Source organism: Python bivittatus, unplaced genomic scaffold (assembly GCF_059951505.1).
Source record: "Python bivittatus isolate LINGU-HERP-01145 unplaced genomic scaffold, Pbiv_v1 ctg000180_np1212, whole genome shotgun sequence".
NCBI classification, from domain to species: Eukaryota; Metazoa; Chordata; class Lepidosauria; order Squamata; family Pythonidae; genus Python; species Python bivittatus.
The window spans coordinates 635,236-737,195 of NW_028277047.1; the positions used below are offsets into that span (position 1 = coordinate 635,236).

At 56.5% G+C, this 101,960-nt stretch overlaps 5 protein-coding genes across 14 annotated transcripts in view; all 5 read left to right on the forward strand.

The window, feature by feature from the left end:
- Positions 1–3,561: 3,561 nt before the first annotated feature.
- On the forward strand, positions 3,562–22,859 carry RPRD2 (regulation of nuclear pre-mRNA domain containing 2). 2 transcript variants are annotated; one of them, XM_088137103.1, is made up of 12 exons: positions 3,562–3,857; positions 9,680–9,809; positions 11,699–11,799; positions 13,124–13,201; positions 14,307–14,359; positions 14,814–14,940; positions 15,157–15,332; positions 16,115–16,400; positions 16,893–17,192; positions 17,623–17,826; positions 18,201–20,904; positions 21,462–22,859. In XM_088137103.1, exons 1-12 carry the CDS (start codon positions 3,611–3,613, stop codon positions 21,520–21,522), a joined length of 4,467 nt encoding a protein of 1,488 aa, XP_087993229.1. In that variant the 5' UTR covers positions 3,562–3,610; the 3' UTR covers positions 21,523–22,859. The 2 variants fall into 2 exon arrangements, with proteins under 2 accessions (XP_087993229.1, XP_087993230.1); XM_088137104.1 differs by having other exon boundaries at positions 18,201–22,859.
- A 4,990-nt stretch (positions 22,860–27,849) lies between these two features.
- LOC103063286 (threonyl-tRNA synthetase 2, mitochondrial) lies at positions 27,850–45,261 on the forward strand. Its single transcript, XM_007437421.3, has 19 exons — positions 27,850–27,989; positions 28,492–28,673; positions 29,401–29,591; positions 30,312–30,435; positions 30,768–30,892; positions 31,584–31,701; positions 33,489–33,553; positions 34,138–34,216; positions 34,739–34,885; positions 35,411–35,509; positions 36,203–36,369; positions 36,741–36,903; positions 37,084–37,221; positions 37,593–37,670; positions 38,680–38,780; positions 40,099–40,203; positions 40,497–40,569; positions 40,963–41,077; positions 41,479–45,261. The coding sequence occupies exons 2-19, from the start codon at positions 28,608–28,610 to the stop codon at positions 41,625–41,627; spliced, it is 2,103 nt and encodes a 700-aa protein (XP_007437483.1). The 5' UTR covers positions 27,850–27,989; positions 28,492–28,607; the 3' UTR covers positions 41,628–45,261.
- A 4,387-nt stretch (positions 45,262–49,648) lies between these two features.
- ECM1 (extracellular matrix protein 1) lies at positions 49,649–55,668 on the forward strand. Its single transcript, XM_088137106.1, has 6 exons — positions 49,649–49,807; positions 51,383–51,499; positions 52,035–52,366; positions 53,378–53,598; positions 54,281–54,368; positions 54,605–55,668. The coding sequence occupies exons 1-6, from the start codon at positions 49,723–49,725 to the stop codon at positions 54,782–54,784; spliced, it is 1,023 nt and encodes a 340-aa protein (XP_087993232.1). The 5' UTR covers positions 49,649–49,722; the 3' UTR covers positions 54,785–55,668.
- A 9,060-nt stretch (positions 55,669–64,728) lies between these two features.
- Positions 64,729–88,418, forward strand: ADAMTSL4 (ADAMTS like 4). Of its 3 annotated transcripts, XM_088137107.1 has the most exons (19): positions 64,729–64,873; positions 65,450–65,525; positions 74,366–74,519; positions 75,684–75,747; positions 79,038–79,690; positions 79,933–80,959; positions 81,902–82,004; positions 82,688–82,824; positions 83,051–83,255; positions 83,439–83,599; positions 83,739–83,838; positions 84,259–84,561; positions 85,154–85,283; positions 85,838–86,042; positions 86,569–86,742; positions 86,957–87,130; positions 87,268–87,447; positions 87,680–87,824; positions 88,058–88,418. In XM_088137107.1, exons 3-19 carry the CDS (start codon positions 74,488–74,490, stop codon positions 88,195–88,197), a joined length of 3,933 nt encoding a protein of 1,310 aa, XP_087993233.1. In that variant the 5' UTR covers positions 64,729–64,873; positions 65,450–65,525; positions 74,366–74,487; the 3' UTR covers positions 88,198–88,418. The 3 variants fall into 3 exon arrangements, with proteins under 3 accessions (XP_087993233.1, XP_087993235.1, XP_087993234.1); XM_088137109.1 differs by lacking the exons at positions 64,729–64,873; positions 65,450–65,525 and adding an exon at positions 66,498–66,518; XM_088137108.1 differs by lacking the exons at positions 64,729–64,873; positions 65,450–65,525 and adding an exon at positions 71,877–72,030.
- A 2,363-nt stretch (positions 88,419–90,781) lies between these two features.
- The window catches only part of PI4KB (phosphatidylinositol 4-kinase beta), a 19,182-nt gene continuing 8,003 nt past the window's right edge, over positions 90,782–101,960 (forward strand). The window contains exons 1-5 of one of the 7 annotated variants that reach the window (XM_088137112.1): positions 90,782–91,022; positions 92,581–92,706; positions 94,796–94,935; positions 96,452–97,410; positions 101,478–101,522. In XM_088137112.1, coding sequence (XP_087993238.1) covers positions 96,481–97,410; positions 101,478–101,522 — 975 coding nt within the window. In that variant the 5' untranslated portion in view covers positions 90,782–91,022; positions 92,581–92,706; positions 94,796–94,935; positions 96,452–96,480. Of the gene's footprint in view, positions 91,023–92,577; positions 92,707–94,795; positions 94,936–96,451; positions 97,411–101,477; positions 101,523–101,960 lie in introns of those variants that run through there. The other 6 variants (XM_088137111.1, XM_088137110.1, XM_088137114.1 and 3 more) reach the window with 6 other exon arrangements.

Here is a 101,960-nt window from a genome sequence, read left to right on the forward strand (position 1 = left end):
TGAACTAGCCACCCCGGGGAAGGACGTGCCCGGCGGGAGGCAGGAAGGGCGCAGAAGAGGGCTTGGCACGCTCTAAAATGGGAGGCTGGGCCCAGAGGGCAGGGAACCGCCTGTTTCCCCTCTCGGATTAGCAAGCACTTCTGGGCGGCGTTGACCGTCCTTTGCGCCCGTTCCCTCGCCCCAATGGATTCAACGCTCCGCGTTCAAATGACGAACCGATTAAAACACCCACAACGCTGACATGCATTTTACTACGTGCGGCAGAGGCACAGCCTCATCTGGGTAAGGGGCCACCTCCTTCCTCCCACTAATACAGGGGCCCACCACATTCCTGGACCGGGGGCCCTTGTGGTTATCCACCCACGGGCAGAGGGGACTATCGAGCCACGGACGCACGGGTTTTTGACTTGCCAAGCCAGGGGAGCGATGCTTCACACTTCATGCCGCCCCCCCCCCCGAAGGAGGAGCTGCGAGGCTTCATTTCCCTGGTTTGTGTTCCGCCCCAAGGCTAAATTGCCCTCTTCAGAACAGCGCCCCTGACCGCGCGCAGAGGGCACCGTAAAGAAAGGCAGGTGCCCCCAGAGGGAGAATCAGTGGAGAGCTGTGGGTCTCAGCTCTTGCTTGCTTCAGCTCAAGACCAGCGGGTCTCCCTGGCATCGTTGCTCTCTAGCGGCCCCGCACCATTTGCGCGGCTCTTTCCCCGCAGCCTTTGAGCAGAGGGCAGGCGGGGCTCCCTCCTCGCAGGTGCAGCAGGTTCCCCGAGGAGGCTTCGCGAGGACCTCCTGAAGAGACGCGGCCGCTGCTGCTTTTCCACGGGCAGCGGGAGGTCCTGGTGCCAGGGGGCGGGGCTGCGAAGGAGGCAGCGTTTCACCACTGCCTCTGCTCCGGTGGGAAGGCGCGCGCCTGAAGGTCTCGGAGGGAATAATTGCGGCTGGCTATTTTGAAGCAGATGGCTCTGAAAGCCCTTTCAGCAAGTGCTTCACTTTCATTACAGCAAAAGGGAGGCAAATTTAGAAGCCATACAAGGAAGTGCATTTGCGGCCCTTTGCATAATGGCTCCTTGGTTCGAGCAGGGGCTACCTGCGGGCTTTGCAGGGGGGTGACACGAAGGGGAAGAAAGGGGGCCCTTTGCTTTAGGAGAAGCCCCAACCGGGCTGCCCCAGCACGGCCCCTGGACCTGAGAGGGACTTCAGTCTCGAAAGGCCCCGGAGAACCGCCAGTGTTCTTAGCATGAAGGCTAATCTCGGTTTTTCTCGGATCAGAACCGCAGCTTTTCTGGCAGGAGGGGCCCACACCCTCCCCCACTATACCCTGCCTTGTCTAACTGTTTTGAGCTGAGGACAAGGGACGCAGCGCTGCTCCAACGGCCCCAAACGTTCACAGGTGGCCTGGTGAAGCAGCCTCAAAAGGCCTCTTTCTTGTGGCTTCGCTTGGCTACTGTCCAGAGGACAAAATCCAAAATCCTAGATTCCCACGCCCTTTCCTACCATGTCCATCTCTGCTCCGCTCTGGCCCCTCCATTACCCGATCCAGCGTGCAGATCCACCCCATAATGCCCTGATTGTTGGGACAAGCAGAAAAGGTTTCCTGATTGCATTGACACGGTGGGAATACAGTCAGCACATTGGATTCATCCACCATTGGAAGGTGATCTGGGAGCAGTTTGTTTCTCTTACCTGCCCGGGGGGGGGGGGGTGGCGGCAGAAAAAGATCCGTTGCCAGATCCTGAGGACCCGTGTTGGGGCTTAGCGATTCCAGCTTGGATAGGCTGAGCTGGGAGCTTTGGGCTTCACCATAAATCTTGCCTTCTCCTGTAGCAGGGATATTTTGACAGACTTAAAGGAGACCCCCCTCCCTCCCCCGTTGCATCTGGGTGCGGTGCAGAAAAACCAAGTTAGCAACAGCACTTTGAGGGCATTAATTGACTTGATGGCAAATGCTTCGGGGATTTATAACGCCGACCGTTGTGGAATGTTTGCCGAAGCGAGGAGCAGCCGCCGAGGAGAAGAACCACGTTTATTGCAAGGGTCCCTGGGTGCCTGCTTTCCAAGAAAGAGGGGCCCCGAGCAATAGAAGGGCAGAGATTCGTACACACTTTGGGGCTGAGAGGCGGGAAGCCTGAGGGATCCGATTCGTGGGCACGTTTTGGATAGGTATTAAACAGAGGAAAGGTGTTTTCCTATGGGGAAACAAAACCGCGCAGCCGACTCAAGGGTCCCGCTGCCAGAAGGAACGGAATTCCCGCAGTTTCTCACTTCCTTAACAAAGGTTTCCTCGCCGAGGCTGCCCCCTCGACAAACCTTGAAGCAGGCGGGTGATGGTCCTCTCCTTCTTCGGCGTGATAGCGTTAAGAGGGCTATTTCGGCCGCGGAAGCGCGGTCCTTGGTGGGTCATGCCCGGGGCTGATCCTATTTTACAGATGGCAGAGGGGAAGGGGGGAAAGAGTTCTGCCACAGGGGAGGGGCCAGAAAGAGAGGCGGGGGGGGAGAGTTTGCAGCGTTATTTTATTATTTTTCCATCACCCCAACAAACGCCCTTCCTCATCCAACTAATCACTGCGAAAGGAGAACGCCGGCGAGGCAAGAGCTGTCCAGCGGAACAGGATCTGGGCTTTTCTGAAGAACCCCGAGTCAGAGGGAGTTTTTGCTGGAAAGCTGGGAATCTTATTCCGCGCTTATGCCAACTGAAACCCGCAACAAAACCTTGAAGGGTCAAAGGGATGAATCGCAAGGGGAAACATGAAACAACAGCTACTTCGCGGGCTTTCTGAGATATTTAGCAAAAAGCCTAACGGTTCGATTCTTGGGGTCAACGACGTTTAAAGCTCATTTTTAGCACTTATCGGCGTTGCTTCCTCGGGGGCCGGGGGCGACTGTCCTTGCTAAGTCAGCCACGCGGCAACCCTTCGCAGGGACCACGAGGGCGCCCCGCCTGGCACGGAGCCCGCGGCCGCGGCCACTTCCAAGGAAAGGGTCCCGGGGCGAAACTGGCCGGCAGCGAAGTCGCGTTTCCCCCTTTTCCTCCCAGCCCGCCCCCGAGTGGAGCGGGGCCCTCCGGGGAGGCTCCCAGGCTGCGTTTTCGTTACGGGCGGCGCGACTCGCGGGTAACCGCTCGGACGCCGCTCTCCGGCGGAGGCTGCCGGGCCGGCAGGGGAGAGGCTCGAGCAGCCGCTTCGGGGCGCAGGCGGGCGCGGCTCCTTCCAGAGGACCCGCCCTTTATCGATCAAGGTGCGGCGTCTGCCGCCCCGGCGGGCGGATGCACGCGCGGGTTTATCAGCACAGGCGTTTGCGCCGATGGACTGAGGGATTATTCCTTTATGCGCTCCGCCGGCGCACGCTTCGCTCGCCCTCGGGTGCAAAGGCCGGCTGCCATCGCCGCCAAGCCGCCGCGACTCCTGCCCGGGCGGCCCGTGGCTTTCCGGGTGGCCTCCCGTCCAAGCAGCGCTGCCCGGGCGCCGCCGCCGCCGCCCGCCCCTCGCGCGGGAAGGCCGGCTCTGCGCGTGCGCCCGCGCCTGCGCCCGCGTGGCGGGCGGCGGGAGGCGGGGCGGAGGCGCGTGCGCAGTGGCGCCCGCCCTGAGCGGCGTTGCTGGTGCGACCGAAGGGGAGGGAAGATGGCGGCCGGCGGCAAGGCCTCCTCCGCCTCCTCCTCCTCCGCCTCGGCCTCGTCGTCGTCGTCGGGCAGCGCGGCCTTCTCGGCGGCGTCGCCGTCCTCGTCGGGGCTGGAGGCGTCGCTGGACAGGAAGCTCCAGGCGGTGACCAACACCATGGAGTCCATCCAGGGCCTCTCCTCCTGGTGCCTGGAGAACAAGCGCCACCACGCCGCCATCGCCCGCCGCTGGATCCACTGGATGCGCCGCTGTGAGTCCCCGCCCGGCCGCCCCCCGCGGGCGCGGTGGCGCTGGCGATCGGCCGGGGTGGCGTCTAAGCGGGGCGGGGGGCGCGGGAGGGCCCGTTAGGAGGGGCGCGGCACGCCAGCCCTGCCAGGTGGGGCCCGGCCGGGGGCGGGGCTGGCCTCGGGGGCGCGCCTCGCCGCTCGGGGGCGCCCCGCAGGGCCCGGGGGGGCGTCGGCCCGCTGGGGCGAGCGTGGCCGGAGGGGCGGGCGGGGGGCTGCCCGGGCCGCGCCGACCTTGGGGGCGTCGGGCCGCTTGGCTGCGGGGCGCTTCGAGAGGGTGCAGAGGACGCCCCTCGGTTCGGCAGCGGGGGGTGGGCTGCAAAGGGGCGGGGCGGGGAGAGGCTCGGGGGGCGGGAGAGGCATCGGCCCCCTTCCCGGCCCTCTTTCCCCGGGAGCGAACTCGGGCCGAGGCGGGCAGGGCCCCTCGGCCAGGACGGGGGGCGCTGATGCGTCGGCGTGGCCCCCGCTGGGCGCGCCTGCCGTGCGGTGCCCTCTGCGCAGGCTGCGCGCAGCGGGCACCGGGGCCTGGCGTTGTGTTGGCGAAGGAGCGGGTTCGCCGCCGTCTGCGCGTCCGACCAGGGCGGCCGTAAGCCCGGCCGGTGCGTAGTCGTTGAAGAGCAGGGCTGAGATTGAGGTCCGCCCGAGGGGCGATCTGCGGCTCGGGTTGGGATCGCACCGGGATGCCGGAAAGTTTCTCAGAGATAAGAAGAGGAATTGTGCGCAGGTTCCAGAGGAGCAGGCCGATGGCCGTGGTCCCTGTTTCTCTTGGCGGCTGTTTTTCCAGACAAAAAGCATCGGGGGCAAAGCACTGTTGCCAGCGAGCCCATAAAAATCGCTAGACTGCTAACAGGCGTGCAGGCTATTTTCCTTGAGACAAGCTATTCCCTCCACAGGCTACTGGGCAAGTGGCACTTCCAGGTTTATAGGAAACGTTTAGACGATGAACAGTCTTATTTCCACTTTGTTGGGTGCGTCGCTTGTCTTTTAGAAATCCTTGGCACACATGAGATTTTTCGGAAAAATTGCCGTGTTTTTGTAAACGTTACTGGGAACGTGCCGTTTGTTAAACCTCTAAAGTCTGCCTGTCGAGTCAGTCTGGTTTTCTGAATAATCGATACCAACCGGCCATCCTTTATCCTTGCTGGGGCTGTGACTCCCCAGATCTGTCTGGGGATGATGACAGGAGGAGAAACACGTCTGGAGGGCAGCAGGTTGGGGAAGGCAGACTGAGATGGGCATATTGTTTCAGTCTTTGGAGATGGAATGAAAAGCAGGCAAGGCATTTTACTGGAGGAGCTTTAGAGGTATGCAGACCTGAGTTGTGAGTGGGATAATGCTGCTGGTGTCGCCAGTTCTGTGGCGGTTGCGCCTTTTTTGCATGGATTGGCTTCTGATCGGGGTGTTTGTCCTTTTTCTTTTTTCCTTTGATTTCTCTCATGAGTTGGAGAGTGACAGATGTCTTGTGAAAGGGAACGAAGGTTGCCTTGTCAGATTCCTGCAGGCTGCCAATCGCTTCTCTGGAAAAAAATGTGCACTTATTGAGTGAAAAGGGTTCTGGTGCTCACAGTAAGTGAGGGGACGTTGGCAGGTCTTCCTCACCTTGGTGCTCCAAGTGTTCTGCAGCACCCGGAAGCCCCAGCCAGCAGGAGGGTGCTTGCTTAGAAAGAAGAACCCACCGGCCTAGAGACTTTGCTGTGCCAGCCTCCAGGCTCGATCATGTTGTTTGAGAGATGGTTTACTTATGTTTTCTAAACTTTCCTGTGAACCCAAGAGTCTTGTTTACATGCGTATGCTTTCTCTGAATTTCTGAACGTTAGGAGTTGCCCTATTTCTAAGATTTTCAGAACTTATTGGCATGAAATTGTATATATGAACTGAATATTTGCGTGAAATAGCACATAATGTTAAGATCTTGAAGGACTGTAAAATGTTTGCCTTAGCTACATCCCCGAGGGAACATCACCATTTGCAGCACAGTTTCACTCATTAAATTAATCTCATTAATTTCACTTGAATTTCCGTCTGAGGCTTAGAATCAAGATTATAAAAATTATCCTAGTTTTCTGAAAATGGCAAATTGTTACCAGAAGTTACAAGTTTCTGTATGCCCATAGTGTTATTGATCACCATAAGGAGACCAGCGCAAAGCTGGTTTAGAAACCTGGTGATGTGGTTGAAAAAGGCCATGCTAATAGTCTTATACACGTGGGTGGGAGCGACATGCAGTCTGTCTGTAGGAACAAATAATTTACTATTTCACCGTTTTAATCAGATGTCTGCTGTGCTCCAGGGTAAGACAGTTCTCACTGGGCTCATGGAGGGATGCATCATGGAGTCAAAGGCACAGAGCGAGGGGCCTCTGTAAGGTGGAAGACAGGGGCACATCGAATAGCGCATTGGCTAGTCTGGCAGTTCAGGACTAGTGTGAAAGCCGCCTTTGGCCTTGTTTTCTATGGGTGCAGAATGGGGCTGTGGTGTCCTTGGCAATTCTGTGGGGAAAGATAGCTCTCTCCTACACTGGCTGTGGGGTGTCCCAAAGTTTTGGGTCTGCCTCCATCGGCTCCTGAAAAGAATTTCCATTCTCAAGAGCAGAGTTGGTTCGAAACGCAGATCTGGCTGGGCACTTAAGGGTGCTGTCTGTTGAATTTCAGCCCATCAGGAAATTCCCAAACGCAGGTGTTGGGTCTGACTTCTGGCTGATGGTCAGTTGCTGACTCTTGAATGGACAGAAATGCTCTGGTTGTGTATTTTGGTCCCACCTTTCTTGTATGTTTTTATATTAGTATAACAAGAGAGAGAAAAGAGCGCTGGGTTAGGCCTTCCAGTATTGTTTTTCAGAACATCCTTGCAGGTTGGAGAGAGCGAATGAGATTGGAGCAGTCTGGTGTAGCACAAGCGTTAAGGCTTTGGAGCAGGTTTGCCTGGTGCTGAATGAGGCTTGCTCTCAGATGAAAAATCAGAGCGCGTGGGGTGGCAGGAATGGGTCTCCAGATAAGTGTCCTTGCAGCTTGAACCCCCTAACTGGTATGAAGAGTTTTTTGGAGGGAGGGGTCTTGCACCAAAACTCTCACCGTGTCCCTCTTGCACCAATTTGTCCTTGCACGATTACGGTAAGGATTTTTAAGACAATCTGCAAACTGCACTTTGAAATTGCAGGATGTAAATGGCTATAAACATCTCTCCAAGGGGCATATCAGCACTTTGGTGTTTTCCCATGTTGTTGATGCGCTGGTTGTGTCATTGTTTATTTAAAGATTTATCCAGCTCTTCAACAAAAAATGCTCCTGGAGTAGCTTGCAAAACAGTGATTAGATAGTTCCTGCCCTCAAAGACACAACGCGCAAAGAAAAGGAATGGTGAGAGTGGTGGCAGTTGGTTCTCTTGTCCAGTTGAATAAGAGTGTGCAATGTACTCAGATTTTGCACTGAGCCCCTTCTCTGCTTGAGCTGCCTATCCTTGCATAAACAGGAGCGTAGTAGGGTTACTGATCCCTTGTAAATGATTTGCTTGGATCCCCATTCCTCCAAACAAGGCAGACATTGGTCTCCTCTCTACAAAAATATCCTTGTCTGTTTGTCGGAGAAAGTCTTAATCACAAGAGAATCAGCAAATATTATTTACTGGGTTTCAAACTTGACTTTCAACCTAAAGAACCCCCAAGCTATTTTGACCGAGAAAGAGATTGCTCCATGTTAGATTTCTCCAGACTGATCCTGTGTGCAGGATGAATATAGAAAAATTAAAATAATAATTAATTAAATTTATATGCCGCCCAACTCCCAGTGACTCTGGGTGGTTTACGATTTCAAACATGGCAATAAAAACGAGAAGAATAAAGAAGGGTAGAAATGTCAGAATAACAAATGGAGTGGAAACAAAGGAAAAGAACCTAAATTAAAAGGAGGCTTCAGTCATCCCCACCAAAGGCCTGGCTAAAGAGCGAGGTTTCCAGGCCCCTTCAAAACACCAGCAGGGTGGGGGCCGTTAGGATCTCGGGGGAGAACCTCATAACTGCTGTAGAAAGCAAGTAGTCCAGGAATAGCAACAGCCACAAAATCTGTTCAGCCAAAAGGGAGCTACCTACCCAAAGACCATTTTGCTTTCAGGGCCATGTTCTCCCAAACGTTTTGATGAACAGACAAGTCTTCGCTTTGTGCTGAAAACCTGTGGACTCTGTGGGAGCCACGTCCCTTTCCTGGGAGGCCTGACTGGCATTCCATGTACAGGTGACAGGCTGTGCAAGACATCGGTGGTCAGCTTGGACTGTGCTGGCAGGAAGAAGTGCATGTAAAAGGCTGTCTGGGGTTGTGCGCAAACCTCAACATGAAATGCAGAAGGCTCTGAGCTGTTTCTGGGTCCGTTTGGAACTGGACCTGGGGGGAAAAGTGAGATACCCTGGCATCTTTGCGGAAGGGAGCAGCCTTAATTTGCCAGGTGTGGGTGTGTTTGCGCACACATGTGTCCATCTGAGTAGAGAAGGGAGAATTTGGAGGCTATTTCTGAGTGTCCTAAATATCCTAATGGGGAATGGGGGGATAGGATGGTGCAATAAGTTGAACCTGGAAGATCCACCCACTTCAGCCTTCCCCGCCCCGTGGCTGAACTTCCTACCCTGAAGGTTTGTGTGTTTTCTTCATCAAGAGGCGGCGGTGTAACCCGAGGGCTCCACTGGCCACCTCTGCCTGTGGAACAGATTAAGCAGGCAGGGAGAACTTTTTCTGTCCCATTTTTCTTTTTTTTTTAAACTGGCCTTTGGACTTTTACAAGCGGAATTGTGCCTCTGCTTTGCTTTTGAAAGCCTGCTAATGCTAGATAAGACCATAGTGAGCTGAGTGGAGCCTTTTTCTCTCACGCACATGCATGCTCTAGTGCACGAGACAGACTTTTCCAAACGCTTGTCTCTGCTCCTCGTGCTGGCTGGGAACAATGGGAGTTGTTGTCCCACAAATCTGGAAGGTGGAAGAGAGCTGACATGTAGGCCAGGAAGAAAGCCTTGCCTTATGGGTCTTGGGGCGATGTGTCACCTGACTTCTCTAATTGGTCCTAATAATTGTGTTCCTCCTAGTTGGAGGATAGGTGTGGGGTTACCCAGCTGCGGTGGAGGATTTCCCAGACAGTAGCATCAGTACCTAAGTAATCTCCGGAGTACTGATGCTACTGTCTGACAAATCCCCCAGTGCAATTGGCAACCCCTCAGCCCAGTGTGGTTTGGAAAGAGAAGAGGGGTCCCTTGGGGCCCCTTGTCAGGTTAGGATCATGGATGATCGAAAGGTTCACCGCCACTCCTGGGGTGGGAGGGAACTGGGCGGGTAAAATGTCCAACCCACGCCTCACCCTTGCTTCCAGAGAGTGCAGAGCTGGGAGAAAAGCAGAGGAGGTTTGGGGTGTAAGGTCTTAAAGGTCCAGGGTGGCGTTTCCTGATGCCGGCAGTCAACTGAGCTTTGCAAGGTAGCATCGCAAGGCCTGGCAAAGAAAATCTTCTCTCTGCCTGGGAATCAGATTTGTGGGGCTGCAGCTGAAGGGGTCGTTTGAAAGAGAAGCAGAAGCCCTTCCTTGCGAACTGCAGCTTTGTTTCTGAAAGGAGGCCAACTTTTAAGTTAGTTCTCCATGCAAAAATTGCAGCTGGGAGGAACCGTTGCAGGGGTAATAAAAAGGGGGTTGGTAAATAGCACGGTTGAAGAGGGGGATTAAAAACGATCAGCAGAAGATAAGTTAAGCTGACCTTGTCAGGCAGCTTGTCAGGACCACATGCATTGATGATCACCCTCTGCTTCTCTTCTGCTTTTAGCTGCCTTTCCTCATCGGCTGAACCTCTTTTACTTGGCCAACGATGTCATACAGAACTGCAAGAGAAAAAACGCCATTGTGTTTCGCGACACATTTGCCGAAGTGCTCCCTGAAGCCGCCGCTTTGGTGAAGTAAGTGAAGGCCTTTCTGCAGCCACGTTTCTTTTCTCTGCTCCTTCTGGTCCCCAGAGACGTATTTGCGGGTTTGCTTGTGAATGACCTTGAAAGGGCAAGGCACTGACCAGAGGACTGCTTGATGAGATGCCAAAGGGGCAGGTTTTGCTGTTTGAAAGAAGTATTTGGACTCCGAGCATCCTGCATCTTAAGAAGGTGTTGTCTCTCTCAGAAAGCTACAAAGCTTTGGTTTAACGAAGTTTATTTGTCAACAATGCAATAAACACTTGTTTCTTCTTCTGAAGAAACACTGTTTCTTCTCTTGTTTTATTGCAAATGGTTACAACTCTGTTTCACCATTCTTGGCCTTGTGTGATCTTCTCCAAACTCACATACTAACTGGAGGTTTGACTAAAGCAAGGTGGGAAATACCTTGCTCAGGAGCCATCCAGCTAATTCAGGGATACGCCTCTTAGTTTTAAAACTAGCCTCAGAGGCTCTTAACTTGGAAGTATGATGAGGATGCTCGGGGAAGGTGATTCTCTTTCCCTGGCTGGTGGAAGTAAATTGCAGGTGGCAGGTGGGTAGTGTCCTCCTGCTATCCTGCCTGAAGACTGTGTTCAGCTGGATCTCCTGGGGGTGGCAGGGTTGATCATAGGATCCTCTGTTTGATGTCTGTGGCCGATGAACTCTTCCTGGCTCTTGAGCCTGATCTGGATCTAGTTCTTAGCTCAGAGATGGTTCCTAAGAAGAGAGTGTTGTGTTTTTAAACAACTTGCTAATTTTCTTTTCCTTGGTTACTTCTGGGGCTTTCTCCTTGGTGGGGCTTGTGATGATGGGTGTCAGCAGGCTGCGCGTTTTCCCCAGCCTAATTAGAGCTCCTTTGAAGTCCTAATTCCTTGCCACTGACTTACTTTGTGTCCTGCTGCCTGTACTTTCTGCCTATTTGAGTAGTTATTTGTGTGAACGCTGATTTCTTGCAGAAATATCCTAGGGCAATGTTTGCTTTTCTCAGGAAAGATTCCTGTACTTTGTGGAGATTTACCTCCCGTTGACCCACACATTATTTCTTGTGGTCCAATGCTTTTAGTGACTCTGGAAACCTCTGGTGTTTATTTCTTTTGGAGTGGCAGCTGTGCTGACCAAATCTGGGGCAGCCTTCGCAGCCTGGTTTTAAGGCCTCATTTCCTTGCATCGTGGGACAAGGTTCCAGTCTCCTGGTGAATTAGTTGAGGTGCATGGCAAGATTAATATGAGGATAAAGCTAGTGGGCATTTAGGGTTCCTGGGGAGGATATTTTTGAGAAAGTACTTTTCTTCCACTCCTTACCACCCATTGAGGTTTGAAACTGCAATTGAGTTGATTGCTTGAATTGGGCATGAGGAACAAGACTTGTTTGATCCTGTGGGTGGAATTTCATGGAAATTCCCTGTCCATGCGCCTGTGCTAATAGATCTGCAGTGATTGTGGCCCTGTAAGACAGATTCTATTTGGTTGTGAAATTCTCTGTGGTTGGAGAAATCTCAGTTTGCCTGTTTTCCAGAGGCAGCCAAAGATAAGTCTCTCCAGTCAGGTGATATGAGCTACTGTGAAATTGAAATATTTATAGGAAGGTACCTTTTTCTGTTTGTTTTCTCACTTTGAGATTTAGAGAAAGTCATCAGACCAGCTCCTCAGATCAGAGGCTCTGTGTCAGGCAATTCTTTTCCTTCTTTATGTTACTGATCAGATCCCCCTGTTCCAATTTGAGCCCTTGCCAGAATCTCAGGGTGGGTTGATTTCAGTCCTAAGGTGGAATAGCTGTTGAAAAAGGAACTCGTCATCTCTTTGGGTTCTGATAGTAATTGATTAAATAAAGGGAAGATAGGTGTACAAACCCAAACCAGCTTTCTCTCTGTTGTTTGTAGAGATCCATCTGTCTCCAAATCTATAGAAAGGATTTTTAAAATCTGGGAAGACAGAAATGTGTATCCAGAGGAAACCATTGCAGTTCTAAAAGAAGCTTTAAGTAAGTTCCCCTACATTTTTCTTCTTCTTTTTTCTGTACCTATTGCAGTTTTGTTCATGTGTACACAGGCCAGACAAAATGAGTAAAGGATGCTGGGCATCATGGTCCAAGGCAACTGGACAGAGAGGAGGAAGAAGGCTGCAAAATTCTGATCTCTGCAGTGTTTGCTGCAGCTCTGCCTTGTCCATAATATTTATCCTCTTGAGTAGCTCCTTGTTCTAAAATAGTTGAAAGTGGTGCATTGAATTTCACCTTTATCCTGGTTCTCCCCCTGGCCCTTTTCTAACTTGTGCTTAGGAGGAAAAACAGTGGGAATTTCCAACATTTTCTTTCCTGTAGTTTTACTTTTGTACTCAGTACATGTTAATTTGGGGAGCAGCTCATCAAGTTAAACTAGAACAGACTTTCTGGAGCTGGTGGTATGTGTAACAGTTGAATGCGTTTTTTTGACAACAGTTAATGCACCAGTATTGAAAAGCAGCTCAGAATTGTGGCTTCGACGGCCAACTTCCTTCATCCTCTTTCCCTCCAAGTGTTTTAGGGCTGAGTTGGCTTGGGCATATGGCATGGTTGACTCCTGCTGGCCATCATTCCAACAGAGGGTAACAGCCATTGCCAGAGATGGTTAGTCCGCTTTGTAGCAAGGCTGCATTCCAGCCATTCCAGTTGGAATAGAAGCCCATTACTTATAAACGTGTGGAGCCATAAGGATATTTTGCTTCTGCCATAGAGGTCGGATTCCCCCTTGTCCCAAACCCATCCTGTTGGCCCACTGGCCAACAGAAGGCTCACCACTGTGGCATTGTAGCGAACTGGGTGGAATCCTGCTTTCAGGATAGGGGAACGCTTTGTACATGGACATGAATCTCTTCCTCTCGTAATGCCAAAAGTGGATGAGTATCTAAGTCTCATGCAACTATAGGCTGCTTATGTGTCAATGTTTCCACATAACAACTTGGCTGAAGAAGCAAGCGATGAGAATTATTCTACTATTGACCCACCTTTGAGTGGGCCAGAAGCTGCCTTTAAGCCACCCAGTTAACAGGGACATAAGGCTTCCTGTCTGCTCTCTTAAGCCAAACGAAAAGGGCTTTAAGCTCAGTCAGTAGTTAACTCTGTTCCTGAGATTGCCAACTTTCTCATTTCCACATAAAACCTGTGCAGAATGTGAAAGCTGGGGGCTCTCATAAGCCCCTCAGATGATCAGTTCAGTTTAATTTAGGTCTCCCCACCCCAAGTGCACGTTCAAGCTGGTTTCCATTGGTCTCGTTTACTATGAGACATCCCAGAGCACAGAACGCAAACACGAAACCATGTTTTCCAGGTTCCACTTTCAAAACTCAGAAGCAGCAGAAAGAAACTCAGAGCAAACAACCGACTAAGTCTTGGAAGAAATCTCAAAGTAAGAAATACTTTGAACACATGAACTGTCTGAATGTGGTAGCCAGAAGCCTCCTTGCAGAGGGGCCTAAAATGGCCACTCTGGAAGAACTCATCACGTAGACGCTTCGCTTGGGGGCCGTGTGAAAAGAGCTGCTACCAAAATGTAGGCAGAGCTTGAGCAACCGTGACGCCCAAGTAGAGGTTCATGAGAGGCGTGAGGCAGCATTAGGCGATGGAGGGAGAGCAGGAGTGCCCCGTGACTGGAGACGGGCTGGGGATCAGCCTGGTGCTGTGTCCAGAAGCGGAGGCCTGGAATCTGTCCGCAGCAAATAGCAACTCAGCAGCACACCCTAAAGTTTGGGGAGGGGGCAGAGAGGCTTCCAGGGGATGACCTGTCTTTGGCATTCTCGGGAGAACAGCTCATCTGATCGGCCTTTGCCGGCTGCAAGTTGCTCGCACAGCAGTGCTGCTTAAAGTCCGGCTCTGACTGGCTAAGAGAAGATGATAGCAAAATGTCAGACAGGGAAGGCTTCTGTTCCTCCACCAGAGATGGAGTTGGGGGCTGTTGGGGAAACTGCTTAACTCGGGCTCCTCAGCAGGTGCTCTGAATCTCCTCCACCTCCATTCTGAAGCCTCCGACGCGAGTCGAGTTGGATGGCCCTCATTAACCCCACCTTCCCAAAAGGAATTCTGGGTGGCGAGTCATTCATGGTCCCGACCCGGCACTTGCGGGAGCCTTCAGGGGAGATGACCCCTCACATCTCTGCATGAAGCGCTGTAGCTCACACTGAGATCAGGCAGGGCAGGGAGTGCCTCCCCAAACCCCCACGGAGCCTTTGGTGGGGAACAGCTGGATCCCTCCCACATATGTGAAGCACCCTGATTAAAATGGAGTGGGAGAAAACTCAGCGACATCCTGGGGGATTACGGTAGAGCTGGCTGCAAATCTTACTACAGAAACCCTGCAGAGTCAGCGATCCCATACCTTCCCTGAGGGAGATCAGAGTCAGATTCCAGCATGAAGAGGAGGGGTGGGCTGAGGTGCTTTGTTGGGAAGTGCTGGGGCCAATTTGGGTTTTCCCAGGGGATCCTTTTCTAAATGAGGTGCTTCTTCCTTTCTGCAGCCTCTACTAATCCTAAAGCGGCTTTGAAATCCAAGATCGTGGCAGAATTTCGCGTAAGTCCAGCAGTGGGGCGATTTGCCAGCCTTGGTTTTAGTACCACACGGTGGTTGGTTGGGAGGTCCTTGGATTATGGAGGGATGACCAAAGCTGTAGCTGAGCCCCAGGATGGGGAAGACTCTTCCAAGGCAGGATGAGCCCGTCCCCCAGCTTTTTGTTTGGGGTCCCAGCAGTGAATCCTGAATGGGTTGCCCTGCCCTTTTAGTAGACCATTAAAGTGAAAATAGCCATGTTGTCAGTCTTCTGGACTTTTCCCTGGCTCCCTGATAATTCTGGAGAAAAATCTCATCGTCCCTGTGGCTCCTAAACAAGGCGGGATGTTAGAGGAGGGGCTGACCCTGTTCTGAACGTTAGAAGCACACCCTGCTGCTACTCTCCCCAGCACGGCGGGCTTGAGGGAAGGGGCTGCTGCCCTGGCTGTGTTCACTGGGCCTTGTTTCCCTCGTGCAGCCACAGTCTCTGGTGGATGAGCTCCTCTCCCACAAGCGCTCGGAAGACCAGATTGAGCTGAAGGAGAAGCAGCTGTCCACCATGCGGGTGGATGTTTGCAGCACCGAGACCCTGAAATGCTTGAAAGGTAAGGGTGGATGGCGCACCTGGGAGAGTTTGGCCGGAAGGGGAGAAACGGGAGTCAGACCGTCCAACCTAGTCTGGCGTCCCCATGTTAGGGAGGAGCTTTTCTGGAGGCTCGATTTTTATTTTCTTTCCTGTGGTTTAATTAAATGGTTAAACTGTAGGCGCTGCCCTGTCCTCTGTGTTTCCATTTCCTCAAAATGCTCTCGTGGCCTTTCAGACAAAACAGGAGGGAAGAAATTCTCCAAGGAGTTTGAGGAAGCAAGTGCGAAGCTGGAAGAGTTTGTCAACAGCCTGGACAAGCAGGTGAAGAACGGCCCGTCCCTGACAGAAGTGCTGGAGAACGCGGGCATCTTCTACGAAGCCCAGTACAAGGAGGTCAAGGTCGTGGCCAATGTGAGTCTACAGAGCCACCCCACCCCCGGCATCAGTACGCTTCTCCCGGTGTGGCTCGGTCTCTGCGGTGGGGCCATGTGGGGAGGTGTCCATCGGGGATCCCTCTTCCTCTGCCAGACTAGGAACGAAAGCGTTTGGTTCCTGAGCCCCGTAACGGCCGGTCTTCCTTTGCAGCTTGAGTGGTTCTGTGTGCCTGCTTTGAGCAACTGTAGGTGGACATTTTAGGGGCACCAGATATCTGGCCTCCCTTCCTTCCTGTTTACAGGCAGATCTTGAGTCCTGCTGGTTCAGATTGGTTTTTTTCCTGCTTAGCGCTGAATTTGCTTTAACTGAAATGCCTACAGATAGTCCTCAACTTACGATCACATTTGGGACCAGAACTTCCATCGCTAAGCAATGCAGTCGTTGAGTGAGTTGCACCAGATTGTACAACCTTTTTGCCATGATCATTAAGCAAATCTGGCTTCTCCCATTGATTTTGCTCGTCAGACACCCCCTGGGAAGGTTGCCAAATGGCAATCATGTGACCCTGGGATGCTGCAACCGTTGTAAACACATGCCAGTTGCCAGTCACCCAAATTTTGATAACATGATCATGGGGATGCTGTGACAGTCGTAAGCGTGAGGACCAGTTGTAATTCAGCATCATTGTAACTTTGAATGGTCATTAAACAAATGGTTGTAAGTCAAGGACTACCTGTATTTCTTTGTCTACCCATTGCAAGAAGACAGCTACTTCTTATCTTGCGTGCTGCTCACTCTCCTCTGCTTTCCTCTCTCAGGCTTACAAAACCTTTGCCAACAGAGTGAACAATCTCAAGAAGAAACTGGATCAGTTGAAGGCGACCCTTCCTGACCCGGAGGAGTCACCTGTCCCCTCACCAAGCATGGATGCTCCATCCCCAACGGGCTCTGAGTCCCCTTTCCCAGGAATGGGGGAAGAAGATACCTCCCCTTCGCCAGAGGTGGCACGGAAAAAATCTCCATCTCCAGAGCTTGCCACAGACAATCGGGACGTGGAGGACATGGAGCTCTCCGACGTGGATGATGATGCCCCCAAAATTATCGGTACAGCTCCTGGAGGGAGGGAATTCTGTGGGAAATGGTGGTGCTTCTCCTGGGCTACCTGATGGCCAGTTGAGGGGGTAGCACACCAAAAATGCACGATGTGAAGGGTTGCCAAGCTGCTGTGGACGGAGGGGGGGATTGATGCTCTCCCAGATCTGGTCTTTCCAGTTGTGAAATACCTCTCTCTGCGTGCTGCTCCTGTTACAGAGAGCCGCCAGGGTGTTTCTGCAGCACTAATGCTGACCTACCCAATCAGCTCTGCCCACCAGGAAGAGAGGGGGCCATTTTGTCTCTGGAAAGGGAAGGCTTCATAGATCAGTGGCAGCTGTCCCCAACCCTGGACCCTTGCGATGCACTGACCTTTGAGGCCCATGGTCTGAACTGACCCAGTAGCCCCGCTGCTGCGACCACTGAGGTCTGCTTTGCAGGCTGCCCAGTGAGACTCTTGTGTCCCTGGAGTCTAATGGTGGCCTCTCTTGCCTTCTGAATTAGTGGAAGAGAGAAAGGAGAAACCAGCTGCTTCAGCCCCAGCCCCTGCCAAGATGACTGACAGCACCCCCAAAGCCACCCCGTTGACAGCGGCCACGACAGCGGTAGCTGCAGCTTCCGTAGCCACGCCGGCAGTTGCACCCGTGCTGGCACCAACCCCCATCACTCCTCCAGCCTCCAAGCCGGTGAGCCAAGCCCCTCTTCCTCCGTCGCCAGCTCTCACCTTGCCGAACCTGGCTAATGTGGATTTGGCCAAGATCAGCTCTATTCTCAGCAGCCTGACTTCCGTTATGAAGAACACAGGTGAGCATTAGCAACGGGGGGAGGCTGGGGACCCCTCCCCAGACACTTGGCCAAATGGAGAAGAGCTGCTTTGGATAGGAAGAGCCCGCCCACAAGGGGGGGCACCTTCCCACAGGGTGAGATTGGCCCACATTATATTCCAGTGAATTTGCCCATTGATTTGTTTTCCCAGGAAAGAATGATCACTTGTGAACGGTTAGTAGATCAGAGGACAGCCCAATCTGGGAGGGAAGGGGAAGAGCCGTGGAAATACACACTTGGTCTGTGGTCATATTCACTGCCTTCCCTGGCAGCTTCTGCCAGCCCTCTTGCCTCACTGTTCCCTGTGTTTGCGTGTTGCTTGATGCTTGGTTGAAAGCCTTCCGCTGCATGCCAGAGACTGGCTTTTGGCTTAAAAAGGGCTCATCTTTGCACTGCTCTCTCACTCCAGGGGTCAGTCCTGCCTCGAGACCTTCCCCCGGCACCCCAGCGAGCCCCACGACACTCATGGGCGGCTTGAAGACTCCAGTTACGGGACCTCTGGTAACTCCGCCCAACCCCTTGGCAAACATCCTCTCCAAAGTGGAGATCACCCCAGAGAGCATCCTCTCCGCCCTCTCAAAGACACAGGCTCAAGCTGCCCCGGGCTTGCAAGGTAAAGAGTGGGGCCGCCCCCCAAGAACTGACCCGTGGAGCTGTGCTGAGTTCCAGGCTAGAAGTTCTAAATCCGGAGGGGGCTCAGGGTCCTTCCATGGCAAGGAATCCGGTTGAGTTTCTTCTCCAGGGAGCCCCACTTGCATTCTATGGGTCTCTTTGTGCGCAGCGAAAGAGCCGCACTAGGCAGGTTCACGTAACAGCTTCTGGTGTGGCATTCAGGGAGTTAGGAGACCCGTTGCTCGGGCGGGTTCGCGTTCCCAAAGGAGAGAGGGAACGCCTCTCTGCCGCGTTGATCGCTGAAGGGTTGATGGCTTTTGGAAACACTACTTTGCCCCTTAGGTATCTGATTAACAAGCTCTTCTTCTGCCTCAGGTTTGTCCTCATTTCTTCAGAGCGTTGCTGGAAATTCAGGCCAGCCCAGCGAGACGGCACCCCAGAGCACATCTCCGGCACCTGCAAACACAACCGCTGGTTCTGGGAAAGGAAGGAATGTTTTGTCTAACACCCAGTCCTTTGTGCCCCAAAGTCTTGGTTATTCGCCAAATTCATCCTCCTCAGCGGAGGTTTCTTCCACCTCTGTCAACAAGATGCCCTCTGGACATGGTCCGGGGCTCTCAGGGGCCAATTTCAAGCCTCCAACCAATTCCCTGGGGTTTGCCAGCTCACAGGCCCCCAGCCCTTCCCTTCGGCCCATCGAGAACCCAACACCTCAGTCTTCTGAGATCTCCGAAACGAAGATGGAGTCGGAGCCCACTTCGCCTAGTCTGGAGATGAAGATACACAACTTCCTGAAGGGAAATCCGGGGTTCAGCGGCTTAAATCTGAACATCCCCATTTTGAGTAGCTTGGGCTCTTCCAGCCTCCCGCCTGAAAGCCATTCCTCATCCCCAGATTTCAACCGTGGGCCCACCAGCACTTCAATGGACAGCATAGATGGGACTCCGGTCCGTGACGAACGGAGTGGGACGCCTACGCAGGACGAGATGATGGACAAGCCGTCCTCCAGCAACGTGGACACCATGTCTCTGCTGTCAAAGATTATCAGCCCTGGCTCTTCCACTCCAAGTAGTACAAGGTCGCCTCTTCAGAGCCGGGATGACAGCTACCCCCAGGAATTGTCTAATTCGGCGTACAGGTCTTTTGGTCTGAGCCGGGATTCTCCTGCCGGTATGTATAAGCAGTCCTCAGATGGCATCGAGCTACCTTCCTCGTTGATGGACTCCCCGCAGGAGAAGTTCTACCCTGATACCTCCTTCCAGGAAGATGAAGATTACCGCGACTTCGACTACCCGGGTCCTCCGCCGTCTGCCTTGGTGAACCTGGAGAAGCAGCCGGCCAAATCCATCCTTAAATCGGGTAAGCTTTCTGACCCCTCGGAATACCAAACGGTTATGTCGAGCTACCGTCAGAGGCCCTCGGGGTTTGGCCTGAAAGCGTCTTTCCCCCAGTCCGTAAGATCTCTCCACGACCAGAGCGATAACTGCGAGCCTCTGCCCTCTCCGGGAATGTATGGGAGCTACGGTTTGCGGGGAAACGACTCCAGCTCGGACGCTTCCCCGACGCCGAGTAAGAACGACGTCTTCTTCCCGCCGGATTCCAATCACAGTAGCTTGCCCAAATCCGTACAGCACTCAGGCCTGCTGCAGAAGCAGTATCCCGACTCCCCCCACTTGGTTTCCCAACGGTCCCTCTTCTCTTCTCAAAACACGCTCGTGACCCCCGCCAGCCGACTCCCGACATCCAATGCTGATAAATCCGCCATGTCTTCCATCTCGGCCACCTCGACCATCGAGTTCAAGAACATGCTTAAAAACGCGTCCCGGAAGCCCTGTGAGGAAGGCAAGCATTTTGGCCAGGTCCCCAAAGGCGGCGCCAGCGATGGCCCCGGGCTTTCTCCGGGAGGGGAGCAGCAGAAGCAGCAAGAGGAGCACTACCGGATCGAGACCAGGGTGTCCTCATCCTGCTTGGACTTGCCCGACAGCACTGAGGAGAAGGGGGCACCCATTGAGACGCTGGGGTACCACAACGCCTCCAGCAGGGGAATGTCGGGAGAGCCCATTCAGACGGTGGAGTCCATCCGAGTCCTTGGGAAGGGGAGCAGAGGGCACGGGAGAGAAGCCTCCAGAACAGGCTGGTTTGAGATGAGCGGTGCAGGGAGTACTTTCGATCACGGGCCTTCGGGCACAACAGAGATGGCCGCCCTGGGGACCGGCGGTGGTGGTGGCGGCGGCGTGTCGAGCTTCCAGAGCCAGTACAAGGACCGCCTGGCGTCGTTTCAGGAGAATGTCAGCAACTTCCGAGCTGCTGGCTTCGGTGCCCCCTTTGACCGCCACGTGCCACCGCCTCCCCTCGAGCATGGGGCTTCCTTCCCAAGGGACCAGATTGGGCCACCCCCCTCGGGCCCTCAGCCTCTTCCGCCCAAGGATCTCAGCACCCTGTTCTCGAGAGATCACTCGGTCCCCCCACCACGGATGCCAGCAGTGGATCACGGCAGCCCCTTCTCGAAGGAGGCGTCCTCCCCGCTGACGTTGCCTCACGGGGTGCCTCCTCCCCCGCCCCCGTCTCTCGAACGCAGCGGGGTGCCGTTCCCCCCCCAGCCGCCCCCTCCTCTCCCAGTGGAACACGGCGGCGTCCCCCCGTTCTCCAGCCCTCCGCCCCCTCCCGGAGATCTCGGCCTTCCGTTTCCGGCTCCTCCCCTCGCTTCCGAGCACGGGGCCGTCCATCAAGGAACGATGAAAGAGCATTTTAGTCTGCCGCCAGGAGCCCCCCGAGAGCCAGGAGCCCAGCCTCAGTGCGACCACAGCGGTCAGCCCCTTGGCCGGGCTCGAGAAAGCTTGGGCTTAGCAGCCCTCTCCCGAGATCCGCTGGGCTCGGCCCTCTCCGTGGGGTCCTCAGTCCCCGCTCAGCGAAACGGCACAAACCGAGGCGGGCTGGGGGTCAGGAACCAGCGGCCGGATTTTAGACCCCGGGAGTTCTTCTTAAACCGAGATCCCTTTAACAGCCTGAAAAGGCCCCGGCCCCCGTTCGCCCGGGGCCCCCCCTTCTTCGTACCAAAACGTCCCTTCTTCCCTCCCAGGTACTGAGCGAAGGCGTGTCCGAACTTTCTGAAGCAGCGCTAGCGGCACTTTCCCTCCCCTTTCATTTCGATTCCCGCCCCCCCCCGAAAAGCCCTGCAACTTTTTGTCTTGTCCCCGAAGGGAGGTTCCCCGCTGCGATTTAATTTTTTGTTCTGTTTGTTTCTCGGCTTTCTTTTCCTCAGTGGCCGGTCTCAATAGAAGGGAGGGGAAGCGCGCGTTTTTGTTTTTCTTCCAGCAAAGTAATTTTAAAGTTAATCTTAAAGTGGTTGTTGAAATAAAAGCTTTCCAAAGTGACTAAATTAGATTAAAATGGGATTTCTTTTTAAAATTGGAGCTCCCGCAGGAGGGAGGTGGGATTTAAGCAAGAGTCCTGCCCTGTAAGTGTTCAGGAAGGTGAACAGTCCCCCGTTTCCATCCTTTTGGTTTCTGCCTCCGTTTTCCTCTCTTCCCTTTACTTGTTGGCTCTGCTGCTGCTGTCCTCTCTCTTGCACCTCCAAGACGGAGGCTCTGCCCATCTCTGTCTTACCAGCTAATCTTTCTTGTTCCTTTTTTGCAGTCTTTTAGGTTTTAACGGTTCTCACGCACGTCTCAGATTGCTGAGGACAAGAAATCTGTGATGGACTCATTTGGTTTTGCCTGGGTCTGGAGGCAGGAGTTCTGTGCGGAAGATGGGCAGGTAGCGAGACCCTTCTCGGCCTTTTTGGGGGTGGCGCTTGTCGCTTCAGGGGGCTGAAGCCTTGCCTGAGGGAGGGAGGGCAGGGCAGGGCCTGTGGGGCAAACCCACCTTGCCCTCCTCCCGAATCCAGGTTGGAGGCATCGGGCTCTGTTCCTCCTTCACCTCCTGAAAGAAAAGGTTAGGAGGAGGAGGGGCTTTCGGTGGGCTGGCTTCACTCACGAGGTTTGAAGTTGCTGACTGGGAATGAAACCAGATCCCCAAGTAATCTCTCTCTCTCTTTATCACCGTGGGACCAAGAGGCGTCTTCTCTGAAACTGGTGTATGCAGATAGCAAGTCTTGTTGTCTTCAAAAGGAAGGGTGTGTGTGTGTGCGCGCGTGTTTGTGTGGAAGGAAGGAACTTCCACCCACCATCCCCTTCCAAGGCATGCAGATAAATTTGCATCAGCTTCCCACTGAAGCATTCCCTGTTTTGACTCTGCTGCTTTGTTTTTTAAAAGAGCTTCTCTCCCCTCCCTTTGGTTTTCTTCCCTAAGTCTTTTTCCGAAAAACAAACCTGGAATTCCCTTAATAGCTCCCCCCACCCTTTTAATCAACAGGAACCTGGCATTTTTTAAAAAAACAGTTCATTTCGGCCAGAGTGTAAGTGTGTTCATCACTTGTGTGCACCATAAGATGTACAGTTTTGATATACTGAGTGGATTTCAGAATCCCTGGATTTATGAAGACTACCCCCCTCTTTTTTTTTAATTTTAAAACCTGGGCAATTCTTACGTTGCTGACTTAAAAAAAAAAAAAAAAGCTATTTTCTCTTTGTTTCTCCTTGTGTGCACTCAGCTTCCCCTAGCCAACATTTTGGTTTTGGTTTTGGTTTTGCTGAGTCAAGCATCTGGACTTGAGCCCATTAACAGACTGGTTTTCCATAGCAGTGGGGGATCTGTTATTTATATGTGAACGTTTTTGGGTTTGTAGTATGAAGCAGTTTGATTTTTGAGTTCTGTCCCAAGCTAATTTTACCTGTGTATTGTTTGCTGAACGAGTGCATAATATCCATCCCGCAGATCCATCAGTCTGGAGGTCCTGGGGTAGGGGCCTTGATAACTGGCTTAATTTATGTCTGCCCCTTAGTTTTGCCTCGTCTTCAGATACCCAGGATTCTTGTCCCAGAAAGACACCTGTTTTCTCATGCAGCGCAAGAAACCCAGCGGCGTGGCTTGTCTGTACAGCTCTCCTTTACTGCATGACTTCTACACTCCTGATACAAGCTTTGTCTTTAGCTCTCGGGGGGTGGGGGGGTGGGGAGGGGGAGAGAAACTCACTTATGCTGTATATAACTCATCAGGGCTACCTTAAGAGGACTCTCGTGCGCGTCCCTTCAGGAGACCCTTGGAGCGGATCACGCCCTAAACGGCCCCCTCTCTTTCCATGGTTCTGCAGCTCTGCTTCGGGATGAGCCAAAGTGCCCCCTTTCCTTGGGGTGTCCCGTATCGCTGCTGCTCCTGCCCTCCTCCCTTTCTCACGGCAGTTCTGTGGATCTTTTAACAAACGGCCTGGAGGGAACAGAATGATCCAAAGAGCTACCGATTCTCCAAACTGCCACCTAAAATAGAGGGCCCTTTGGGCGACTGGCAGGAACAGAACGGGAAAAGTTGATAACTGATAAAAAGGCAAAATACTTTTAACGGTAAAGCTGTGCGTCTTTTCCCCCCCCCCCTTGTCTCTTTTGTTTGGCCCCCGATTTTGTGCTTTCACTTTAAAACGTTCGCAGTTAACGGATGGCAGCAAGTGTATATATGCGTGTAGAGTAGCAAAACAAACAAAAAACTGCTTTGGGGGGGAAGGCACTTCCTGGCCTGGTTTGTTTTCCCTTTGCTTTGCTGTTCCTTTTGTATTTCACTTGATGGGGTGGGGTGGGGGGGACGACAAAACAAAGAAACAATCCCCTATTTTTACAGAGAACCACCAATGTCTCTGGGAAGGATGGATTTCCCGTCTCCCGGAAAGTGGAGAGGCAGGGGATCGGGCCGGCAGCAGCTTTTGTGCCTGTCGGGGACAAAGGAGCTTTCAGGGAGCTTTTGTGGAGGTGGGGAAAACTTCCCTCTGCCAAAGCAGTTCTCTTTGGAGGTAACCTTTTGGTGGGGGGAGGCGTTGGGCGTCAGCATAGCAGAGAGACCCCCTCACCCGGGGCAGCAGCTCTGCCTGCAGAGTAGATGCTTTGCCCGGAGAAGAGGGTTTAAGGCGGGGGGGTTCAGAGAGAGAGCAAACCCGGACTTTGCTGCCCTTCGGAAAACACTGTAAATACCATTGCTGTGCTTTTTAGTTTTCTGCGTGTTTAAAGAGCTGGGTATTGTGTTGGCTTGACTTATTTTCAAGTGTTTTCTTGTGTGGGGGAGAGCGGGGTGGGAGACTTCGAGAAGCTTTGTGGAAAACAGCAGTCTCTGAATTGTACACAAAAACATTTAATAAAATAACTAGTTTGAATGTTTTGATACTCTTATTGTACATAAGCCCTCCCACAGGTGTCCGGCAGGTGCGCGAGGTTAAGCACGCGGCCGAAGAGCAGACTCTTCCTCCCTTGCTTGGCGGTCCGGAAGTCGAGCCGGGCCGTCCCGTCCCTCGCCTTCGCCCGGCCGAGCAGACGCGGAGGCGCAAAGCGGCTGCGATGCGGTGGGGGGGCGGGGGGAGAGCCGCTGCAGAGGAAGACGCGTGGCCGGGCCCGCCGCCAAAAGATCCACAGCCACGCTTCCCTGGAAGTTTAGACTCTTGCTCTGAATTACGCATCTTGTCTATATTTTGGAAGGAGGCTTAAAACGGTGCCCTTTTCAGAGCGAAGCGATGCGTCTTCGAGGCATCGTCCTGGCTGGATCGCCTTCCTTCCCTTATTTTTGTACTGTATGCTAATAAAGTGTTCTTGACCTGGTGTGGCCTCCATTTATAGGACATAAGGAATGGCTTCCCTTCGCCCATGATTGCCGGGGTTGATTATAAGGGTGTTCAGTCATTGATCCTACGTATGGCAGCTGTGCTTTGTGGTTTGATGTTGCAATAACTGAACCATTTTCCTTCCAGGCCGGGTGGCATCCGAGGATTCTGAATTTATCTTTATGTCCAAATGCAGGCAAGCGCATTTGCCTCTCGGTCTCACCTTCCCCAGCCTTTTCTGTTTCAACTATGTCGCTGTTTTTATTTATTGGTTTGTTGGTTTGTTTTTAAAAACAAGCGGTCACTTTATCTTTACAAACAAAACCTTATGGGGTAGAAGGGGCCCGCTGCCCGGGTCTTCCTTGGAGCGAAAGGAAAGACCAGCAAAAAACATGGTTATAACACACTGAGCGAGTGAGAAAAATGTAGATTGCAAGCTGTCACTACACCCATCTGCTCCCAAGTGCCATGAATAAGGTGTGGGTGTGAGAAGTGTGTTGTATGTGGCATTGCAGTTCTGTGTGTCATAGCGTCTGGCTTGTTCTGGTGTGTTTATTTTGGCCTTAATTGAGGGCCTGTCTGGTGCCAGCTGTGCAGTCATTTTAAGGGAACTCAAACTTCAGACAGAAAAATAGGCATTTTATTTAAAATAGTTGGGGCTGGAGCAAGAACTTGAATCATTATTTACTTGAATCTGGATTTACAACACAACAGCTCCATGTTTCCAGTTCCAGGCCAAAGACACCCTCAAGATAGTCGTTTGTTGTAATCTTCCACCAGTCCTTTTGTGTCAGGAATCATGTTCTGTGACTCTGCAGATCCCATCCAAACTGTTTGCTTGGACCTTTCCCCATGCAAACGTGCAGCCCTGTGCTTGGATGGTTTGGGGGGAATTCCTTTTAGGAGGATGGGAGCGCTGGATTCTTTCCCAAGCTCCCCCATTCAGGGTGTTCAAATATGGACAGCCAGCGTACCCGTTGAGCGAGAGATGAAACCCGCCCATTCAATCCTGGTCCTGCTCATGGTAGTCAAAGCATTGTAGGTCAAGTTGAGCCATTGCAAAAAATACTCTTATTGGAGAACATTTGAGGACAGGCAAAGAAGCGGAGCTGTCTCCACCACATTTCCTTGAGCCGCAGCTGGGCGAAATGCTTTTCTGCAGCCAAGGGTGTTCCCTCTTCCCTGCTTCATCTGGGTTCCAAAAGCATGGGGCCTGCTTTTGTGAATCTCATGGAAAGGCTGCAGGATTTGGCCTGTTTTGCCTTGGGGGGCAGGGGGCGGCCACTGGTGACACCCTCAAAATGCCTGGTGGCTCCAGGCTGTAGGACAGAATCACCTTCCTAACACAGCGTTGGACGGCAGCACCAGTGGCCCACAGTGGTGAAAGGGCCATTGAAGGCATTTAATTTGGGGTGAGGACTTGGACAGGATGGCTAAGCATGAAAAATGGGTCCCAGGATTGGAGCTATGGGTAATACATAACCGGGGTACAGGATAAGCTCTTGGGGGGCTGAGCTCTGTTTCTTGGCCCCCGTTTTCCATTCCCGCATGCGCAAAGCCAGGAGACTGAGGACTCTTAAATGTGTTTTGGCCCTGCCGTCAGCTTCCCTGAGGACAGGCTGTAGAAAGCTGGCCAGAGGCAATGGGCCAGTATTGAAGATGCCATCTGACTTGTAAACTGGCTGAGCACATTTAAGTTCGAGCCCCCTGTTTTTAGGCTTTGTTAAGCTGTATTGCTGGGGCTGCCTCCATCTTGATTGGCCAAAGAGAGATTCCCTGGGGGAGCCCAAAATAATTCTGCCGCTTCCAGAGAATTGCTCCCAAGCTATAATGTGCAAAATGTCCGGTGAGCGAAGCAAATGGGTCTCCCAGTTGGTGCCATTAGCTGCTGCCGACTGTCCTGAATTTAACCTACCAGCAATTTTAAAATAGCCATTGCACGTAGACATAACCAGGCCAGTTAGCCTTAATGCTAACCTGGGTTAGTTTTAAGGAGTTGGATGTTTTTCTGGCTTAATGTAGGAACACAGCCTGTGTTCACATTAGCTTAAGGTGGAACCTATTATGTGAAGCCAGAGAATGTAATGAAGGAGGAAATGGGGGGGGGGAGTTGCTGAAGGCCATTAAAGTTGCAATTTTGAACCCAGTTTGGGAGTATTTTCTATGGTCTTGCGGGGGATCTGCTTTAGAAACAGCAAGAGTGATGAAAAATGCAGGTGGGAACTTTGGGCTTGGAGGAGAACCAAGGAAAAAGCCGTCTGGAAGGTGGGAGGAATCCCAGGGCAATGTTAAGTTTGCTTGGAGGGAGCAGGCTGTGGCTCGGCACTCCCGTAGCAAGGCTGAAGTTAGTGAATGAGTGCCAGAGGCCTTGAGCTCTGACGGCCTTATCTCCTCTCTGCAGATTTTGGGGCTTGTTGATGAGAAAAAGCAAATGGCTTCTACTTAGAGATTTAGTTACAAATGGAGTCCAACGCAGGGACTGTTACTGGGAGTTGTGGGGGGAAGTCACTGAGCGGTTTCCTTTTGTCTATGTTGCCGGGAAATGGGGGAGGGGGGCAGAAATGCCTTGAGATGCTCCATTGGGATTTGTGATGGAGGCGCCATCGTTTGTGGGAGTTGCTTGGCTGTGACTTGGTGTGCAGAGTTTTTGTGGCGGCTGCCACTCCAGGCTATGTACATGCAACACCCGGGGCCATAGTCTGATCGGTTTGATTTTGCGTAGATAGAATGCGACTCGGACCGAGTCAGTTGTGGCTTATTCAGCAAACCTTTGGGATGGCCTGCTTGGAACCAGGGCTCACACCAGTTAATCCCTGGCGCACCTGAGGTGTGATGCTGGGCAAGTGGGGAAATCTGAAAGGGGCTCCTGCCAGCCTGCGCATCTGCTTAAGGAAGTGACCGTGTTTGCCTCGGGTCGCCTTTTTCCTCTTCGCTGTCTCCTTGGATTGTGCAAACGGTCTCATATTGTCAGCAGGCCCTCTGATCCGTGTAAAGGCCATCGCTCCTGGGCCTGCTTGTGCAGGTTCCCTCCGTGTGGTTTCTTCTGCTTTCTTCCAGTTTGCCAACTGGTCCCCCACCCCCGTACTACAGGCATCTGATGATTGCTTTTATTATTTTTCGTATCCGTTCCTCTTCTGCCGTTTGTGCTTACTGGTTTGCGGTGAATAAGGAAAGGTAGATGCTGTTCTGATGGTTTCTAGCTGTATCTGTCCCCGTGGCCCGCTGGAGGAGCTGCATGCTTTGTGACAGACCAGAAGTGAACCGGTGGGGCAACAGATGGGCGATTCGCCCCACTGATTCTGTTCTCTCCCCTTATTTATTGATCTAGAGAGCCGCTTTGGCGTCTAAGGCCTGGGTCCCGAGGCTGCAATTTTACAGCAGGGGAAAAGCCCTGTTGAGCTCAGTGGGATCTGCTCCCAAGCAGGCGTGAGATCGGGCGGACGCTGCCTTTGTCCGGCACTTGGGGATCCCTAGAACAGCCCTGGAAGGTAGGCGACTCTGGCGCGTGTCGGCTTTGCTAGGGTAGCAAGGAAGGAAGCAGGACGGAGAGAAGCCAGCCTCGCCCTCCGTGGGGACTCGGGGCTCAAACTGGCTACGGGGTCGGGCGGCGGGGGGTGGAAGGCCTGACTTTCATCCCCCTCCCCAAAAGGGAAGCAGCCCAGGGGCGCGCAGGGTCCAATGCAGCCTTTTCCAGCAATTTGGCAAGACCCCGTTCCTGCCAGCGGAAGAGGCTTCAGCGCTCGCGATAAATGGCCGAGCCGAAGCACGTTTGAGGCTGCGTAAATTGCCCGAAAAGCGCCTTTCTGCGGGGAAGGGGGGCAGCCGGGGCGCGCGGCCGCCCCCGCTCCCAGTAAGGCCGGAACGGTGTTTCCCCGGGTCTTTGTTGCAGGAGGGGGGAGGAAAGCGGCGCCCCTCCTTCCGGGGCTGTCGCGGGAGAGCGCCTATTGGCGGGCTGCGCGACCAATCCGCGTTCTCTTCCTCTTTGCACAGGCACGGCCACGCCCACTCGCCGTCGCGCGTCCGCCCCGCCCCGGGAAGAGGGTTGCAGCCGGGACCCGCAGCCTCTGCACGTGGGAACGCAGGACCTGAAGCGGGTTTCCCGGGAGATGCGGTTCCTTCGGCTCTGGAGGAGGACCTGGGCGAGGAGGAGCGGCCTCCGCAGAGAGTACACGGTCTGCTGCCTTTCACGGTTGCTTTTCTCTTCTTTTGGGTGATGGCTTCGGTGGGGGCAGGGCGGCCTTCTGCGCCTCTCCCCGCGACAGCGCGGCTCTCGGGTCGCTGCTGCCCCCCACCTGCTCTTTGTAGGGGGCGGCAGGCAGGCAGGCGTCCAACCGGCGAGGCTTGACCTCTGGGCTGGCTGGACGCTCAAGCGCTGCTCCCCGCGGGGCCTTCCAGCCGCCCGCGCTGGCTTCGGAGGCTGGAAGGAGGCGGCGGCGCGCCTGCCTGGTCTTGCTCTGGGGTCTCCCCGAGCGCGTGGCGGGGGTCCCGGCGGGGGGGGCAGGTTGCCACAAGCCCCGTCCCGGGCGACGCGATCAGACGCTGCAGCGGGCAGCCCTGCGGCCCGGGACGAGGGTGCTTCCCGAGGCGCCTCCCCCCTCCCCCCTTCTTGGAGTTTTTCAGTGGGGTTCTTTGGGGGTGGGGGCTCTCTGTTCAAAACGCATTGGGTGATTCAGTTGGCTGCAGCGGATCCGATTGCCAGAAGGGGGCCCTCCAGCGTTTGGGGCGAGGGCAGCACGATCCCCAAACGCCCCTCGGCCGAAGACCCTCCTGTCCGGTCCTCTGTAAGGGATATTCCCGGGGTGTGGGTGGGAGGCGGGGGGCTCGCTTCTCGTTTCAGCCTGCGCCTCTTCCCCTTCCTCTTCCTCTTCCTCTTCCTCTCCTCCCCGGTGCCCTCCTCAGACGGGAGCTCTGCCCTCCGAAGTCGCCGAGCGCCTCGCCTTTTACGAGAGGCTCAAAGCCGCCGCGGACGAGCGCCAAGCCAAGCGGGCCCGCCGGGAGAAGCGCCCGATCTTGGTTTCCCTGCCGGACGGCCGACGCGTCGAGGGCGAATCCTGGACTAGCACCCCTTATCGGCTGGCCCTGCAGATCAGGTGACCCCGAAACGTCCCTCTCCCTGCAGCCTTTCTGGGTGCCTGGAGGAGGCCGGCTGGGGCCGCGGTGGAGATCAGAGGCTGACCCCTCCACCGGGCAGTGAAGTCTTCTTGCGGGGAGGAGCTCTGGAGACGGACAGAAGGAGCCAAACTGGAGGATGGCGCTTTCTGACCACAAATAGGGGACTCACCAGCATCACACTGGCTTCCCAGTGAATGTGAGCGGTGCTTGGAAGTGGGGTGGCAATAAGCCATCTCCTGGTGGTCTCTCATCCCTCTCAGCCAAATTATAGCTTCAGTGGAGCGACTAGGAAACCTGCCCCAGTAAATGCAGAGGCCTTCGTTTCTTTATAAACACGGTTGGGAAGTTGCCCGTGTGCTTTTTGCTGTTAGTTGAATTATGCGCACGAGCATTCGTGTTGAGCTGTTCATCAACAACTGAGAAATAACTTCTTAAAAAAGTATGGAAATGGAAGTATTTCTCCTGCTTTCTGTTTTGGAGTTTCCTTATTCTGTGTGTTTGAAAATCATTAATCCTGCTTAAAAAAAAATCTCAGTAAAATGTATAATAAAAACGGGTCCGCAAAACGTATCTCTATGTGTGCACATCAGATGTTATATTACTTTTCATCACGGAGTAGCATTTATTTATTCCAGGCCAACGCTTTTCTTGAATCGGCCAATTCCCGCACGTCTCCTAAACTCTCCTTTGTCTTCCAGCCAGAGTTTGGCCAAGACCGTGGTAACAGCGCGGGTGAACGGAAGCCTGTATGACTTGGACCGTCCTCTGGAGGGTGACGCCACCATGGAATTTGTGGGTTTTGATTCGCAGGCTGGGCAAGAGGTGAGGCGCAAGGAAACGGCGCGTTTATTTGGGAAAGAGAAAAGGGGGCGGGCTGGGGTGGCAGTCTCGGTCTCAGCGTGCAGAGCTTTGGTCTGTCCAAATGCACCTTTTCCCTCTAAGAAAATTGGCATCCTTTTCTAGCTGAGTGCAGAAGGACAGTTCCAAGAAAAGTCTGGCGGAAGGAGGCAGAATTGCTCCCAAACCCAGTTTTCTCCTGTCCGTCCATCCATCCATCTCTCTTGGCAAGAATAACGCAGCAGGCTGACTCTGCCCAATGCCCCCAGGGGGGTCTGGTGCTCAACCCTCTCTCTCTCTCCACATTTCTCCCCCAGCTCTTCTGGCATTCCAGTGCCCACCTCCTGGGGGAGGCTGCTGAGCGCTTCTATGGCGCCCTCCTGTGCCACGGGCCCAGCACCGAACAGGGCTTCTTCTATGACGTCTACTTGGACAAGGAACGGTAGGTGGGAAGTGGAAGGGTTGGATGGGGCACCAAGGACCCCGAGAGGAGCTGGGTCTGCTTTGCCGGAGGCGTCTGAGGAGATGCTGGTCTGTTCTTCTCCGGGAGGCTTTCACTGGCATTTCTGCCCCGAGCAGGGGTTGGTCTGGATGGCCTCAAGGGCATCCGCATTTCATTACAAGGGTCCAGCCCTCCCTTCAGGATGAAGGTGGCCAGGATGTGGGGAGAAAGGACACTTTGCCATCTCGGTGCCACCACTGAGCCGGCTGGCTCTCGGACCGCTCCTCTGCCCCTGCGCGATGGCACGAGGACCGGGCAAAATCACTGGGGGAGCCTGTCATGCTTGTAATGCCCACCAGGTGTCCTCGCAGGCTGAGCTGTGAATTGGGTGCGCTCTCGCCCTGCCTCTAGATTGGCTGGTGATCCTGGGCTGTCCCAGCAGGGGGCAGCCTTAGCTGAGCATGAACAGCTGAGCGGGGGCAGACTTGAATGGGAGACCACCTGGAGATCCCCAAGTTATAGACTCGGCGAGGAAGCCAAACAAATACCATAGCAAAGATGAGGAGGAGCTGATTCCGTATCGGTACCCAGAAAACTGCCCCCCTCTTTCCTGGCTGCTACCCTTACCGGCTCCATTTCCTCCAAGGCCCCCAGTTTTATTCCCCCCCCCCCCCGTATCTTCCCATCTCAGGAAGGTGTCCAGTAAAGACCTGCCCGCGCTGGAAGAGATCTGCAAGGCCACCGTGGCAGCCGAGGCCCCTTTTGAGCGGCTGGAAGTTTCCCGAGAGGATCTGATGGAGCTGTTCAAGGTAGGTTCCCTTCAAGCCGGGTCCCCTGATGGGAGTTGTAGTCCATCCCTCTCGGAGGCACCAGGGGGAGAAAGACAGCCTTCAGCCAAGTCCTCAGGTCTTGTGAGACGGACTTTGGGCCGGAGGACAGATTCTGAGTTGGTTGTTTTTCTGCACCAAGGCTGAGGTTCTTAAGCTGGGCCTAACTGCCAGGCAAGGGAATTCTGCCTATTTTGGGAGTTCAAGAATTTGGCATCCCCCCCCCAAATTGGAGCTATTCTCTATTTGACACAAAGGCCAGCTTGGCAGAACTGCTTCCTAAGCCTTTGAAGGCATATCGCCAACGGTCGCTGCTTCTGCGCTGGAATTTCCTGGCCCATATTTTAATCTCCTAAATTAAGATACCCGGGGAGAGGAACAGGTTGCTCCAGGTTCTGATGGCTGACACAGTTTTTGAAACGGGAACAACGGTCCTCCGCCGCCACAGGATGTGGGAAGGACCTGAGGTCTAGAAGAGCAGCTTCCTCAGAGACTCTTAGTCACCGTGGCCCAATGGAGCCTCTGTTGCCAGGAGCAGTATACCTCAAGGGCCAGTTGCTGCGGGGATGGTTCGGCTGTTTGGGAAACAGGAAGTTGAGCTAAGGAGGCCGATGATCTGAGCTAGCAGGATTGTTTGTCACAAAAACAGCTCTGCTGCCAAGGGTGACAGATGGCCTGCAGATGAACAAACATGTTCCGTGGGTTGATTCAGAGAACTGCATTGCAGTTTCATGTGTTTGTATTTTCAAATTATCCCCGGCGCGTCCATCCAAAACGCTGCTTATGACAACCAGCAGTCATAAAAACAGGACCTGAATTGCCATTAAGTGAAGATAAACCTGTAATTAAGGTGCAACTAAAAATAACACAGCAGTTAATTAGAACCCTCTTTGGCAGCCGAAATGGCCTAGTTTCAAAAGCTTGCTTGAATGGGAATGTCTTTACCTGTGGAAGAGCCACGGAGAGGGATCGAGACTAACCTCTAGCGGCAGGGAGTCCCAAGGCCTGCGGAGCAGCTGCGGAGAACTTTAGGAAGTTTTTCGCGGGAGTTTGAAGCGGAGCCTCCATGTCTAAGAGCAGCATGCTACCTCTGTAGCTTCCTTGGGAGTCTCCTGGGTAGTTTAGAGGCGGAGATCTTGCCCAGGGGTCCAGTCCGGCAGGGCTGGTCTCAGATAACGTGCCCAAGAGCGCTGCTTTCCGACAACCCCGACACAGCCGAGGTCCAGCTGTGATTTATTTCAAGGTCCGTGTTTATTCCAAAGCGTCCATTTCCCTAAACGCTGCAGGGCCCGTACCGCTTTCCAGCTGTTCTCCCACCGGCAACGGAGACACTTTAGAGAAGCCCCAGAATGAGTCATCCCTCTTTATGTAAACAAACACTTGAAATTGCAGAGGATTTGTTATTTACTTCAGCCACATTTACTAAAGCAACTGGCAGATATCGGTGGGGCGTGGTATCTGCTGCTTTGTTTTCAGCCCCTCAGAGGTACATCGTGCGAGGAAAAAGGAGCAGGTGTGGAGGAGGAACACACCGGCAGCTCTCCTGAAAATCACAGCTCTGGGCATGGGATGGGAAAGGGGAACATGGAACGACGCAAATGAGCAGGGCTCCATCTGGCTCGTTGCCTTTGAGGCGGTGGAAAGGATGTTTCTGAATTTTCAACTAGTTATAAAATAAATTAAGGAGGGTGGGGGGTAAATGTTCTCCCCAAATTTCCGGGCCCTTCAGCAGCCCAGTTTACAACAGATTTCTCTTGCTGCCGTTCCAGCATAACCGATTCAAGCTGGAGATCATCAAGCAGCGGGTGAAGTCTCCGACCGCCACGGTGTACAGGTGAGCCAGGCCCTGCCTTAACCTGTGGCACGTGGGGAGGAGGGGGGTGCGGTGCCCAGTGGCCCAAACCCGGATCTGCAGCTCCAGAGGATCTCCCCAAGTCGCTTTAGCACCCTCTCTGGATTGGCTCGCTTGTTGGAGTTACCTACAGGCCTGTTGCTTTTGCCCGCGCCGGGCAGGGCTCAGCTTCTGCTGTAAAAGAGTGGGGCTTCTTTTCAGCCCAAGATTACCCCCAGCTGCTTTCGCACCTTTCTGTGGACGTCATCAGAAGGCTGCGGACGGGCTTTGGAGAAGGCTGGTGGGCAGACGGCGTCCCCTCCCCGTTTAAACCTAGCCCTGGGTATCTGGAAACACTCCGGCGTGCGTTGTAGCAAATTCTGCCAGGGCATCTGTTCATGAGGCCTAGAAACCTGAGCCGCGTTCGGATGGCTTCTTTTTCAACAACAGCTGTAATTCTCGTGAATTTGGCAGCGGCTGTGGTGGGATTACAGCTGGAAGTTGGGTTTATCGGCGTAAACCATTGAGGAACTCCGTCTGCCTGGCTTCCGCATGGCCTGATCCAGCTTCCTCTTTTCTGCGCGTAGGTGTGGGACGTTAGTCGACCTCTGCCAGGGGCCCCACCTCCGGCACAGCGGGGAGGTCCGAGCCCTGAAACTGCTCAAGGTTTGTCCCCCCTGCAAGAGGAACGTATCCGAGAGGTTTTCCAGCACGGGCAGGGCATTAAAATGCTCCGGGCCCTTCTGAGTTGCAAATGGGATTTAATTTAAAAGCGTAGGAAAAAAGGCATGGGGTGGGAGACGTTTTATTGTGAACCGTCCAGAGCGCTTCCGCAGTTGAGTGTTTAAAACGTTTAATAAAAAAGTAAATTAAGTAAAAATGCACTTAACTGCCCAGTGCCTTCAACCCTCCCTTCCATCATCAGAGAGAGGTTTCCTCCAGAGTGGCTTTCCCCATAAAGATGCAGGATGATGGGGACTGTAGTCCCTCCGTTTGCAGCTGGGTCTTTCCCCGCCCTCTCTGGAGCATGGAATTGGGGTGCCTGCTGTGGGTAACTCTGGGGCTTGCTGTGTGGCAGAAGCAGCCGAGCGGGCAGGCCCCTGGCCCAGCCAGTCCTGTCCAGAGGGGCACAGTCCCCAGGTGCCCCCTCGGAAGGTGCCACTCACCCTCCTTCTCCTCGCTTGGCAGAACGCTGCCTCCTCCTGGCAGGGAGACCCCTCCAAGGAGACCCTGCAGCGCATTTATGGCATCTCCTTCCCGAGCCCTCAGCAGTTGGCAACATGGGAACGGGCCCAGGAAGAGGCTGCCCAGCGGGACCACCGGCGCATCGGAAAGGTGGGTGCCCTCGGTGCTCCCAAGACAGCCCCCGCCCCGCAGAGAGGGGCTCCCTGGCCATTGAGGAGTGCCCCGAGAGGTCTGCCAGGAGTGCGGGGCTGGGGGCTCTCCAAGGCTCGCTGGAGCAGGAGCAGAGGGGAAACTGAGCTCTGGCAGCATCCGAGAACTGCGGCTCGGTCGGCCATCGTTAGTGCATCTTGGACAGTTGAGGGGCAATTCCTGCACAGCTGAACTCTGTGAGAACTGCCCTTCCCATTTCCTGAGCTCTCTCTGGAACATGAGGACTAGAAACCTGGGGTGGCATCTTTAAACAAAGAGGGAGATTTTTAATAACATTCCTTCCTGACCCGGCTTCCGTTAGGACCGTGGGCCATGGCCGTTCCTGGCCTGGGGACTGCTGGTGTTGAACTTAGGGGTGAAATTTAGGGGTTTTTTTGGTAAACTGGGGTTACTCTTTGCATGCTTTCTAAGCAGTGAACTCGGGATTAGCTGCTCAGGGGCTCCGTCCTTTTGATTTCTCGCCAGGACCAGGAACTCTTCTTCTTCCATCAGTTGAGTCCCGGAAGTTGCTTCTTCCTCCCCAAAGGGACCCTCATCTACACCACCCTCATGGACTTTATCAAGGTGTGTCAGGGTGTGTGTCTGTGCCCATCGCTTACTGCTTCCCTGGCTGCGGCTCGAGCGACCCGCACGGAGAGCAGAGGCCCTGCTCTCGGAGGTGGACTGTGAACCCCATCTCCCGCCAGGGGCCATTCGGGCCAAACTCTCCTGGGCAGCCAGTGGTACCAAACAGGCCAGAAGTGGGACTTTTCAGCCGGGGGGCGGGGGGGATACAATAAAATAACGCCCATCCCGGCGGATGGAAAAGTCGGTCGTTGGTCTGGCGGGCCCTCTCGCTCTCACGCTTCTGCGGAAAGGGCGTCTTCTGGCCTTCCGGTGGGGCTGAGAGTGGTAGGAGGGGAGCGGCCTTCGGTGCGTCGCTTGGTTTCGGAAGGCGCAACTCGCGGATGATTTAATTTGGCTGCAGCCCGCAGAGTTTTCGTAGAGCAAACCGTTCGCGCCGGCTGCTCGCACGGGGACCCGTCCCCATCGGAATCATTCGCCGTGGACGTTCTGGGGGAAGCGCGTCTCCGAGGCGTTTGCTTTTGCAAGATTAACTCCACGTATGTGGAAAGATACCGTCTTGGATCGGTGCGGATTTTAGATAAACCAGCAGCAGGCGGAAGCCGGGGTTGTGTCTTGCGAGTGCCGTTAAAATCAGAGCGTTCGCCCACACGCGGGGCGTTGCTCAGACGAGCCCATTTCTTTCCTTTCCAGAGCGAGTACCTGAAGCGAGGCTTTTCTGAAGTGATCACCCCCAACATCTTCAACGCGAAGCTCTGGGAGACCTCTGGGCACTGGCAGCACTACAGCGAGAGCATGTTTTCCTTCCGCGTGGAGGACCAGATGTTTGCTCTCAAGCCCATGAACTGCCCCGGCCACTGGTGAGTTGGGGGGCCGGAGAGGCGGAAGAGCCGGGTCCGAATCAAGACCCCAGGGCGGACGTGGAAATCCCACCGGCTTCTGGAATCGGGGAGCAGGAGGGCCTCTGGGCACGTGCCGGCCCCCCGGGAGCTGAGTTTGCAGCAGGACACCCCCCGAATCCCTTCCCAGCCCCAGAGTGAGAGAAGAAACGAGACTTTGCGGGGAGGGCGAGCCTTGGTCCTAAACCCACCTCTGCCGAATCCTCTGGTTCCTGTTGCTTCTGAGCCGACTTTAGCTTCACGAGCGTCTCATGAACGAAATCGCTTTTCCCAAAAAAGCAGCAAGGAATGGCTGCTCCTTCCAGCTGCTGAGACCGTTCCTGGTTTTGCAGCCTCATGTTTGGCCACCGGCCCCGATCCTGGCGGGAGCTGCCCCTGCGCTTGGCCGACTTCGGGGTGCTCCATCGCAACGAGGCCTCGGGGGCCCTGATGGGGCTGACGCGCGTCCGTCGCTTCCAGCAGGACGATGCCCACATCTTCTGCTCCGTGGATCAGGTGAGGGGGCTGGCGAGGGGCGCGGTCGCGATGCCAGCGTGGCTGAACCAAGAGCCTTCCTCTCCCCGGCTTGGAGCCCGTCTGGCACACGCGGTGCCCGCTTTGAAGGGGGCCACCCAGGAAGCCCCTTTCCGCCGCACCCACCAGCATCACACGCTTCCCCTTCTCTTCCCACTTCAGCTGGAGGGGGAGATCAGAGGCTGCCTCGATTTCCTGCAGGCCGTTTACTGCGTCTTCGGATTCAGCTTCCGCTTCTTTCTCTCCACCCGCCCCGCGCACTTTCTTGGGGAGCCACCTCTCTGGGATCAGGCCGAGCAGGTGAGGACACCCCCCGCAGCCTGTCGCCCTCCAGAGCCCCCCTGCCAGCAGGGAGTCTCCCGTTGCGGGTGAGGGGCTCAGGGGTCCACTGCCGGGGAAGAGAGCTGGTGTGCCGAGGGTGGGCTTCGAGGGGCCTCTCTCTCTGCCTCCTGCAGCGCCCTCCCTGTGGGTTGGCACAGCCGCTCAGCAGGGCTGGTTCCCTGTCGGTGGGCCTTGTTCGCTCGGAAGGATTTGGGATATTCTCGGCTTCTTCGCCATACATTGGCCTTTGGTGCCTCCCCCCGCAGTACCCATAACAGGGCCCACGACAGCCCGGCTGGCGCCTCCTCAGATGCCAGGGGGCCACATAATACCTCTCTCTTCCCTCCCAGCTGCTGGAAAAGAGCCTCCGGGATTTCGGCCAGCCGTGGGAACTCAACCCTGGGGACGGCGCCTTCTATGGGCCCAAGGTCAGTGGGGGCCAGCTGGAATTGGAAAACGGAAGGGTTCCTAGAGGTCCTGTAGCCCAGCCCCTGGTGGGCGTGAGATACCTTGACGGGTGGCTTCCAGACCCAAAGTGAGGGCTCCCCCACCGCAGAGAAGGAGGGAAGGCCTGGAAAAGGGGAGCCAAAAAAGCGGCTGGTGCTCTCTGCCCCCTGCTCTGGGTGTTACGAATGGGAAATCACCTTCGCCTTTTCTGCTGCTGTCGCACCCTGCTGGCTCACACTGCAGAGCCCCAAGATCCGTTTTGTCAGGGCTCGACAGGCTTGAGGGAAAGCAGCTTCGTGCTTGAATTACCGGCCTGGGGACATTGCCGCCCAACTGTTTATGTTTTGGGCCTGGCTCCTCCCAGGCCTTCTCTGGCCCCACCTGCACAGTCTACAGGGGTGAGGCTGAGTGGTCTCAGCCTCGTAAATCCCTGAACGGTGAGTTCACAGGGCTGCAGGACCAGCGAGGGGTTAAAGGGCCAGGTGGCCTCTGCCGAACGACAGCGTTGATTCGTGCCACGGTCCTCTGGTCCCGCTCTCAGCATTCCTTTCCGCTGAATGGGTCCATTCCACGCCAGGAATCTTGCGGTCCTTCTCGGGGCTGCTGGCCCCTTGATGCCGCCCCCCCAGTGCATATCCAGGGCCATTACTTCTTGCCACATAATTAGGAGCTTAGAGCCTTGCTACGAGAGAGGCTCAGCCGAACAAAAGCAAGCGGCCGATGGCCAAGTTTCTAGTTCTCATGAATCGCCGTTTTACAGCCCCCCAGCACCGGTGTGATCCCTGTGGCGAGCTTTTCACGCCAAATGAATGCCAGGCCAGGAGAGCAGTAGTGTAGGAGCAACTTGTTTGTAATGGGGGGGGGGGGAAATAGCACCTCTTAAGTAGGTATTACTTCTCGTAGGAGAGCAAAGGTCGAGAAAGCTTTCCCAGGGATGGACATCAGCTGTTGGGGTAAATCATGCCCCGGTGGGTTTCTCCGGCTTCGCAGGTGGACGTTCAGATCCAGGATGCCCTGGGGCGATTCCACCAGTGTGGCACCATTCAGCTGGACTTCCAGATGCCGCTTCGCTTCGACCTCTCCTACAAGGGGTAAGCTCCACTCGAAGCATCGTTGCTCGCAAGGAGCTGGGCCTCCTCGCTGGCTGGCAAGCTCCCGGCTGGAAAGACCCGTGTCCCAGGGCAGAAAGCGGGGCTCCCTTTTACCATCCCCACCGATCGGCAGGCGGTTTGGAGCACTGTCCTGGCGCTGAGGCTTTCCAGTGGGCCAAGCAGGCCACCGCTGCTGCCGAGCCCGGGTCCTTCCCAAACCACCCCGAGTTTCATCCCAAAATTAAAATAATTGGAACCTTTTCTTACTCCCATGTTTTTGGCTACCGCTGCAAAAATGAAGAAGTAGAGTTCGCTTTGCGTATTCTGATAGCTGCAGGGCTCTGGGTAAACAGCGTTACGTATAGCCACACGGGCTTGGAAGGGAAGTTGCCTGTTTGTCAAATCCGTAGGCCTTTTCCTTTTTTTTGAAGAAAAACCCTAAAAGTGGTTACCATCAGCTTAGCACGTTGTCATAACAGACCACCAAGCCGTGACCGCGTAAGGTCTTCGTAACTCATGTGGGGGGATTGCTGACGCAGAAGGCACGGCACTTCCGTCAGAGAGATGCCCGCTCCTCTTCACAACCCGGAGTTCCCTTTTTCCCTTCCTTCGCCTTCTTTGCTGCCAACTTTAGCAACTCCTGTACCCATCTGACTAGCAAGAGGGGAAGAGGAACAGCGGCCAAGCAGGAATGCCTGGGGAGGGAAATCCAGAGATCGGGTTTCCTGGCAGACAGGGGGCAAAGAGAGGGGCTGGCACCATCTGGGCCCGATGCCAATTCCACGCCAACAATGGAAGCCAGGTTCCCCGAAATGTGGCACTTCAGGGGCCGAGCCACTCTTCCAAAGGCTGCAGGTGGCCCTTTTAAAGACATTCTCCTGAGCGGTAGAAAAACTTGGACTGGATTCCAGGGCGTGGCGCTTTGAATCAAGTACTGTCTCAGCACTCGGGGTCTGATGCAGAACAAGGTTTCTGCCCCCCCCCGCCATCCTTGAGAGCGCAAGCCTGGGTTCAAAGCCACTGGAGGTCCAGCGTGCGAGTCTCGGCTTCTGCTGGTTAAAGATTAATAGACGTTTTGCAGTTCCAACTTCCTAGTCCTTAGGAAGGCAAAGGGATGCTTCAGAGGTTGGGGGGGTGACTGCCTGGAAGCTGCATGGGTGAGAGGCCCCCCTCTGATTAACGGAAGGCAAGGTGGTGCACAACGGCGCACGCCTCTTTATGCTCCGCGTAGGCCGTGGCAGTGGGGCTGGCTCGGCCCCCAAAGGGCTTGAAAGGGGTGGCGAGGGAGGCCCAGCTCTGCCCTCTGTCTTCCCTGCAGGAGAGATGGCGGGGCCCCAGAGAGGCCGGTCCTGATCCACCGGGCGGTGCTGGGCTCCGTGGAGCGGATGCTGGCGGTCCTGGCCGAGAACTACGGGGGCAAGTGGTGAGTGGCCGCAGGGCCCTTCCCCTTGTCCTCCTCCCGCCTCCGTTTTCCCTGTTTCTGCCGGTAACTCTAAGCACGACCCCCAAAATGAGGTCCGCCCAGATCTCTCCCAAACAGCCGGGAATCGGAAGCCAAGGGCCCAACCGTGGTTCCCGTTGGGAGAACAAGCAAGGGCCACGGCGTCTTTTGCCGGCCAGTGGGGGCCTGGGGGGCCACCGAGTTTTGGGAGTTGGCGGGGTGGGAATTGCTGGAGGGGGTGCCAAGGCCCAGCCGTGTGTCCTGCTTTCCCCCAGGCCCTTCTGGCTGTCCCCCTCCCAAATCATGGTCATCCCGGTCGGCCCAGACGCAGAGGAGTACGCCAGCGAGGTGAGCACCATGTTTCCTCCCCCGTGGCTTAGCCTGTGGGGCAGAGAATGGGGGGTAGAAACGCTGAAGAGTGCAAACAGCAAAGGAGGTGGGGGCACTCCAGCGGCTTCTGACCCTCACGGGTACTAAAACCTCAGAGTGAACTGATGTGAAGGAGGGAAATGGGGGCACCTTTAGCCAAGGGGTTTGCTTTGATCCGACCCTTCGGAAGGGAGGTTCCTTGCAAGGGGGCAACCGGGCAGACCCTCCGCAGGTGAACTTGGCTGGTGCTGAGAACCCCCTAGATTTGGGATTGCATTGCTATGGGCATCACAACGGCCTCCCCCCCACCCGCCCCCAGTACCGCAGCAGCAGCGGGGTTAACTGGCATTGTGGGCTCTCCTTCGGGGGCAGGTCCAGCAGCTCTTCCACCAGGCGGGATTCAGGACAGACCTAGACGCCGATTCGGGAGCGACCCTCAACCGCAAAATCCGAAGAGCCCAGCTGGCACAGTGCAATTTCCAGTTTGGTGAGTTGGCACCCTGCCTTTTGTTTGGCCTCCGCATCGTCTGTGGCAGGAGCCCACAGCCTTTGGCCCCACACCCCAATTTCTCTGGGGGGCAGAAGGGAGGAAGGACTGATGGGGACACTTAAACCGGAGCAGGTTAGCTAAAAAGCCGAGAAAAGCCGGGCCCCCAGAAATCTCGGATCACTTTTTCTTGGTTTTGGGGCAGGGAAGGATTTTGTGATTTGAAGAGGGGAAGAACGGACAAGAGGGCTCATCAGGTTTCTGGCCCTGAGGATTTTGTGAACAGGCCTGGAAGCGTCGCAGTGATTTAGAAAAGAGCCAGGGGGTTGTACTTTTACGCGCTGTGTGGGAGCTCGTGGTCAGGCTGCCCGAGGCGGTGACGGGGTCCTTCTCCCTTGCAGTGGTCGGCCAGAAGGAGATGACCCGCCGCACCGTGAACGTCCGCACCCGGGACAACCGCCAGCACGGCGAGAGAGATTTGCACGAGGTCCAGAGCCGGCTCCGAGAACTCCAGGACAGGCGGGTCAGAAACGCCGAGGAGCTCTTTTGAGCAAAACGTGGTTTCCCTGCAGGGCTGGCGGGGCTCTTGGGTGCAGGAGGGGGCCTCCGAGGCTTCCACGCTTCGTTACGAGGGCCTAGTCCTCACCGAGGAACGCCGAGGGCCCAGGAGCCCCGTCTCCCTCCTTGCTGACTGTTCAGGAGAGGGCACCCTCCGTGGGCGGGTCCGGTTTCCCGGAGCACCTGGCATTGCTCAGGGATGAGTCGTCTGCACAAGGGCAGTGCTAAGCCGCGTTCTGGAGGTTCTCAGGAGCTCTCAGACGTGGGGCCGGGGCCCTGCCCGCCCCGTTCACGCCCTTTCCCGGATGCCTGCGGGGGGTTGCTGCAAAAGCCAGGCCCGACGGAGGGGGGGGCAGTCAGCTCACAACTTCCAGGTTGGCTCTGGAGCCACTGGCAGGTCCCCACCAAGGCCCCTCCCCAGGATGCTTTGATGCACCTGCTGATAAGGGCTGGGGCCCCAAGCGGTCCAGGGAGTGACTCAGAGGAAGCTCTTGGGGGGGCCTCCCCCCAGCTGACTCAGAAGCTGTTCTCCCCCCCCGCCGCCCCGGCTTAAGAGCTGGACACGGTCCCAAATCCTCAGGGGAGGGGCTTGGGAGGGGGCTGGCAGTGCAATTTGAGTTTCCTTGCAAGCCCCCTCCCCCAGCAGCCATTGGAAGGGCTGGGAGGCCTCCGATCCCACTTGGCATGCCTGCGACCCCTCCGTGAAGCAGAGCCTCCATGCTCTGGGGCAGTCGGCCTTCGCACACAGGGAAGTCTCCTCTCGAGGGAACAGGACGTGCTGGACAAACAGGACTCCTGAGTGTGTTGTGGGTCGGTGTGACGCAGCGGCTTTTTCTCTCTCGTCTCCAAAAAGTGGTTTGGGCACAGGAGGTGACTCGGTCAGTCAGCCAACGCTGACTCAGTCAAACTTGAACCCAGGTGTGTCTCGGCTGGCTGCTTTTCCTCTTCCTCGGAAGCTCAGAACAGCTTGCAGGGCTGAGCGGAGACCGGCTGTTGCCTAAAGAACTGGTTGAGAATGGCCGGCAGGCGCTGGGCTGGGGGGCCCTTCCTTAACGGCTCCCAGAAGGCTGGCATGTTTTAGAAAAGGCCTGGGCCTGATCCCAGCGATGTCTTGCTTCCAAGATGGGAGATTCCCTTGGCACGCGCCCCCCCGTGGCTTTATGGGGGCCGGGGTCTCCCAAGGGAGAGAGCTGGGCTCTGGAGGCCGGAGAGCCAGTAGCCCCAGCGGTGCTTTTCGGATGTCCCAAACAGCCGTAGAACAAACCCGGTGTTTGCCGCTCCAGAGTAGGGGGAGCTTTTGGGGGGCAGAGCTCATCCTCTGCCAAGCGCCCCCTCCCTGCGCTTGGGACCCCCTTGGAACCAGCACCGAGGAGGGCTCCCGTCTTGCCCAACCCTCACCCTGTCCCTGCTGAGGTTCAGTAGATGGGCGGTCCGCCTCTTTGCGGAACAGCCGGCTGTCGGGGAGACTTCCCGGGCCAAAGTGGGCGGACGCGCGAGGCCCCTTCGTCATCGGTTGCCGACCAGGGTGACAGCGACCAGCCCGTTCCTGGCATCGTATGCCTCTTCTCTTCTGTTGGGACCGAGCGCTCGCTTTGACCCCAAGCCGGGCAAAGGGAGAATAAACCACTAGGCCGTGATTCAAGTTTGCACCTGCCAGGGAGTAACCCTGTTTAGTCTAATCAAGAAAAAGGCCCTTCAGAGGCATCCTGGCCGGGGCCTCCCCGTGCACCGGACGCGGGGAGGAGAGGCCAGATCCCTAAACGTGGCGAAGAGGGTTCGCGCTGCCGTTTGGAAAAGCGTGTCCAAAGCATGTTTCAGGTGTAGGAAAATGAAATAAACCCTTTTAAATCTGCACTGGTTTAATTCAGTTCCTTAATTTGGGGGGCTTGCTGTTAGTCATTTGTAACGTGGAGGACCGGTGCTCTGCCCATGCTCAGGAGCGCGCTTTGTTGCTTTAACCAGTGTAGAATTTGGACTTGGATCTTGGGGTCCCCTGCCTGCTAAATGGCGCACGATCGGATCGCCTCTCTCCAGGTTACACTGGATGGTTCTAACGTGGAGGCTCATTATGGGATGGGGCCCACGTCTGCTGAGCCGTGCAGAGTCCCCTTGGGTTGCATCTGGTTCTCGTTTGGGGACCGCGGGCACTGGGAAGCCTCCCACGCCACTGGGGTCCCCATCTTCTTGGGCTGCGGACGCGTCCCCCAGGCCCCCTTTGACCTTCACCCCTTGGCATGGAGCAGGGGCTGCCCCAAGTTTCAAAAGAGCCAGTGGGCACGTCGCCGGGGCCTCCACCTGCCCGTCTTGCTGTCAGCGGGCACGTTTCTGTTACTCATTTTTCCCCGCAGCACCTTGGCAGGAATGGCGGGCCTGCCTTTGCCCTCTTTGCGGCTTGGCGAAAGGAGGAGGGAGCCCCGTTCGGGATTCGAGGGGGGGTTTTTCATTTTCATAACATGCCACTTGTTTCTCAAGGAGCTTACGTGTCAGCGCAATGTTTGTCTTTCACAACTGCTGTCCCCACCACCCGGCTGTTTTCCAGGGAGCCGGGGCGACTCATGTGAGCGAAGAGTGACTTGGAGGCCTGTTGCAACCCGGCTCGCCTCCCACTGGCGGGCATCATGCTCGGTTGCCCTTGTGCAATCGGGCCCCTGACACCCACCCCCACACCTGTTCCCTGCAGACTGGTTTGTTTTCTAAACCGTAAATAAGGACCCTTAAAAATTCCACTCGTCTGAGAAAGGTTTCCTCCCCCCGCTTTTTGTTTTTAACTTTCCTGGCGGAATGGAAGATTCTGCACCCGAGCGGTTGAATTGTGCAAGCCGCCCGTTTGCCACCACGCAACTTGCCTTGGGGAGACAGAGACGCTTCAAAGAGGCGTGAAAGTCTCCTAATGCCCCTCCCCAGTGTGGCCAAAATTCAGGAGGCGCCTTTTCAAATGTTACGAAAGGGCACGGAGGGAGCCTTAATAAAATGCCTTTTAATAAAAGGGGCTAGTTGGAAAAGGTGTTCCCAGATTCCTGATTCTGACCCCCCGCAAACTGACATGGCCTCCTCCTACAATATCTGCATGGAAATGGGGATAAGCAAAGGGGAAGAAAACATGTTTAACAGCTGAACCATTCAGGACAAGCATTTAGGGCCATAAGAAGGTTATAATCAATAAAAAATAGCATGAGTTCAGCTTGGTTCCTGCTAACTCCAGGCCCACGTCCATGATATCTTCCGGGTAGCAGGATAGAGGTGGTTTCCCATCGCCACCTTCCAATTTTTTTGGGGGGGGATTCTGGTCTACCTGGATTTCCTTGTGGCCTCCCATCCAAGGCTCAACTGGGTTCAACTTGACTTGGCCAGGGGCTGCCCTCAAATTCTTGATTGCTTGGTCTGGATGACTTTGTCTCTCAGTTGGACCACCGAAGCAGCCTGGGATTGGGGGTGAGACCCTGACGCTCCCCGTTTGCAGCTGTGAACCCCAGCGGTGTGAGAAAGGGGTGGCAAAGGCCGACCCACATCCTGCCCGCTTCTCGTAAAGGGTTTCCTCCCACGAGAAGAGAAGAGGCGCTGGACAAACCCGCGGTTGTGTTTGCGTGCAAATCCGTGCCATTCTGGAGGTTCCAAATTAAAAGCATCTGTTGGTTGCTAAATCACCTTGGCTCCCGTCTTGTTTTGTTAACATGGCACTTCCCTTTCAGAGCGCGCCTTTCTTGTTGCGGCTGGCCCTGCTTCCCCCGGGGATTTGCCTGGCTTGATTCCAGGCAGGACGGGGCAACGTGGATCTGCCGCCACCGTTGGGCCCAGCCTTGGTCCTGCGTCCCCAACCCACCGCAGCACAATGACGGCTTTGTTCCTTCCTCCCCATTACTCATCCTGGCACCCGGGTGGTGAGCTGTCTTAAGCCTTTGCGGCTCGTTACAACACCCGCTCTACTTGGAAAAGGAGGCAGGGCTGCTTCAGCCCTCCGGCCACGCGTTCCTCTGCATGCCGGCCCCAATGGGAAGAAGCAGGGCGCCCTCAATTTCCTCCGATAAACTTCCGACCAGTCGGTTCCAACGCCAACCCTTCCCGGGACTGATGGGCTGATCAAATTTGCTCCAGCAGAAGTTGTGAGGTCCCTGGGGACATTCCCGGCAGGCTGTTCTCAAACCCGGGTTCAGGCTAGGTCTCGCCTCAACCCAAAACGGTGCAAGGAGACCCGGCTCCCTTTGGGGGCGTTGAGCACGGCCAGTGCCGTCCCACAGCGTTGGTGCCCAGGGAGACCTGTCTGAGGCACTTGCCTTTGCCCGCGGTGCCCGTTGCGTGGCCTGGGAAGCCCCGGTGGGGAGGCCTGCTTCGGTCTCAGTGGACGGATGGACTCAAGCCAGCCCACGGACTGCCCACCAACAAATAGGGTGGGGAACGAAGGGTCTCCCCTCTGAGCCGGGGCCCAGTTTAGCTTCCAGGCTGGCCTCGAAACAGCCAAGCAGGGTCTGCGCCAAGCGCTTGGGTGGGAGATGGCCAGCTTGGCCCAGAGGAAGGGGGTCCCGAACTGCCCTTTTAAAAACGATGACTTGCAAACAGGCGAGGGCCCCAGCCTCTGTCCCTCCCCCTCCGGCCGATCATAAAACTCCTTGTCAGATCACGGAGGAATCCAGGAGGTTTGAAGCGAGTCTTTGTGAAGGCAACTTCTGTTTACTGCCTTGGAGATAAAGAGGAAACCTCTGGCGGAGGGAAGACTGGAAAGGTGGCTTTCCAAGGGCATCCTCCAAAAGAAAACACACAAAAAACCAGCCTTGAGGAAGGGGAGGAGACCCTCTGCTTCCAAAGCCAGACGGAGGGTCTTTCCGACTCCCACGGCTTGGAGAGTTGGTCTCTATCGGTCGGGTGCTCCTGGCCGAGGGAGAAGGCCACCTGCCGGGGAGGTGGCATGGAGCCCTGGCAGCTTTCCTCTTACTCGCTGGGGGACGCGTGGCGTTTGCAGCCGGCTTCACCTTACCCTCCGCCCAGCAAACCAGAATTCAGGCAACCCTCCCCTGGCTTTCTGGAAAGGACTAAAGGCCTGGTCCTGCCAGCCTGCGTGGGGCAAGAAGGGTTTTAACCAACCCTGGTGCCCTGATGACGCTCCCCAAGCCTATTAATTTTTAGCTACCATCAATTCTTGGAAGGTGTTTCTTCTTTATTTAGGACTAATTGTCACTGTGTATTTTTAATTCCTATCTATCTTTTCTGCAAACCGCCCAGAGTCGCTTTTTAACGAGATGGGCGGTGACCAATCCGATATATAAACCAATAAATAAAATAAGAGCGAAGCCCGAACGTCACGAAGGAGCCTCAAAGGCAAGGCGTCAACAAAAACCGGCATTGAAACGACGCAGGAAAGTTGCAAATGGAAGAAAACAAAAAGGAAGGTTTGTTTTCAAACCAGTGGGCAAAATCACCAGGCGCCAGCGTTGGGGATTCAGCCAGGCTCTGTGGGATAAGGCTCCTGAGCCTGCGTGGAGGAAGCCTTTAAAAGCTGTAATCTCTGAGCAGGTGCAGAACCCACTTTTCGGCCCCAGAGTAGCCACTGGCCTACGTGGATTAGTCGTACAGGTTTCGACCAAGAATGCTGTTTTCCTAGTGGGCTGTGGCTTCGGCTGGACCTGGATTAAGTAAAACGATTCCCAAAAAGCGAGCAACTCCTTTCCTGAAAGGCTGATTTTAATCTCCCGTTTATAAGTCAGCAGCAGCAGAAGCCGGGGGGGGGGGGAGGGGGAAAGGTGTGGGGGGAACCTGACTGCTTCCAAGCAATTCCACTGACAGTTACTTTTTAGGGTTTTTTTTTTAATTTCCCAGAGAAGGGTGGCTCCTGCTGGGGTCCTCGGTGGTTCTGTTCCTCTCGGAGGAAAACCATGCCCTTCGGTCTTTTATAAAACCGCAAGTTGGTGAATGGAGAGCAAAGGCCAAAATAGCACAAAGGGGAAACAGGTTCATGCTCAGGAATCTAGTTTAAACTCCTAATAAAGTGTAGGGAGGACGTTGTAGCATTCTGCGCAGGAAAGATAAAATTGCCTCTTCGGTCTTCCAGGCATTTCTTCCGTCCTTCCAAAACTATTGTATTTGGAGAGAAAGGAGGGTCCAAGTAGAATCACTTGGAGTGACAGCCAGGTTTTGTGCAAAATGTTCTTTCTGCCTGAGCAGGGCTGTTCTGTTTCTCTCTTGGCAGAACTAGGATTCGGCATCTGCTTGAGGGCCCAGCTCATCTTCCCCGCTGCAAAAATACGTCACTGTGTTTTGCTGTCAGTCTGATCCCTGTTGGAAGCACTTTGGCCCGGAGTTGGGGCTGTGAAGTTTGGGGGGGGGGGGGCTGGCTAAGCTATGCAAAGGGCTCCCTCCCTCCCACTGTGTACTTCGGAATTATGGGTCATTTAGGGGGCTCTGGAAGTCAGCTTCCCCAGAGGTAGCTGTGGGATCAGCTCAGTCCAGCCCTTCTGACTTTGTGGCCACCAGAGTCCCTTGCAGGAGATCTCCCACATGGGAGATCTCCCAGCAAAGGGCCACTGGTGGCAGATCAGGGATCCGGGGGGGGGATGAAACTCATAAAGTTGAGTGAGTGACCATGGTTCGAGCTGAAAGGAGGTGGGAGCAGGGGACAGCGTTTCAAAACTAAAAAAGCTGGAGAAGCCCATAACCCCATTTTTTCTCCCTGGAATTTTTCAGCCTGGCACACTATTTCTAAAAACACTGCCAAGAAAATGGCAAGCTTTTTTCCGGGCCGTTACCAGGAGGCAAGACCGACTTGAGGGCACAAAAGGTTGATGGGTATGGTTGGCACTCAGAAGGAATTATTACTCAAGATCCCCCCTCCCCAGAAAAAAACAACCCATTCCACGATGTCAACTATCTGAATGTGTCTGTTCTATTTCTACTGATCTATTTATTGACCATGGAAAACGCAAGCTGGGCTATGTAGCCCGTTGGGTTCTGCACCCAGTTTTCTGCCCCCTTAGCTAGAGAGGGTGTGCTTATTTCCACCATGCAGGGAACATTTGAGTCTGGCTCTTGCCCACAGGGATGAAGACCTGCCAGTTACAGTTCACCTGCCTGAAAACTGGTATCAGGTTGGAATGATAATATTCTGCTGGGAGGCCCCAGAAGCCAGGGCAGTGGGAAGGCAAAACAGGGGTCTTCCAAGCACCACCGCTGGGGGAGTTCCCCCTCAATTTACAAGCCCCATCAGGAGACACAGTGCCCCTTCTCCTCTGTGGACCAGCTCCAGCCCGGTGCCAGCTCTTCCTGCCTGCTTTGATCTGGGCAAACAGTCCTCCGCCCGCCCGGGTTGGGGTGTTCAGTTCTTATCTGGCTCCCAGTTCTGCCGGGTCCAGATTACTGGCCTCCAGCGATAGCCCAAATCTCCTCTCTGCAGGTGGGGGCGGAGGAGCTGCTCCAGATGTCCAGCCCCGGCAGAGACGGGTCTCCGTCTGACGCCTAAATCTGAATCTGAATCTCTCCTTCCAAACAGGCAGGCGTGCATTTTAAAAGACCCCCACGCTGCCTGCGCTCAGAACAGGCCTCAGAGCTATTGGGGTGGGGTGGGGTGGGGTGGGGGGAGAGCAAGGAAGGCCGAGGCATTTTCGACCACACACACACACAGACACACACAGGCGCGCACGCACGGCTCCCAAGAGGCTTCCATGCGGAAGCAAAGGGGCGAGATGAATTGGGGGGGGGCTCTATCCAACCCCGGAAGCCCGGGCTTGCTCGCCCCGGCTTTGCTCGGCGAACCGGCTGGCCTCCCCGCGCTCTCTGCCCCCGTCCCCCATTAAGACATCCCCCGCGGCGATTTCACAACGAACTCTTGATGTTTTTCTCCCGACGCTTCTTCTTTTTTATCGCCTCGTCAGCTGATTCTGGGATGCGCAGATATGGGGGGGAGGGGGGAGGGGAGGGGGCCGCCGCGGCCCTTCCACCGATGCTCTCCGATGCACCGTCCTGCCGGGAGGCGGGGATGCTGCGGGGCGGCCCTGCCTTCCGCGGGGGGCGGTGCCTCCGGCGGGCGCCCGCGTATAAAGGAGCCGGAGCCCGCGGCGGAGGCAGTCCGGTCCCCGAGGAGACCCGCGGGAGCGACTATCAGCATGGCCCTCTGGTTCTGGCTCAGCTGCTGCTGCCTGGCCGCCTGGCCGGCCCCGGGGCGCTCGGCCACCGCGGCGGAGCTGCCAGGTAGGTGCTCCGGAGGCGGCGAGAGGGATGCCCGGGAGGGCGGGGGAGGCCGGCGCCCCTCTCCCGGCCGGGGCGCCCCGCCTGCCCTCCGCGGCCCCCCACCTGGCGAGCAACCGCGGGGCGGAGGGCCGGAGGGGCCCCCAGCGCCGCTCGCGCTTCCGCGGGGCGCTCTGGCTGCCCAGCCCAGCCCCGCCTAGCGGAGCGGGCTCTGCCGCGGGGCATCCCACCGCGCCCTCCTCTTCTGGCCCGGCCGCTCCGCTCTGCCTTCTGCAGGGGCTGTAGCCGCTGGGGGCGGGCGAAGGGCCCCAGGCCCAGCGCCGCCCCCGCCGCCCCCCTCCCCGAGAGATCCGGCGCGCGGTGGGGCTGAAAACAGCTGGTTTCCGCGTCCGGCTTTCTCGGGCCTTTCGTCGGCGCCGCTGCTGCTGCTGTTGAGCGCGCCGGCCTGAACGCCGCTGGGCTGAGGGAGCCCTTCCAAAGCACAACGCCCCATCTGGGCGCTGAGCTCCGCTTTAATCAGGACAGCGCGCTGCTCTTGCGCCCCTGTTTCCCCCGCTTGCACGTGCCCTTTGGCGCTGGAGCCTGAAGCCAAGCTGCTCGGCAAGGCTGAAGCGGCCTGACGGTCGTTCCTCCCCCACGGAAACGAGCCTGGCTTCAGCAGGTCAAGGACTCACTCACTCGGCTGCAGGTGCGGAAAACAGGCAGCTGTGGAGGAGGAACAGCCGGAACGGGGCCTTCGCTGGGGTGCAAGGGAAGTTGCCAAGGGCCACGGACCTCAGCGGTGGCGGATCAGGGGTTCCTCCATGGTTATCCTCCAGAGAGAGGGAGCGCTGGAGGATCCCAGTTGTTGGGCACAATTTGCTATGGAGTGGCTGGTGGGTCTGCCCAGACACAAAAGAGTCAAGGCTGAGAAAGAAAGATGGATGAATGGATGGATGATAGGCTGTGAGTGCTCCAGGGCCTCACCCACAGAGTGGCAGCCAGGGTGCCAGTCCTGTGAGCTAAGGAGTGCCCACAGAGGGATGAAATGAGCACGTCAGGAACCAGCCTCGCTCTTCCTGCTGGTCTTGGTTGGCCGCAGAAGCCAACTAAGGGGCAGTGAATTGGGGCCGGGGAAAAGAGTTCCCACTTGGGTCCCTGGAGCCCCGAAACAGGGCCAGCCCTGCCAGGAGGCCAGGCCAGGAACCAGAAACCGATTGAGCTTGTTGTGATTTTTGGCTGATGCTCAGTGTAATTCCTCAGAAACCAAATTATGAGTCACCCTCCAGTGTGTAAATTAGGTTTTGCAGCAGAGTCAGTTTACTTCCTCCTAAATATCTCAGCACCTTGTTTTGGGAGGGCAGGACTGAATTGGCAGAGGGGAGACTGTGCAGGTGAACCCGTAACTCTTTCCCATGTCTGTCTCCCCGGCCTGGCGCTCTCCACACGTCCCATCGTCCATAACTCAGCGTTGAGGGTGGCTGCTTATGGTCCCCTCGGTAACTGGTAAACCCCAATTAAACAAACCAGGGCTTAACATGAGAGGTGCGTTTCTGGGCCTGATCCATCATTACCCTCCTCTTGCTTCCGCTTTTCCAGAAGACGGAGAACAGCTGCCACAACCCTTTCCAGGCGATTTTTCCCAACATGACATTGTTCCAGATGCGATTTCACAGGAGTTCCTGCTCCAGAAGATCCGTGAAAGTCTACAAGAAGGTGAGGCTGAGAAGAGGGGGCATTTTAGGGTTAGATGATAGACCCAAACCCATCTAGAGGTGTCTCACACACACACACACACACACACACCCTCACACTCATCTTTTGGACGTAAGCGCAGAGTCCTCAAGGTTCGCCAGTTCTGCTGCCAGGGGACTGCTGCCATGTGAGGAGCAAAGGGCCTCATTCTGGATGGGAAGCAAAATTCAAACTAGCTGGGGAAACTCTGCCCCCTGGTAGAGATGCCAGAGCCCTGAAAGGTCTGTGAGGAAAGGCACCCCAGATGCCAGCCCCCCCCCCCGCCAAAGGAACTGAGCAGGAAAAGCAAAGAAGCGTTTAGTCCTGGGGGTCGAGGCGAGCATTCTCACGTGTAGCCGTGGCTGCAGTCACCAAGCAGCTGGTAAGATCTGCGTTCTGTCGCCTGAACCCAGCCAGGCTGTCTTAGATTCCAGGGTTGGTCGCTCTGTGTCACGCAGGAATAAGAGAGAGGCTGGGGGCGCCCCCTTTTTACTACCTGCCCCTTCTCCTTGTTTAGAGGACCGGTCCCCCATACTGATCCACGGGGAGCCCCAGCCGTTTCCCCTCCAGCCCAGAGGGAGAAGGCCTTCTTGCAGCGGAGTTGGGTGCACCCGGAAGCCCCCCCTCTACAAGCTGGAAGACTTCCCGCCCGCCCGCCCCTCCCTCGGCAACATGGGCCACCTCTGCTCGGCGGAGCGGAAGAAGCCCTCCTACGGGCCCTGGAACCTGCCCCAGACGAGCTTCAGCCACCTCTCCCGCCAGGGGGAGGCCCTGAGTGAGCTGGAGACCCGGTTCACCCGCTGCTGCCAGCTGGCCGAGGGCGAGAGGCTGCCCTGCTGCACCAACGCGGTGAGTGGGCTCCTGTGCTAGGGGGGGTGTTGGGGGGTCCCGCGTCGGTTCTGCAGCAGCGCTCTGCAAGAGGCGCCCTTCAACCAGGCCAGACTAAACCCTGCAGCCTCGAAGCTCTTCTTCTGCAATGCTCTTTGGCCCCCTGGCCTGGCGAAGCGTTCTGGAAGACCCCAAAGCTGGCCCTTGTATGCCCGTCTTCCTTGGTCTCATTGCCACCGGGGTGCAGGTCCTGCGGTCTGAAGCACGTGGCTGGGGGCCTTCTGGCCACTCTTGACCAGGTGTTTAAGCAACTTTAAACATTGCTCTTGACATCCAAAGAATGTCATGAAAAAAAAATTTTTTTAAAGCAAAAAGAAGTTATTCAGGTATCGCACGTCCAAGTTCTCCGTCCTGGAAGGAAGCAGGGTTTTGTCCAAAGCACCGAATCCTTTCTTTCCCTCAGAACAAACTATCTGGGGATCATGACGGTTCTGCAGCGTCAGCAGGGGGAATCCCCTCCCTCCCAAAATAATTTTTAAAAAGCGGCTGGCTGGGCTGCACTTGCTGCTCCCCCCCAGAGGGCCAGACCCCCCTTGCCATCTCACCTGGAAGACAGCGCCGAGTGGGCTGCTGTGGATCTCGGTGACGCAAGGCAAAATGTGGCAACTTTGCCAGGTTGGGTCTGTGGCATGGAGCCCAGACACGCCCTTATCTGTCCGCAGAACATCTAATTAAAAAACACCAGATCCTTTCCAGGGCTTGGGGTTTACTGTGGGCTGTGAAACCTGCTGGTTTTCGGTTCTCGCTGTCTTGTGGTGGGGAACCTTTCACAGACTCTTGCTAGTCCCCGTTCCCATTTCTCCCCTTGGGGGGGGCGGCGGGGAAGTCCCAGACACCGTCTTCTAATGCAGTTCCTTCTGGTCCTCGTCCCCCCACACCCTGCCCCTTTGCGTAGGGCAGTGAGTGAGTCTCTCCTTCCCTCCTCTTGTGGGTAACTCCTTTTCCTCCTTTGTCCCCCCCCCCATTCTCCAGTGGGAAGGCGGCCTGGTCCGGTTCTGCAAGCAGGAGTACTCGACCAAGACCCTCCCCTTCCACTGCTGCCGAGAGGCCTCCAAACAGGCGCGCCTCACCTGCTTCGCCAGCCAAGCCCCTTTCCCCACTTATGAAAAAGAGGGGGCATTGCTCAACCTGGCCCAGCTCACCCCCCTGCTCCTGGACTCCCTTTGCAGCCAAGCCTCACAAGATAGCAAGCAGTGAGTATTCATTTCCCTGCCAACCCCATCGCTTTGCTGGGCGCGCTGGAGTCAAACCGGGGTCTGTTCGCCCGCTGGCTGGGAGGCTGCAGGCGGGACGTTCTCTTTCTCCTCTGGAGTCTGAGCACTTGGGAAGCCCTTCTCGGAACCTCTTCCTCTCCCCGTGGGCTGGACCGCAGATCCCATTCTCCTGGGAGGGATGGGGGTGGTAGTCCAAGACATTGGGAGGCATCATGCTCTTTAGGCCAGCCGGTTAGGGTGTGAATAGAGGAAGGCGTAGGACGTTTGTAGGCTGGCTGGCTTTCAGGAAAACTCCAAATCGGAGCACGCGATGCTAATTTATTGCGTGTGTTTGATGTCTTGGTATAAATTACTCAAGGCAGCAATTAAAGGCTTAAATCCAGGGGCTCAGATTCGCTGGCTTGCTGCGCCCTCTTGTGGCTGAAACGTGAAGTCCGCCCCACTCATGCAGCTTCCGAACAGTTTTGTACAGCCCCGAGCACTTAACAGGAAATAAGGCAGGGCGCCCGATCTCCAAACACGGTCTGAGAGATCCGCGTGGCTTAAAGACACCCACCCCTGTGCAGGCTTCCCTTCCCCCCTTGCTTTTCAAAGCCACGGGTGGGAGAGTCGCGCAAACGGTCCTAGCAAACTCTAACAAGGGATCTTGTGCTGCCCACAGGAGGCCCAACCCGGCTTTGGTCCAGAACATCACGGACACCTGTTGCAAACTGCAGGAGGGCGAACGGACTGCCTGCGCTGAGGAAGTGGTGAGTGATCGATCTGGGGTACCAGATCCTCGCCTCTGAGGGACGTGTGGGCTCCCCAGGCCTTCTTTTCGACCCCAAGGGGGCTAGACCGGAGCCGTTGAGGGGGACCGGAGGCGGTCAAGCCAGCGACCATGGAAACGATGGTGCAGCAGCCGGTCCCAAAGGGCTGTGGGTGGCGGACCCCGATCGGGCTCTCCTTTGCCTCCCCAACCCAGGCCTTTCTTCTTCTCCCCCAGAAATCGCAGTTTATTGCCGCGTTCTGCAGTTCCCAAAGGCGCACCTGGAAGGACCCCCAGAAGTGCTGCTCCCACAAGGACGAGGCCGCCCGCCGCGAGTGCTTCGACCGCAGCTACCTGGGGCACATCTCCCTCCTCAGCAGCGAGCAGGCCCCTCTCCCCACCGAGGCGACCCCCTGAATCCCAGGGGGCTGACTCCTGCCCTGCTCAGAGCCCCCCGCCCGCCCTGTCCCTGCCACTCCTTCCCTCCGGCTGGTTCAGCTCTGCGCTTGGGGAGGGGGTGAGCTGCTCTTTCGGCCTTTAGGTTGTCGGATCTCCTCGCCACCCAAAATCCGGGGGTGGGACCAGAAACCTTCTCTATGCACTGACCTCATGATCAGAGGGGCCTCCCTCAGCCCTTGCTTGAATGCACTTTATCTCCTCGATGGAAGCCGCAGGCCGGCCAAAGCCGAGCCTGTGAAGATTTGGGAGCTCCTCCTTGGCTTTGCTGTCGGGGGGCATTTGTTGGAACCACGGGAGAAAGGGGAAAGGGGCCTTGCTGGCACCCCACGCGCCTCCCCCGGCTTGGCCAACTGGCACAGGGGACGTGGCCCCCTCCCAGCTGGGCAGCTCCAGATCCTGGAACCTCTCTGGGTCCGCAATGATCCCTGGGGCAGGATCAGCCTTGCCATGCCATGCCGTGCCAGCTCCATCTGAAGTGATTGGCCTGGTCTTCAGGAGCCTGAATGGGGGGGCAGCTCGGCTCTTTGAAGAGCTGCAGAGGGACAGGAATCGAACCCCTGGTGAGCTGGAGAAAGGAACTGATTTCCGCTGCGCTTCCAAACTGCAGCCCCCTCCCCGCAGTGCCCGTTTGTCTCCCGGACAAAGAAGGGCGTAGCAGTAACCAATATTTACCTGCGACACCTGCCAGCCACAAAGGTGGGTGGTGATGGTGGCCGGTTGGCATCTTGCCCTGCCCAGTTGCATTTCTGCATCGTGATCTTTGCTTGTAACCAATGCATTTTTCGTATTGTAATGAAGTGATGTGCCGGGGCAAAGGGTCCAATAAACCACTTTTTGGAAAAGCCGCGTGCCTTTGTCTGTCCGCTCGCTCTTCCTGCTGCCTCAGTGGCCCACCCCAAGCCCCGTGTGGCAGACTCGAACCCCCCCGAGAAAGAGAAGCAGGGATTGCGTGAGAGAGCGCGGCCTCGTCCTTGGCACGGCTGATGGGAGCCCAAAGACGGGTCAGGGGGCGGATGACGGGCCGGGTTATGGTGGCAGCTTTGGATCAGCAGGGCCCGTATTGAGGGTGGGGGAATTCCTGTGGACCTTGAGGCGATCACAAGATTGAGTCTGGGCCTTGCGTTGGTGAGCTCACACTTGGCCTGCTGTTCTCTGGGGGCGTCATTTGTTTTCCTCCGAGGGCCGGCTGGCTGCTGGAGCTTGGTTTGGGAATGGCGGGGCAGCGGCATGGATGGAGGCGCAACATCTCACGCGGCGGTGGCGGCGGCGAAGCTGGCAGCCGCCCTCTTTAAAGCAAACACCCCTGGGGCAGAGCCTCGCCGGGCAACGTCCCAAACAAGCGGCGGTCTGGGGGCCCTTCTCTCCCCCTGCCCTGCAAAGTGCGCTGGGGAGAGGAAGCAGGTTGGGGTCCAAGACCCAGACTGAGATCCCAGGGAAAGGGATGCGGGGGGGGGGGCTCAGGGTCCTCTCTGATTTGGCTGAAAGAGAGAGCGCGCTCTGAACAGAGTCCTTTTTCAAACAAAAAGTAAAGATGGGGATTAAGATTCCCCATCCATCATCCTCTGAGCATAACCGGGCAGCCCAGTTTTCGCACCCATGCTGATTCCCAGCAAGGAACAGCCTTGCTCCCTCCAGGAGTCGGTTTTTTTGGACTGAGAAGAGGTGGGTGGCCCCACGCCGAGAGCTGGGGCTGCTTTGGGGGCCCCTGGCTCCCCCTTCCTGGCTCCCGGTGCTGCAAATTTTCCTCCATCGTTCGGGCTGGGATGGAGGCCCCCAGTCGGGTCTTCCTCCAGTGAGAAGGGGCTCCATTCAATTCTGCGTTGTGGAGAGCGCAGACCTGAGCCCCAGTGGGCACGCACAGCTTCCCGTGGGGACCCCCCCCAATCCGGCTCTTAAAAAGCGTGTGTCAGTGAGGAGTTCAAGCGCCATCGTTGACAGGGAGGCCCGGCTGCCTCCTCATCTGTGTTCCTTGGCAGTCCCCTTTCCTGGAGAAGCTGCTTGGAAGCCGCTCAAACTGGGCCTCTAGTTTTTATGTATTTTTCCAGGAACGCTCTTTCAAACTGGGGGGAAAACTAGCACAGCTTCTCAGAGAGGCTCGGGCTGGCCGGCACCTTCCCCTCGGCGTCCTGGGCCAGATGGTCATCAGGCTTCAGCCCTTTGAGCCAGAGAGGGTCTCTGCTTGGCCGCTGCAGGGCAAGACCCTCGAAAGGGTGACTTTTGAACCCCCCCCCCAACGTGGGGAACAACATCCTGGTCCTCAGAGCATGGGAAATTAGAGTTATCTACAGGCTAAGCCAACTCTGTGTGGACTGAAGATATTGGCAGAAAAAAATATGGTTTTTGGTATTCCATGTGTTTTCCATCCTCCCCGAACCGTAAAAGTGCCTCTGACCATGTGCGTGGGTCCCCGACGTGCGGGCTTGGAGGCATCTGCCTCGCCAAGGCCTGCTGGGGAAACCCGGCTTGTGCCCCACCTTCTTAACTGCCTAAACGGAAGGATTGCTTCATCTTCACTGCGCAGGCCCCTTTTTCGTGGACAGAGTTGTACGAAGTTTTGTTTTATTGGCAAAGCAAGAGCCCCACCCATGGAAAACATCCCCTGGACCTTTTTGCTGCTTTCCCCAGTCCCTTTTCTGCCGCTCGGAGGGTCCGGCACCCGTCCTGGGGGGCAGGAGCCCCCTCTGCTTTCCCCCTCCCTCTGTAGGGCCTGCTGGCGGCACTCTGCCCTGCGCGGGAGAGGCGGGGGCCAGGCCCCGTCCCCCACACCAAGCCTGCAAAGGGCTGACGCGACACCCCGGAGCAGGGCAGGCAGAGCTGGCTGGGCCGGGGGGAAGGAAAGCGGGGCGCGGAGGGCGGGGTTTGAGGGTCCCGAGGCAGCCCACCCCACCAGCAGGAAACTCCGAAGCCACGTGGCCGTCGCTCCCTTCTGCGCGGAGCTGAATGCCAGCCCGGGGAGAGGTCAGAAAGCTGCTTTCCCCCCAACCTTTCCCTTTTCCCTCTGGATTGCAAAGCCGGGCCCTTCTCTGGCCTGAATTCTGCAGAGGGGGAAAAGGGCCCACCCCGCCGAGCTTCGCGTTTAAGCCAACACCTTGCCCCAAAGGTCTTCTGAGCAGACCCCTATTTTTCCTTCAAACAGGCCCCCACGCCTGGGTTCCATTAAAGTTATCCTTGAGATTCCCGCTGATCCTGCTCGGTCAGCTTTCTGGGTGCCCTATGTTTACGTTTCATCCAGCAGCAAAGGTTTTGGAAGGGGTTTTTCCTACCCTAGGATTGCCCCCCATTCCTCGATGGCTGTAGAGGTCGTAGCTCTTCCTCGTTCCCTTGCAACACAGAGGACTAGAAACTTGCTCCTCCTTTTAAAGCCTAAGCTGAAAATGGAGCCAACCGCTTCCCGTCTCCAGGATGCGCGGGACAGTGAGGAAATTCGGCTGCAAAGTACAAGCATTTGGTGGCAAACAGCTGATAAGCTTCGAAGGAATAATCTCTGGAAGATTTAAATATTCATCCTTGCAATATTATAAATCAAGCAGTGCAGGGTAACAGTTCTGCGAGACAAGATGAGGCATCACAAAATATATTAATTGATGTTGTGATAGTCTATTTTAAGGAGCCAGACTCAGCAAGTTAAAAATAGTAGGGTTACTTTCCCCCCCCCCCGTTTGTTCTGATAGATGGCAAATTGACAGTGAATTTCTTTTTTTAAGGCTTCTGAGCAGACACCGAAAGGGACAGGCAGAATCTAATTTGTCATTTTGATTTAGCTGGGAAATGTAATTTTCGCATCGCACATAAAAGACAGATGAAACAGAGCTTTAAAATGAGGTGGGTAGAGTTCCAGGAACGAAGAGGGATTTTAAAAATACGGGAAGTTGGAGGGTGCAAGTCTTCCTGGGTTAAAAATACGGCCATGTGGGTATGCACGGGAATGAAAATTAGCCCTATTCGTTGTGGACAGTCATAACCTCCAATTTATTTAAATGGCGTGTTTTCATCTTATTAAGCTGGAGAGGACGCCAGCCTTGCTTGAAGCCTGTGTTTCTAAACCCGCGGACCGAGTCCGAATGTGGCTTCCTTTCAGGGGGCTGGAAATTTGAGCTTTACCATTCTGGGCCCCCTTGCTCAGTTCAGCCACTGGGCTTCTGTAGCTGTACCATGTGGTACAGTCAGAGCTGCACCGACTTCAAATGTGAGGGAGGGTGGTGGAATCAGGGGAAAAAAATTTTTTTGCCTGCCCCCTCCCTTCCTTAGCCAAGATTTGGAGAGCAAACCCCTCTTCCCTCTGCCCCCTTGCACAGAGGGAGCATCCACCCCCCACCCCTCCCTCCTTAGCAAAGCGAAGGGCCTGGAACCGCATCTCTGCCGGGCTTGGCTTTAGAAGTGCAACATTCGCTTGCACGAATTTTTTCCATTTTAGGCTGGCCCCACGGCGGTCTCTGCCAGGTCATGATGGAAAGGTGAAGGGGGGGGGTGCTTTTTCCAAGCGAGCTGCTAATCTCCCCACCCCACCCCAGTTCTGGCTGCCAAAGAAACAGAGGTCGTGCAATGCTTGTTCTGTGTGCGTGTGTGTTGGTGGTGGTGACTTTCGAAGTGGCCGTTCGGTTTTTTATTTGAAGTCGAGTAAGTGTAACGTCCTCTTTAACGCTCAGAGAAGCTTATCTGGTGGGTTACAGTGGAATTGCCTGAACTGGCTTGCTCTGGTTCTGGAGAAGCCATGGCTTGTTTAAACCTAGACAAGAGGAAACTGCCTGTTTGGCAGAGGGACGGCCAGACGGAGGACGGAGCTTTGCATGCCGAACTCAGCACTCCAGCAAGGAAAATCCAACTGCAACCAACAGAACACGAAAGCATTAAAATTAGCACACCCCAGGAAGTATTTGCAGTCACAAACATTTGCAGAATAAAACATACCCTAAACTATAATGCTGGGATCGCTGTCGGGTTTCTTCTGCTATTCAGATGCATTTTATTTATTTTTCAGTTTGGGTTGCTAGACCTCAAGGGTGCAGAAGGAAAGAGGAAGAGTCCAGCTGGGGACCCAGGAGTTTGCTCTTTTCCAGGCTTTTAAAGGAGGATCCACGGCGTAAAGGGAGCGCCCTGCATCTGTGAATTCCCTCCGTGTTGGCGGTGGGCTGTTGCCTCTCTAACAGCCAGCTGATTCGAGGGGATAAAAATACTAAAAAGACGCTAAACAAATAACTGAAGTAATTTAAACCAGCCAGAAAGAGGCAATTTCCAATTTGACAAGCCTTCTGGAACAATGGCACCCCGTCCCCGCGACTGGTCTGTTAAATCAAAGGTTTCATTTCTACCAAATGTAAATATTAGATCTAATAAATCTGTAGCTGTCCACGGAAGGAAGCAGGATTAAACAGATGGTTGATTTCATCTGGCAACCAGGAACGCACTTCTGTTTTTTATTTTCTTGAACTGCTAACCAAAGCGATTCTGCCACGACGAGAAGCTGGAGTTAAAAACTGAAAAAACTCTCCAAGTCGTGCTCTTTACACACTGCACCGTCTTGGGGAATAATTGCCCTAGCAATGAAAATTAGGGGAAAAGGGCTGCCTGTTGCCATAAGGGCAAAAACAGTGTTGCAATGCTGAAAACGACACATTTTATTCTTGTTCCACTTTAAGGGGATGTTTTCAAAAAACAGCAGGATTTTCTTCCCTAGCGGGCCGTTGAACAGAAGTGTAACCAAAAACCAGGGAATTTGTGGCCTGAAGAAAGTTTGCAGAAAATAATAACAACAATTATTAGTATTATTATTTAAAAAAACATATTGAGATGAGCTGCCTTCAGCTCATTGCAGACCAAAGGGACATTATTTATTGGAAATTGATTGCTTTTACACTTCATAGGCTCAAATATTTTCCCATGTGGTCCTTCTGGGGAATGCTCGGCCGCTCCGCTTTGTGCCACGCTTAGGTGGCAGAAATGTCTAAATATTCCCAAGAGAGCATTTCCCCCTTAATTAAAGGGTTGAGTTTGCCTTTTTAAAAGCAAATGGAATTGCTAATCTCCTTGGGTCTGGACACACATCCTCTACACACATCCACAGGGACTGAGTCAAAATGTTTGTGCCTGCAAATGGGTGGGTTCCTTAAATGCTTTACGGAGACCTCAAGTTCCCAGTCCCTGGTGTCCCCAGAGAGAATTGGCAGACCGGGTGCTGGGAAATCTTGAGAGTCAAAGCCTGGGGTTTGTCCCTGCCATGAGGAAGTCTGGCGGAGATCAAGCCGATCCGTGGAGGGTGTTGACAGCCGGCGGAAAAAGGAACGTCTGGAGGCCCAAGTGGGCGAGGGGCGTCTTGTCTCTGGCCCCCTCTCCCTCCCTGCCGGAAGGCAAAGCGGTTTCCCTGGTTTGGGGAAAGGCTCCAACCGGTTTTCAACTATTACTTGTCCTTCCAAGTTCCCCCCAAATTTTCTCTCTGGATAACGAAGCTTTGACGTTTATCTCGTTCTCAAGTTCCTTCTGAAGTGCTGCCCAGGAAAAGCAAAGGCCGGTTTAAAGGGGGAATAGCTGCCGAAATATCCCAGTGAAAAACTCAGATTCTTGTCCCCTTCCCTGCACCACGGAGAATGTTTTTTTCTTGACCGGCACCCACTTTTGGAGCACGGTGTCGAATAGGAAGAGCAGAGAACTTTTCCCCTGAGAATCTGGACTCTTTCATGCTCTTGAATCAGAGTATTATTTGGGGATCCAGCCAGCGAGCAAATCTGAAGCCTCGCCCGCCCTGAATCTGGGGACCTGCTTCTCTTCATTGCCCTGCGCCTCCCTGATGCCCCCCTCCCGTTGACAGCCATAAAGGCCATAAAAATAAAGTATCATACGAGAAAAGGCAAGGCTTTTCTTTTTTTAGCCAAGAAACAAAGCAGATAAAAATAAACCTATCCAAGCAACCGGCTCAAATAAGTTGCAAAACTATTTACAAGTCAGCTTTGCTCCTTGTCTCAGAATAAAGGATGGCAGGACGCCACTGCAGATGGAACACAAGGCATCCACTTTGGCAGGGCGAGGGATCGGGGCCAAGCACCTGTTTGGCAGGTGGATGGGTGCTGGATCGGCCCCTGGCACCCCCACCCAGCCGAGGCCACAAAAAGCTGGAGGTTGGTCAGCCTCGCAAGGTGCTTAGCATCCCAAACCTTTTTTCTGAACTAGAGCGTGTGCAAAGTGCCTTTTCTTCTCCCCAGCCAGTTCAGAAGCCGCTCCAAGCCGCAGAAGGGACAGATAAATGGGTGCTTTTATTTTGCTCGAATGCCACCCAGCAATAGTGCCCGGAGCCTAATCTTAGCCCACTTCTGGCTTCCCACCCAAAGGAAATAGGGATGGCATGAGTCACCAACCCCGGGGGAGGGAATTCTCTGGGCTTCCTGAGGGCCAGCGCTCTCTCTTCATGCCAGATCTTGAAGCTGGAGGTAAGAATGAAGGATTTGCGGGGGGGGGGGGTGCGGGTGACTTCCCCTTCCCCACTCTGCAGGGAGGCCAAAGCATCTTGATCAGGGCTCCTGGCAGGAACGCCCTTCCGCTTAAATCTGGGTCCTTCGAGAAAATGAGCCACCCAGCCCAGATCTTTGGGGGGGTTGGCGGACTTTGCACTCACCGTGCTGGGAGCAATTTGGAGTCACCCTGGGGCTACTGGAATGGGCGATCAAAACTTGGCAAGATTCAGGAACCCACTGAATTGCTCCGGGTGCATGATCAGTTCAGAGGGATCATACCAATTTGCGGGGGAAAGGTAGCCCCTCTCCTCCCACCCTCCCTCCAAGGAAACTGGGGCCCAATTCCCCAGGACTGTCCTGCCATAAGCCCGGATTATTGGGCCAGGCGCTGCCCGGGGGAGAGGCTTCTATGGGCCCCTATCCATCATGGCCTCTGTTCTTATCCAGGTGTTTCTGTCCATTTTAATTGTCATCTTTTATGTCCAGGTTTAATTATCATTAAACTTCCACAACGGAGAAGATGTGTTCTGCCCTTCCTTCCTTCCCTCCTTCCTTCCTCCCTTCTTCCCCCCCCCCCCAGCCACCTGTTTCCTTGGGCTCCAACTTCACCCACAGCCCACTGAGGTTCTGGGGTTTTCTTAACGTTGCAATTACGTGGCCATGGCTGGGCCACGGGCAACCCAAACGCTTTTCCAGCCCTTTCCCCTCCCAGTTCTGGGGATTCTCCCCACCCACAAGTACAAGTTTGTCTTGCCAAACATCAACTCCGCTCCTCAGACATGGAATTGTGGTGCAGAAGGGCGAACGGGACCGTGGGCAGATAATTTGCTTTATTGTGAGCATAAAAGCAACGAGCATTGGCCACCCTGGGTGTCCCTTTAAAATATTAATTTTAATCGTTCTGGTAATCAGATGCCCTCCAAACAGGGAGCTCCTTGGGAGGCAGATTCAGATACTCACTGATCTTCTTTGCCCTCCAGAAACATCCTGTGCTTTGGGCCTGTGGAACTGGAGGGGGTAGCCTTCAGCACTCTGGGGCATGCAATGTAGAGAGGAAACAGGGCTGGGAACCTTTGAAATTAAAAAAAAAAAAAGGGGGTTGCCCAATTTTCCTGGAACTCCGTGAATGCTGCTTTTGAGTGCCGGGCTCCACTGGAGCCCAGGAGATTTCTAAAGCCACGGCTCTCCAGACAGCAGCGTCGTCCAGCCCCGGTCTTTCCTTCTCCCTGTTCCAAAGAGTTTGTGAAGGGGGGTGGGGGGTGGGCTCCTTCCCTCTTGCTTCCCGTATCAGCAGCAGCAGCACCGGGTTCCTTGGCAAATAGGCTCCCCGCTTGCATCCCCGTTTTCCTCCTGGGGAGAAGGCAGGGAACAGGCCAAGCCTTACACTCCAGAGCACACCAGCCTCGCGCCGGGTGCTTGGTGCCTCCGCCACGGGACCAGGACATGGGAGGGGGCAGCAAAGAAACCCCACCTGTAGATCGAAAGGGCGGGGAGAGTTTAAGACACTCTTTCCCACCCTTCGATATTTAAATGTTGGAAAGAACAAGGGCCCCTTGATCCAAAGGTCATCTGGGGGACACAGCTAGTTAAACTCGGACGCCAAAGTTTCGTCCTGAGGCTGGTCTTACGAATGGCTGGTGGGGGTTTCTGAGGCCCAAAAGGGAAGGGATTCGAACATCCCCCCATTTAACAAGGCCCAGCATAGGCGGCCTCTGATTAGGATCCCTGCAACTAGCTAAAGACAGGCGGGAAAGAGCCCAGCATTCTTTCCACTGCATTCTTTTCAGGTAGACTGCTCTTGCACATGGCAGCTCCCTCACTAGCACGCGGCGGGAAGGCCTGGGAAGAGGCCAGCGGGGGAGAGAGACCTTCCGGCCAGCCCGGCCCAGCCTCCCCGCACTCTCTGCAGCTGCAACCGATTTCCCCGAAGGGCCAAACGCTGAGCCTCCGACTCAGGAGCTTCAGCCGGGGATAGCCGCTGCCCGCCCGGCCCGCAGTTCTGCAGGCCCATACGTAACCCAGTTAGAGGAGGCGGCCCCTGGCGGGGGGCTCGGCTCCCCCCTCCATCGGCCCCGCAGTGTCGGCCGCTGCCGCTCCTCTCCGGCCTCCCGCCAGCGCGCCTTCGCTACCCGCGCTTCCCCGGAGGCTTCCCCTGGACTCGGAGGCGCCTGAGCTCCGCTCCCGATTCGCCTGCCCGGGCGCAGGCTGGCGGCGCTCTGGATGGGACCCCCGAGCCGACCAGGAGCCCTGCGGGTCGCGCAAGGCGGCGCCCTCGGGGACGGCAGGCAGGCAGGCGGCCCAGCCTCCTCGGCTTCCCTCGGGGAATGCGCGGGGGGGCTGGTTCACGTGGAGGGGGAGGTGGGGGCGGGAAGGGTCTCCTTTCTCTCTCGCTGCCCCCCTCCGCCTGGTGGGCGGGGCCGCGCTGCAAGGGGTGGGCCAGGGGCCGGCGGAGGAGGAGCCTCGCGGGGGGGTCGAGAGGCCTGAAAGGAGGCGGGGGCGGGCCAGGCCGAGGCCGCCGGGAGGGAAGCGCTGCAGCGCGCCCAGCCCGGGAGAAGTTGGGCTTCGGCGGGAAGGACTTTCACCCTCGGGGCACCTGAGATGGCAGGTAGGGCGCTCGGGCGGGGAGGGGACCCTTCTCCGCGCTCCTGTCTCTACGCCGCTTGCTTCGCCCTTGGACTACAGAACCCATCAGCAGGACCTCTCCGAGCAGAGGGCGCCAGGGTGGCACGGAGGCTTCTCCCTCCGCCGGCCCGCCCGCGATGCCCTGCGCACTCGCCTCCGCTTTGCACCGCGGCTTCGCTCTCGCCCTGCCCTGCCCTGCCCGGCCCCTCGGCGGCTGCCGCCTCTGCCCCCTGCCCGGCTTTTCCTTCCGTCCCGTCTCTGCGGCGCTCACGCCCGGAGTGGAAGATCCGCCTCGGATCCGGGCTTCCGAGCGTGCCTCCCTCCCCTCCCCTCCCCTCCGTCCCTGCCCGCCTCGCCCGGCCTCTTCAGGTGCCCGCCCAACCTGCGCGGCTGGGCGACGGAGCCCGCTGGGTGGTTGAGCGCAGCCCCGAGGCAGGTTTGGGGCCAGCCGGTGGGCAAACCCAGCGGCCAGCCGATGTGGCTCGTCTGAACCCCTGCGGATTCGAGTTTCCCGGAGTTCTTTGTAAGGCACTTTCTCTGCTCCCTCTTGTCTCTCCAGACGGATGATCTGCCTGTCCCCTGCTGGTCTCCACCCATCACGAGGCTGGGGAAGCTCAAGAGAACTGTAAGAGCAGGTGAGAGACTGAGATTTGACCACCTCCTTTCCGGTGCTTAATTTCTGTAGGGAAAGACCTGCTCAGACGCCCTTAGTCACAACCCACAGAGGAGAGGAACACTCTGTAGATGCCCAGAGACAGCCCTTACGCAGCATTAGTCAGAAGTCCCTCCTGCATAGTTTCAGTTGTTTCTTCTCTTTGCCCAGACGGTGGTGTTTTTTAAAAAAAGATCTTGGAAGTTTTTCAAAGCAGAATAATGCTTTGCACATCCTGTGGTTTTTAACCCCCCCCCCTTTATTTTGATGCCCGCAGACAAAACCTTTCATCCTGCCAACACCCTGGGCTGCTGACGGAAATTTCCACTGGCCTTCGCTTTCACCTTGCACCTCTCCCGGGCTCCTTATCTTTGCGTCTGCCTGTTCCAAGAAGCCCGAGAAGGGTGGCTAGAGAGAAAGGTGGCTTGGCAGGGACCAAGACCCATCCTTTGCGGGGTGGGGTGGGGGCGTGGAAGGCGCTGGGTCCCATCTGGAGACCGCAAACGATCTGGCCGGGGTTTCGCAAGGCCGGTTTTGGCTCTGGCTGTGGGGTGGTCGGTTCAGCTGAGCCTGTCCTTAATTTTTTTGGATGACAATCAATGGGGCATTCTTCTTCCACCCTGGCTCCAGACCACCCACGGAAAGGAAAGACTTTGATAATTTCGGTTTTGCTGGGCTGGGGAGCACGAGGGAGGCCGCCCCGGCTGCCTCCTCGAAGGCCCCTTTCGCCGGGGCCTTGTTAAGGTGTGAGCCGGTCCTTGAGGTTCCTTTTCACGACCGGTAATGTGATATGAAGGCGGGGGAGACCTTCAGAAGGCTGGAAAATGTCAGCGCTGCTGGGTGAATCTATGCAGGGTGGCGTCCTCTCTTCCTCTCTCCAGCCTTCAAAGAGTTTTATTATTCCTCTCCCGCCGGAAACAGTGTCAGAACAGAAGTGTGTGCGCTGCCTTCATCCTTACAAAAAGGTGCTTCTCAGGTAGACTGCCTCTGACCACGGAGCTTCGCCTTGGTCTTTCTCTTGCCCTGGAAGGGATTTGAATGTGCAGAATGGGGGCGGGGTGCAGCCTTAAAATGAACGCCAGCTCTTTCGGTCTTAGGTGGGGGGACCGGGTGGAAAGCTAAACGCTTGTGGCGTCAGAACGCTTATCTTTGGAAGAGAGGCGGCTGAAGATGGGGTGGTTTAAGAACTGGAAAGGCATTGTTCGCTTTCATCCCCTGGAAGAGCAATTTGCCTCGTGGAAATGTGGTCCCTTTCTGTTTGCAGTTTTTTGGGAGGGGGGTGTTTCTTCCCATCTTGGCCTACGCTGTGGCATCCCCTTCTTCCCAAAGTTTTTCCCCATGTTTAAAGTTGTTATTAACAGGGGGAGAAGTCGTCCAGAGCGGGGCTGTCCTAGAAGAGTTTGGGGTTTTGTTTTCTCCCAGCCCAGAAGCTATTTTGACACTTGGTGCTTTTGAGTTCCCATTTTCGTTTGGGTTTGTCGTGGAGACGGGTGGCAAGGGCTCGCCTGCAGAAAATGTGGCTCGGCGCAGCCATGGTAAATGCAGAAATAGCCAAAAACAACAATACTGGTGTGAAAAAAAGTTTTTCCACGGAGTTAAGGAAGTTCCTTCTGGTTTCCAAAATAACCCTGACCACGTACAGAATTAGCCCTTGAATCAAAATGCTTTGTTGTGTAGAAGGCGTCAATCCCTCTCTCTCTCTCTGTGTGGGGACGCCTGTTCAGAGTTACGTACCTCTCTGATTGTACAACCTGCACCAGCCTCGCCAGTCTGGCAGGCTAGAAACGCCTGGGACTTCAGCTCCCATCCTGCCTGGCCAGCGTAGCTGTTATGGGACGCTAGATCCAAGATGGTGAGGGTCCGCCAGGTTGAGCCCAGGGTGGCCCATGGTGCCGGTGAGCGGGTGACGAGTCGCCTGCAGGGAGACCCGGGAATGCAGCAACAGGATGCTGCGGGAAGAGGCTTTCTGTTTTATCTCACAGAATAATATCTCACCATTACCCAAAGAGCCGCTATCAGTTATTTGCTGTGATTTCCAGGTTATTCTCTGGTTTAAGCGGGTCAGACGGGAAATGATTAGGCTCCCCTGATAGCGAGGTGAATTCAGGAAACCAAATTCCCTATTCGTCGATAGCCTTGACCGGGGCTCCGCTTGCACGGGCGGGGAGTTTAATTCTGCAAACAGTCAAAGGCGAGGGATTACTGTACGGATTTGGCCCGAGCCGCGGCCGAGGCACCTGGGGACTTCATTTTTCATTAGGATCATCACAGCCGAGGGCCCAAAGAATAACGGATGAATGCTGGAACTGAACGTTCCTGCCTTCCTCCATTCTCTCAGTGTGACGCAGGGGGTTGTGAAGGATCCTCTGGCCTGCGGAGGGAAAAAGCGATCTGGAAGGGGAAGCCCAGGCTGATGAGGAAGGGACCAGTCTGAAATTGGGGAGGGGGGCGAAGAGGACTTGTCTGGCTTCACCTGCGCCTCTCCAAAAAGAGACAAGGGTCAGCTGATGCTGTCCCAGTGAGGAGGAAGTGCTTGTGTGGTCACCTAGAGGCATTTCTGAATCCCCGCTGGCGACCAGGCGGATGGGTGTTCTCCGTCCCCTCATTCCCACGCTCACCACTGGACTGAAATCTTACAGCTGTAAGCTGGCCAATCAACAGGGGCGATTCTGACCCAATTCTCTGCTGTGTTTATGCGGGACAATCAATTACTCATCTTTTGGCCTCCATGTGCGCCAGCGGTAACAAAGAATGCTCGGCTCCTTCCCCCTCCTCCAGCTGCTGGATTAAGTTTGCCTCTGGCTCGGCCCCCCCTTTTGGGCTCCCTGCAGAGAGGAGAAGGGATCACCCTTCCCGGGGCACAGGGGTCTGAACGAGGAGCCCTCCTCATTCCTTCCTGCCCCGGGGAGACCCAGGAATCTCGTGCGCTGGGCAGGGCTGCTTCATGGCTTAGCAATGTGCTGATGGGGGAGATCCTCCCAACAGCCACAGGAGCCCAAGGGTGGAAACTGGAAGGCCGCCCCATGCAGATGACTTCTGGGGCGGATGTGCTCGGCTCTGGGTCATGCAGGGTGGGGCTGGGGGAAACGGGACGTGTGGGGTAGCCTCAGAGGGGGAATGGACTGTATCAGGTGAGCGTCCTCTTGCCAGCCCCTGGAGTCAGCTGTATGCAAATATGGCCAATAAAGGGAATTAAAAGGCTTTCAGAGGGACGGAGGGCGGATGGTTTGGGGTCAGGCTTTGGACGCCTAAGAGATGCAGAAGGTGAGTGTGTCTGCTTAGCTGCAAACAGGCGGAGACCGAGGGGCTCTCTCTTTCCTCTGGGGGCGAGGGAAAGGGCGCTCTGGGCGTGCTCAGAGGTGGAGGAATCTGGTGTGAAAGTGGACGAGTGTCCTTTCCTCCCATTGGATGGCTCTCTTGCGAAAGAGATTTCCTTCTGCAAAAGGCTGGTCTCCAAGGGGTTAAAGCCCCTCATCTCTCTGGGGAGCTTTCCAGGGCTCTGAAGCCCAGCTAGTGTGTGTGTTCTAGGAGGAACTTTTTTGTAGCAACTTCGGGGCAGCCCAGTGGGATTCGCTCCTTTCCGGGGGTATCTCAGAAGTCCGGGCATCTCCCAGGGTTGCCAACGCGGCTGTTTTAAAAGCCAACAGCCGACACGGCCGTTTTAAAGCCCTTGGCACCCTTCGGATGGGTTGGGCTGCCATCTTGGCTGCAATGCTTGGGGATGATGGGAACTGTAATCCCAGGGAGCTGGAAGGCCGGGGTAATCCTGTGGGCCTGCGCCCCGCCCTACCCACGGGGTGAGATGAAGTCAGCAGGGTGCCACGTTGGGCACGGCCTTTCCTCTTGTCTGCTCCACAGCAGAGGAATTGTGAGGTTGTGGGGCGGCCCCAGAAAAGCAAGACCCTTCCTTGTTCTTCAAGGGGAGGGTTGTGGACCAAACACCCCCCCCAAGATGGGAGGATCCCGTTCCTGGAGGTGACGCCTCGCCTTCACCTCCCTGGGCGACGGGCGACGGGTTTTCCTGGGGAGGTCAGCAGAGCTTGCTCCTCCTGGACCGACCCCCCTTCAAGGAGCGTGCAGATGTTCCGCCAGCTTTCCTCGGCCTCCGGAGGGCTCCTCTGGACGAGCGAGAAGCACGACCCCAGGCCGGCAGGCTTCCAGAGCGAGCGGCCTGCGTTCCAAACCCCTTGGATCCGAGTTGCAGAGTCTGGGCCGGGTTAAGGACGTGGGGCTGCGACTCTTCCTCAGTTCTGGGGCGGCTGCCCTGGGGGTCAGCAAGACCCCCCTTCTTCCCACTGGCCAAATCAGGAGAGGTTGCAACTGGAAAATAGCTGGGAACATCTGGAAAATCCTGGTTGCTTTAAAAATGAGTCTGAAATGTCCAAGGAGGGGGAAGCTTTTCTCATGCCCAACCCACAGGTTCTTGCACGTAGCCTGCAGCCTCCCCCACATCAGCCACCTGCGGGCTTCCTCGTCCTTATGTCTTCCAAAGACGCTCAGCTAGGACATGCTTCTCTTCCTCTTCCTCCCTTGCGCAAAGGAGCTGTAAAAACCTGGAGCTGTGCAGTTTTAAAAGGGGAAGGGGAGTGCAGAGCAGAGTGGGGGAGTGGGTGGGGGGAGAGCTCCCAGCTGAAATGCAACCCCCAAATCTGTAAACTGCCTGACTTCTGCCTCTGTGGCCTCGACAGCCGCCCTCCTGTCCAAGCTAAATGGGGAGGGGGCCGCAGCGAGGAGCAGGAGGCGCCGGCGCCTGCACTCTTGGTGATTCCAAACCACGAGGACTGGAATCTGCTTTTTTCACTTAAGGAAAAGAACGGAGGCCCAGGCCTTGTTTGAACCTTGGCATCCGGGAAGGGTCCCTCCCCAAAATCCTGGAAAGCTGCAGCAGGTCAGGGTACAGAACGCCGATCTGGAGAGACGCAGAGCTTGGCGAAGGGTGGTGGACGGTCTTCCAGAAACACGGCTTCCCACGTTTGCTGGGGTTGGCCGACTGGCGGGTCAGCAGCCCCGCAGGTCCTCCTTTGCTTGGGGTGGAGCTGGTGGGCTTTCTGGGGTGGGTGGGCGGTCCGGGAGGGAGCCCGCCCTTCCCCACCGGTGGTTGAATACGTGGTGGAGGAGAGCTGCCTCGGCGTAGATTATCCAGGCCGGCGCATTCCAGGCGTGCCAAACCTGGATTCCTAAGGGGATCCTTTGAGATCTCTGCCCCTGCGTGTCGCCAAGAGTGCATGGCTGACTTGGGAGTCATGTGGACTAGAAGTTTGTTTTTCCTTCTACAAAGGCCTCTCCCTGACACTAAAATGGTGTTTTTCTTTCCTTTGCAATGAAAGGATAATTCTTCCGCCCGTGTCCTCACGCCCCCCGCCCCTTTCCAAGGCTTTAGCAAGTCTAGCTAGCAACCAGTCCTCTGAAAAACCACTACTTTGCCCTAACTCGATTTCATGGCTCACACAGTCATATTTTTTCCCTTCCTGTTACTCCACTTTGATTTTTGAAAAGGCCGTTTCATGACCAGCTGCTAAAATTCCCCCTTCTTGCAATTTATATCTGGCCTCTTCAAGGCGTCCTCTCTTCCCCTTTCTTTATTATCGACCCCGCTGGACCGAGAGCAGAGTTTCCCTTGGGGACAACTGCCCGCTGATTCCTGCTTTATTCCAGCGGGCATCTCTTTATTTTAGTGGTTTGGCGGTGCATCCTGGCGGAGCGTTTGGCGAGGAAAGGCTGATGGCTTAGTTACTCAACAGCCCGCTCCGTGGCACCGGGGCTGTTGGACAGGGACGGCCAGGGTTTAAAGAAAGAAAAGCTAAGATCTGTCAGGAATGCTGGAAACAGAAGATTCCTTGGTGTGCTTTGGAGGTGGGTTCGAATCCTGGCCATCTTCCCTTCAGGGCAGACCCGGGAAGGAGCTTTGAGGACTGCCCAGTGGAGGGAGGAAGAGCTAACATCTCCCTCGGCTGGACATGGTTTGCGTTTGCCTTCATCCAAGACATTTCTTGACTTCCCACTCTACAGATTTCCTGCTGGCCTCCCATCCAAGTCCCCAGCAGGCCCAGCCCTGCTTCGCTTTTCAAGGTTGGCTAGGTGGAGCCTCGGCGTGCGACGTGGGCGGACAGGGTGTGCAGGTCAGCCGTCCTCAAGGTCCGGTGCGTGCAGGGAACAGCACATGCACCTCTGCCTGGAGACTCCCTTGGGCTGCTCCGGCACGCACACCCGCGGCCTTGCCAGCTCCGGCCCGATTGCCAAAGGGTGGAGGGTGGCATCAATCCAGACGGGGTGGCTTGGCTCCTCGCTCGGCTGGAGAGGGACTTGCGCGAGTGCTCAGCCTGGCTTTTTGAGCTTCCTTTGGTCTCCCGGTCGGTTTCCCAGGGAATGCGTCCTTTTCTTCTTTACTTTCCAAAGAGCCGGCCAAGAGAGGGAGGCTAAATCATTTTTATCATCTTCCCCGCCTCTCGTTCTGGCTAAGAATGAAGTAAGAAGAGGGGAATGTTACTGTAAGTAGCAGAGCCAAGCCGGGAGGGAGGGATCGTGCTCCATCCTGCAAAACTGCAGGGCGGGCGTTGGGTTTGCGACCCGCCGTTTGTTTATGTTGACTTTGAGCAGCAAGGGAGCCCCGGCGCCCCTGCCCAGGCTTCAGCTGGGGCCGCCCGGAAGAGGCGCGGGCACTCTGCGTGTTCTCAGAAGCTCCCCTCTTTTCTGCGGTTGCTACTGCTTCTCAAGGAATTCCAACCGCAGCAGAGTCAGTATCAGAGTCTTGTTCTAGCTTTGCATCCTTCTCCTAACAGGAACCACATGTTGGAGCAAAAACTCTCTCTTGAGTGGTCAAACCGCTGGCAAACGGGTCCCAAGGTGGGGAGGGAGAGCGAGCCAAGGCCTCCTCTCTCAGCTTCCCACTTTGGTGCAGGCGTCAGCCGGCCACTCTCTGGCCTGAATCGTCCGTCCTGCAAGTCCGGGCTGACTATCTCCGGGAGGGCGAAGATGCTCCCGCAGCCCTTTGTCCATTCTCCGGTCCCTGCCCTTAGACCCCTGGCACCCGAGGGGGCGTGTTACCCCCCAGTTTTTGGGGAAAAGCCACAGGAAAGAGTGTGACATCTGTTTGTTCATTAATGTTTATCGCTCTGCACGTGTGTGTCTAGAACGCAGGAAAGCATTGTTTGACCAAATTTAGCTGCAGACTTTCTCCAGAGCCAGACCTAAATCTGGCCGTCCTTTTTAAACAATCGCTTCGCAGTGATTTCATCTTCGGACACCACTCTCTTTTCCCGTCCATTCCTTAATCGCTTTGCCAGTATCAGCTACCTTGGCAGCTTCACCCTGCTCTCGTCACAGTCCTTCTCAAAAACGGCCTCTGGGATGCTCACCCGGGTCCAGTCTGATCTGCAGCGTGTTTCTGGACCGCGATGTGGAAATATTGGCCTCGCTGGATGGCTATTCCTGGAATGGGCTGCAGAGACCAATAACATGGAAGTTTCCCCCCGTCCGCCAGTCCCCCCCCAATTCTCTTACAGTAAACTCTGAATGCTGGGAAAAAACGTCCCCATGGACTGCATCCCCGTGAGCCAGGATCCGGGCATGCCTGGCCACGATGCTGACGGTCTTCGATGGGCTCCTGCGTGGGGTGAGCAGTGGAGCACCAGGAAGATGGCAGAAAATGGATTGGGGCTGAGGGTCAGCTAGGGACCCTGACAGCGACCTTTCCCACCCCCCAAGCAAGGGTGCTCTTTCTAAAACCACCCCCCACCCAGCCCCGACTGATTTGGAAAGATAAACGTGGAATGTGGCGGGTATATTTGGAGTGGACATCCGATCCTGGGCGACGTAGCAAAACTCTGCACGGTTCCCAGCGGGATAAAAATACCGCAGGACAGATTAGAAGGCGGGCTGGACAAACAAAAGACTGGGAGACCGAACCTTGCAGTTAGGTGACCATAGCAACCCTGGCCAGGTCTCTGGACCTCTCCCCTCGGCTTCTGGCCTTGCAGCCCTCCCGGTTGCGGTGCCGGATTTATTTATGCGTTTCGGCTCCGATGGGAAACTGAAGGACGATGGCGAGGAATTGACACCGGAGCCAGAAAGGTGTCGGGGCGGTGCTGGTGCCTGTGTGGAAGGGCATGGGTTTTTAAAAAAATGGACGGAAATCGCTGAGCTCCGCCGTCCTGCATTTGAAGTATTGCTCTGAGTCCGTTTATATAAGGCCATCCATGAATCTGGGTTGTGCAAACAAAGGATGGCAGGTTTAATTCCCCAGCCCCAGGGGTTTGCGGTCCAGAATTTAGCACAAAGGGGAGCCGGGTGGGAACCGGGGAAAGGATGGCGGTGGGATGGGCCAGAGGGTTACGGCTGGATTTCAAAGATGCGTTTCCAGAGAGCTGGAGAGGACCAGAGACTTTCTGCAGGAGAACCTCCCGTACGGAGGAGGAGGGGCCCAAGCGACACGGTGGGGGTCCCGGGTTTGTCGTGCGGAGCTGAGCCCCGAGGAGGCGGCTCTCCGTGTCTTTTAGAAGCTCCTTTCTTAATTTCCTCTTTCGGCTTCATCCCATCTCCGGCCTTGGGTGAGTCACCCAAGGAAGTTCAGATCATCATCGCAGTGCTGACTTCTCCATTCGGAAGGTCAGCGGGAGGTTGAAAGTTGAGAAAAAGTTCAAAACGTTAAGAGAAAGACCCCCCTCCATCTGCCCGATTACTCCCCCCGCCATTCCCTTTTGCAGAATTCCTCTGTAAGTAAGTCAACATTTAAAAGGATCTGGAAAAAGCGCATTTTACAGGTTCTGGTTATGGGCTTCGCCCGTGCTGACTCTTTTTCCTTGTTCAACTTTTTTGCCCTTTTAGGGGATTGAAGCATTCCTGAGAGGGGATCCCCCCAGCCCCTAAAAGAGATGGGCGGGCAGAACAAACCCTGAAGCGTCAAGGAAGCCTCTCTCTTTCCAAGCAAAGACACATCTTGACAGGCGATGGGAGCAGCGAGTCAAGGCCAGATTGGGAGGTAAGGTGGGGGGGGCTCATTTGGGGGTGCAGCAGGGGGGCTTGGGGGAGTCTGCGTGGCTTTCGAAACTTTTGAACCTCCTCTTCTGCACCTTTAAACTGTTGACCCCCATGAGGACTGGAAGCCTGCTTTGCGTTCCCTCATTTTCCCTGGTTGACAGATTCTGCGTTTGTACCAGGGGAGATCAAGGGATTAAAACAAATAAAAAATCGGATTTGACAGATGCCCTAAAACGTGGTGGCGATTTGTCAGGGTCGTCACGCAACTTCTCCATCACCAAAAACGGAGACCCGGATTGGGTTTTCTGCATTTCCCGTCTCTGGAAAGTTCAGGTGGCTGTCTCCCCACAAAAATGTTCTTTTCTGCTCCCAGTTTAATTCTGACGGGGAGGTCTCGGGGTGGCAAGTGTCTGCAATGTTTGGTGGTGGTTTTGACACTCCAGCTGCTGGCTTTGATATCCACCTCCCAGGCCGATGCTGGTTAAATGGTGTGTGTGTGTGTCAATGTCTGTGCAATTGTTGCAGGCAAGATGAACTGAAACGCAGAGAGATGCCACGGGGTTGGGGTTAGGGTTAGGGCGCAGCTCTGCTGGCTGTGCTGTTAAAAGGCCGGCCTCTGATTCCCGCCTGTCACCAGGGGCTGCTCTTTAAGGATAAACGCTGGGTTTCCTGTCCTTTCTTCTCTTCCCGTGTAAACTAGGACTTCTTAAACTTAACGTCCAAGCAGCGCCTTTCCTGGTAGCCGCGAGTTCCACAAGCTCGGCTGCCGTAGGAGGGAATTTCTCTCCACCTGCCTTCGATGAGATGATTTTGGAGCGTGGATAAAATTAACCCCCTCCCAAGCCCTTTAGGCAAGGAATTGCCTGGATCCTCAGGAACCGATTCGACCTCGTTATAACGCTTCTTTTTAAAACCGTGATGAACGACTCTGGGGCACCTCGTGAGATGGAGGCAGAGATTTTCCCATCGTGCTTTGCTCCTGGAGCATCCCATGGGCCAAGGAGCGCAGCCGTGTTGGATGGTCCCGCACGGTTTCGCCAGGGGGTTCTCAGCCTGGAGGAAGTGGGACGGCCCGCCGCGGCTTCCCTTTTTTCAACCCTCTGTCCCTGCCGGCAGAGCAGCGGCGGGCTTGATGGATGGAATCTCTGCCTGCTTTTCTTTCTAGGTTTTGCTTGGCCGGCTTCTCCCTGACTTTCTCCCTGATGGCGCTGAGCCTCAGCTCCGAGAAGGTGAGTCATGGTCCGTCCAGAGGCTTACTCATGAGCTGGCTGGAGAAGCCAGAAGGGACCTGGGGTGGCGTGTTTTCCCCTGGAAGCAGCACCGCCTGCAGCACGCTTTCAGGGGCAGGCTGAAGGCCAGGGCCCCCTCCCCTAATTAAGGCTCCTGGGAGCTGAAGATGCCAACAAGAAGATTCCCCCGGCCTGCCTTGATCTCACGTGTCAGTCCTGAAACTCTTTTAGTCCTTGCAAGCGAGGAAATACCTTTCTATCTGGAAAGTCCTGAAGCGTCTGATCGCTGCTATCTCTAATACTCTGTGTCTGAGGACCGGAAACTTGAAGAAGCCAGTTTGCCACCCGTAACTTAAAGATCTGGCCCAGTCCACAGCGCCCTCCTCACAATCAAATGCTTGCCATTAAGAAAGTCTGGGATGATGGTGCAAAACAGGTACAGGTCATCCTCATTTAGCCACTACAACTGGGACTGGTGACTCAGTCGTTAAGCAAAGCAGTCACTAAGTGAAACCACGACTGTGCATATGATCTTCCTTCACCTTTCCTTTGATTTACAGACCTGCGAAGGTCGTAAATGCGAGGATCGGTCGCAAAGTTACTTTTTCAGCACCGTCGTAACAGCAAACGGTCGCGAAATGAGGCAGTTGCTAAACAAGGGCTCCATAATATATTTGGTGAAAGTAAATATTGGAATTTTGACTGGTGATGGTTTAGGAAATAAAAGGGGGGGGCAGAGTATTGAAAGGGTCTTCAGCTTTATTTAAAAGTTTTCCCCCTTCAGTTCTGCCTTTATGCCTACCTTTTTATGGCTCATATTTTCTTTGCGTCAGAAGATGATACGTTTTGGCAGCACCCAGTGAATTTGCAATTTGGGCTTTATCCCGTGGATTAACTGTGTCTTTAAAAAGGCCAAGGAATATTCTTTCTTTTCCTGGAGCACAGGATATTCTGAATATCCTATAATTCTGACTCTCAAACCCACCCCCTCCTTTCTTTCTTTTTTTCCTCTAGAGGCTTTTCTTTAAACAAAAAAACCCCCCAGTCATATCTTGCAACTAAACTGTTGCCCTCCCTTGTGCATATACAAGCAAGGCTGATCCTACCCAGTTATGTGATTAAACCCAACTTCAAGCTGGTTGAAATGAGGAGGGGATGGAACTCCCTGCATTGGTGGCAAGAGGAAGGAAAAGGTTTAGGGCCTTTTTACAGGTAGCAGCACCCTTAAAATCTTAGCCAGGAGAATTTGGCTTCTCTAGAAGGGGGCCATGTCGGCAAAGAAAAGATCCTATTTAAAGAAAAGATCCTCCTCGCTTCCTCCCGGCCCCCGGTGGCGCAAGAGGCGTCAGAGTCAAGTGCTCCTGGGGTCAAACCCATTTGCAAGCTCAGAATTGGCTCACCCCCAGCCCGGTTTTGACACGGCGGCCCCAACCCGCAGGGCTCCGTGTTCGAGGCACGACTTTTGTAATCTGAGCCGGGGAGCCTGCGAAGCCGAAAGCTGGCAGTTGCATCACGGTTCAAAAACTGTCACTAAGCAGGCCGGTCTGGGGACAATTATCTGTGGGATTACGCTGCTGCGACTCGGAGCTCTTCCACGTTGTAAGGGAACCTTGCCAGATCAAAATTCCCTTCGCAAATTCATTTTTCTAGCTGATCTGTTTTTTCCCTGATGGAGAGCAGAGGCCTGTTTCCAGGGCGGGGGAGAGAGGATGGAATCCACCCCCCCATTTTATTTTTTGGGGGGAATCTGGAGAGCTTGTATGGACTTACAGGCACCACGAAGCTTGCTGGGCTAAGTCTGAAACAGAGGAGCTCCAACGCACGGCGTTTTTTCCCTGCTGGTTTCTCAGTGGCCGAGGATGGCTTCTGCAGGAAACACGGAGGCCGGGGCTTGTGCACAAGCGCCCTTGGTCGAGGAGTGTGCCCGCGTGTCCCTGTATGTCTGCCGAGGGCAGAGAGGTGCAAAGGGGACTTCTCACGGGGTGGCATTGGTCCCCTTCTGATCATCGACTCAAAGAAGGGTTCTCTGCACCCCGTTTCGGCCTAATGGGTGGCCCCTTCCCGGTCACCTCCTTCGCCCCTTTCTCCCCACAGCCCTTTTAGCTCCCTTAGAGCAGAGGAAAACGGGGTCAGGCTCTGCAACGGGCTGGAACACAAACCCCCCATTGCATCATGGACGGATGGGATTGCCAGGCAAGTGTGGTGCGGGCAAGCAAGGAAGTGAAATGGGGGAAGAGGAGGAGGAGGAGGAGGAGGATTATTCCCGGCCACCTGTGAACCAGTGGCACCTTATTTACTCTCCATCCATCCAAAAACCTCCCTGACTGGGCCACTTAGCAAAATCATCTTCATTTTATTAATTGTTTCCTTTTATGGCTGAAAAATGTGCCCTTTTTGGTTCCTCCCCTCCTCGGTGCCCCTCTGACATCACCAGCCCTCAAGGAGGAAACCAGCTGCTGATCCAAACACCACCAGCTGGGAAGCCTCCGGGACACCTCGGAGGGGAGGGGGAGGAGGGTGGGGGGGATGGATTAGGGGAAGGGTACACGGCCCCAAACTGAGCAGGGTCCCTCGTGAGTGTCCTTGCTTCGAATGGAGGGAGGAAAAAGAATCGGTCTCCAGTGAGCTGAAAATGCAGAGGGAACGATCGCAAACTTTCAGTGATCGGATTAAGCCGCTGTGTTAAGACAGCCCTAAGTTTCTAGTCCTTAAGGCTCAGTTTGGGAGATGCTGCGCCTGGGGGAAGGGTGGAGCAGAGCCTGTGAAGACTCAGCTGTCTGTGCGTCCTGTACAGTTGTGGTATTCTCTAGCAAAAGTGTGCAATGCGCATAAATCCCACGGGTGGCATCAAGTTGCTTGTCTGGCACAGAAGATCCGGGTGTATGTATCCGAGCCAGCCTAGGAGTCCCAGAGGAAGAAGGTGCTAACGCAGCAAAGGGCGTGGAGGGATCGGTTGCCCCTAAATCTGGAAGCTCCATTCTTAACCTCCATGTCTCTCGGTATCGGAGTTGCCCTGTGGGGAGGGCGCATCTCAGCGAACTTCTCCCGTCTCTCTTTCACACGGCGCGAACCGGCACCCGGCGCTCTGTCCTCTTGGACCGAGATCCGCAGCTCAGTTTTGCACTGAACGAAGGGACGAGAAGGGGGGGAAGAACTGGAGTGAAGTGGGTGGCCGGGGGCCAGGTGGGGCCAGGGCCAGGGCCAGGCGGACATTTGCAGTGTTTTTCGCACGGAGACGCAATGCTCAGCTGGGGCTGCCAAATTCCTGTTGCTGTCTGTGCTTCCTGCAGGTTCCGCCAAGGACACCGCGGCAGACCTCCGGGGAAGAGGCCGCGGGAAGCCGAGCCCCGGGCCTCTGGAGCAGCTGGGGCTCCTGGTCCGCCTGCTCGCAGCCCTGCGGCCTGGGGGTCTTGGAACGGGCCCGCGCCTGCCAGTCCCCCTATCAGCGCGACCCCTGGGCTGGGAGGACGGAAGGGGTCCCGCGGCCGAACTCTCCGCAGCAGCAGAGACCCCGCCTCGAGGACCGGCCGCCTGGCCCGTACGGACACTGGCCGGCTTACCCTCTGCACTCCGAGAGGAGTCCCTGGCCGGCGTCGTCTGTCTATGGCTCTGCCAACCGCCATGTCCGTCAGGAGGCCGTGGCAGGCGTGGACGGAGCCCTGACCCCCTCCCGCTCCAACCCCGACCCCTTCGAGGCCACGCGGCCCTGGGGATCCCCCCGTGGCCGCGAGGGGCTCCCCAGCCAGTCCCAGCCTCAAAGGCCATTGACCGCCAGGGGCTCCCGGACTCCCGCCCAGAACGTCATCCCATTGTTCAAGCCGGTGAGGCGGGGGGGCCACGAGGGGGTTCTGAGCCACGAAGAGCCCCTCTCCAGGAGCTGGCCCGACCACGAGCCGTTCAGCTGGGCAGCGTCTCCAATGCCGGACTCCCAGGCGGCTTGGAGGTGAGTGTGGGGGTCGGCAATCGGGGAGGGGCGCACTGAAGTTTCCCTCGCCTCCTCTGGGCAGTTGGAGAGGGGGCTGCCCCCCCAGTCCACCTTACGGTTCTGGGATTTCCTCGTCTTTTCTCATCCACATCCGGCCGCTTAGCTTTGGAGACCGGGAACCTCCAGGGATGCTAAGAAAACGGGGCACGCCCTTCCGGCATTCTGCTCCAAGCCATCTTGCCCAACGTTGTGCCTTCCAGGTCCCGAGTTCGAGAAGCCATCAAGCCTGGCAAATACGGTTACGGCAAGGTGCCCTTTGCTTTGCCGCTCCACAAAGACCCAGCCGAGGGGGGCACTCCCCGTTTTAAGCGGCACCACGGAGAGAGGACTGGGGAGCTCCCACCCGCCTCCCTCCCCCTGCCTCTCCTTCCTGCAGCCGAAAAGGAGAAGCCCAAAGCAGTCCAGTCTTTGGCCCATGAAGAGCCTCCTGCCTCCGGCGAAAACCCTTGGACCCAGGGCGAGATTCAGCCTGCCCTGCCCGGAGCAGAAGACATGGAGGGCCAGGCTGGAGCGTCCCTCCCTGGGGACCCAGGGACAGTCACGGGGCTGAAGAGGAGAACTGCTGGTGAAGGGGACTCGCTGGGGCGGTCAGCAGCCCTCAGTGGTCCTCCCCAGCAGGGCCCACCCTTCATCGCTGCAGAGAAGGGGCCCCTAGGAGGCATCCCAGCGGGACCCCCAGAAGACCCTGCCTCCGCATCTTCTGCTGGTGGCTCCGTGGCTGCTGGGGGCCGCAAGGCAGAGGAGGGGGCTTCTGCCCCTGCCGGGCCCCCCTCTTTTCCCCTTGGCAGCCCCCCACTGACCGCTCAAGACCTGCGCCAGGCCCCCCACATCCCGAAGAGCCACGTCTCTGCTCCCCACGAGAAAGGACCGGGAAGGGGGCTGAGCCCACAGGCCACGCCGGGGCGGTCCCCCCGCCAGCCGCCCAGAGCCGGCCCCGGTCCCCTCCCACCCCCCGGCCGGGCCCGTTCTCGGAACCAGAGGCAGCACCAACCTCGGGGAGGTGGCCGTGGCCCCCGGCCTTCGCACAGCCTCTTTGTGGACCAGCCTGGGCTCCGTCGCCCCGCCGAACCCGACATTTGGCTGCTGCACCGGAGCAGCCCCCTTCAGTTCCACGCTAGGGGGCAGAGGGCCCAGGCCGAGGCCCCCCAGTGGAACCTCTACTCCCCCGGCACCGAGACCTTCCACTGCGAGGGGGAAAGCAGGCAGTTCAAAGCGTGCAGGCAGGAGGTGAGCGCGTGGCGGGGACGGGGTGGAGGTGCCCCGGCGCAGACCCTCGCTGCTTTGTCTGAGAAAAGCTTCACGGGAACCGATCGGCGGACTGTGCAGACGTTACCATTTCAGGAAAAAAGTAAAGTCCGTTTAGAAGTTGGGTGGAAGAAGACCTCTTTGTGAGAGAGGTGGCCCTGAGGACTAGAAGCATGAGGGTTGGGGTCCTTCTTTCCAAATTCTCCAAACGAGATAGCTAGCTGTGTTGGACCTAAAGAGAGAATTTCCGCTGCATTCACTCGCTCGGTTTTCTTTTTGCCCCCTACGATTAAACAAACTGAGTTAGTGGCTTTGCGAAGCTTCCTTTGCTCCACGACTGTAAATAAACGGAAATGGAAGCAGAAACACTTCTTTAACGCGTGCATTTGCACGCACCCTGGGAAGCTGCTCCTCTTCCAAGGGGCCCTCGGGCCCTCGAGGAAAAGGCTCGGGGCCAGCGGTTCGGCACTACAGAAGGGGTGAAAGGTCAGCGGCCCTTTGTGGTGGACGCCAGAGCCGTCCTCCACAGAACTGTCCTGCTCCTTCGGGGGATTAATCTCCCGAGCGCCCGGTGTTCTTCACAACAGAGTTGCCGTGTTTTCACAGCCGACCCGACCCGATGCCAAGTTCCAGATGAACTTCCCCAAACGGTTGGGGATAAATAGCCGGGCTTGGCTTTTGTACCGGGCAGGGTTGGCGAAACGCGCAAAAGTCCTTTCTAAATTGGCGTCGGTCAGTTTCCCTTCCCGGCCAGACGCCCTCAGGCCTTACAGGGCTGTGGGGGCAACTAAAGGGGGGTCCTGCTTCAGGGGCCGGGCAGGAAACTTGCCACCACGCCAAGAGAGGGAAAGTGGAGTGGGGGGAGAGTCGCGGAAGGTGGCGTGGAAGCCTCACCCCGCTGCTGGTGTCCTTCCTCTTGTGCAGCCGTGTCCTCCGGACCGCCCCGACCCCCGTGCTGTCCAGTGTGCAGCCTACAACCATCAGGAGTTCATGGGCCGGTTCTACCAGTGGGAGCCCTTTATGGACGGTGAGCATCCACCTGCCCCCTCCCTGCCATTGCTGTCCCTGGCTTCTTGGGGGGGGGAGTTCAGAAGCCCCCTCTGTACTTTTGGGGTGCTTTAGTTCAGGGGGCTGCCTCCCAGGAGCGGACAGGTATGCTCCAAGACAGTTGGGATGGGGGGCTTCTGCAGGAGCTTGGAAAGAGCCCCCCACCCCGGACAGGACCCCCTCCCTTGTGCAGACCTGCAAATCTTTGGGCTGCCAGTGCAGCGGTGTGGTGCTGGCGCCCTCTGCTGGCAAGGGCCGGGATTGCGTCAGGTCTCAGAATGGGGCACCTGCTGCTTCTCTCCCCACCTGTCCATTTGGGAAAGAACCAGGATGCCCGAGTTTGGGGGTCGCCTTCCTCCTTCCCCTTGGGGCCCCTTTTCACTCATCCCCGCAGCCAGCATCGACGCTTTTAGAAGTCCTGGGACTTTTCTTTTTGGCGGGGGGCGGGCAGGTGATATCAGAGTCCTCTGAAATTCTTCTAAAATCGAATGCGTCCCTAACTCATACTTTAATAGTTTATTTGCTGCTCCGCCGGCGGCTTCGGAGACGTCTTGCGCCTTTGCCAAAGGGTCCTTCTTCGCCAGCCGGGCGTGCCCGGGTGTGTCGGGGTGGGCGGGCAGTTTGCAGGGGATCCTGATTCCCTTCTCCCTGGGCCTGTGCTAGTGTGGGGCTCCCAGCGCTGCGAGCTGAATTGCCGTCCCCTCGGTTATCGCTTCTACGTCCGCCACACGGAGAAAGTGCAGGACGGCACGCCCTGCGAGGCCTCGTCCCAGGACATCTGCGTGGCCGGGCAGTGCCTTGTGAGTAGCCGGCTTCTTGGTGACGGAGACGGGTCCCGCTGGCCAGGCTGTGCCAGCAGAGCGTTGCTCGGAAGGGCCTTTTGGGGAGGGAGTTTGGGAAGCACCCGTCTCCCCTGATGCGCGCTGGCCTCCGGCCCCGCAGCATCCCCCAGACCGCTCCTCAGGGGTTTTTGGAGGGGTCTGTTCCCGGCCCCACCCCGTTCCTCCTCTCCCGCTTGGCTTGCAGACCCCTGGCTGTGACGGGATCCTGGGGTCGAACCGCACATTGGACAACTGTGGAGTGTGCGGTGGGGACCACACCACGTGCAGACTGGTGGCCGGCAATTACAGCAAGACGCACGTCCCCATCGGGTACCACCGCATCTTGGAGATCCCGGCAGGGGCCACTCAGATCCAAGTCCGAGAAATGGCCCGCAGCCCCAACTATTTAGGTACGTCCGAGACGTGGCAGAGGCTTCGTCCTGGCAGAATTGCTCCCAGCCTCTCGCTCTCGCACGGCGTGAGACACACCGGATGAGGCCTCCTGGCCTTGTCGAGCTGGCTCTGCCTGGGGGGCCGCAGAAGCGACTGGGGGCTGCGCACGGGCTGACGCCAGCCGCCCTCCCTCCTCCCAGCCCTTCGAACCCACAGCGGCAAATCGATCATCAATGGAAACTGGGCGGTGAACCCTCCGGGGCGCTACGAGGCAGCGGGCACGGTCTTCGTGTACAGCGACCGGGAGGAGGGCGAGCTCCTGACGGCGGAAGGACCCACCACCAAGCCCGTAGAATTGTATGTGAGTAGGGAAGGGGAGCCCCGGATGGCCGCTCTGACTGACGGTTTTTGAAGGGTTCGGAGTTCTGCACGAGGCCCTCCGTGGCACGGAAGCAAGGACGGGGCGAATGAGGGCCAGTTTCCTTGTCGCCCCTCTGCAGATGATTTTCCAGCAAGACAACCCCGGGGTGTCGTACCAGTTCTTCCTGGCTCAGCCGGAGGACTCCCGTCCCGACGTTCATCGGCCTCAGGAGGAGCTGGGTGAGCAGAGCCTTTCCCTGTTGAGCTCCGAGTTCGAGTCTGCCCATGCCTGGGAGCCCCCCCCCATTTCTGTTTTTCACCCCTCCTTGGCTTTCTGCTCCTTGGTTCCTGCCTTTCGGCTTCTCTCTGTGGCGGTCTCTCATTCCACCCCCCTCCTCTCTCCCTCTTGCCACCCCCTACCTTGGCCCCTCCTTTGCCTTCTTGCACCCTTTGCTCCCCCCTTGCCCCTTCCCAGCTGGGGCAATTCCTCAGGGAGAGGGTTAGACGTCATTTTGGAATTCAGGCTGAGCTAAACCCTTATTAAGGTCATAATAATGTTGTTATTAATATTATTATTTATTAATTAAGCTAAACCTTAAGCCATTCTCACGAAGCCTTGTCCACCATGACTTGTGAAACCCCTTCCTCTCTCCTGCCCAGGCGCCCTGACCGCGGTGGAGCCTCCAGCCAGCCAAACACGTCCGCTGCCTCCGGCTAACCGACGGGCCCAGGGTTCAGCCCAGCTGCCCCTTCCCTCCAGCTCGTGGGGAAGGCCCCGTGGCGCGCCCCCCCATCCTGCCTCAGCCGGCCAATCACGAAGGAGCCTAGGGACCCTGCAGCGCAGTGCCCGGGTCCCACCGCTGCCGCCCCCCCCGCCCCCTGTCCAGCACCAGTCCCAGCCCGGCCACGACTTTTACTGGAGGCGATTCGGCAACACGGAGTGCTCCGCCTCGTGTGGGAAGGGTGAGTCTGGGAGGGCGGGGAGGTCAAGCCCTTCCTGCTGATTCCCTTGGCAGGTAGACTGCTGCTGAGCAGGGAGATCTACGTTTTGCTCCAAGCCACTGGGGAGTTTGCTTAATCCGTCTTTTTTGGAAAGTTGGAATAACCCGGTGGTTAAGAAGCCAGCCACGCACCTGGGGAGGAGGGACTGGGGTAAATCTCGGCCCCCGCTGCAAACTTGGCAGATGCATCTTAAGGAGGTTAAAGCCCCTTACCGTGCAAGATAGTTGCACGCCTCTTGGAAATGTTGTGCTAGAGGTGAGGAGGAGGAGCAGGCCACCACTATGAGCACAATCTGTGGTCTTGCCTAAACTTTCCACGGGGCATTTAATTTACGATCAGCCTATCCTAAACTCAGGGCATAAATGGAATGAACTTTCTCAGTTGTGTCAGCCGTCCTGGCAAGATGGAGAGACCGGGGTCTCCAGAGACCCTAGGCACTTTGCTTTGAGCATTTCTGAGGCCTGTTAACATCCACCCCATGAACCATTAGAAGGTGACGGTTCACAGCCATGCGTCGTTGCCCTGGACGGCTTTTCTTTTCCTTCCCTTTCAGGTTTCTGGCAGTCCATCTACCGCTGCATCTCTCGCGTTTCCCAAGAAGAAGTCGGAGAAGAAAAATGCCGCTTGGTCCCCAAACCGCACGTGCTGGAAGAGATCTGCAATACGGAGCCTTGCCCAGCCTAGTAAGCCATTAATTCCTTCTCTCTGGACCTGTAAGGAAGACTCACCCACCCCACCCTCTCGTCTTCTCCCCCGGTTGGGCCTAGCATGAGAGGCGAGGGTTGCCGAGGGGTTTCTTCCTCGCCCGGCCCTCAGTCCAGCGGCAATGAGATCTGTGGCCAAGAGGAGAGGTCAGCTAAGGATGTGCCAAAGTGTTCCGATCTGTGACATTCTGAGTTGGAAACGGGGTCTTTTGAGCGCACCAGAGGGGTCCCGATTTGCAACAGCGGTGTCGATGGCTCCTGTAAGGCTGGAACAGCCTCTTGTGATCTGGAACCCTTTTGCACATCCCCAGTGAGGCTTTTCCTTTTGCACAACGTGGCTCAAGGACCGAGCAGCCTCGGTGACCCGTTGCCTCTGTTCCCGTGATGTTTCATCTTTAGCTAGGTGGGAAGCGAAAGATGAATTAAACAAATCAATAGTTTTCAGAATGTTCTCTAGCGATAGTAACGGTCATCATCGTTATTAGCAAGCACCCATTTTTGCTCCACGCTCACCAGCTCCTTGGCTGTTTCAGCTGGGATGCGGGCGAGTGGTCGGCCTGCAGCAAATCCTGCGGCCTGGGAACTCAGCACCGCCAAGTCCTCTGCCGGCAGATCTACGCCAACCGCACGACGATGGTGCACCCGCAGCGCTGCGGCCACCTGGAGAAGCCGAACGCCACCCAGAACTGCCAAGTGCAAATTTGCAGCCACTGGGAGGTCCACACCAACTGGAGCTCGGTGAGGCAGTGGCCGGAGAAGGAGGCATGAGGGCCGAGAAGAGGCGGGTGGGGGGCACGGTATCGGCACTGGGCATTTGAGGGTGGGCCTCAGAGCTGGGCTCAAATCCACATTCTTCAGCAGGGAGAAATGTCTCCGGGGCAGGATTCCACCTACGTGGTCAAAGTGGCATTGTCTGTCACAAACCAGTTCTCTAAATAAGTCTTGCATCCACACGTTGGGAGGGTACGTTGAAAGAATCCCGAAGCCCCTGGTGCAAGCCTGCGACTCTCCCAGTGGACCTTTCTCCCCAAATCCTTTCCCTTTTGAATTTTTTAAAGCAATGTCCCTTGGTCCAGCCGAGGGAGCGTTCGTGGCACAAATGCAGAATTCCTCCCCTCGACCCGAGCGCAAACTGGACATTGCACTAAATTATAAGAATAGCCGGGCTCCGCCTTTGGCTACAAGAACGCCCAGAATTCTGGAGTCGTGTCCTTTAATTTTGCGGATTTCGGCCTCTCTGCCTCTTTTCTCCCCCTCGTGCTAGTGCTCGGTCCTTTGCGGCACAGGCCACCGGACACGCCACGTGCGTTGCATCAGTAACCACGGAGACCTCTTGAGGGACACGGACTGTCCGGACAACCACCGGCCCCAAACCAGCGAGGCTTGCCACATGGGCCCTTGTGTGCGGACCTGGTTTTACAGTGACTGGAGTAACACAGTAAGAAGAACGGTCGGGCAGCCCTGACCCTTTTTTCTCCCCAGTTTTTAGACCCTCGCCCCTTCCGAGGCTACGTTAGACGTTTCACCATCTTTCTTCCACTTCTCGCGGCCGCTCTCTTCTTCTTTCCCTCCGCTTGCCCCTGCGGTTGCCGGAAAGTTTGGAAAACGACAGACGGGACGGGCTGGAGGAAATCTGTAATGCTCTCTTTTAGTGCTCGGCCGATTGTGGCACCGGTATCCAGCGCCGCTCGGTGGTCTGTCTCTCCGGCAATGCCGACGGGCAGGCGGACGAAGACTGCGCCAGCCCCAGGCCGGCTGACATGAGGGCTTGCGATGGCGGGCCGTGCCAGCGTGTGACTCGGTGGTACGAGGGCCCCTGGAGCGCGGTAAGGGCCGGGCAAGTTTTCCCGGGACATCCGTGGTGTGGACTGTGAAGGCAGGGCTTCTTGGCGCCTCTTGGGCAGCCTGCCCCTGCAGACCCCTGCCCTCTTTTCTCTCCTGTGACCCCTGCCCCTTTCCACAGTGCTCGACCGAGTGCGGCGCCGGCTCCCAGAGGCGCGACATCATCTGCGTGAGCAAACAGGGGACGCAGTTCAACGTGACGGAGGCTTCCGAGTGCGCCCATTTGGAGAAGCCTCCTGCCCTCCAGCCCTGCCTCGGCACGGACTGCGAGGCCCGCTGGTTTTCCACCGACTGGAGTGCGGTGAGTGGGGGGCAGATGGGTGGGGGTCAAGGCCTCTCACATGCCAGGCTCTGTACCCCTCTCCACCCAGACGGGCTTCACATGAGATGCCTCCCCAGATCAGGAAAAGCCTCGACACGGCCCTCCCAGCTCGATTCGTGTTAGGGTGACACCAGTAACACAATGATCAGTTAAAGATGCAGGAACAGGGAGGGGTACGTTTGACCCCCGATGGTGTCTTTTGCCCCGGCAGTGCTCCAGATCCTGCATGGGGGGCGTCCAGGCGAGGGAAGTCCAGTGTCTGACGCAGAACAAGACTGTGAGCGCCCTTTGCCCCCCTCACCTCAAGCCGGCCACGAAACGCTCTTGCAACAGCCAGCCCTGCTTTCCCGCGCTTGGTAAGACACCGCTGCAGTCCCCTGGCCCTGCCAGGGAAGTGGGGTGGGGAGGAGGACAGACCCAGTGGGTCCAGTCCCCCACTGGTGGGCCAGCTTGGTGTCAGGGAAAGGGAGGACGATGCCCACCCCATTTTTTTCCTCCAAAGGATTGGTGCTTGTTTGAACTGTCCCCCTGTCCATTTGCGGGCGGGGGCAGCTTCCAGCCTCTACCCCAGCTCTTTTCCCTCCGGCAGATGAGGCCTGCAGAGACAAATACCCCAACTGTGCTGTGATTGTGCAGGCCCGGCTCTGTGTCTACTCGTACTACAAGGCGGTCTGTTGCGCCTCCTGTTCCCACGCTCTGGAGAGGCGCCACGCTGACCCGAACCGGTAGCATCGGCGGGCTCGGGCAGAGGGGATCGCGTCCTGCTCCCTCCTCGAACGGGGAGAGGACGGAGGGGGTGGGCTGGGAGGAGAGTGCCAAGCCTTCGAAAGCGTTTCTTCGGCCGAGAAGGATTCGAACTCAGGGCTCCGACGGACCCACCAGCATCCTGTCCCGTACCCTTCCCGGAGGGAGCGTCCCATAAGGTAGCCAAACTTGGGGGGGGGGTGTAATCAGATCCCTGGAAGAACCAGCCGCACACAGTCAAGCCAGGAAGAGCGCAGGGCGGTGCACGGATTGGCCCACGGACCCCGAAATTTCCCCCGGGTGTGCCACATGGAGCTTCAGAGGACCAGGGACTTCGGAATCCATCAACACTTCCTTCTCCCTCCCAGAAGGTGCATCGACTCTGCATGCCACCCTCTCCAGCTGGAAAGGGGTGCCCGCCTGTGGCGCCCCGTGAGCCAAATGCCAGGCGTAGATTATATCGTTACTGCTGGTTTTACCTCCTGGACACGCACCAAAGGCCTTTTTAACAAAGATGCGGGGAAAAGAAGAAGAAAACGCGCGGGGAGGGGCCCGATTCAGGGTCTGTCCCTGAAACCATTTCCAGAACTGTGCAAAATTTAGCCTCAAGGCTGGGGAGGGAGGAAACATCTGTCTTCTGCAGCTCCAGATGGAGACGCTCGGCCTCCCCACAGCAGCATCTTTGGGGTGAAGAGTGACATAGACAGGAAAAAAGGGTGGGTGGGCAATTTTTAAATCGTTCACAGCGCCTCTTCCTTGTGCCTTGAGGGGGGGGGGAAGTGATTTTTTTTTTTTTGCTTTCGAAACCAAAAAAGACACGAACGAACGGCAGTCGTTATCGAAGGAAAAGTGACCAAGAGGATATGCCGCGCTGCGTTTGCCACCCGCAAGGGAGATTGCCACCTTCCTTTCCCAGCAGGGCTCCTGGGCCTTTTCCTGCGGTCCCACGGATCCGGAAAGTCCTTAAATGGAAAACCGGCAGCTGGACAGAACATCTGGCAATCTCGCCCTGAAACTGAGACGAGGGGGCTCAACGAGGGGGGATTTTTGTACATTCTTGGACCTAGAAAGCAAGCGGCTCGGCCCTTGGGTTTTAAAATCTAAGTAGTAAAATCCTTTAATAGAAGTGGTTCCAACAGTGTTCAGATTATTTATATATATATATATATATATATATATATATATATATATAGATATAGATAGATAGAAACGTCTATGATAAAGCTGAATGTATGCAGGTTAGTTTCATCCACCCAATTGTCCCCCTCATTTTTTTTTTTTTGGTCCAAATCTAATTTATTTTTTATTAAAGATTATTTGATTTTACCCAAGGCTGTTTTCGTCTTCCCTCCACCTGCTTTCCAACTCTTTGCAGGGAGGGCCATTTCTGGCACCGTAATGCAAGTGACGGGAAAAGGCCGTCCTCGGGTGGGAGAAGAACACTTTTCACCGGGCAAGACTGTTGCTAAAAGCAGAAGTGAAATGCAGAAGGAAGCTCTTCCCCGTTTCTTCTCCTGCGGAGGGTGGGAACTCTACTGGCCGAATTTCCTAAATGGTCTAACAGGGAAAGACATCGAAATGGGCACCTGAGTTTTGGCAAGAGGGAGGAGGCTTGTAAACAGGGTTCCCGGCTTTGCTTTACCGCATGCGGGTATTTTAGAGAAACTCAGTCTATGCGAGGGGACCGGCTGATGCTTAAAAGTTCCCTTCAGTTTTCATGATTAATGTGAAGACAGGAGGGGGGAAGAAGCCTGTTTTCCTCGCTATCGGCAGGGCATAAGGCAAGGGAAATAACCCCGGGAATAAACGCCGTTCCGATGCCTTTGGACATATAAGCCGGTAACTTCTGCTGACGGTTTTGCAAAAGTGAGCCAGAAGCGGGGTTGGTGCAACCTTGTTTTGGAAAAAAACAAAATTACATCATTTGGGGCTTTTTAACGGACACGATGGGGGGCAGGGGGAGGAGGAAGTCTGAAGAAAGTCGGGGCAGACGACTGAAGGCAACCGATTTGGGGAAGAAACCACAAAATTAGCCAGGCTTTCGGCTGGCGGGCGCTCCAGATGTGCCCGGCGACGAGGCCCATGGTCCCCAGCCCGCCCGGCCTTTGACAACGGGGCACCTCGTCTGCTGCCCGGGCGGGGACGGAGCGGAGCCGCCCGGCCAGGCGCACTCTATCTCGGCGGCCAGGGGCACGCAGCCTCGCTCCAGCAGGGGGCGCTGCTTCCCGCCCGCGGCGCCCCCCCCGACCCAATTCGGGGGATGCTCCGAATCGCTGAATTGGATGAAAGGGGGGCACTCCGCCTCTGCCCGGAACGGCTCTTCCCAGCGCGCAAACTGCGCCCGATTTTCAGCTGCGCCTCCAATTCTTGGTGGTGGGGGGATTGATACTCGAGCTGTTGCACTCTTAAGCGCATCCTGCGTCCCAGCACCAGCGAGCGAATTTGCAGGGTTTACTCGGGAGCAGGGCGCAAGGAGCGCCTTCCGGCCCGCGCAGATCCAGCGCAGACCGAGCCTCCCCGCGCGTGCGCACATGCGCCCCTCCGCTCCCGGGGAGAGACGCCGCCGCGCATGCGCGCCGCACGGCCCCTCGGCTCAGGCACTGGCGCGGCCACCTCTCCGCCGCCTCGCCGCGCGGGGTCCTCGCAGGTTTCGGGGGGCGACGAGGAGCCCGCGGCCGCGCGCCGGGAAGTGGCGACTGCCCCCCCGGGGCCCCCTTTTCCCCGCCCCCGGCCCGCGGGCGCGAGGACCCTCAGGCGGCGCGCGGGCAGCCCCGGCTGGGCCCGGCAGTGGCGGCGGCGGCGGCGGCGCGGTGAGTGCGGCGGGCGGGCCGCGGGGCGGCGGGGGCGATGGGCTCTGGAGTCCGTCCGCGCGGCGGGGCTGGTCCTCCGGCCCCGGGAAGCGGGGGGGAGGCTGGAGCCGCCCCCCCCGGCCGTGGGCGCTGAGGCCCGTCCCCTGCAAGGGGGTGGCTTCGTGGGCAGGGGATGATGGGGGGTGTAGTCCCGCCGGGGAAGCCAGCTGGAGGGTGCCCCGCTTTCCCGGCCGTTGGTCCCCTCCCCCGCGCTGCATTTGCCCCTTTAGGGGGTCCCCCTCCCCTCCTCTCCTCCCGAGGACCTTGCGAGGTAGGCTGGCGGGCGGGGGGCTCCTGGAGGGGACCCCCTCCGCGGCAGGCGGCCGCCCCCCAGACCCGCAGACCCGCTCCCCCTTTCTGCAAAGGGCCCGGTCGCCCCTCGCCCGCCCGCGCCCCACTTCCCGTCCTCCCCCTGCAGGTCTCCGCCGCTGCCCCCCCCGGCCGCCCCCTCCTCGGGACTTCCGCCGAGGTCTCCTCCCGAGCCTCGCCCCGCGGCCCTCTGGGGCGCTGCCCCCGGGCCCCCCGGGCTCCGGCTGTGGGGGCTGCAAACGTTGCGTGTCTTCTGCGCGGCCGTGTTGCAATCCCCGCTCGGCGGAAGGAGCGCCCTTCCTGCCCGGAGCCAGGAGCGGCTGCGGCTGCCGGATGCCAGGCGTGTGCCCGGGCTGCGCGGCCAGCGTGGGCACGAGCCCCCTCCGTGTTGCCCGGGGCGCCCGGGTGACCGCCCGGTGGACACCGGAGAAACGGACCCTTTTCTGGGCAGCCCCTCTGCCCGGCAGGCTGGGAGACGGTTGGGCGGCCAGCCGGGGTCGTGAAGAACACTATTTGGGGGTGGGGGACCCCACTACAGACCCCGCTCCCGGACCCTGTGATTCCCCGCTGTCTTTCTGCCCCAACGTTTTACTTTAACGCCGGGACGTCCTCTGAGCATTGGAGCCTTTCGCTGCTCCGAGTTGCCAAGAAGCAAGTTCGGAGAGTGAGTTAAGAGCTGCCTTAATTACATTCCTGCTTTTGTGGGGACGAGAAGATGCAAATGTGCCTCCGGGGTGGGGACAGCCTGTCTGGGGCCGCCCGGCAGAACAGGTGCAAGGAACTGGTTTCCGGGGTGACGGAGCGGCTGGATCCGAAAGGGATCCCCAGCTCGATCTCCCTCCGAAGCAAACTTGCGTCGTTCGCGGCCCAGATTCCCTGTGAGAACCCGCCCGGAGCTCCACTCGGCCGTCAGCTTGAACCGGGGAATCGAGTTCTGAATGTGTGTGCCAGCCTCGATGTTGCTCTTTACGGGCGGACCAGCCGCCCTTCCAAATGGGAGCGTTCCCTTCCCTCCTTCCACGGCAGAAAGGGGGGTTTCTTGCAAGGTTGCGTGAGCCAAATGTTCTTCCAGGGTTTCTGTTTTTCAAGGGGGATATCGAGTTACAGGCCAAGCGGGGGCCGGGGGGGAGACGATGCGGAATGGCTGAGCGCCACTCGAGACCCCGGCTTTGCTCCTGATGAGTCTTGCTTCTTCTCCTCTCCCCAGCAGCTGTGAAGAGTCATCCCGCCGAATCCCTTTGGGTGCCCTTCTCTAAAGATGGCTGGCTCGACTAGCGCCGTGGACGCGCGTCTGAACCGGGGAGCAGGGCCAAGAAGATAGAAATGAAACAGGCAAGTGAAGTAAGACGGTTTCCAATGGGGACGGCCAGTTGAGCGCTCTCTCGGACGCAGCTGGTTCACAGTGCTTGACCCCTGGCCTTTCAAAGAGGGGTCCCCCTTAATTGGGTAATTAAGTTTAAAGTTGGGCCGCCTCCTTCTGTCCCTCCCCGGGCAGCAGCTAATAAAGGCAGGGAGGTGCTCCCACCCAGCAGGAATTTCCACACTTCGCTTTCGAAAGCCCGCTTTGGCCTGGATCGCACATCACCGTTTCCCCGTGCTTTTTCAGCAGGCCAGCTGGGTTCATGTCCACGAATCGTGGTTTGCAAGCTGCAGCGGCTGCGTCCACGCAACGTGCCCATCCGAAACCAAAGAGTGCATTAGGGCTGAGTTCTGGGGGTGAATCCAGCAGTTGCTTATTGTTGGTCTGCGAGGGACCGGTTTCAGGCGCTATTCAGGCGGGTGGGGTGATGTGGGGTGGGGTTCGAAGGCGAATGCCCCCCACCTGTCGCTTGCACAGCCAAGTGGTTTTCCCGTGCTCGTGTCTCTGTGACGCGTCTGCTGGCAGGGACCATGGGAGAATGCGTGACTCAGCTCTGGCAGGATCCTGTTCAGACTCGCCTCCATGTGCCTGAGAAAGAGAACGAAGCTCGGTTGTTCCCACTTCCTTCCGAGCTGCTCTGCGTTGCTCAGCTGCCTCTCCCAGAGGAGAGCGTGCGTGCGCAGAGTTCCTCGGATCCCTCCTTCAGCGGGTGAAACGATGTAGTGCGTATCCTGCTGGGTGAGTTCAGACTCCGAGCAGCTGTCTGATCTTGGCCGCATCCGAAGCTGGGCCAGAATCCACAGGGAGGAATTGGACGTGCACCTGGCCTTGGATCCATCTTGCCCAGCTGTGTGGGGAGGGGATTCTGGAAACCGTGGTCCCGGTCCCACGCTCTGTAGCCTCCACGAGCCGGGGGCCAGGCAGGTTGGGAAACAGGCTTCCTCTGGGCTGTTCTAGCTGTTTTAGGGCTGTCTGTGGAGAGCACCCGAGTCCTAGCTGGGTTTGCTGGCAACCGCTGGGCACGGGGCCTTCTTCGCACTGGCACCCTCTCTTTTCAATTGCTTATTTGGGAGGAGGAGGCAGAAGGAAGAGGCAAACAGTGAGGGCTAGAAGCTTGAGGCGGATGCCCAGGGGAAGAATGAGGGCAGGAGAAGGGTTCAGCTTGAGACCTGAAGAAGAGCAGCGTGTGAGTGAGGACACGGACTATAAACGCAGCCGCTGTAGGACTGAGCAAGTCTCTGGTGCCTCTTGAGCACCTCGGGCTGAACCGAAGAGGCCTCCAATTTTTTAAACGGCCATTTGTTCTCAAAAGAGAAAACGGGCTTGTTTTGTGCCCCCAACTGCGCTGTTAATCTGGGTTTGTGCTGGCATCTTTCTTCAACCCTGCTCGTCTCTCCCCCCACCCCGGACCCCAACGAGCCCTTGAAAGGAGGGGTTAGACATGGGGCATCCGGCCTCTGGAATACTTTCCCCGCGTGCGCGCAACTTGATGACTGCTGCACGTTTGGGCTTTGGGGGGAAACGCGGGCGCGCATTAAATCCGTAAAGTGCTGAGCATGGGGAAAAGGCAGGCTGCGTAATGGGAACCAGATGTCTGCAGCTGATCCAGGGGGCGCCTGCGTAGGCTTACGAGGCCGGCTTTCCCGTGCAACGTGTAATGAACTTGGGAGAACTCCCAAACACCCGTGCTGTCAAACACAGCAGCGCCTGCTAGCGAAAACAGCCTTTTCTCTTTCTTTAAAAAAAAAACACAAACAAAAGCCTTGTGGAGGTACGTGAAACTTTTACTGATCACGAGAGTGGAGTTGAACCTCTCGGTTTGGAGGCACTCTACCTGTAAGTAGTGCAGAGGGAACAGTCTGTGGACGTCATTGCAGGATTGAGCTAGCCCCTGCTTGAGCTGGTGGTGGTTTTGGGCTACGTGGAGCTGCGTGGGTTTTCCAGCCACCCTGTCCCGCTTCTTTGGGCCTTTGGGGGGTGCGCCCGATAGAGGGGCTGCCCCTGAGTTGCACCACCGCCCTCAGACGCCCTCCTTTGTGCCTGTACTTTCTTTTGTTTTAGGGAGAAAGCAGACTCCGGTTGATCAGAGAGGACTGCCGTTGGTGGGTTGGTCTCGGGCTGGACCGCGCATTCGGGAACTTGAGGAAGTTCTCTGGATTTTCCTGCCCGCGGAAAACAGCGCCCCCCATCCTCCCCTGTGGCTTGGTGCGTGGCGCGCGCGGTGCGGACTCCAGAGGCAAAAATTGCTAGAGAGAAGTGCGGTCCCGTGGCTGGGCAGAAGCAGATAAGCTGCGTGTTTGCGGTGGGCTCAACTTTGCCCTTCAATTAGCGGGGAGGCCTTTCATTCCAGACCTTGTGATCGGCCAGCCGGGTGCTTCTCTGGCCGTAAATCATTCTTGGCAGAGCGCTCTCCTTTCAGGAAAGAGCGAGGAGGAGATTAAATGTTGGCGTGCGGGCCTCCTCTCTCGCCATGCCCAATCCCCTCGGTGAATGATGTTTTGATCGCTTTAATGTAGCGTCTATTTTAAGTGACTGGCTTTGCTTCCTTTAAGTATAGTTCTGCCCTGTACTTTAGGTCCCCTCCTCTTTGAGGGTCCTTGAGGGTCTCCATTTGTCCAGCAGGAGGACCGAGCCTGGGCCAAGATCCCTGCTCGTTCTCAGTGGGGTCCTGGGCCATGAAGGCCTTGCCTCTTCTCCCACCCATCGCGGCCCTTGGAGAACCCTTCCTTTCCTTTTTTAAAGCCCTGCCAAATTCTGCCCTTTGTAATTGCCTCCCTGTCATTGTACCTAAAATTTCTTTCTTTCTTCCGGCTTCCTTCAGCTACTGACCCACACAATTGACCCTTGCGGCCAAGGGTGGGGGTTCTCAGCCTCCGGATTCTTACTCCTGGCCGGCGTGGTCTCGTTAAGGGCTCCGAGGGCGTTAATGGATGGAGGGCTGTCTGTCTGTGGATGGTGCTGAGTCCTGAGACCGATAGTTTTCAGCCTTTCAGAAAAAAGGTGCACTTAGCGAGACCTTTTCTGGCTCTTAGTTCTGAGCAAGTTGGGAGGAAAAGGAAGTGGTGGTGTGGTTTTCACCCTCAGTTTCTTTCAGGATTCTCAGGAGCTGGGGTAAGGCGCACAGCCATGCACAGAGTTCATAAGCGGCTTCTTTGTGGTGTCAGGACTGGAGGCTGCCGGTGGGATCAGAGTGATTCATCTCGGGGGCTCCTCTGGAGGACCCCATTCAGCTCTGGCCCAAAGGCAGGATCTGGACTCAGGTGCTTCCAGGCCCTGTTCAACTGTTGAGGAGTCGTGTTTGTTCCGCAGCCTCGCTGTTTTTTTAACATTCAGATTTTTGTTAATTTACATTTACAGAGTGAACATGGATTTGCTTTAGAGCAGTCTTGTGATAAACTGGTCACCTGGGGGAGTTACAATTTCTTCTAGGTAACCCAGCAGAAGAGTTTTGCCATTCTCTCTCCCCAATAATAATAATAATAATAATAATAATAATAATAATAATAATAATAATAATTCTCCTCCTCCTCCTCCTCTTCTTTTCAAAAAATGATAATTATGAAGTTACAAGGTCAGCACCCCAATGTGGTTACTGACCTTCTGTCTAGGTTTCTTGAAAAATCAAGAAAGATGGTAATCTGATCTGACTGTGGGTGGCGATCGTAGATTTTGGTTTTTGTTTCAAATGCTAAAGGCAGGCAACCTCTCTCCTGTTCTCCAGCTTTGAAAGAGAACAGGCCCACCTTGGATATGAGTCACTCTGCCGCAGACGCGCCACCGCGAGAGGGAACGCCAGCGGAGACGTCGGCCACAATGCCCCCCGAGGGAGACGGCGGGACAGCCGCGGCCCTCGGGGTCATCACTGAAGGTGTGGGCGAACTGGCTGTGATCGACGCCGAGGTGGCCAAGAAGGCCTGCGAGGAGGTTCTGGAGAAGGTCAAGCTGATGCACTGCATCTCGCCCGACGGATCCATCCGCTCGAAGGACAGGAAGGGTGGTGCTCGGTGGCCGGGCCCGGCGGGGCTGAACGGCGAGTGCTGCGAGATTAAGTGTCTGGACGATCCACCTGACAAGATCTGGGAGGAGGACGAGAGTCCCCCAAACTCCGTGAAAGGGGTGCGGCGGCGCCAGAAGAACAACTCGGCCAAGCAGTCCTGGCTGCTGCGCCTGTTCGAGTCGAAACTCTTTGACATCTCCATGGCCATCTCGTATCTTTACAACTCCAAGGAGCCTGGGGTCCAAGCCTACATCGGCAACCGCCTCTTCTGCTTCCGCAACGAGGATGTGGATTTCTACCTGCCGCAGCTGCTGAACATGTACATCCACATGGACGAGGACGTGGGGGACGCCATCAAGCCCTACATCGTGCACCGCTGCCGGCAGAGCATCAACTTCTCTCTTCAGTGTGCCCTACTGCTGGGCGCCTACTCCTCAGACATGCACATCTCCACCCAGCGCCACTCCCGCGGGACCAAGCTGCGCAAACTTATCCTCTCCGACGAGCTCAAGCCGGCCCCCCGGAGGAGGGAGCTGCCCCCCTTGAACCCAGCCCCCGAGGTGGGGCTGTCCCCCTCTAAGAGGACTCACCAGCGGTCCAAGTCAGATGCCACCGCCAGCATCAGCCTGGGAAACAACCTGAAACGCACCGCCAGCAACCCCAAAGTGGAGAACGAAGACGAGGTAACCCGCGTGGGCCCCCCTCCCGGCCTCCGGGCTTCACGGGGCAGGCAGGGTTGAGGGGCTGTCGTGTGGGCAGAGGGACAGGTGTTCGCAGCGGGAACCCCATCGTGCCGGTCGCGGGTTGCTTGAATGGGCCGCTGGTTACACCAGAACCCAGCTGGGGCGGGCAAAGCGGGGGACGTGCACAGGGGGTCGTGTGAACACCAACTTGGGTGTTCGTGCGTGTGAACTCCCTTTGGTTCCTAGCCTCTCTTGCTCCGGCAGGACCCGGTTCATCCTGAGGACGGATAGTTATTCAAGTGGAGAAGGGTGTGCTTGGCCCAGTCGAAAGCGGGGGTCGTGGGTCCCTCTTTCCTGACTTCCATCGTGTCTGCAGTCCACACGCACCGTTGTGGGTTGGAAGCCAGACATGTTTCCTTGCTGCTGTTCGGGGCTCAAAGGAAAAGCCCCTCCCTTGATAACTTTAGCAGTTACTTGCGAGCCCTACCAAAAAATACAGTGAAAAACGTTTGCTGGGGAGGTGCCAGTGCCCCCGGGTAGCCTGGGTATTTTCTTGGTCCCTGGAGTATTCCCCTCGCCTCTGGGTCCTGCCAGCAGCTGGCCTGCTTTCTCGGACCCCGATTGCGTCCTCGAGGGCGGGCTGGGTGGAATTTCAGGGTGGCTGGATTGCAGGTGACTACTTCATGCTGGGGATAAAGGTCTCCCCCACCCTCTCGGAGGAGAGCTCGGGGGTGGAGGGGAGATGCAGGATGCCCTGGTGGGGCTGAGGAAGAAGGGGCCACCTCTCTGGAAAGTCCCCAGTCCTTCAGGGCTTCCCCCAGCTAAATGCTGAGTTGGTCGTCTTCAAGGAGAATCTCGCCCTGCAAGCTGGTTTCTGGAGACAAAAAATTAAAAATAAAAACGGTCGTCTCTCTCCACTTCGGGTAAACATCCATCCTGTCCTGCCTGTTCCTCACAACGCCCCTGTAAGGCAGGCTAGGCTGTGAGACAAGCAGCTCCGGCCAGGTTTTGCTGCTTAATGTTCTTCCCTCTCCCAAGGCCGGGAGCCCTGGTCACACCGGAGCAGCTGGGTCTTCTGATGCGCACGCCAGGCTTCAGCTGACTCTAAATTGGCCCCACCAGCCCTCCCTGTTGAACTCCCAGCCACTTCATTGTTGCCCAAGAACAATGGGTTGATAGAGGACCGGATGCTGGGAGGCCTCTGGGTGCCAACTGGGAACCTGCGTGCCTGCTGATGATTGACACCGAGCTCCATTGAGTCCAGACGGTCTCAGCGGCCCCATCCCAGGCCCTGGTGAGGGTGCCCGCCTGCTGCTGCCCAGGCAGTTAAATCCCCTGGTTGCAGAGGGTTGCGGCCCAAGAGATTCCAAGGGGGTCCGGTTGGGGGAGGCGGGCTGTGCCAAGAGCTGCAGGAAGATTTATTTTAGCCTTTTCGCTTCCTTAAGACCGTTCTGCTCCGCCTCGTTCCTCGGGCCTCTGAACATTGCTACCGGGGTGCAGCAGAGGAGGGAAAGGATGAAAAACGAGGCTGGAGGCACGTCGTGCGAATGCTTGTTTAATTTTAACGACGCTCCCCAATCCTATCCAAGGCTGTTTTTGTCCTTCTGCCAAAGGACCTTCCTGCCCAGCTGCTGCTCCTGAGTCTTTACTAGCTCCTTTCTCGCTAGCAGGGCAAAAATGTGCCAAGCGAGTCTCCCCACCCCTGTCCACACCCAGCAGGTAACCTTTGGCAGCGCACCTGCCAGCCGTGGCCTTGAAGCTGAGCGCCCGGGAGATGTTTTGCTGGCAGAGTCCGCAGAGGGAGGCTCGGGGCTTTGCGGAAGTTGAGTCAGCGTGAGCTGCGTCGGGCACACACAGCGGGGTGGCAGGGGTGTCTCCGTCACCACAGCCATTTCCTGTTTGGCTCAGAGACCGGGGGAATCTGTCCCGAGGGACCAGCCTCAGAAGGGCAGGGTTGGCACCTGTCCTGGGGCTTGAATGGAAGGCAGGGCTGCAGCCGAGGGGCTGAACAGGGTTCAGGCGGGGGGTCGAGGGCAGAACTGGCCCCCTGATCCACGGCCGCCTTCAAAACCCAGTTGGCAGGCCGGTGGGGAACTGGCCCCAGGCCCTCTGCTTTCCCCCAGGATTTGGGTCTTTTCGGGGGGCAACGGGAATGCCAGCACTTTCTGCCCTCTTGCTACCTTGGCCACGCTTCCATGTGGAGTGGCTGGTTGCCCAGCCTGCCCGGCCCTGTTTCTGCTGAACGGGAGCAGGCGAGACTCCCTCGAGCACACCATTTGGCCCAAGTTGGGGCACCCTTGGAACGAGCGCTCTTGGCCGAGGGGGGAACAGTTTGCCATTCCCCCCCATGAGCTTGCAAGGGGCGTTGTGAAAAGCTCACGATTCACACAAGGGTGGTCACCAAGCCCCCCACCCCACCCCCACCGGCCCCTTCCCCTTGATCCCTGGGCCGCTGAAGACAGACCAGACTTTCTCCTGAGATTTTGGTTCCCCAAGCGCTAGCGGTGAATTAATCCTGGCTTGCTCAACTTCGCATGTTTCAAGCGCGGGGTATTATTATCATCTTCGAGCCCTGGTGCCTGCCGCTCTGATGGGAAGCCCCCTTCCCCTGTGTTTGTCCTGAGCGGGAAGCCCCGAGAAGAGAGGGGGTAACTCCCCCCCGCGGGATGCCCCAGAACCAGGGTTTGGAAGCCCGGCCCGGCAGCCTTTTCCTTCCTGTTTCAGTCCTGGCTTTATATCCTGTCTTCCCCCGAGCGGTGCTCCGGATGGCCAGGCCAGCCTCGTAAAAACAGTTTAATTAAACGCCTCGTCAGAGTGGCTGCTTTAGTGGCCTGGGGTTGAAACCGTTGGTGTGGAGCCTGTGGCTGCCCGGAGGCTGCCGAGTCACCTGGGGTGGCCGGGGCATGGCTGTCGGGAACCCGGCGTTGCTCTCCTCCCCTTTGCTTTGAGGCGAATGCGGTCATTCCTAGTCCGCCTTCCCTGACCCCGGACCCTCCACCCTAACCCCAGAGTCCTGTCATCCTTAGCCAGCCGGGGATGATGGGGATTGGAGTCCAACCTATCTCCCCGTGGCCAGATCGAGGAAGTCTGTTTAATGGAGAGTTAGGTGATTTTGCATGGGAGCTGGTTGTTTAAAAATAAGAAAGATGCAGGATTTGGGGAATGTTAGCCTGTTCCTCTCCCTTCTTCCCTTCTTCCCTCCCTCCCTTCCTTCCCTTCCTTCCCTTCCTTCCTTCCTCTTTAAAGTATTCTTCATTTTGAACGTTGCATCATTAACAGTGCATTGAAAAGGAGAACGGATCCATCTGTGGAGCCCCCCCGGGGATTGGGGTCAGGTCTGCGGTGAGGGAGGGTTCTCCCGACAGCCCTGCGAGGCGGGTTAGGCTGAGAGATCATGCAGGGGGTGGGGATCAGAAGGTGGGTCTCCCAGCTGGCGCTTGGGTGGCAATCTCTTATTGCCACTCTTGCCTGCCCCCCCGATTTCCTGTGGTCTCCCATCCAAAGGTTCCCAGCTCAACACTGCTTAGCTTAATTTAAGATTAGCCAAAGCCGATGGTGGGCAGGGCCCACAAACCTAAAGCCAAAATCCTTCTGGCATTTTGCAGAGAGATTTGCCTCTTCCTCCCATTTGCAGCCGGCGCCTCGTTTGGCCCCGCGTCTGCCGTTTCGGCCCCACTGCTCCCAAGCCTCCCGCTTCCTCCCCACTCCCTGAATGGAGGGCTACGAAATTTGGAGACGGACCCCTCACTGAGGTCTCCCTCGAAAACCCCGTGAACAGAAGGCTTGGATAGCTGCGTGGGGCTTCCCTGTCCAGGGGCAGTGTACCTTTCGGCATTAGGGATTAAGGACCCCCGGCCCCTGAGAGGCTGCCCTTCCCTGCCAGGCCCCAAATTCCAAGATGTGACCCCCGTTTCCTTGGGTGGGTGCACTGGGGGGGCAGGACAGGGGGGGCCTGCGAAGAGCTGTTTTTAAAGTCTTGCCTTTTCTCTCCTCGACTGCCTTCCTTCCCCCCCTCCCCGCCTTGGAAATAAATCCACCCACCTCCCTCTCTCTCGTTCATTTCCCAGGAACTGTCATCGAGCTCCGAAAGTCTCGATAGATCATTTTGTTCCGTAAGTGCCCCCCTCCCCACTTCTGCCCCCAGCAACTGGGCTGCCTGCCTCCTTCATTTTCCCCCTCCCCCTCGTGATCCCCCCCCCCGCAGCAGCATTTCCTCTCTCTCGTGATCTTCGGCCTCTCCGCTACGCCACCAGTCACGTTGGCACCGCGTCACCCAAACCAGCAAGGCAGATCGCCCCTCTTGCCTCTCCCCCTACCCCGCAAGCCAGACCCTGCACTGCCGGGAGCTGTTGGGGCTGACCCTTGGGCAGAGCGACTTCTTTACTTCTGTGCCTCCCCGTCTCCTCCCCCCCCGAAAAAACGTGGCACCGTCACATGCATGCCCAGCTCTTAGGAGCTGTAAAGTTCTGCATGGCACAAGGCTCCAGCTTTCTCCCACAATGCCCGCTGCTTCTCCAACGCCCCTGTAGGTCTGGAGGGGTGGAGGGACC

Excerpts from the sequence above, each read along its gene's own strand:
- ECM1 (XM_088137106.1), top strand. The coding sequence starts at position 49,723 with ATGGCCCTCTGGTTCTGGCTCAGCTGCTGCTGCCTGGCCGCCTGGCCG. Across the intron at positions 51,500-52,034 it reads CCGTGAAAGTCTACAAGAAG|AGGACCGGTCCCCCATACTG; the intron begins GTGAGGCTGAGA and ends CTCCTTGTTTAG. Across the intron at positions 53,599-54,280 it reads GCCTCACAAGATAGCAAGCA|GAGGCCCAACCCGGCTTTGG; the intron begins GTGAGTATTCAT and ends TGCTGCCCACAG.
- LOC103063286 (XM_007437421.3), top strand. The coding sequence starts at position 28,608 with ATGCGGTTCCTTCGGCTCTGGAGGAGGACCTGGGCGAGGAGGAGCGGC. Across the intron at positions 33,554-34,137 it reads CCGACCGCCACGGTGTACAG|GTGTGGGACGTTAGTCGACC; the intron begins GTGAGCCAGGCC and ends TTCTGCGCGTAG. Across the intron at positions 34,217-34,738 it reads GAGCCCTGAAACTGCTCAAG|AACGCTGCCTCCTCCTGGCA; the intron begins GTTTGTCCCCCC and ends CTCGCTTGGCAG.
- ADAMTSL4 (XM_088137107.1), top strand. The coding sequence starts at position 74,488 with ATGGGAGCAGCGAGTCAAGGCCAGATTGGGAG. Across the intron at positions 83,256-83,438 it reads CCGCAGCCCCAACTATTTAG|CCCTTCGAACCCACAGCGGC; the intron begins GTACGTCCGAGA and ends CCCTCCTCCCAG. Across the intron at positions 85,284-85,837 it reads ACGGAGCCTTGCCCAGCCTA|CTGGGATGCGGGCGAGTGGT; the intron begins GTAAGCCATTAA and ends TGGCTGTTTCAG.
- RPRD2 (XM_088137103.1), top strand. The coding sequence starts at position 3,611 with ATGGCGGCCGGCGGCAAGGCCTCCTCCGCCTCCTCCTCCTCCGCCTCG. Across the intron at positions 9,810-11,698 it reads GAAGCCGCCGCTTTGGTGAA|AGATCCATCTGTCTCCAAAT; the intron begins GTAAGTGAAGGC and ends TGTTGTTTGTAG. Across the intron at positions 20,905-21,461 it reads CGTCCCTTCTTCCCTCCCAG|TCTTTTAGGTTTTAACGGTT; the intron begins GTACTGAGCGAA and ends CCTTTTTTGCAG.